The 120,656-nt window shown below is 32.8% G+C and overlaps 9 protein-coding genes and 1 pseudogene across 12 annotated transcripts; 5 read left to right on the top strand and 5 right to left on the bottom strand.

The window, feature by feature from the left end:
* Nucleotides 1–4,829: 4,829 nt before the first annotated feature.
* Nucleotides 4,830–10,398, top strand: LOC111019315 (lipase (DUF620)). The gene is made up of 3 exons (XM_022295660.2): nucleotides 4,830–5,219; nucleotides 7,489–7,845; nucleotides 9,657–10,398. Exons 1-3 carry the CDS (start codon nucleotides 4,941–4,943, stop codon nucleotides 10,185–10,187), a joined length of 1,167 nt encoding a protein of 388 aa, XP_022151352.2. The 5' UTR covers nucleotides 4,830–4,940; the 3' UTR covers nucleotides 10,188–10,398.
* Nucleotides 10,399–13,375: 2,977 nt separating this feature from the next.
* SDG38 (SET domain protein 38) lies at nucleotides 13,376–18,060 on the top strand. The gene is made up of 7 exons (XM_022295765.2): nucleotides 13,376–13,953; nucleotides 14,566–14,621; nucleotides 15,483–15,609; nucleotides 16,342–16,411; nucleotides 16,498–16,674; nucleotides 17,291–17,362; nucleotides 17,577–18,060. The coding sequence occupies exons 1-7, from the start codon at nucleotides 13,570–13,572 to the stop codon at nucleotides 17,693–17,695; spliced, it is 1,005 nt and encodes a 334-aa protein (XP_022151457.2). The 5' UTR covers nucleotides 13,376–13,569; the 3' UTR covers nucleotides 17,696–18,060.
* Nucleotides 18,061–19,320: 1,260 nt separating this feature from the next.
* LOC111019342 (carbon catabolite repressor protein 4 homolog 1) lies at nucleotides 19,321–27,258 on the bottom strand. Of its 4 annotated transcripts, none has more exons than XM_022295706.2 (12): nucleotides 26,644–27,258; nucleotides 23,469–24,225; nucleotides 22,101–22,187; nucleotides 21,908–21,991; nucleotides 21,748–21,837; nucleotides 21,563–21,649; nucleotides 20,920–20,973; nucleotides 20,737–20,828; nucleotides 20,364–20,478; nucleotides 20,105–20,252; nucleotides 19,851–20,008; nucleotides 19,321–19,728 (listed from the first exon to the last, which is right to left on the bottom strand). In XM_022295706.2, exons 1-11 carry the CDS (start codon nucleotides 26,799–26,801, stop codon nucleotides 19,863–19,865), a joined length of 1,818 nt encoding a protein of 605 aa, XP_022151398.1. In that variant the 5' UTR covers nucleotides 26,802–27,258; the 3' UTR covers nucleotides 19,321–19,728; nucleotides 19,851–19,862. The 4 variants fall into 4 exon arrangements, with proteins under 4 accessions (XP_022151398.1, XP_022151399.1, XP_022151400.1 ...); XM_022295707.2 differs by having other exon boundaries at nucleotides 19,321–19,723; XM_022295708.2 differs by having other exon boundaries at nucleotides 19,855–20,008.
* Nucleotides 27,259–34,812: 7,554 nt separating this feature from the next.
* On the top strand, nucleotides 34,813–36,170 carry LOC111019384 (large ribosomal subunit protein eL21x/eL21w). The gene is made up of 2 exons (XM_022295763.2): nucleotides 34,813–35,112; nucleotides 35,702–36,170. The coding sequence occupies exons 1-2, from the start codon at nucleotides 34,876–34,878 to the stop codon at nucleotides 35,957–35,959; spliced, it is 495 nt and encodes a 164-aa protein (XP_022151455.1). The 5' UTR covers nucleotides 34,813–34,875; the 3' UTR covers nucleotides 35,960–36,170.
* A 4,547-nt stretch (nucleotides 36,171–40,717) lies between these two features.
* LOC111019366 (dirigent protein 22) lies at nucleotides 40,718–41,570 on the top strand. Its single transcript, XM_022295739.2, has one exon. The coding sequence runs from the start codon at nucleotides 40,842–40,844 to the stop codon at nucleotides 41,433–41,435; it is 594 nt and encodes a 197-aa protein (XP_022151431.1). The 5' UTR covers nucleotides 40,718–40,841; the 3' UTR covers nucleotides 41,436–41,570.
* A 7,447-nt stretch (nucleotides 41,571–49,017) lies between these two features.
* On the top strand, nucleotides 49,018–58,836 carry LOC111019374 (uncharacterized). The gene is made up of 6 exons (XM_022295747.2): nucleotides 49,018–49,261; nucleotides 49,382–49,432; nucleotides 49,706–49,757; nucleotides 49,837–49,895; nucleotides 50,070–50,115; nucleotides 58,356–58,836. The coding sequence occupies exons 1-6, from the start codon at nucleotides 49,136–49,138 to the stop codon at nucleotides 58,496–58,498; spliced, it is 477 nt and encodes a 158-aa protein (XP_022151439.1). The 5' UTR covers nucleotides 49,018–49,135; the 3' UTR covers nucleotides 58,499–58,836.
* An 8,307-nt stretch (nucleotides 58,837–67,143) lies between these two features.
* ZFP8 (zinc finger protein 8) lies at nucleotides 67,144–68,180 on the bottom strand. The gene has a single exon (XM_088123681.1). The coding sequence runs from the start codon at nucleotides 67,988–67,990 to the stop codon at nucleotides 67,193–67,195; it is 798 nt and encodes a 265-aa protein (XP_087979807.1). The 5' UTR covers nucleotides 67,991–68,180; the 3' UTR covers nucleotides 67,144–67,192.
* A 24,612-nt stretch (nucleotides 68,181–92,792) lies between these two features.
* Nucleotides 92,793–92,910, bottom strand: LOC148211528 (U4 spliceosomal RNA; annotated as a pseudogene).
* Nucleotides 92,911–96,809: 3,899 nt separating this feature from the next.
* LOC111019335 (C18orf8) lies at nucleotides 96,810–107,624 on the bottom strand. Its single transcript, XM_022295693.2, has 12 exons — nucleotides 107,495–107,624; nucleotides 107,161–107,363; nucleotides 106,811–107,070; nucleotides 105,811–105,964; nucleotides 103,711–103,820; nucleotides 103,510–103,597; nucleotides 99,949–100,281; nucleotides 99,790–99,864; nucleotides 98,842–99,422; nucleotides 98,465–98,573; nucleotides 98,191–98,370; nucleotides 96,810–97,381 (listed from the first exon to the last, which is right to left on the bottom strand). Exons 2-12 carry the CDS (start codon nucleotides 107,326–107,328, stop codon nucleotides 97,205–97,207), a joined length of 2,235 nt encoding a protein of 744 aa, XP_022151385.1. The 5' UTR covers nucleotides 107,329–107,363; nucleotides 107,495–107,624; the 3' UTR covers nucleotides 96,810–97,204.
* A 5,133-nt stretch (nucleotides 107,625–112,757) lies between these two features.
* LOC111019313 (uncharacterized) lies at nucleotides 112,758–113,713 on the bottom strand. Its single transcript, XM_022295658.2, has one exon. The coding sequence runs from the start codon at nucleotides 113,584–113,586 to the stop codon at nucleotides 113,011–113,013; it is 576 nt and encodes a 191-aa protein (XP_022151350.1). The 5' UTR covers nucleotides 113,587–113,713; the 3' UTR covers nucleotides 112,758–113,010.
* Between the last annotated feature and the right edge of the window lie 6,943 nt (nucleotides 113,714–120,656).

Genomic DNA, 120,656 nt, shown 5'->3' with positions numbered 1-120,656 from the left:
ACCTCTTAGTCAGAGACACGTATCAATTACCACTAAACTAAATACAAATTCTTAGAATCGATAAAGTATAAAGGTTGTCTTGAATAAATAAGAACAGGAAACTATATTCTAAATTAAAAGTCACTTCTCTCGACTTCTTCTCTTTGGTGCGACTACTAAATATATTCATGTAGAGCTTAGGTTTAGTTTCATTTTACACTATCTCAATCTAGTCCAACACATTTTGAATTAGTTAAATATTAATAATCAAAATTTATAAATTACTACTTTAATTTGAACAATTTTTTTAGGTAGGGATCGAACTCACAACCTCTTGATTGTAGATATATGTCAATTTCCATTGAACTGTGCTCGCTTTAAACAAGTTTAATTACTTGGTCTTTATATTTCATAATATTTATATCACCATTTCGTTAGAGTATTATATTATAGGTAATTTGATGTTATATTTACCTTCGTTTATATCATCCAAAATGTTCCAAGTTAATTTTTATTTATTGGCATTAAATTTTCATGGTCCCACTATCTATTATTATATCATATATAAACAGAAAATTTACCCATTTTCTTTTAGGGCTGGCTGCATTTATAGCTTATTAAAGGCTGAATATTGGAGAAATAATTAGTGATGGGTAGAGAGGGTAATATTTCATATAAAGGCAAAACAGTCGGAAGTTCAATCCTCCATCTCCACAATATAAACGTACTATGACGTTGTTAGTTCGATGAATTATATCTATTTTATCTCTAAACTTAAGTTTTGATTCTAATAAATCTATGTCATATCTTAATTATTGATATCCTTGAAAATTCTAATAATACATGAGGATACAAGTCTCGTAATTATTTAATGTGTTTTACTTTTTTAATTAAACGAGTGAGAGTGATCTAATTATGTCAATTTTTTGGAATAGGAGAGCAATTGTAGATTTATCAAGAAAATGATGTGTATATACTATTAGTTAAATTTCTAATTTGGCGAGGGATCAAATTACCAAGTGAACTTGTATGATCGATGAAAGGTATTTAATCCATTACAAAGAAATTATGATTTTTCACATATAGATTTCATAACCATTATAGAAAACTTCTGCTCTTCTTCACATAAAGGAGAAACTGAGGATGACACTATCATATCTATATTGTTCATTCTCTTGAGTTCGACATATGAAAACGATTTATGATTTTAATTCTATGAAATTTAATTTTTCATCGAACATGAAAAAAAAAGAGACCGGAGAGTAATTTAGTTACCAAAATATTTAATGGGTGGGCAAACGAAATAATGTATTTTAAATCGAACTCTTAATTCCACTTGTCATTAACTTTATCTTGTCGACCTACTTACTTATGTCGCATATCATAAATTGTGTCAAAATCATTACACATTGGTCTATCATACATTTAAATAACAAAAATTGAAAGTTTTATGATTAAATAAAAAAAAAGTACGTAAGATACAACAATCAAATTTCACAAATCATTTCGAACGAATTATAATTATTTTCATTGGGTTGAATTCTAGAAGTGGGTGAAGGACCCGTACATATAAAAAGAAAAAAACTCCAACCCTCAAATCAATAATTACCTTAATATTATCTCAATAAAATTTGCATACTGACATAAGAATTCGTCTCTCTATTTATAAACGTTAATGAGTTCTAAAATACACGATTCATGCACGTGCTTTTAAGTATGAGATGTTATAATAACCTCTGTTATTTACTGCGTGGAAGGTATTTCAATTTAACCTTAAAAATAAAAAAGTAAAAATGAAAAAAAGGTAAAATTTAAACCACCATCAAAATAATATTTTTCATTTAAAAGAGAAAAAAAAAAGGATGTGGACTTGCTATCTACACCCACATTGCCTCCCTTCAAAGCTCCTCCTCCTCGGTACCCATTCGTGGTGGTATTATATTTTGACTACACAACCGTACACCACCAGCCCCCACGTTTCTTTCCCACGCGCCTACCTTCTTTTTCTTTTTCTAATTTCTCTTTATTTACATTCATTTAAAATATATTATTTTTATAATTTTAACTTCTATTCGAATCGCGTATTTTCAAAACGTCTATTTTAGTTCTAGTATTTTCAAAGTGAACATTTTGATTCGCATTTAGAAAATTTTATACGCAACCAAAGTTATTTGATACAAAGATATTACTGTATTTTAATAAATTTATTTATTGAATGTAATGTCGTGTTGAAGTTGTGATTGAACGAGGTTAAAAAAATATGTGTATCGAAATGGTTAATTTTAAAAATATAATGACTAAAAATAAAATAGACAGAAGCTATAAGTATAATCATCAAAATTGACGTTTGTAAATATATGGCTAAAATGAATCAAATAAGAAATATAGAGATTTCGAAATCCAAATAATATTTAAAATTTATACATATTTTATTATTTATTTTTAACGGTCTTCCTTGGGGGGAGTGTCCTCCATCACGCTCTTTAATGGTCCCTCGTCCAGTGATTGGGCTTCCTCTAGAAATTTTTACTGTTTATTTATTTCTTTTGTCTTCAAATTAGAAACATCAATTTAATTCCCTTTTTCGATTCTTTTAAATGAAGATGAAGTTTTGTTTGTGATAAAACAAAATAATAATAATAATAAAAATAAAAATATAATATAGTTTTCATAAATTTATTTTAAAAAATTGCTTTTTAATTCTGAAAACTGTTTGAACAGATTTGTTTCTATTTTTATGTTTTTATTGCATTTATTCAAGATTATTTAACAAAACATGAAAATACCCAGATATTATTGTCATTTTCTTACGACTATTTATATTAATTATACAGCTGAGCAAGTTTTCAACGCTGAAATTTAGTTTTTTCCTTTTAGTTTTAGTTAAAAAAAAAAAAAGATTATGAAAGTCCCAACTTGCAAATATAAATTTATATAATTTTCTAAGAATAAAGTGGAGGTTATTTTAGGGTAGTGGAAATCTTTTTTAGTTATTGAGTTATTATAATTTATTTATTTATTTATTTATATTGAGAAACAAAGCTGTGAAATAAGGTGGCCATCATGTCCCAAAAGGGCTTTGTGCAGAACAAAAGCTGTAAAGAAGTGGTTTGTTGTTAATACATAGATTCCATCTGTAAAGGCCCTCAAATAGTAAAGTAACTTCAATTCACGTTTAGAAAATATTTAATACATAATATTTTCTGGTTAAATATATAATTTTTTTTACTAAGGTTAAATATATAATAATGTTATCTTTAATTAAAGTCTTTTTTTTATTATTTTGCCCATAATCTTAACATAGTAAACGTTACAAGAATGATGGTGCTAAAATTTTAAAAAAATAGTGTATTTTACCGAGAGGGGTAATTGTTTTGTGCAGGATAAAAAAAAAAGAAATAAAATAGGTGGGCAGTTGTTAAAATAATAACACTTTTAATGTCCTGTTGTGTGATTTTTTTTTTTATTGGTGGGTGTATTTCACTCATTAAATTATCGAGTATACACGTATTTTAGTTAAAACTATTTTATAAAAAGTATTTGACGAAAATAAATATATTTCTTAAATAAATTTGTTAAAATAGAGGGTATTTGAAATTCATCCTTAATGTGGGATGACTTTGAAGTCATCTACCCTATGAGTGGAAGTGATCTAGATGGGAAGAAAGTTATAATAACTATTGTAGAGGACATACTACCCCTCGTGCCTTAATAAAGTAAAAATAATAATAATAATAATAGTGTGGACCCCACATACTAAAATAATATATCCTTGGTTTAATTATGTGGTTGAACATTTTTTATTCAAAATTTAATTATCAACATAAAATATTTAAAAGTTTAAATATTAAAATATGTAAGGATAGAAAGTGTTGGCATGTTTTTACAATAATATGATGTATTATATATTTGAAATATTTCCACTATTGTATAGTATCAGTGTTTTCCAGTTTTAACCATGGTAAAATTATATTACTTCAAGAAACAGAAAGAAATTATAATCGCATTATTATATATAAAATATTTATCGTGGGTTAAAATGAAATAAATTCAAAAGTTCAGGACTGAATTAAGATTTTAAAATCTCTTTTCCTGCACTCTCCTGCCTATAAAATAAATATGCATTTATAAAAACACCATTACTTTTTTTTAAGTGTTATAAAAGGGACTTTTGGTTAGTCTCGTATGATGGTATAAGTTTGTAATTTATATTATTTCTGTAAAATTTTAAACTAAATGTTATATATTAAAATTACGCATTATATTATTGTGATACTTTTGTAATTTAGAGGTCCGGTGAAAATGCTAATAACCAAATCTTGTCATCACTCTGTTGAAAAATTGACACCTTATTAATTTTTATAAAAGATCTCATTTAAGATTGTTCATATTTTTTAATACAACCAGGCCAGAGTAATGCAAAAATATAATAATTTTTTATAAAAAATAACTAATAATGGTGAGATTGTTAAGAATTCGACGTTGAAAAAAAAAATGGACTTTACAATGTTTATAATAGAAATGAGAGATAAAATACCAACTGATTTTAAGATGAAATCAATGAATATTAATATGTATCAGAATGCAACAAGTTCAAACGAGCATCCGATTTTAAAAATAGAATCAAGATGTGCCAAAAAAACCAAAGTTTTATTATGGATTACGCGTTGAAAAGAGTATTTTCCTTCTGATAATTGTGCGATTAAAAATTCAACGGCACGGAGCAAAAGAGAAAAATGAAGAGAGTAAAGAAGAGGGGAGTGGGGGAGACGCGCGAGAGGGTGAAGGTGGGGGAAAAAGTGGAAAGAAAGGAAGCATGGAGGGGACGGTTTTAAAGCAGTGGTACTAAGCAAAAGCATCATCAGACGGTTCTCTCCTCTGCTTCCTTTTTCTTTTTTCTTTCTTTTCTGAAGTAATCTCCCACTCCCACACCGTTCTTCTCCGTCTCTGTGGAGCACTAAATGCAGCAAATGCAGTTGCAGCAGCAGAGCAGTCGTTTGGCGCCACTGTCGGAGGAGCCGATCGGCGAGGACGACGGCCGGAGCCGGAATCGGAATCATCGGAGCCGAATCGAGAGCGGCGGCGGCGGACGATCATCGTGGCGGAACTGGATCAGGACTCATCTCTCCATCCTCTCTTGCGGCAGAAGATCGGACGGCCTCAATGTGCTCCTCAGCGTCCTCGGCTGCCCGCTTTTTCCGGTCTCCGTTCAGCCAAATCATCTCTCCTCCACCAACCAGGTCAGAATCTTCGCCTCCGTTCCGTTTTTCTTTTCCGTTCTGCTTCGCCCTTTGGATCCCTACTTTTGTTGTTGCCTCTTGCCTTTTTTTCCCCTTTCTTTTCAATTTTATTTCGTTCTGCCGTACCATTTATTACCTCCACGTATTCTTTTAATTTTTAAGTTTAAATACTATTTTGTAGGTTGATTTTGTTTTCTTGGGTACTTTAAAAATGTCATTTTTATTTTTTTACCTCATTTATTTTATCTTAATATTTTTAGCGTGACAATTTTGTTATTAAATTTTTTGAAACTACTTACCATTCAGATTTGTATTATAGAATTTTTATTGTATATAAACTTAGTGTTAAAATTTTGTAAATAAGTAGTTAATGGAAGTTTTGAAAGCACATAGCCAAAATGAACCAAAGTGGAGGGTATAAAAATCAAAATAGACATTTTTTTAAAGTGTGAGAAACTAAAATTAACCAAAAAAAAAAGTGAAAAATACGGTGGTAAAAATAATATTTAAGTCTAATTTTTTATTGAGTTAAATTATAAATTTGGTCATTTTTTTTAAATATGGTATTTTTTTTCTTTAAATTTGAAGGGCTAAATGTATGCATCATGTGATAGCTTTTAATTTTTTAAAATTTCCAATTTTATCAATAATATATTGAAAACGGTTAATTATGTTTTTTTTCGAAAAAATAAACAAAATGTTTACTTTATTAAATTATTATTTTATTAATATATTTTGACATTTTGACATGCTAGAAAGAAACAAATTTTGTTGATGGACGGATTAGTGTGTTAATAATGGTATACCATGTGTTCAAAATATAATCAATTTCCCTTGCTAATAAATCATAATAATTGTTTTAATGAGGGACATAATTGAAAGTTTTTAATGCATGTAGAATTTTAAAAGGTTATGAACTCAATAGAGAATTTCAAAAGATTTAAAGACTAAATTAGGAGTTATTTAAGAAAATTAAGCACCATTGTATATATTTTGTCTATTTTAAACGGTTTCTTTATATCTTTGAATTTCACGACTGGCTCAAAATATAAATTTTGACCAAATTAACTGTTGGGTTTGTAACGAAAAATGCAAATAAAGTCTCACATTAATTAAGGAAATGATTTATTCATATATATAAGAGATGACAATTATCTCAATTGGTATAAGACTTTTTTGGTGAAACCAAAAATAAAGTTGTGAAGTATCATTGTCCTTAACACTAGCGTAATTTGACCAGATGAACAGACAAATGTATTACATGGTCATTTCATTAATGATATATTAACAATAAAGACCGGAGAGAGATTTAATTTAAAGTTTTATGATGTAATTCAAACTTTTTAAAGGTTTAAAGACCGAATAGCTAAGATATGAATTAAATGGACCAAATTGCACTTTAGAGAAACTTTTGTCTTAAAGCTATCATTAAATTTGAAAATGAGTGGTCTAAAATTTACCATTAATTCAATTTTTTTCAACAAATATAAATCTAGAAAAGAAAAATCCATCCCTTTTTTTATTTTAGAGGTTTAGTTAACTAATATCTCAATACACGAAGTGAAAGAAATTGGGCATTCTTAGATAATTTTGGCTAAGATGCTTACCCTCCCCAATAATACACATTTCCCGAAGGATAAGACACATTTCCCGAAGGATAAGAATCTGAAGGAAATGAAAGAAACTGAGCGAGGTGGGCCTATTTTACTTTATTCGTTTTTTTATCCCCAAAAAAAAAAGTTAAAAATGTGTTTTAATGTACAATACTTTCATTATATATATTTTTTCAATTTAGCCCGTTTTAAGAAGTTTTAATTTAACTTTTTTATTTAAATATTTTTTTAATTGTACACTTTTTGTTGGTGGTTATTAAAATTGACTAATAACAAAATTTAAATCACATCATATTGAGTGAGTTGGAAAGATTTAGAAATAGAAATTAAGATTTGTTCTCCCTCTAATTAAGAAACAAAAACCCAAATTATTTACCAAGTCTTAAGAAATTTTTTTAAAAAAATTCAAAATTGGTGTCCTTTAGATGACACTTTTTAAATATTGTATAATTCAAAAAATATTTAATTTTTCTAAAACAATAAAAAAAAACTAAATAAGATAGTGAAAACAAATGTCGTTTAAGTATTCACATTATTTTAGTTTAGCAGTAATTGACACGTGACTTCGATGGAGAGAAATTGTATTCTAAAAATAAAACATACATTTAGTTAGAAAATTGTGTGAAAATGGTTTCATATTTTTAATTTATGGATAGGTTTCCTCGTCGGCTGAATACATAATAGAGCATTTCACGGCGGCGACGGGGTGCCGGAAGTTGAAGGGGAGAGTGAAGAACATATTCGCAACGGGGAAACTGACGATGGGGATGGCGGATGAGGTCAGCTCCGGCGGCGGCGGTGGCGGCGGCGGAGGAGCGACGACGAGCGGAGTGGCTCAAAAAGGTTGCTTCGTGATGTGGGAAATGATTCCGAATAAGTGGCTGATAGAGCTGGCGGTGGGAGGCCACAGCATCGTGGCCGGCAGCGATGGCAACGTCGCTTGGCGCCACACGCCTTGGCTTGGCTCCCACGCCGCTAAAGGTGCCGTCCGCCCTCTCCGCCGAGCTTTTCAGGCATGTCTCTCCCTTAAACTTACTCTCCTTTTATTTTGTTTCATTTTACTTTTATATTTTTAAAATGTTCAGTCGTATATTTTTAAAAGTGATCATTTTGTTTTCTTAATTTTATTTTAATATCATTTTTTTATCACAATTTCAATACGAAGTTACTTTTAATATATTTGTTAAAATATAACCTCGACTTTATTTTAAAGTATTTTCGTTTTGTGTAAAATTTGTATTAAAATTTTATAAATAAAGATCAAGATGGTTACTTTTTAAAAGTACATGAATCAAAATGAACCGAAAAGGAAAGTAAAGAAACCAAAATAATATTTTTATTGTTATTTTGATCTAGTTTTTCAAAAGGTTGGTTTTGATTTGTAGGCATTAACCAATCAATACTTACTTTTACTACCATTAAAAATTTGATAACTCTTTATTTTTAAATAAAAATCATAAAAAAATACAATTTTCTCAATTTTCATAAATCATTGAACGATGGTCAACAAAGATGAATGTTGATGAGTCAGTATTCAAGTGTTGTTCTATCTATTTTGGTCTTTGAAGTCATTTTAGGCGACGGTCATCCAAATTTTTTTTAGTCTCCGAAATCTTAGTTTGCAAAACACTAACACCAAATTTTATATCTAATGAACTCTTTAATACAAAATTATAACAATATTTGAAGAACTTTACTAGATGTAGATTCGTGTTGCAATAGTGATAGAGAAAATGAGAAAAGTAAATAAAATTTTTAAAAGTACAGTAACCAATACAGTGTCAAAAATAGGATTTCAAAATATATTTAATTATTTATTTATTAGAATGTCACATTCTAATTGAGTACCCTACACCCCACTAATATTTTAGAGAAGTTTCACCCATGAATGAGACCCTACCAATTTTGAAAGACAAAAAAAAAAGGTCTTAAATTATTAAAGTTTTTATTTCAGTGCTTCAACAGAAGATCTTGAAGGATATCTTCAAATCAAACATCCCAAGTCCTAGTGTCCCTTTCACTAGGACCATCCCTTAGGAATTAGGATGTAAATTTTAACAATAATTGGAAAATATTTTATTAGCCTTGTTTACAATTTGTATTTAAAAACAACTTTTTGTTAAATATGAAAGTAGAATAAAAATTGAGAAACAACTTTCACATAATCATTATTTACATGTGTTTTTACTAAATTTTTGTTCTTTAACATTGTAGTTTTAACATTAATAAACTTGATGTACTTTCTTAATTTTAAAATTCTTAAAAATTAAACCAATTTTGATCTCTATTTTCAATTAGTTGAAGTATCAGAATCATAAACTAGCTAAGCATCCTTGATTGCTTGAAATGGGCACTAATCTATTATAATATTTTTCAAATTAACTAATTTTTTGTTGTCCAATATTTTTTATTTAGGTTGATTTTAGTTTTTGTATTTTTAATTTTTATTCAATTATTTCATATACTTTCAAAATGAAAACTTTTTAACACAAATTTACTTATGAATTTTAAAAATTTAGTGAGTAGAGTATCGTGCTAAAATTTGATTAAAATAAATAAGATGAAAATAAAAATAAATTAATCAAAATTATCATTATTTAAAAGTATGTTGACATTGAAAGTAGTGTAATCAAAATTGATGTTTTGAAAATGTATGAATTAAAGTAGTATTTAAACATAATTAATAGGTTAGTTATTCATTTTTAAATACAAAATTACAAAGGAAGAAAAATAGAATTAGAATGTCGTTTCTTAAATTTCGAAAACAAAAGAAATTGAATCATTGTCGGAAGACGTTGACTTACTGTACAGAATTGTTTTATAGGGATTGGATCCCGTGGCAATTTCAGAGGTATTCTCTCCGGCGCAGTACATGGGAGAGAAGCAAATCATGGCCGTTGATTGTTTCGTGTTGAAATTGTCAGCCGATCAGACGCACCTCGCCGAGCGAAGCGACAACACGGCGGAGATGATCAAGCATGCGATCTACGGCTACTTTTGCCAAAGACGTGGCCTTTTGGTCTACTTGGAAGACTCCTCGTTGACCCGGATCCAATCCCCTGGTTCGCATCCCATCTATTGGGAGACAACCATGTCGACGAAGATCGAGGATTATCGGGCGGTGGACGACGTCATGATCGCCCATTCAGGTCAAACCAACGTCATCATCACACGGTTCGGCGACGATCTTAAAGCGGGTCCCATGATCACACGTTTGCAGGAGACGTGGAATATTGATGACGTGGCATTTAACGTTCCTGGATTGTCTATGGATAGTTTCATCCCACCTAAGCAAGTACAGAAGGATCAGACAATGACGAATGGAGGACCTTGGCCATCTTCGTATAGTAACTAGAGTTTAATGACTGATTAATACAATTGTGAAGAAAAAGAAAGAAAGAAAAACTCTATTATAAAAAATATATATCTCAATTGTATCTTTTGTTTTTCTTTCTACTCAAATATGAAGAGAATTTTTAAGTAGAGAGTGTAAGGAGAAATTTTTTATGTTAACAAATGTATCATTTTACTAAATTGGTTTAATACCACGTGGAAGTTAAGTTTTATTTTTTTTACTTTTTTTTTATAATATAATAATTTTTTTTTTATTATCTTCATTATAAATGTAATTCATAGAAGCGATAATTTCCAGAATGCAAGATTTTGTTTATGCATGGACTGCCAACAAAAAAATCACAATTTTCTTATATATTAAAATTGAATATTTTATTTGATTATTTATAATTAGTGTAATTATAAAAAAAATATAAGATTAAAAGCAATTATTATTAATAAAATTAGTTAAAAATTTTAAAAAAATATGTATGAATTATTTCAAAATTAGTTTTGATTTATAAATTACATGTTTTAAATAAAAAATACTTTTATTTTGCTTGTGTCATTAACAATGTTAACGAATTGTTAACATATGACGTACATAATAGATAAACTGTTGTCATACACAAATGGATAGTTGAAAAAGAAATATATATAAATCATTTTTTCCCTATTTCTTGAGACGAACATTAAAAGTGAAATATGAGTTAATATTAGAACGTATATAATTTTCTCTCTCTTTTTAAAAATAAAATTTGTATCTCTTTTCGATTATCATTATTTTATTTATATGCAAAGAAGCGTCACTTTAGAGGTTGAAATTACAACGTCCTAAATGAAGTAGGGTGATAGAGACATGACCTACTGAAAATGAAAATACATCCAAATGAAATGTGTTAAATAATAAAAGAATGTAGCATGTCTATTCATATTATTCCTTAAAATAAAAGAATGTTTTATCAACTTCATTTTTGTTTTCACGAGGTTTAACTCACGGTTTTAATAAGTTTAAATTTATAAAATGTTTAATTAGTTGAGAAGTTGAATTGGTGTAATATGTGTTTAAATTGTGTGAAATATTGAGCTATAGAAATTTGGATATGTGTAGCTCGATTTTTTCCTTTTTAAGTACAGCAAATAAATCGGAAAAAAACAAACAAAACAATTAGAAGTTGAGTTTCATTCTTGTAACTCTTGTTCCCCTGCATTCCATAGAACATTAGAGTCAATTTCTGCCCACAACAATCTAATACATTATTCTTGCGCCAAAGTGATGCCTTCATTTAAAGCAGCTTCAGTAAGCACCACATATCAAGATCGTTCTGTAATATTCCCGTGGTTGCCGCAAGGAATGACGTCGTTGCTCCTGCAGAAGTAATAACAATCAAAGCCGTAGGTGGGCATTCAAATAAAGGGGAGCACCTTGCTATCATGAAAACGCCAGCGGTTACCATAGTTGCTCCATGAATCAAAGCAGATACTGGAGTGGGACCCTCCATAGCATCGGGTGGCCTCCCTGCTCCGCCAGCGCGACAACTGTCAAAATCATTTGACGCTTCTTCTCACTGAGCAGCCCCTCGACTTACACTTCAGGTTTGGGGAGCTCCGGCAGGGGGACTTGAGTCTCAGCGGAACCTTCCCTTTTTCTTCTCTCTCCTTTCCCTCATCTCCCGGGTCCTCAACCGAATTTGCTCCATTTTGCTCAGTTGGGGGAGCGGAGGTACGCTCGAGCGGTGGCTGGGCAGTGATCTTTGTGGTAGCGGGGGTCGAACTCGGAAAGTATGCGATCCTATCTGTGCAGATTTCCCAACAGCACCAATAAGAAGCAACATCTTCTAGAATGTCTGGATAAAAGCCATTACCTAATTATTTGAGTCACGGATCACAGCACCAAGACCGACACTCCTATTTAGAACAGCAACATGGTTGTTAAGCTTATAGGTACGAGGCTATGAATGTATCCAACTTTCTCGATTTCGATCCATTTCTCTAATTTCAGTTGTGTTGCCGATAATAACATGCATTGCTTGATTTGTGGAGTGGTATTAAGATGAATTTTATTTCCTGTTATTCATTTGTGTATTGTAGTATGCCCATATGAAAGGTCCTCTCTTTGAAAGTTTCGTGAGAATTTTGGATGTTGCAATTCCTCGGAATCGAAAACAACCATAGGATTAACACAAACACATTAAGTTTATCCTTATTAAGGTCCTTAATTGCCCTGCAAAACAAAGTAGGAATATCAAAATAGATAGCATCATATAGTTTAGAAGCTGGATTCCAAAGAACCCATGAATTTTTCACCAATTTTCAAGACCACTAAATTTCACATTTCGACTCTTTACCACAACGTATAGCTCCAATTTTATTTCTAGATTTATGATTTATAAAATGTTTAATAGCAATTCCACAATATTTTTCTTTTTATGTAAAAGAGTTAAATTATAAAGTCAATTTCTCAACTTTAAATATTGTGTGTATTTTAACCATTAAACCTTTTTAAAAAATTTTGTTGTGCTTTCCTTTTAATTGGTTTAATGTGAAGTGAACAATTGTTCGATACAAATATTTTTTAAATTTGTCATATCATATCAAATCAACTAACCTGCTATATAAATATTTTTATTAACTATATAGAAACATTAGAAACATAATTAAAAGATTTTGAAGTTCTAAAATTAAATATAAGGACTTTGACGGAAAAAAAAACAAAATAGAAAAGAGGCTAAAAGGTCAATAACTTAATTTATGATTTAACTTTTTTCAAGAGGTTGAATATATCAAATTCTCTAATCATTTAATTAATTTTTAAGTTCTAAAAAATTTTCAATTAAACATTTCCATTTAAAAAAATTATTAAAAATTCTAATAAAAATTTGAGATAAATTATTGTTCTATTGATATATTTGGAGTGATATTCTATTCGACACATGAACCCTAACACATCCATAGAAAAATTTTTATTTGCTCGTTAACAACTCCATCTCTTTTAAATAGCATGTCTAAGTAGCACGTCCATTTGTTTAAATATATTAATAAAACAATGATTTATTAACAAATACGTTTTTTTTCAATGAATTTAAAGATAATATTTATAGGACTTAATAGAGAAATTTTGATACATTTAGGAGAAAATTAAGAATCTTGAAGAATTCAAGATCGAATTAAGAATTACTTAAAATATTAGATACATAACATGTATTTACCCTTCTTTAAGAAAAAAAAAGTAATTTTCTAATTTCAATTAATCACAACTTCACAAGGCGCTGAAAATTAGGCTATTTAATGCGGCCTGGCCCAGTGAGAAATTCAGCCCATGGGCCCAAGTAAGCCCAAATCCAACTATTTCGTCTCTGATCTCTCTCTCTCTAACAGTAACAGTACACACAGTAGAGAGAGAAATGGCGCCGTCTTCGTTGGTGCGTTACAGCCGTTGGATTTCCCGGTTCAAATTCCCGTACTCTCAGAACAACCTATTTCCTTCTCCGCCGCCTTTCTCCTCCACCACCACCGCCGGACTCCACAATGCCGATTCCGTCACTCCCGGCGGTCCGCCTCCGATACGAGTCTCACTCACCGATTCAGCCGGTCGCGGAGTTTTCGCCACTCGCAAGATCGGCGCCGGCGAACTCATTCACACTGCCAAACCACTCGTGGCTCACCCTACGCTATCGGCTGTCCACCGTGTCTGCAATTTCTGCTTGGGGAAGCTGAGAAATGCTAACGCTAAATCCGAAGCTCATCGTGGATCGTTCTGCGGCGAAGAGTGTGAACGGCATTCCAAGGTATCAATATAATCTTTCACTATTTGCTTCATGTGTTTTAGGTAATCTATATTTTTCTGTTACAATTTATTGATCAGACTGTTTTACGTTAATGTTTTTACTTTTTAGGTGAAATTACCAGCCATTCTGACACGAATTAATTTGTTCTGGTGTGTGAATTGTCTGCACCAACGCTTCCATTATATCGTATTTATGAACTTATGTGAGATTAAATTAAACATATTACTCTCTCATTTGTTTGCTCTGGCGAGTCTTATTTTGTTCAGAAGTTTTTTATTTTTGTACCATGTCCGCCATGTGTTTGTAGTTTTGCTTCTGAAAGAATTTATTCATTTGCACTTATAAAATTGTAATTTCGTTTAGTTACGTTGGAAATGAGCTTCTGATAATGTGGAAGAGGACGAAATTTGTTTTTAAAATTTGAGTTTAGGAATAAGCTCGATTTTAGCATCCTGAATTGTTTCTCAAGAACAAAAATTTTTAGAAACGTGATCGTCCAGAAGATTGAGGTATTTTCCCTTTCTAGGCTTTGGTTGGCAACTTTTCACATGTATATGATTTTTACTAAGTATCTGATTTTTGGAGTGAAGAAATGTAACTATTTTCTGGTAGGTTTTTTATGATGTTGAAATGGAAGCAGATTGGTCAGGCTACGACAACTATTGCAGGTACATTAACTTTTCGATCATTTATGTCACCAATAAATTCAATGTTCCCCACTGTACATACATGCATTCAAAAATTTCTGTTCTATTGTAGTGCAATTATGACAATAATCTGGAGTATCTGGAAAGTAAGCAAAAGATTTTATTCTCTTAAGGCTTGATGATGTGATTGATTATTGGTATGGACTATGGAGTGCCCTTTTGGATGTACTAACCAAGCCAGCTTTAGTACCTTTTTGATACATAGTTTTAAAGGCTGGACTTTCCAGTTGTAGTGGTTAATTGTCTGGTTTTATTTATTATGTTAATGTTTCTTTTAGGGGGGAAAATACGTTTTACAGTCATATCTGTAGGGTCTTTCACAAGTCAACAAATTTTCTGCACCTATTTTCTCTTTGGCCCCTGATACTGTCGGTGGTTTTATTTTATTTCTATGCTCTATTTTTTCCCCTTTCTTCTCTGTTGGGAAAATGAAGAGTGTATTAAGAACAAATCTCGGCTCCATGGATGGAGATGAGCAAAATGACAAGATGGAACTGATTTTTCCCAAAGTGAACTCAATTCTTCACATGTTAAAGTTACCATCATAGTACTTAGCATTCATGGATTAATTTTTCAGCTGGTGTCTCTGAACTAACCAAGAGGAAACTATTAGCAACAAAAAAATTAGTAATTAGCATATAAATACGGGGCTGTTTTGTTTATCATATTTTTTATCTCGACTCTTCTAGATCTTCAAGCAATAGACTGTCTTTTATATTGGTATTCTTCTTATTTTTGATCTACTAAGTTAATTAAAACATGCAAAGGTGCTCACTCATATTTAACATCATATAAGCTAATCACGTTCATATTGTTGTCTAGGGGGCGAGGTTTGAAATATCCTCTTTTGGTGAAGCGCTTGGCTTGTATGGTCATATCTGGAGCTATATCTTCTGACCTCCTTGACATACTTCAACCCTCTAGTTTGTATCCTCATATGATTTTGGAGGTAAAATACTTGAACATATTTTATAATGTAATTCTGGACGAGTTTGTATGATGGGCCACTTTGGTCTGTCTCCAACAGAGAGAGCACAAAAATTTTCTGTTCAGACACTTGGGTTTATTACAAGCATGAACTGGTAGTGGTAATATACAATATCACCTTGGAGCTAGCATTTTGCAGTCTTAGTAGGTGTACAACTCCCTGTTTTTTTTAATGACTAATTTAATTAATTGATTTGTGTTCAGCTAAAACTACGATTCTGATATTCTTATGTAAGCAAGGTTTTGGTGAAGACTAATTTAACTTTGCATTGAGTGTTAAGTTTGTATATGTTTTCTTGGAGTAGGAAGGCAGGCTGCCATAGTACCAACAAGTACTACAAAAATAGCCGCTAAACAAGTTGTATAGGAACTGTGGCATAGAAGCCCACCTACAACTTACAAGTGCCCTCTACCATAAGTAATCAAAAGAATGAAAATATTTCTACCATAGTGAAGATTATGCTAATCCCCATACCTCTCAATTCATTGTAAATATATCTTCGAACAAATCTTGTTTCACTCAAACCAAATGTGTCACAAAGGTAGCTACTGGCTAACACTTTACCAGCTAAAGAACCTTCCTTTTTTTACCCATGTTAATGGAAGTCTTATTTTAGTTGAAAAAAGATAAGAAAGTGTATGTATTCTCTGGAAAATCTAGTTACTATGTGAATATTGTTTTATTCATTATCAGTTTGAAGAAGGATACAGCTTGCTGAGAACAGCCTTAGCCAAGGCAAACATCACAGATGAACGGATGTTATGTATCCTACTACATGCTGCCAGAGATTTGTGACGATATTACTTGCCTCCTATTGTTTCTCGTTGTTGTTGACTTACATATTCCAAGTTTTAACGCAAGAATGGTACAATGGAGTTCTGGCTCGAATCCGTATTAATGCATTTCGTATTGAGTTGGCTGGAGGGTACGAAGATCTTCGTTCTGCTGCAGCGGCCTGTGTTGAAGCTGAAGCTGCTATTGGGAATGCTGTTTATATGCTACCATCCTTCTATAACCATGATTGTGGTCAGTACACCTTAATCTCTGCTTACATGTTTGCATCACTTTTATCCTTCCACTTTTTCCCCATTATCTCTTTTTTCCTGAGCATTTCTTTTAGTCGAGACGTAAAAGACATAGGAAGGGAACGGTTACCATAAGAGCCACAAAGTTTGCTATTTGCTTGCATCTGTTATCTAAAGGTTTTTTTTTCAATTCATTTGAAGATTTTGACTTCGTTCCAATGATTCGAAATTATGTTAATTCATTCGGCATTTTGCTTTCTTTGCCTTGCGGAAGAATTGGCTGGAAAGAAATAGGAGAACGGTGTTGAGAGTTGAGAGATCAAGGGAAGAAGTCGCAGATTTTGTGCCTTCCCTGTGGGCGGTTCTTTTGAAAGAGTTTTGTATTATCCTTTAGGTCTAGTTGTTGTAGATTGGAATTCTTTTTTGGTATAGTTTGTTTACTTTTTGGTTAGCTCCTCCTGGCGTGTTCTCTTGCATGCCCTTTTATAATCTTTCATTTTCTCTTTGCTTGTTTTTTTGGTAATTGAAAAAAGAAAAATCGATTGCGGTCCCGGACTAGCTTTCAGAAATGCTGAGTACTAATCTGAAGTATGATACCATGCCTATGCTTGTTGCAGATCCAAATACACACATTATATGGATAAACAATGCAAACGCGAGATTGAAGGCACTCCGTGATGTTGAGCCTGGTAAGTTTTAAATGTAATGTATTTTTCATTGTGTCATTTCATTTCTATACAAATTCAAGGATGAGTTGAGAACGCATAAGTTAGCAAGACGAGAATACTTGGCTTTATGTGTACATAAAAGCACGACAAATGTGAAATTTTGCGCATCATAACCTATCAAACAAATCCTTTAAAATAAAGAAACTACATACAACTAATGCTAGAGTAATTACAGATGAAGAGCTTCGGATCTGCTATATTGACACAAGTATGGACCATGGCGCTCGGCAAAGTGTGCTATCGCAGGGGTTCGGTTTCATTTGCAACTGTGTTCGGTGTTCGGCTGGTGATTAAATGAAGTCATTTGCTGTCTAAAACTTCTCGCTTATAATATGCTCAACTGAAACCAAATTGTTGGACCCCTGCCTCACTTCTAAGTAGCTATTGTTCGATACGGAATGATACTACCTGGCTGGATAAGAGAGGAGGAAGAATGTTCAACGAACCAGTATCCTTATTTTCCGGGTCAGAATCTAAATTCACTTACGGCTATGTCTGAAAAGTGCTTCTCACTAATGACTATCACATGTTGAAGTAATTTGTAACCGTTTTTAAAAGGGACCAATTGCTTGAGAAAGTACTTATAGTGTACTTTGATCTAAATACTCAGTTGAGAAAACACTTTTTGAGTGTAGATCAAACATTTTGATTCGTTATTATACTTTTCTCTATAAAGTTCTTAGAGACCAAACATCAAAAAACACTTTTGCTATGGTCTTTATAATCAAAAGTATTTTATTTTGAATGAACTTCAAAACGCATCTTTAACAACTCAACGGGAGAAAATGATCAAAATTTTCCATCATTAAATGTATTTTATTCAAAAAGAAGAAAAATAGCTATCCCGATTTTTTAGTGGTTTGCATTGTGTGTTATGAATAAATGGCCTTAAAGCATGTGAAATATTTCGAATTTGTATAATTCAACAAATAATTTATGCCGATCCTCCTTTTTATGTTAACTTATATATACCGCTCAATTTATAATAAAACATATATACAACTTTGTTACAAATTGAAAAATATAAGATACTGAAATGCCGACCATTTTATTTTAAATAATATATTTTTTGAATTTTATCGTTTAATTAAAATACCATATATTCAACAAAAATTATAAATTCACCAAAAGATAAGAATGCTAGAGAGTGGCGTGGATGTAAGATTCATAGTTTCTTGTCAAAGTATTTTATTGATATCAATATAACTATCAAAATGCATCTATAGATTGTTATTTTTGCTTAAACTTAGATAATAGTATCAAATTTAAGTGTAACACAAGCCTTCCCAAACAAAACACAACTAAAAACACATTTTCACCCTTTTTTTTTTTTCAAAACACGGTTCCATCATCAAATTCTAGAACCATAGAACACATAATTCAGCAAATCCTTGGCCATCCTTCGCTATCATTGATACAAAAAATTAATAATGTAACTGCCACAGCATCAGTGCCACCTCTTCCTAACTATTAGATGCATGTTCGAAATAGAGTTTTTAATTTTTCACTTCTGCACATCCAAGAATAGCCGCGTTGTACCAGTCCACCCAAATAATTTCTTAACAAATATGGATATGGAGACTCAAATACGCATTCGTCCACCAATATAAAAAGTTATATTTGACTTGAACATTGTTCAACTAGTCCTACGTGCATGTTTCTCTCTAAACCTATGTACTTTTTTTTGGATAAGAAACAATGATGTATTAAACACAATAGGAAGAAACAGCCTCGGGGCAAAGGGTGGAGATCACCCTCTTTAAAATCACTTATAATCAGGGTGAGAAAACCTACGGTCTTCTAATTCTCATCTCGTCCAAAGGGTCATAAGTTCAAATCCTCACACCTCCGTATTAGTGATATAATATTCTCAAAATGAAAAGAAACCCCCAGCCCCCAAAAAAAAGGAAGAAAAAGACTCAACTGAAGAAAATATCATTGGTAAAGGCCATTATAATCATCTCCCTATTCTCTCTCTCTTAGAAAGAGCACTAAAGAGAGACGAGTAAAGTATATATTTTTGCCCGTTTATGAGAAGGGTGGTATAGAGTTGTAAAAGGATAGAAGAGAGGATGGTGTGTGATGCGAAGGGATTAAGGCATGAGATTTAAAAACTTTACTATGAGATGATGAAGAAGGTAGGTACCACAAATACAAAAGCAGATCATAGTGAAGATTATGATCTCACGTGGAGATACCTGTGGGAATTGAACACCGCATGATCTACCACCATTTCTTACTATATTTAATGTACTTTTTTTCTCAACCAACACACCCTTTTTCTTCTGCATCTTCTTGCTTTCGATGCTTTCTTCCACACACCTGAACTACAAAAAACCACAATTTTACTTTTAGATTTTGCCTGCTGGTGCCGAAACGAACTTGTGAATGACAGACTATAATTAATGATGATCAGAAGAGTAGTTTGACAATGTAGAGAAAAGTTTACCTACACTATTGGTTAACGTCTAGACCGAGATTTGCACCGAAACTCAGCAAGGAGTGCTATATGATCAGAGGACCACACTGGGGAGGGAAGTGCTGTATCTTTCCTCAAGCTCTCCTCATCCAAGAGCTCTAACAAAGACTCCACTGTCAAAGTGTCCGCTGAAGAAACAGAAAATGTTTTTTTTTCAAAAAAACTCATCCCAGTTGTGAACAGAATGGAGAAAAAGAGAAGAGAAACCAGTGGCAGTGGTATACCCGTGTAGAATATGTAGTCCAGGGTTCCGATGAAATCCCGAGTACAATTTGTAAACAAGGGTTCATTTGTTGTAGGATCCAGCCTTTTCCGCTGCTTATCTAAACTGATACCAACTCCCTTTATTGCAAAGGAGGAATAAGCACTAACCTGTGGGGAAATATTTGATTCACAACAGGGAAGATAACCTCCAACCCAAACTCCTCCATTTATTACTTCTTGACCAAAACCATAAATTGACAATATCGACAGAAGACTTACCAATGGTAGCTGATGTGACAATTTGCTATGTGGCTGACATAGATTTAGAGGATCTACGGCTAAATCCGGATGCGTTGGTTCTACCTTCCCCCTTGCGAGAAGATGATGTGGAGCACTGCAACAAAGTTCAATAACTAAGATAATTGTACAGACCTTTGACATTACCATATGATGATATATGCCAATAAGTGCAAATAAAGGACTACGCAAAGAAATCTAGCTTGGGTTTTTCTCTAGATTTTATTAGCTTTTTCAGCTCCTTGGCTTGGACTTTTCTTTTATTATTGCTCTCGTGTCTTCTACTTTTGTTCTCAAAGAAAGTTGTTCTCCCCATAAAAACAAGCGCAAGTAAAGAACTACTCAGAAAACAAACCTTCCAGGAATAGAATTAAAATCCCCACAGACCAACATCGGAATATCTGCACTGACAGCTATTTTTTCCAGACCTTTCAGTAGAGTGTGCACCTGGTTTCGGGAATGTTAAACAAGACAAATTAATATGCAAAGGGAGGGAGAAAGAAGAAATTATGAAACAGTAAAACAAAAATCAAGTCACCTGCCAGAGCTTGACATCTTTCAAATCTTGATTTCCATTTATATGCGTATTAGCCTAATAAGAAGTTAATAAGAAATTTTAATGAACACTAGAATATGTAAGCAGGGGAGAAGAGGTAAGCAGACAACAAGAGGCTCCCCCCGAGGAAATCCAGATGTAAATTTCAGGAAGAAAGCAAAAGATCCAAATCTATGACTATGACTCTGCTTGTAAAGTAGCATATCAAACAGCAAGGTTGAAATTCTGAAATAGAAACCACAACCCACAAGTGTCTGGTGACAATCATAACCTATGATGTCTAAAAGAATACCTAAGTTTGCTTGACTTTTGGCATTGAATAACCATAGCCAACCCACTCAGTTCAGAGAAAAGTTGCTTTTCTGTGACGCATCAAAATTAAAAAGAAAAAAATGATACACATTGCTTCATGTAAAGTACGCATAAAAGAGAACCTTAGAAGAGATAAAATAAACTTGATATATATATATATATATATATATATATATATATATATATATATATATATATATCCAGCCTCATCAATAACATTAACCAGTAATTATATTAAAGGCACGACAAAATCAAACCGCAGAAAGATCACCAAAATAAACAAACATAACAGCAAATATTCAAGAATGCTTACCACACAAACAAGCTGCCTTTTTCCTGGATTATCAACGGTTGGAGTGCTGAATTTCGATTCAAGAACTACTATAAGTGCAACGTCATCCTAATGACCAGTGCAGAAAAAATTTCTTTATTAGTTCGCAACATGCTATGAATCAAAATGCATAGATAAGATGGGGGAAAGAAGTAGAAGACAATCACCTTAATTAACCGGTTTAAAGCATTTCTCTTTTGTGCAGTTAGAATAGTAGCAGGGTCAGTCAAAGATTGTGCAGCTTTGTTGAACTCAACCTGTACACGTAAAATTACATTTAGGATGCAGCAACACACACATTGCAAAGAAGTGAAAACACTTCCTAACCTCATATTTTTTGACGTGTGCAAATCTATCTCTACGGAAAAATGTTGCACAGCCATCAATTGTTTGTATGTTCCCATTGTAGACCTGAAATAGATAAATAGATACAGTGCAAAAGACAGATAGACTTTAAAATTAAAATAAATTTTTTATATATATGAAGGAATTCACTGTAGATGATAAATGTGAAATCAACCTCATTAGTTTTTCTCTTGTAAAGAGCTTGATAACCATGTTTGTCAAATTCAGGAGCAAAAAATTCCACAAAGTGATCACTTTGAACCTGTTTAGAGAAGACAAAAAAAACATACTTCATACATGAACATTCAAACAAAAAAAATAAAGAAATCTTTTTCCAAATTTTCAATGATACAATGTTGAAGCATTCCCCAAAAAAATAATTGGTCCCAGTGAGGCAGAAACCATTGAAGTTGCTCATCATCTACTCTAACACATTCCAAAAGAATAAACAAGAAAGAGGAGAAAGGTAGACGTGAAAATTTAGCTCCTTTATAGTTTTCCTTAGACATGTCTTTTACATCTCATTATTTGGGACACTACCTGTCTCTTTGGGTTGAAATGAGAAATGTGTTTGACCGTCGATCCTTTTCATATAATATAATATAAGGCATTCTATAGAAATTCATATTGAACAATTGAACACCAAACTCAGGCCTATATTACAAAGGTGATCAATAAACATTTGCTTTTAATACTCACACCTTTGTTACATATTCCATAGGTCACAGAAAATTATGCATTGTGGCCTATGGCTCTTTCAGTACAATATAGCAGATCTTTGGAGGAATTTTATTAATTAATGCTAAATGAAGGGTGCTTACAAATAATAAATTTATAATCAAAGTAAGTATATACCTTACATAGGTTAAAAAGATCAAAGTTAACTTTTTAGACATCCAAACAGTACATACATGGATTCAAAAAGATAAAAAAAAAAAATAATAATAATAATAAACTTAAAATCACTTAAACACAAACATGGATTTAAAAAGATTAAAAAGTTTCTTTTAAGAAAGCCATACACAACACCAAGAAGAGGCCCAATAGTACTGCAACTAGTACCCAAATATCATATCTAGTTTTTGTTAGATATTATGTGGGTGTCCAAGCTAGCTTCTTACGCACACTTTAAATAATCCTACAAGATAATCGCTTGACTCTACCGCAATTAGTTGCCAAAGAAACTAGCAGTATATTAAATTGCCACCATGGTTTGATCAATATACTACCATGATTTGAACACATTCCCTCTAAGTCCTTAATTTTTTCATTAGCCTCTAACCTATTCCATGGTGGTTATATCATATCTAGTTGTCATCGTCTATCAAACGTGTTTAATTAAAAATGCAAACTTTTTTCAAAGTATTAACTGGATTCTTTATTGACATAAAAATAGATATAAAACATGCAAGATCCTGAATATTTATAACGCTTAGAACAACTTCACAAGCAAAGAAGCAAAATTCTGGAATTCAAACATGCCAACGCTAGAGTAGTCAAAATTATATTTATTTATAAAGCATGAAGACAAAGTGGTGGCTACCTCCTGAAGACAAATTATATCTGCACGATAGCCAACTATCTCCCGGAGAAGATTTTGCCGGCGATAGGGCCACGAAAGGGCCCATGAAGGGCAATAACTGAATGTTTCACTGGTGGCATACACATCAGCCAAAATATTGTATGAAAGCACTGTAAAGGTTCCTGATGATGACACACGGCCATCTAAATCCATCTTTCCCATCACATCAACCCCATTAACAGGTATTAAGCGACGTGGACTAGCAGATGGAGCTGGAATGACCCGAGAAGTCAATACAGTAAGTGGAGATGCCACAGGCAACATGGTTTCCACATCGACTACAGCACATTCAAACTTGAGGACATGGCCAATATCTTCAGCAGTTGGTGTGTAACTCTTACAGCGTCCTACTTCTAACCAAGTCTCCACACCAGTCTTTTGTGTAACAGCTGTCGGGTATAATGGTGTTGAACCATTTGTCAAGCTAGTACTTAACGTAGAACTAGATGAGCTGGAGTTGATGGCACCAGATGTTGAATTATTATTATAGCGACCAAATAACTCTTCCTCTTCATTTCCATTCTCATTCATAGCACTGGCAGCACGGTCATGTAGAACACGATGATGCTGCCAAGAATCTGAAAAGCATTTGGTGGTGCAATGGTAACTTTTAAAAGCAGGAATTTTGGCTTTAACACAACCTAAACATTGTAAAGTGGCTTGCTCAGAAGGATGTACACTACAAACAGCAACTTTTTTATCACTTTGTAAGCGATACCTGAAAAGAATTTTTTGTAACAAGCTTAACATCAGTAGCGTCATTATAACAAAAAGATTGGTGCCAAAGCCAAAATACTTCCCAATTCCTACACAGAGGAAAAAAAATCTGGCAGAAAAATAAATTATTGGATTTACAAAATGCAGCAACACTAAAGGGCCAGATTCTGCTGCACTTCGATTTTATTAGCATAGTAAATGCTTCTTCATCAATTTTCAGAGATATCCTCAACCAAAAAGTAGATAAAACACTACTCAACAAATATGTGTTCCTTATATAACTTTTCCTGATAAGAAACAATTCCATTGATGGCATGAAGTATAGAAGTGCCAGAAGGGATTAAACTACTCAACAAACTTCAGTAACCTGATTAAATTATTCTAACCAGTCGCTTAAAAAGTTTGCCTTTTATATCCAAAGGTGCAGTTTATGTTCGGCACACCTGAGCATGCATCTTGGCACGAAGAGGCACACACCTGAGAGTGTGTGTGTGTGTGTGTGTGTGTGTGTATAATATATTTAATTTCTCATTATCTCTTCATTCATGATGCTATACTCGTACATATATAATTATTTTATTTTATTTTCTACTGTGTGCTACACAAAAAAATTATCTCACTTTTATGTGTTACACACTTAAGCCTTGAAGGACTATTGTGCAACACTGATCCCTACAAGAGAACGTATACCCACTAGTAATGAGATATGACAAAATCACATTAGTTCAAGGTTTTTATTCCAACCAAGGTTCAAGTCTCCTTAACCTACTTACACCTTCATATGGAAAAAGAAGAAAAAAGATATCATTTGGAGGAAAGGACAATTGGATTCATAAATTTATCCAAAATCACCTTATTTAGAAAAAATAATCATTTACAAGTCCACTTAACTGCCTAAAATGTGATCGTGTCCATGTCCTATACTTTTAGAAATTTGCGTGTCGCCGTGTCGTGTCTATGTCCCATGTCCATGTTTTATTTCAAATAACACTGAGCAGCAAATGTTTCAACTCTCATAGCAACAAGATTCTGACACTAAACCTCAATTTGTGACCCCTACATTTTCAGTTTTTTGTTCCAAATTTCATTTCATATGGTGGATAAGAAAACTCTTGAAACTACTCTAGGTATTAATTATTCTGATTGCAACCCAGCATGACACCACCAAAATTTACTGATTAAAACCTTATGCTAGTTGCCACAAAACATCATATTTTATTTCCTATAATAACATCATATTTTAAAAGGAACCAAAGTAACCCCTTAGCCAAGAGAGCTGAATTTCTAAGCATTTCTCTGCCTCCAGCACAGGCTCTTCACTTGCTCTCCAAACAACTAACACCCCCCCCCCCCCAACCCCTTCCTTCCTAAAAGAAGCACATATGACTTTCTTCCACCTATTACTGATGAAAGAAAGGATCCTAAATACGGATAAGAACAAGAATAGGTTATATGATCCTATTTAAATGGGCTGAATAAACATCGATCTCTTTCCCTTGAGAGGAGGGGGAAATTCTTCTACAATCAACGGTAAGGTCTCTTCAAATAAAATTGACCAGGAATAGGATTATACCTAGTGGAAGACCTACATATGTTTAGATAGTAGGGAAAAACCCCACACCCTACCAATCGAGCCCACCTGTCAAGTTCATAATTGACACTAACTGACACAGAGCACTTCTTCCTATTGATCCAAAGCCCAGAATATATCTCAAAAATACCGAAGATTTTATAAAGGTTAACAACAAAGAGTCCTCCCTCTCAAGGTATAAAAAGATGGCATTATCAACAAACTGAAGATTAGTGATATGAACCTTACTCTTCCCCTATTGTATATACTGCATAGATGATAATTTTACAAATAACGATAGGGGATGAGCAAGAAGCTTATTGCACACCTTACACTTTGAAAAGGCCAACTATTGCCAGTATGCTACATATCTCTAATATCCAATTATATGATATCTATTTTAAACTATTTGAAATACATTCCATGAAAAAGCAAATAAAGGGCAGCAACGACTCTGAACATATGTAAAAGTACAGACGCAGTAGAACAAAATTAATAACGTCTATATAATACCAAGCTGACAATTTCAAACAAATTGATCGTTTGATTTATAAATCAGAATCATGGCAATTTCTTGCCTTATAATAGGAAAATAAATGGGAGAATAGCATATAGGGGTTTAAAACATTAATCATACTATACAAAGACAAAAACGAAAACAGCCATTGCAATACACATCAATTTACAGGATAGGCTCCAAGACCAACACAGAATGAGTTCGAAGTTCCAACAGAACTACCAAAGCACATAAACACGTCCAACTGAAACGCCATGACTAATAGTCAATAATGACTGTACCACAGACTAAGAAACAATCCATATTCAGCAAGAAAAGAAACTTGAACTTACCATCTGTATCTCAGGAATTGACCGTCAAGTGGAGCCGACTCGGAGACATCATCGGTGTTGATGTTCTTATCCGGGCGGCGATGGAGGACGTAGGGTGTGAGCTCGCAGCCTACAATAGGAATATCGGAAGGCAGATGCACGCGTACCACGCTCAGCATGCTTTTTCACTCTCGTCGCAATCGTCACAGCCGGGCAAACCTATCAACGCGAATCGAACACAACAGGAAACGAAAACAACTCACGCAGCTTGAAGAATACCACAACAGGTGTAGAACAGGCGGATCCACCATTTACACAAGCTCAAAAACCGCAGACTTCAGCGACGAAATGGGAGGGGGAAAAAAGGGCCCAAGAAATCAAGAAATTAGAAGAACATGTGCGCAGATCTTGCGAGCGAGGTGTGGAACTGGAGAGAAACAATGAGGCGGCGTGAGACTGATCGGCGGAAACGGAATCGAAGAATCGAAGAATCGAAGAGGGAAGAAAGGAGGAGGAGGAGGAGGAAGATCGATTATTAGGGTTTTACAGAGGAGGAAGTGAAAGTGATCTTATTTTTGGGTCTATTTCTGAATATAATGCGTTTTTCAAAGAGAGAGAAAGATGAGGACCTGGAGAGGGCGTGAGGGAAGGGGGCCTTTATATACAACATTTCTTTTTCTTCTATCCTCTTATATTAATTATATTATAGGCCAGGTTTTAAATATCGATCTCTATCCAAATGAGCCAATACGAGAGCTTGACGGTTAAGGTACATTGTAAATATTGGAGGTTCAATCGGTCTTCGATAGATATTTTTAATCAACTTGAAATTTGTTAGTAATATTTTGTTGATGTTTTTTTATGTTTTTCAATGGTATGGAAGTGTTGATTTATCACTCGTGTTAAAGTCGTATCTATTGATATTTGATTATGGACAACTTGGGTACTATGCTAATTTGGTTTTTCTTTAAATTAGGCCGATCATGGACTCAAGTATAATCGGATGGAGCCAAAGGCATAATTGGATGGATAATTCCAAGTTGGTTTGATTTTGATTAAAAACAATCATCATTGAAAATTAATTCCTATATTGGTGGCTATGGTTTAATCTCATTCCCTCTAAATCCTTTTGATTTACCTTAGCCCACGTGGACCAATGAACAAATCCATGATATTTATGATGTTTATTATTACGGTCTAAATGCTCATGTTTGGCCATATTATTTGAATATAGTTTAGTTAAAATGTTAATTTTGGTTCATACATTTTTAATGTATGCTGTACTTTTAAAATGTTCATTTTGATATTTGTATTCCTAAAAAACGACTTTTTTGAATCCTATTTGTAAAATTTTGACACAAATTTTATGGAGGTTATGTTTCAAGAAATATATTGAATGTAGTGTTGTGTCAAAATTGTGATATAAAAAATAAAATGAAGGGACCAAAATAATCATTTAAAAAAATACAGGGATCAAAACAAATATTCTAAAAGTATAAGGATTAAAATAAAATAAAATTGATTAAAATGAAAATTTTAAAAATACGGGATCGAAATTAACCTAAGCTAAAAATACATGGTGGAAAAAATAGTATTTCAACGATGAAGTTTTAAACAACTACTCTTCCGAAATAGTCTTTCTTTTTTCAAATGGTCTTCCAAGTTAGTTTCCAACTTCCATAGGTTTAGTTTTAATTTTGTAACCCCAACATATTGTATAAAAAAGGAAACCCAATTTCAATTAAACGTTGAAGTTTTAAATAATTTAGTCAGATTACGTGTCTGATGTCTCTTATCTTTTTTAAAATAATCAATATATCTACATTTATTTATGGTAAAATATATTTTTAATTTTAAATCTTTTTTTAGCATAATATATGAGGTCATGATCGAACTTACAACATTTTTGACTTGAGATATATATCAATTACCGTTGAACTGTACTCGTTTTGACTTCTGGTTTAAGTCTTCAACTAAATATTTAGATTAACAAAGTTCACGAATATTTTAGTCTCTAAAATTTGGAGATTTGTACCAAAGCGAGAAGCTCTGGTAATTGGTGTTGGAGGTCAATTCCTCAAGGCCAACTAGTTAGGAGCAGGCCAAGTACCAACCTGTGAGATCGGAGCCCAATACTTAGACGTGCTCGAGAGCACCTCAGTGCCCCACCTTGATACAGGAGGGGGTTCAGAGACAACCATTTGGACCTTATGGGACTGATAGCTACCATTTTTATGGCTATAAATGCACCACCACCCCACCAATCCAGGTATGAAAATCTGTCTGAAATTGGTCTGTCTAAGTTCAGATTCCACACTTAATTAGACGTCGGAATGATCTACCTAGTTTTGCAGGTACCCTTAACGAAGCTTGCACCGATTTCATAGGTCGCACCATGAGACTTAGGTAGATTTTGACATTAACAATCGATAAATGTCATATTCAAGCCGACTAACTTTTATTAGTTTTATACTCATTTTGGTTGATGTACCTTATTTTTTTGTCATTATTCTCTTCCCTATCTTTTCTCCACATCCATGCTCTTCCTATTTTGCTTCTTCGAGAAGAAGCACGCGGCTGTGGGAGATGTCCCGGTAGAGTTCGAAGCTCTCCTGGACGACGGCGTGGAGCGAATACTGAACCAATCGGTTCGATTTTGCCGGTCCGATGGGCCTGGTTGCATTTGCTATGTCGGGAAATTTATGCCGGTGAGAAATTCGATCAATCAACATCGCCGATTTCATATCCCGGATCGGCTCATTAACCCGCCGATTTCGTCCATGGTCACTCTCGGACATGCGCTTATGGGACTTCTCGATGAGAAAGCAGTCCAAAATCTCGACGAGGTAGATATCGAAGGTGCGGACGAAGGCGCGGTGTAGTCCTCGGGGGTCTTGGTGATGTGCTTGGCTACATCGTAGGCGATGAGGAAAAGAAAATGGGGATGTGCAGAAAGGAGAGGGAAGAGAACAATGAAATTAAAAAAAAAAAGGAAAAAAGATACATAGACCGGTACTAATATAAAACTAATAAAAGTTGCAAACTCGTCTAAAAATTCACACACATCATTTTTCTGTCAGTCATTTAACCCTGAACTAAGGTCGGAGACTATTACAATCATTTCTTCAAACAACTAAAATACCACTTTTAAGAGTTATTAGGAGGGAATGAATTCAAATCTCAGGATGGTTAATACATATATATAATAATAAACGTTTGGATAATATTACCAGGAAAATGTAAATTTCACAATCTTATATCATGATACAAATTGAACAAATAACCTTATCTAAAAAAAATTGAACAAATAAACCTATCGAAAAGGCGTCAAAACACTAACAAAAAAAAAGTTAATTAACAGCAAAACTAAAACTAAAAAACAACACAACAAACACTACATGCCAAAATAAAATTTTCTAAATCACTTCATAAAAACTTCGATGTATATATATATATATAATCGGTCTAGACAAAATGAATATCATGACAGTTTTCGAATACAAAAGATAAAAAGATAAAAATTAAAAGGAAAAATGGAAGGAAAGAAATAGGGGGCAAAGATTTTGTATAATGATCCATACTTTGGTTTGCCTCATAAAATAAAACCCAAAATCTTGAATCTCCCACCGTATAAGACTCGTTTGAGAGAGCGATTGAGACACTTATCTTATGGAGAGAAAGATGTCGGTCAGCCATTGAACCAAGTGAGCTTTTTGTAAAATTGTAGGTACAATGAAATTTTTTAATACAAATTTATGATATTTCAAAAAATTTAGTTAATGAAGTGTCGTGATAAAAATGAGAAAAATGAAATGGAACGACTAAAATGATCTATTTAAAAGATACATGAATCTAAATGAATTAAAGCGGTTCATATATATATATAGATATATATATATAGTGCCTTTTTAAGACTAATATCGTATAAAAAACATTAGATAAGTATTCAAAGCATTTAAAAACACTATATTAAATTTGATTTTATCATTTCGATTTTATGGATTAATTATAACTCATAAACCAACCAAGAAAAGGAAAAACCACGATGGCTCGATTTTTCGACTTTTTTCCAATTTACACCCTCTAATTGGTTGTAGCAAATTGTCATCGTTTGTTTAATACGATTATTTTAAGTGAAGTTTTATATAATTATTGGCAAAGTGTATGTATATACATATAAAGGGATTTAGATATATATATATACATATATATTTTTTCCAAAAGTTTAGTATATTATAGATAAAAATGAATCTCGTAGTCTAAGATCACAATCACTTATGCATGTTGTTTATGCAAAGATGTGCACAACAGTGTGTTCCTGATTGTAGCTCGAACTCGACCTCTAGACCGACCTGAACACTAGGGCGGACCTGCACAAAAAGGTGAGCACTCCGACGATCAAGTCAGTATAGGTCGGATTCCAAGTTTAGTTCGAAGCCAGAAATCATCGTACCTGATCGGGGAGTGAGGTCCTCTACTTATGGGTGGTGGTCCCGCTAATCTAGCGACGGTTACATTCGGTAATCTCGGGGCCGTCGGTTACACCCGGTAATCTCGGGACCGACGGTTACGCCCGATAATCACGCCGCAGACAGTTGCTCATCTCGGCCCCTACCGAGCTCCCCGGTAGGTCAGACCTGGGCCAGGTTCACCTCGGCCCTCATACTTAGCATTTGTCGGCGTTGGTGGCGGCCATCTCGGCTATCCGAGCTGGGGATGACTCATGAGCCATCTTGGAGCACCAATAGAGGTCCTCCACGTGTCCAGGGTATTCCCTTCCCCAAACACATGTTACCCATCAACTTGGAGAATGAATCTCAAATCATTATGTGTGTGGGAGTGAGAAGGAAAATGAGGGCCTTTATCCATCATTTTGTGAAGAGATTGACAATTGATCTTCACTTCTCATGGTTGGTGTTATGATGATTTTAGCAATCACATTTTCCGCGAGAAAATGACCTAAGTAAGACGACTTCTACGTGATTTGTTCTCTCATAGAAGGCCTGCTATGCTCAACCTATTGCTTGTTGTGCTCCAACTTAGAAGTAGGGGTTTTAGAGCCGTTTTATCACTGAAGGCTACTCTACTAGTTTCAGTGTGAGCACTTGACTAAAAGTCTCGACAGTAAAGAAGATTTTATCATGATCTTGCAAATCTACAACTCTCTTTAATGAGCGAGACTGTATCGAGATCTAAAGATTTTTCAAAGAGACTAGGTAGAATTTCTAATTTCTGTTCAACTTAGGTGAAGCAAATAGACCTACCAAAAAGGCGTAAGGAGCACCAACAAAAAACTTAACAATGCAATTAAAGTAGACAAATAATAACAACACCACATAAACGAAAAACAACATGACAACTCATTTGTGGAAATAAGTCTCTATTTGGGAACTAGAACCGAGACTATTATGTAATGTAGTAGTATAAACATCACCCAGAATAATATATAATAAATTATGGAATTGCCTTCTCCAAAGGGTGTCTAAAATAATTGGAAATTTGAATTTTTAAACCACGATTTAGTACAATACCAATATCTATAAAGGTTGGGTAGACTTCCCCAAGCATAAATTGAAGTAATATATATACTTCCTTATTATGTATTGTAAAATTGAATCATCACCTTTTTACTTTAAATGTAATATTGAATAAAAAGTTAGACAAATATTAATTAAAAAATTATATAAATATTGAAGCAAATTTATTTTCTAAAAATTGAAATGTTTGATAGGTTATCCAATAAAAAAAAATTGGGACAAAGATAGAGTATTTATTGTCTTCCTGTAACTAAATCAAAAAAGTGACAGTGACAGACTTAAAGAACCATTGAGATTCTTCACAAATCGCTCTCTCACCCACAACATGCTCTATAAATCGATTTTAAAAGATCACTACCAAAGAAGATCAATTTTTTCTCTATAAGAGACCAATTTGCTAGCTTTAAACACCCAAGACAAGCTCCAAAGGAGGCGACCGTTATGTGCCTTTCTTCTCACTAGTGTGTTCTATGTAAGCAGCATCGTGAATCACAGGGACATACATGTTTTTGCTTCTTGCAGCTTCTCAACCGCACTCTGACACACCCTCCTATCCTCCTTTGGCGGTCATTGGTCCTACCAACAGATCCCCACACTTTATTATCTTCTACTTTCACGGGACACCCCTTTACCAATGAAGCTAAAATCCTGTGGATGCATTTTGTTAGGGCTTTGTCGTGAATGATTTGGTTAGAAATAAATCATAGGATCTCCCCACGAAAAGAGCGATCTATCAATAACATTTTTTGAATCTATAATGTCATTGGTTGTATCATGGTGCAAATGATCTCCCATCTTTCAACACTATAACTTTGTCTCTATTTTCCAATTTTTCAACACTACTAACTTTGTCTCTTTTTAACCCATTAGAAAGCATTTGTGTAGCTCCATTAGTTTGGGATGTTATCCCATTTTGTACATCTTACATTCCATTACATTAATGAAATCATATATTAAAATAATAATAATAATAATAATAATAATAATAATAATAATAAAAAGATAAAGGTAATGTAGACTAGTTTGTAACGAGGGGTAAGATGCATGAAGATAGATATCGGATGTCCGTTACAAATCGCGTGTCTGTCAATTATTGATTCATTAACTTCACATACAAATATCACAATATATATGTGGTTAATCAAGACCCCTACAATTTTATTTGAAGTCTTTTTTTATAACATGTGGGGGTGGAGAATTGAACTTACAATTTATTGATTGGAGATATATGTAATTTACCGTTGAGTTGTGTTCGCTTTGACAACTTTATTCGAAGTCAAATGTTAAATTTATCCGTTTGCATTCGTTGCACTAAACTAGTTCCGGTGAAAAATATCCCAAACAAACAAAAAAAAATTATAATTTACATTATTAGAAAACTAAGTGTATTTAATTTGTTTATATCCAATAAATTGAATACTCTTTTTTTTATATACAATAAATTGAATACTCTTACAATTGGTATGAATTTAATATTGCCATCACAAATAGAAAATATGGGTAATTTAGCTGTTTAAGTAACTAGTAATTTAATGTTGCAACCATCCCCAAAATTACATAATTTTTAGTGCACCTAAAATTACATTTAAATGTAAACTCAAAGAAAACAAAATTATAGGAAACAATGATTACATATTTGTAACCACAGAAATGGCAAATAAACATAAAAAGAATTTGAAATGGAATGAAAACAGAAAATGATGAATACTGAACATTTTTTTTAGTAATTTTGTATTTGATCTGCTTTCAATAAGTTTGAGGATAAGTTTCAATTTGATTCCTAACTTTCAAAAAGTGATAATTTGATTTCCGACCTTTAAAAAATAGTTATAAAAAATTTATGGAGTCAAATTTCTATAGGTACTAATGGAATGAACAATGATGATGTGGTAAATCTGAAATGATATAGTAATATTTATTAATTTTACATTATTTATAGTTCACGTGACATTTTTTACTTTTAATTTTTGCTTCTTATGTATATATGTAGCGTTTTTAAATATTTATGAAAAAGAAAAATGGCATGGTGAGGAGCGGGGACAAAATATGTATTTCCACAACAGATCCCGACGAGGATCGCCAATTTGATAATGTTTCTTTTTCTTCTTTTATCATCTTTAATAAAGAATTATAAATAAAAATTGTATATGAAAATTAATTTTTAAAATAAAACGTTCAATTTTTTGTATGTCATTATTACTTTTTAATACTTTTTTATGTATTTTATAAGTTGATAAAATAATATTTTATTTATATTTTAGAAAAAATAGAAATGGAGACCAGTTTTAAAGGTTTCCAAAATTTAGCAGAATATATGTTTCTAAATGATCTTTTATAGTGGGTCCAAATCTTAAAATCAGTTTAATAATATATTAAAAAAATGAGAAATTAAAAAATATAAATAGCAGCCAAAATACTAAAATTTCAAGAAACGGACTCTAAACGGCAAGATGAACACATGCGGCTCTACCATTAGTGTCAATTTCCGAATATAAAAAATAAAAGCAAAAACTAAAAGAAAAATAAAAAAATAAAGGTAAGACGGGCCAAAGATCTTGTAGTATGTTCCACGAGCCCACAAGACGGCCCAGTTCAATTCGGCCCATAAACGCAAAAAAAACCTAAATCTGCCGCTATATAAGCCCAAAAAAACCTAGGGTTTTGTCTCAGTTGCTAGAGCGAGCGAGAGAGAGACCTTCATTCCGCAGAGAGAAAGATGCCGGCCGGCCATGGACTTAGGTCTCGTACCAGAGATCTCTTCGCGAGGCCCTTCAGGAAGAAGGGTTACATTGCTCTCACCACATACCTCAGGACCTACAAGATCGGCGACTATGTCGACATCAAGGTTAACGGCGCCGTTCACAAAGGTATGCCTCACAAGTTCTACCATGGCCGTACCGGTCGTGTATGGAACGTCACCAAGCGCGCCATCGGTGTCGAGATCAACAAGCAGGTTTTGCTTCGCCTCCTCTCCTTACTGATTGATTTTGTTTGCGGTTGTTTTATCAGATCCGTTTTGGTTCGTAGCATCTTTTTTTTCTTTTTTGTTTTCAATCTGCTTCGATTTTTGGAATGTCTATGAATTTGACTGTTTAGGACGTGGATTGTGTTTGATTTTTATGACGACTCGTTTAGTTATAGGATGGAATGTGAAGTTATCGATTCTGTTCGGATTGTATGTCTCTGGCTGCTGTTTTTATTCTGAGCATGTTGAACTTATTCTGCTAATTTCTCTAGCAATTCATTTGGTGGCTGTTTGTTGAACTTTGTGTGTAGTTTTTGATGGCCAAACCACTATATTTTTGTTTGATGTAGCTGGAAATTCATACGATGCTCTACTTGTATGCGAATCATCGCCTATCTCACATCTTTGTAACCTTATGAGCCACCTGTGACTTGGTTGAGCATGTTCTTGGTTAGGTTTAGTTTAGTTTCTGACCTAATCCAAAACCAAGCTCGACTGTGTTTTTAAAACAAAATATACACCATTCAGTTCTGGTATCTGTTTATCAAACTTTTAAATGATCTGTGTGAATTTTCAGGTGGGTAACAGGATAATTAAGAAGAGGATCCATGTCCGTGTTGAGCACGTGCAGCCGTCTCGATGCACCGAGGATTTCCGAATGAGGAAGGTGAACAATGATGCACTCAAGGCTGATGCCAAGGCTAGAGGTGAAGTCATTAGTACCAAGAGGCAACCAGAAGGCCCCAAGCCAGGGTTCATGGTTGAAGGTGCAACAATGGAGACTGTCACCCCCATTCCATACGATGTCGTCAATGATCTCAAGGGTGGTTATTAGAATTTTCTCTTCTCTGAACTTGTCTTGTTTGGTTCTTTTTGGTTTGTCTTTGAACTTATTGGATAGTGTTACAATTTTCTCCTTAAGCTCCTAAATTTTGTTGCATACCAAACCTATCTATTGATGAATTGTTTCTTAGTTTCTGGTTTCGGCCATAACCTTGAGAAAAACTAGTGTAGTTTCAGCTTATTGAAAGTATTTTGTTAGTTTATGCTTTCTCTAATGTTTCTTTTTGCATTCACCCGTAGCTTCTGAATTTGAAAATGCATATGATAAAAAGTTGGAGCTGCATTTTATAATAATGGGCTTTAAAATTTTCCTATGTTGACTCAAATTTGTTCGAAAAAGATTCTATTTGATGTTATTTTTTAGCTATAGTGTTTTGAAAATTTGTTTCTATGATTTTGACTAAAATTTTAGAAAGGTGTGATACAAATCGAACAAAGTAAAACAGGTTCTAAAATTTTGATTGTAGAGAGTTTTAAACAAGATTGTTATTGGGAATTTGCTTTTTCATTTTTTGAATTTAGTTTTACAATTTTAGACTAAATTTTAGAACGAATGGATTTTTTTTCATTTCAAAATTATGGGGTTGCTTGAGTGTGCAATTGATGATAATGGTTTATGAAGATTTGAATATTGTATGTTTAAAATATTTATTCTGGCCTGTGTATTGTCAACTTTTTATGACTGTTTTTAAAACAGTCATTTTGCCCTCCATATTTAAGAAAGTTCATTTCATTTTTTCCAATCACAACACATTTTGAGTTACAATGGATATGCAATCTGTGTTAAAATTTATAAAAAATGTACTTAAATGTCACTTTAAAACTAAATTTATCTATAGTACCTGGATGAAATTTGAATCAAAGTTCTAAAAGTATAGATTAAAATAGTAGTATTATGCATGTGAGTATTGATTTGATTACTATCGCAGACGTTGTCAGTTTATAAGTATGTTTTAGGATGTTAATTTTTGGATAAATTTATTTTTAATCGCTTGTTTTTGTTAAAGTATATTGTCATTATTATTAATGTATGAAAATAAAGGCTAATGAGTATATGGCCCTATTTAATATTGTTTTCAAAAACTTATTCAAGTCCAAATTTTGGACGATTATTACAGTAAATCCTAATTCATGTGAAAGTTAACTTTTTTTTGAATTTTTAAAAAATCATTTCAATGAATGAAATCCTAAATTTTATTCTTTACCACTCCTTTTTCACCTGAAGCATTTTAAGGGTGAGGAACCAAAGTAGAATTTAAGAAGTTAAGATCAAAATAAACTCAATAGAGGAAGCAAGATAGAATTTTAACTTATTTATAAACAATCAATGAAAAAAATGCAAATGAAATAATTAACTTGGAAAAAAATCTAAAATAATTATGTTTGAAATTAGAAACAATCTAGAAAATTGTTGAATTCAACGAAATAGGCCAATTTAGAAAAATTTAAAATTTTAATAGACTATCCAAAATTTAAAATTTCAATGTCACATATTACCTTCCCTCATTCTCATTCTTATTGATTTAAAAAAAAGGTGAGTAAATAAGAAAAGATTAAAAAACACATTTGATCCATAAATTTTCGTAAAAGTAACGATTTAGTCCCTGAATTTTCAAAAGTAATGATTAGTCCATGTACTTTAAAAACTGGGTTAGATTTAATAGAAATTTGATGTGGCATGTTCATGTGTACAAATTTATTATCCAAGTGTACAGTTGGTTCAATATTGGGTCGGTTCAAAGTTAAATCGGTTTTCACGGCTTATTACGCTCCACGCCATCTTGAACCTACTCACAAACTCATCCGAGCCCAAATTGTTCTTCAGGTCCTTAAGATTGGGGAAAGCCTCCGGCGACTCGTAGGTCCCCAACCAGACCCTCATCTAATGCAAAAGCTCTCGTTGCTGGAGGTAAACCGACAACCCTTCGATTACCAGATCTAGAGCTCCAGCGTCGGAGACATTTACGCAGTGTGAGAAGATCGAATCCAAAGTATTCCCTTTGACCAACAAAATCAAATTCGAGAGAGTCGTCGTCACATCGGAAACATCTATTTGGCCAAACCAAAGACTGGTTGTGTTCATCATCTTCATATTTTTCGGCGAAAGCTGAAACAGGGGATCAAAGCCCAGAACATGGAATGTGAATCATTGCCCCTTTTATTTTTTGGGTCCTTTTAGAGAATGAGGGAGAAATTGAATTTTAGGATTATATTTATAGGCAGTGAGACATATAGAAGCCATGGCCGAAGAAATGGTGGAGACCTGGTCTAATTGAGGCGAAGAAATGAAAAAAAAAGGAACTTTTTGGATTTAATGAAAAAAGTCAGATTCAGTGTGTGAGTGGGGAGATTGATTCACACACGGAACGAAGAACAACCCAGAGTTCGTATTTGCCTTCCTCGGCATGTCGTACGACAGCGTGATTAGCACCATTTCTAATCTGATTACAAGCCGGCGGAGATTGCAAAGCAGGCGAAAGCAGCGAAAGCGAATGTCATAATCACTAAGTCTACGGAGAAGATTAAGAGTTTCACGGAGGAAAATTGACGTGTAGATTTTGTGCACCAATTCGTCGACGGTCTGTTGCTTGAGCTCCTCGGAGCTACGAAGGCAGACAAAAATGAGATGGCGTGGAGCGTGGGGTGATAAGCCGTGAAACATGGGACACCATTTTTCCTTTCTAATAATTAATATTATTTTTACATCTTAAACCGGTTCTACTTTGAACCGATCCAATATTGAACCAACCGTATTCTTGGACATTAAATTTGTACACATGGACATGCCACATCAAATTTCTGTTAAATCTAACCCAATTTTTAACGGCAAAGACTTAATTGTTACAAATTTGAAAGTACAGGAATTAAATCGTTACTTTTGAAAGTTCAAGGACTAAATCGTTACTTTCATGAAAATTCAGTATTTTTTAACCCTAAAGAAACAATGTTATACCCAAATAAAATAGACAAATTATTATCAAATGGGCTTTAAATAATTCAATCAACCCAATTCACTTAAATGGGTGGTTAATGTGTTTATATTTATCTTAATTCTATTTGATTTAATATATATATTTTTTCTTTTCCTGTTTTCCACTCTCCAATTATTAATTTGAATAATCTTTTTTTAGTATAATTTCTCACCACATAAAAATTAATATCGAATTACTAATCTTTGTTTTAGTACAAAAAAACGTGGAGTAGGAAAATTTAGACCTCCGACCAATAAAAAGTAGATGTAATTTATTGTTACGCTCTTTTCTATGTTAACCTTTTTATTAATATTATTAACAAAAATGTTAATAATATAAATAAAATCGACTTAAATATTATAGCTTATTATAGCTTAACTGGTTAGGTTAAAATTGAAAAATTCATGATTAAGAAAATAAACTCATTAAATTACATATTTTATTTCCATGATTTATATGATACTTATTTAGTCCCCAAATTTTAAAAAATTTCAATATCATCCTTATTTAGGCTTCAAAGTATCATCCTTATATCTTAAATTATGCTAATCTTTAGCTCATACGTCACAATATCCATCGATAGAATGAAAATGTGACACACATTTATTAAAATAAGGACGTTGCATAATTTGGTTGCTAATTGAACAGATTTGGGAGATTAACTCTCAATTACTATTCTAGTCAAATCCCAAATCTGATTCATCCATATTAAGTGTTACTAACGAAAAACTAATAGTAACATTATATATAGAAATCATACTATAGGAAACACTAAATAAGCACAAATACAATAATTCAAGAAAATGATGTCATTTTCCATTAAAAATATCAAAACATGGCTAATTTGAACCATTATATTTTGGCCTAGTGATAAATAAGAACTACTGTAAATAGTAAAGATAGGGATGACAATGGAGTGGGGCGTGGCCGGGGGCCATCCCCATTCCCGCCTCGTTGGGAATTTTGTCCCCATCTGGACTGGGGCGGGATTCCCGACAAATTTATTATTTATTTTTTTTGTATATATATATTATGGAAATTAAAATTAAAGAAGGGGCTAAATCAAAATTGTACTTGGGCTTTAAAAAAAATTTAAAAAGTATTTATTAAAATTAATATATATTAATATTATTATATATAAAAATATAAAATTAATAAAATATTAAACGGGACGCAGTCGGTGAGAGGGACGGGAATGAGGTGACTATCCCCGCCCCGTCCCCGTCGGGGACCCCGTTTAGGATCCCCGATCAGATTGGGGATTTCCCAACCCGATCGGATCTGATACCCGCGGAGGTCGGGTCACACAAATTTCCGGTTTTATCATCCAACGAAACCTTTATTTGTCATTGTCTCATTCTTCTTACTTTTTCACGTCTCTCTTCCCTTGAAAATAAAAATAAATAAATAAAAAACTAGATAAAATCCAATACAATTTTTGAAATGATATTGAAATAATAGAATTGATAGGAATTATTTTAGGCTATTGGAGAAATTTATAATCTTTTTATATTGCAAAAGATACAAATTAAAAATATGGGTTCAGCTATTTGAAATTTCTTTTAGTACAACATGAGGTAGGAGATGGAATTTAATTAACGTTAGCTTCTCCCGACAAATTTAAAATTTATGTATCTACGTTACATTTAATTTATGGTAAAAAAAGCGAGTGGAATGATTGCAAATATAAACATATTAGTGGTAAATCACGTCTATTTTTTTTTCCCCAAAATTTGGAGGTTAAAATTTCTATACCTAACATTTATTTTGGTCTGAGAAAAGAAGCGAGTTGAATGATTTTTCCTTCAAACTCCATAAATAAAACCAGAGCCCAATCTCAAAAAAAATCTCCATCTCCATCGCCATTCTCCATTTCCTTCCTTAACCTCTCCACCGCCGTCCATGGCTCCAGCCCCTTCCGCCGGCGCTGCGGCGGCCACCATCTTCCTCTGCTTCCTCCTCACCTCCGGCTCCGCCCTCGTCGCGGCGGAGCGCCACCATTTCTCCACTGTCCTGTCCCCGGCAAATCTCGGCCTCCGGCGCCGGGAGAAGCTCAGCCACCTCCACTTCTACTTCCACGACATCCTCGCCGGCCGGAACCCCACGGCGGTGCGGGTGGTGGAGCCGCCGCCGTCGAACGCCTCGCGGACTCTGTTCGGCGCGGTGGTGATGACGGACGATCCGCTGACGGAGCGGCCGGAAATCGGGTCGAAATTGCTCGGAAGAGCTCAGGGAATGTACGCCTCCGCCTCGCAAACCGAATTTGGGTTTCTGATGGTTATGAATTTCGCGTTCGTGGAAGGGAAGTACAATGGGAGTTATCTGAGCATTTTGGGGCGGAATACGGTGATGTCCGCCGTGAGGGAGATGCCGGTAGTCGGCGGCGGCGGGTTGTTCCGATTCGCACGTGGGTACGCTCAGGCAAGGACTCACACGGTGGATTTCGCCACCGGCGACGCCGTCGTGGAGTATAACGTCTATGTCTTCCATTATTGAAGAAGAATTTCTTGTCGTCTTTTTTCTTAGGGTTCCGTCTCTTCTCTGCTCTGGCTTTGAAGAAAATTTGAGAGTTTAAAATAATAAATAATATATTTATCAATGTTTTGGAAAATGAAAAAAATTTATGTATTATGTCAAGTTATAAATTTCAACTTCAATTAAACTTTTATATAAACTACTTTCGTTGAAACTAGCATACCTGAACTGTAATTGACACTGTATTAAAAAATTTATTTAATTTAAATTTTAAATTTGAACAGAGTATAGAATCTATACCTCCTCGATCAATAAATCATATAAAATTCGATCAACAAACAAAAAAAAATTATGTTAAGAAATGCGAAATGCGAAAGAAAAATATTATTGATTATTTAAAAAGAAAGATTCAAATTCTAGAGTTCATAGAGTTCAAATTGATTGTTTAAAAAGAAAGTTAAATCTGAAGAAATTAAATCTTTTAAAATTAAAATTGACAATTTGTAAGATAGTTAGACCCTCATGAGTTTGAACCCATTCTTTCTCAATAAACCTTAGTTCGATCAATAGACCATCATGATGTTTTTTTTTTTTTTTAATTTTGGTTTTTAAAATTTAAAAAACTTCTTATTCTAAATAGAGATTTAAATCAACAATCTATGCTCATGAGATAGTTCAAGTAGGGTTAAGACACTGTCTCCTATTAGAAAAAAGTCGTGAATTCGAATCTCTACTCCCACATGTTGTACTAAAAAATGAGCTTTGAACTTGGAGATGTGAGAAAAATGAAAAGATTAAGTGTTGGAAGTAGAATATTACATGATTATTTTTGTCTAAATTCAGGGCTTAGGAACATGTCGTCAAGTTATGTTTATTTTGTTCCCGAATTTTCAAAATGTTTTTTATAGTCCTTAAACTAAAAAGAAAAACAAGAAGTCATTTCTATTAATTTGCCACCTAATATCTGCTCATTCAATACTTGCTCTAGTCAACTACATGGCTCTAATACTGTAACGAAAACGAAGATGAGCAATAAAGCAGAAGCAATAGAGAAATTTTACAAAAGTAAGAACTTTTATTCATTGAATTGAAATTGTTCCAAAAAATTTATATGGAAACAAGAAAACCGACCACTAATCCACTACTTAGGTCACTAACCCACTACTTAGGCCACAACCTTCGAATTCTCCCTAAACCAACACCATAACTCCACTAAGCCACTAACCTATTAATTCTCTAAACTTTCAATACTCATCCACTACTTAATAAACTTCCCACTATGAAATTAATTACCGAGCATAACTCCTAAAATTGTGGAACCACTAACAAAGAAACTAATACATGTTTGCACTAATTCTTAATACTCCCCCTTATTGCAAACATACCAGCAGCAACATTTGCACTTCTGATTACTTCAATATTTCTCCATAGGAGTAGAAATCGCTTTTGTCTCCCTCATACGAAAACAATTCATTGTTGCATTAAGTTACTTCTCCCTTTTTAGTTTCTTGACATGATCGAGGAGTAGAACATGATTTTCTTCCTCAAAGCACAAAAAATCAATTTGACATGTAACAAGTTCCAAACGAATCATAGCATAACAAAAAATATCAATCATTCCTAAAGATTCTTCAGTAAATAAATACTTCAATTCAATATGGCCCATTATTTCCCAAACTCGAGTGACATAAGTATGCTAACACCAATCGACTTCATTAGGCCAAAATCATGAACAAACGCTTCAAATTCTTCATCAAGCAATACATTAGCAATCACAACACCTCGATAAGTAATCTTGGATTGCAACTTTCAAAACAATACTCTAAACCTCGAGTTTTGTCCAACGACATACATATTTGAGTAGGCCAATCCAAAGTAAGTTTTCCAAGCTTAAGTTTTCCAAGATGGTAGACAACACCAAAATTCTCATGTTGGAAAGCATCTTCCTCAAGGCTTTCCCTCCATGAAAATCCTTTCAACTGATCAAAAGAAATTTTTCGATCAACTTCACCTGCAACATCTACAAAGACTCCGTATGTGTAGTCTTTATAGTTACCCTTACAGAAAAATAATAATCCGACCAAACAACCAAATGTTAACCCAACAATAAGTCCAACTATAAGGCTAACCTTCGGATTATTTAAAAACTTAAGCTTGTACCATCTTTAGCACAAGAATGAGTAGAATTCCTGCCACAATTCAACTTGGTTCCAGAAACACTCCCAACATCAGCAACCTGAGAGACTGAAACAACATTCTTCCTCAAATTTGGACCATTACAACCATAAGAACATCGCCCAAGTCACAACTTTCAATATTGACATGTCCTTCTTCCTCATCAGGATGTAATGAATTACCAGCCACAGTGGCTCTTCTTCCACAAACATCATAAAGAAGAGATACATTTTCAGTAGTATGATGAAAACAACCAGAACCATCAGACCAATCCTCACTATAATCAAAAGAAGCATTAGTACAACAATTAATGGTTGATCAATAACTTCAATTGATAAACAATGTTCCCAATTGAGTTGTTCAGACTTGTTAATTTCCTGTACAACATATGCTTCTGCTTCTTTAAGTTAACAATTTTGTTTAATATGACATGGTTTCCCACATCGACTACATACCACATTCACCTGATAATCACGCTTGATATGTCCCAGCTTTCGCACCTAAAACATCCTTTCGAATTACCTTTGGACTGTCTTTCATTTCCAGAATGCTTGCTATCATGAAGAACATTCAAAAACATAACTTCCTTTAACTTTGTCTCTTGTAGAAATAATACCTTCTACCTCGGGAGAAGACCGCTTATTGTCACCAAACATTTGTTTCACCAAAGCTTCCTGATTTGATAGCAAATTTTCCAACTCAATGATAGACGGTTGATTTACCCAACCTTGTATCGAAGAAATAAACGACATAAACTCCTTTCGCAGTCCACAAATAAGATACCGATGCAAACGAGCATCGCTAATGGGTTCCTCCTTGTCCAATTCTGAAATTTCATAACACAAAGTTTTAACTTTCAGAAAATATTATGAAACCGATAAATTACCTTGAGTTTTTCCAACAAGTTCATTATCCAAATACTGCAACTTCGTTGTGTTTTCTGAGTGAACAACCTTTCAAGTGTATCCCACACTTCCTTTGGAGAATCTACATCACGAACATGCTCGATGTACTCCTTGTCAATAGAAGTTCGTAAAGCAAATAAAACTTTGCCACATTTGATCTTCCACTTCCTTCGTACCTCAACATTTTGTGGAGTATCATTTGGAATTACACTATCTTCACCAGATATAAGATTTCACAAATCTTGCCCTTATAGAATAGCTTCCATACATAGCCTCCAGTAGCTATAAATATCACCGGTAAGCTTATCTACGCAAACATTGCTTCCATCGTTCATCTTCACGAGCACTAGACTCAAATACCGATCACGAAACTCAAATACAAGATAAAGAACCTGGACGCTCTGATACCATGTAATGAAAACGAAGATGAGCAATAAAGTAGAAACAATAGAGAAACTTTACAAAGGAAGAACTTCCATTCATTGAATTGAGATTGTTACAAAGTATTTATATGGAAACAAGAAAATCGACCACTAATCCACTACTTAGGTCACTAACCCACTACTTAGGCCACAACCTTCAAATTCTCCTTAAACCAACACCATAACTCCACTAAGCCACTAATCTATTAATTCTCTAAACTTTCAATCCACTCATCCACTACTTAATAAACTTCCCATTATGAAATTAATTACCGAACATAACTCCTAAAATCGTGGAACCACTAACAAAGAAACTAATACATGTTTACACTCATTCTTAACAAATACATGCCCACATCAATACATTAATATAGACATTCAAAATCACGTCACCAATTTGTTAAAAAAATAATGACAAACTAGTGAAAACCAATTAAGTTAGAACACTTGTTAGAATGTGTTTTTTCTCCCCCACTTTAAGGAGTCTTGCTTTTTTCTCATCCTCATTATTTCATTCTTCAAGGTCCACCACTAACTTGAAAACTTCATTTTCTTTTGGAAACTTTTGGCTCACTTCAGCACCAAAATGGCTTTCCTATTGGAATTGTGGGGCAAAAAGAGAATGGACCATCATTTTAAAGTCTAACTTGTAAACTTTAGAAAATCTTATGCCTTTTTTTTTTCTTTTCCTTTACAACTACCCTATATAATAATTCAAATGTGTTTTTTTTTTTAATTTGTTATCATTTTCTATCATGAGAGGGTATTAAGGAATTTTGTTAATCCTTATGGATTATTACTACTATCAAAATTTAAGCATGACAAAATGAGTCAGATGCTGATTATTATGTTTATTAATATGCTCATATTTTAGGTAATTTAGGGCACATTCGGTAATATTGCAGTTTCTTGTTTTTGTTTCTTTATTTTTTATGAAGAAGAATGTAATGCATGCTTCCAACCTCCAAGAATTCAAGTATGATAAAACAATTTTTTTCATTTATGCTTTGGAACAAATTTGAAATGAGAACAAGAATGAAAAAACTTGTTTTTGTTGTTTCCAAAATTTCTATGCCGTTGTGGGAATGTTCCCAAAAAATGATAAACAAGAAACAAAGTTAGTTGTAAAATGCTTAAATTTCTTAAGAAAATTAGAAACGAGAAACAAGAAACGAGAACGTTACAAAACGGATCCTTAATCTCCCAGGACTAAAGAAAATTTTATAATCCATTAATGACGGACTCAATTGATAAAATTTTACGGAATTAAAGATATCTATCTAGGTTAAAATACTCACATATACTTTTAAATTGTAAAGACATCCAAAATAGTTTTGGGTGATTTTGGGTATATTTGTAGTTTATTGTTTCTCATTTTCAATTTTTGGGAAATGTAAATGTTACTTTTCTCGTTTCTCATTCAAATATTTCTAAAATTTTATATAAATTTGTGAAAAAAAAACCAAATTTCTTGTTTCTTGTTTCTGTTTCCAAATTTTTTCAAAACATAAATAAAAGGAGTATTTTATATTATTGACTTATAAAATGTATAATAAATATTTAAAAAGTAAAAAAATAAAAGATTTGAGTATTTAATTTGAAAATAAATTTTTTTATAAAATATTACTTTTTATAATTTTAAATGGTAAAGAAAAAAATAGTTACCAAGTATATTTCTATTAATTTTTTCAATAAAAAATAAAAAAACAACTGTACATAGCTCTTTTTTTAATTAAAAAATGAAAAATAAAAAAATAAAAAATAGAAAACGAGAAAAAATAAATAGAAACGAAAAAAAAAAACCATTGCCTTTGGAAAGAATCAACGGCTTAATTTAAAAAAATAAAAAGTAATGGTAATAATTTCGTGGAAAAGATATAAAAAAAATTCACCAATAAAGTAAGAATGGCGACAATCTCGTCCCATGCACCTTTTAATTAGGCAATTACCCTTTTCCCCACTCCAAATTACAATATATAACTCCAATATAAAAAATTCCAGTCTCCACTGGTAATTAGAAACACAGGATGAAGGGGTGATTGTCCTTCTCTGACCCTTGCTGCCCAATCAGAAAACAGACAACTAATACACGTTCTACTTATTGAACAAGGTTTTATGATTGGTTCATGATCCATGAATATCGAAGGCATCATTAGAGTGATCTCGTAGTTCCTAGAAGTTGGAGACGATGGAGTTGGTCTATGCTAATAAATTAAGTTCGCTTTCTTTATAATTTAAGCATGCTTATCTTGAAGTGATTCTAGATTGTAAATGACTTTAAAATTCTTTAGGAAGTATATGCACAATGACAGAGTATTGAAAACACCAATGTTACCTAATTTATAAGATAGTCTTTCAATTTTGAAAGCAATTAAGAATACTGTGTGATCGAAGCATAAGACTATTGTAGTAGTTGTACAAAACAATGACAACCTTTTGTTTATGTTTCTAAACAAACAGACACACGTGAATTAGTTGTTAAATGAAGAGATTCTAAAATAATACAAGATAGATGATAATATTGTTAAGGAAATATTAAAAGAATATTTGGTAGATACTACATATATATCAACAAAATACAATTTAATTTTTGGTAGCTTATTAAAGTTAAGTACAGTAAGGATAAAGAATATTTTAAAAGAGTAATAATATTACTTAGTAGGAATAGTCTTCAATCTCGAAAGAAATTGAATAAATAATAAATTACATTACATTGGTAAGTTAAGAGATGCATAGAAATGTAGGTTACAGAGAATGTGTGTCTATATATATATATTGATTTATATACATTCTAGATTAAAAAAAATAAAAAAATAAAATTTTATCGTTATGGTTCACCGTAAACTTTCAATTTTATCAAATTAGCCTTTAAACTTAGTAAGAGCTAGCAAATTTTCACCATCTCTACTCAATTTTTACTAATTCACCCACTAATCTTAACCAGAAAAAAAAATGAAGAACTAAAAAAAGTCACTATTTTAATGAAGATCAAATACATTGTACAAAATTAAGTTTGATTAATACACAAAATTGATCATTAATTAACTCTACTGATACTTACCAATTTCAACAAAGAACCAACTTAATTGTCAATTTTGTTTGAATCTTACCAATTTCATACCAAGTACATGTTCAAGAATATGTTGGATGCAACTCAAAATACTTTTTTAATACTTTTTTCAACGATTCTTCAAACAAAAACTTAGCCTAAAGTAAAAATTGCATCACTTTTTAAAGTCAAAAGTAAAAATGCATCACTAATTAAAGTTTAAAGTAAAAGTTGCAACACTTATCAAAGTTTAAATTGCAATTCGATGAAGTTGGAAGTTTATGATAAAAATTGGTACCTTCAAAATCTTTCCTAAATTAATTTATCAATCAATCATTATGTATTTTTTAAAATTAATTATTCCATTAGAAAAATAGTGTAAAGAATAATGTTCTTAATAAAATATATAATTTAAATATATTTATTTGTATCGTTGATGTCGATTTGTAGACAAGTGTCACATAAGTGTTACGGATGTGCCACATACATCTACATCTCCAAACTCTAAGTTACATGCATACAAAAATCTAGTACTGGTGTGGTGTTCTGCCGAATGCACTCCAATGTGTTTAGGTTAGAACTCAAGTTGGGAGCAAACTGATTATGGAAGAGAACAGAGGGGTATCAACATTCTCGATAGTGAAAATCTACTTGAATGTCAATCTCCTTGTGTAACGTAGGAGAACACGGTAATATCTTGGACAATTCTTTATGTTATGGATTGGATATAAGGTGTCAGCACCCTTCTAACTGGCTGTCCATCGTATAGATTGACTTCAAAACTCAAAATTGGGCTTTGTCCGATTTTTGCTAACTTGGTCTATGTGGCTTGGATGGAGCTAAGACAGCACCTTAGATGTGTTCGGTAACAAGTATCTAATTAAATTAGAATTTAAAAATAACCTAAAAAAAAGACGAAATTTTTATATATATATATATATATATAAATTTATTTTATATTTTATTTCTTACGGAAAATCTTAAAATTGGGCCACTTTTATTTTCTTTTTGCATTTTTTTTTATCTTATTTACCCACGTCTCTTTCACTCCTCGTTGGGTTTAGCCGAATTTCCTCTGTTCTTTTATAGTGAAAACCGAAAAGTCGAAGACGAAACCCGGCAATTTGTTGCAGAACAATAATCTTCGGAGGAAGGATTTTCGTTCCGCATATGGGTACTAGGGAAGTATACGAAGAGAAGCTGAGGAGGGGCAATCTCTACCATGAACCCACCATGAATCCAGGGCTTGGATCGCCTCGCTGCCCTCGCTGTTTCTCTCTTCTTAATTCCGACCCTGTATTTTTCTCTGCTTCTGCCATATAATCCGTTTCTTAAACACGCAGTCTCTGTTTCTTTTTACTTGATTATGTTTTTGGGGTTCATGAATGGGTTCCGTGTGTTTTTTTGTTGATTCAGGATAAAAGTGAATGGGCCATCAATCCTGTTCTCCACGATGCCACTGCAGTGGTGAGTTCCCCTTTTACTTTGTTGTTTTGTCTGAGGAAAGCTGAATTTGATGAATGCTTCTAGATTTTGATTATGCAGTGACAAATTTAAACTATAAGCCGTGTTCTTTAAATTAGACTGCTATAGAGTAATTGATGAACGTAAGAGTTCAGTTTAATTCTGTTTCTCCTATTAGCAATTGGATAATCCTAACTATCTCATTTAATGCGCCTGTTTTATAAATATTTTGGTTTCCATGTCTCTTAATTATTTTCGTGCTGCCTTGTCAAACAGGCTGGATCGGGTCTTGGTGGGATGCTTAGTGCAGTTCATGCATTTAATACGGGTAATCATATATTCATATTGGATTTTCAATAATATTTTATTTAATTAACACAACAGCCTATTATTTTCTTTGATTCCAGGGATCCCACGCCTCCAAAGTCATGTGAAGGGGCCAAAGTGGCTTCCTTTTGTTATTGGGGTATGCCTAATATAAGTCTGATCTTCCTTTTATTTTGTTCTACTATTAAGTTATAAAATCCATTTGGTTTTTGTTGCCAGTAATCACTTGAGTTGCTTGGATTAAACTTGATTTTTCTGACTTTTGTTCCATCTACTAATTATGTGACTTCCTCCTTTATCTCTTTGTTGACAGGTGCCTGTTTTATTATTGTGTTCTGGTGCTGGTGCTGCATTTGGAGGTATGCTAGCAAATTGTGTCTTGTACTCTCATTGAAAAAATTGATGTTTCATTGGCCTGCTATTTTTGCTTTTCTTATAAAACAAGTAATGGATTATTGCATCGAAGTACATATACATATTAAGGGAAGGTTGGAACTTGCCTAAAAACTTGGAAGGATTAAAAGGTCTTTGATTTCCTACAAAATAAAAAGAAAGAAGAGTGAAGCAAATAAATTATGGCATAGAGTAGTTGCCGGTATATGTGGAAAGCATGACTTGGATGGTCTACGAATACAGAGAAGAAAAGGTGTTAAAGAAGTCCTTGGTGGAAAATAATCAAGTTCAAAGATGAAAGACTTGATTTGGAAGATTTTCTAAAATCTGGGTAGGCAGTATAAATAATAATTTTTTTTGCAGTGATTGTGATTCTTGGGTGGGCAATCAGCTGTTATATCTAAGATCCAAAGATTCTTGAAACATCTTAAAGGAAAAACATGTTTGTCTATGAAGCCTCAAGCCCGTGATTTTTTTGTTTTTTGCTTTTTTTTTTGATAAGAAACATGACAATTGTATTAATCACAAAAGAAGAGGACAAGCTACGGGCAGGGGTAGAGAAAACCCCATCTCAAAGGATTAATGCAACAAAGCCTTCCAATTTTGAATGATCGGAGAGAGAGAGAGTAGTTACAAAAGAATTTGCCACATTTGTAGCATCACCTAGAATACATTACTCCAAAAAAGTAGCGTCGTCTTGGGAAGATTCCTCAAAAGTTCTATGATTCCTTTCTAACCAAAGATTCCACAAAATTACAGTTTAGCAAAGTTCCACAAAGTACTTTTCCCTTGAAGTGACCACCTACAAGAGATTGGGTCAGCCAATCGTCCACTCTCCTAGAGAGACAGAGTTTTGTCAAAAATACCAAACAAGCTCGACCAGTAGGCATGAGCGAAGGGGCAGTGAAGGAAAATGTAGTGAAGGAAAATGTGGTCTAAGGACTTCTGATCTCTCAAACATAAAGAACATGTAGAGGGGGATGGGGGTTAGTTCTTACAAATCTTCTAAAGCCTATCATGGGTGTTGATACCTCTATAGGCTAGTGACCAAAGGAAGATTTCTATCTTCTTCAGGTATTGGGGGAAGTTGATCACCTGCTTTGGCTTCAACAACTTTAAGAAGGTTGATTTTGTTGTAAAAGAGCCCAAAGCATCAATATTCCAAAGCATGTCATCTTTTAAGGACCCCAACTGAATAGTATTATCAATCTGATTAATTAATCCCATCCAGTTGCTGATCTCCCTGTCAAAAAGGCCTCTCCTAAATCCCAAATCCTGCTCTGCGTCCCAACAACTTTCTATAGTTCTTTCTTTCTTTCTAGAAATCAAAAACAAATTTGGAAAAGTTCTCCAAGAGATGGTCCCATATCCACTAGTCTTTCCAAAATTTGATGCGTTGCCCATTATTCGCTTTGAAAGAGAGAATTTAGGAAAAGGCCAGTCTTCTTCGCTATATCAAACCAAGGCTGACCTTTAGCCGCTCCTCTAAGGAGAGTTATCACTCAACCTGAGGGGACCAACCCCATAAATGCTATTAATAACCTTGTGCCACAAGGCCTTATCCTCTTGGGTAAATCTCGATAGCCACTTTAAGAAGAGGGCATCATTACGTTGTTTGAAAGAGCCTACTCCCAAACCACCGTGCGTGAGGGGGAGGGAGGTGCTCTCCCATCTGACTAGTTGACTGCAAGGGTGGAAATTGCCTCCATCTCAGAAGAAATCTCTAACAAGCTTCTCTATCTCCTTAATAATTCCCACTAGAGTTTTTAACAGAGAAAAGTAGTATAACTATAAGGGTAAGCTATTTAGGACCATTTGAGATAACGTGAGATGACCACATTTTGAAGATTCAAATTCTTCCACTTAGACAGCTTGATTTTGAACTTAGCCACCATTTGTTCCCAAAATTTGAACGTCTTTATGCTTCCACCGAGGGGGAAGCCCAGATAAGGCGGAGGAAGCGACTGTTTTATAGCCTAGAGAAGAAGCCATGCTATTCAGCTAAGCATCATTAATGTTGATCCCCACCAAGGATGTCTTTGCTAGGTTTAAAGAAAGACATGCAGCAAAAACAAAAAGAGAAATTATCCCCACCAGTCCAATAAGTCCTTTGCTTTGTCTTGGTTGAAGATAATCGTGTCATTTTCGTATTGTAGGTGAGTAAGCACCACATTCTTTGACCCGACTAGAAAGCCCTTGAGATCATCTTTTCATGATAAAAATGAACCAAATGGCTGAAAGAATCTCCTATGAGAGTGAAGAGGAAGGGAGAAGGAGGGCACCCCTGTCTAAGGCCTCTTTGTGCTAAACCTCTACTAGGTTGTTGACTGTTTTTGGCACCATCTCAATGAGCTTTAAACCTTCATTGGGGGGACTTTCCTCTCTAAAGCAGAGGTGGTAGTCTACAGGGAAGTCATCCTCTTTTGTAGAAACGTTTTCCGAAATGGGCTCTATAATTTCTCATACTTACATAGAAATTTCAGACATTTTTTCCTGCTCTTTTCCTTTCTCTTTACCGCTTTTCGTGCTAGGGTTTGACTTTTGCTGGGCGTTTATGGTGCAGACATGTCCCTTTTTTCCAAACATCTTATCTGGTTGTCCTTGTTGAAAGAGACAGACCTTTTATCCCCTTCTCTCTTTGCAAACCCCCTATGATTTCTGGTTGTGGCCCTGTCTTTGTCTGTGTATTAGGCAGTGCTGTAGGATACATGGAGCTCATGGCTTGACAAAGGCCCCTGTTTACCAGATGATTTGTCTGATCTGCCCCAAACTGTTTTTGATGACCCTTAGGTCCAGCTTTGACTAAAGGGCAAGAGCTTTCAGACTCAAGCCTCCAAATATTCATTGGGAAAGCCCCTCCCTGTTCCTCCATTTGTAGAATCTTTTTGCATCGTCCGAAAAGAAGCTTCCATGAATTCTAGTGACTTTTTCGATCAGGTGGTTGCTATCTTGAAAGGATGAAACCTGAGCCATAAAAATGTGATGGGATGTTGAATCAAAATTTGAGAAATTTACTGTATAAGATATCTTGGTCTTTAAATTCTGCAGTCATGTCTTGGTGAAGTCCTTGTTTAAAGGACTAGTTGCTGATCCCTTGATGCCTCATGGACCTTGTTTATTCTTTTTGGAGCGGGTTCATGCTCCTGACAGTACAAAAGATGTCCATATCTGGTTAAGCTGTTATGTGCTTTAAAGCAATGGAGATCCTTCCACATTTGGTGTTTCATTTCTCAAATAACAGAGAATTGTGGAAGGAAGCTGGAGAAAGTTGAAATTTGAAGTCCAGGTGCATCAAACAAAGTCCAATGAGGAAAATTTAAAATAATTAAAAAATGGAGGGTACACTTGCAAACCAAGTTTGATGGTGTTGTTATGTAACATCGATGATGTAACCAAAAGAAAAAAACCAAAGGAGCAAGTGAAGTTTAGAAACTAGATGTGAAGTTCTTGGAATGAACTGTTACATGAATCGAGAAGTCGTCAAATATGTACTCTCGATCTGTATGAGATGGAGGACAAATGAGGCGAGGGATGGATTCTTGAGGACGAGTCATAAAAAATTGGGGGAAGAGTGGTTAGAGATAAAAGAATGGTGGCAAGTTGAAGCATGTGAACTCATGGAACAATTGAGACTAACTGGAGAAATTATGTGATAGCTTAATAGGCCATCTGTGCATACTGGAGAAATTATGTGATGGCTTAATATTCTACCTGTTATTCATTTTGGGTGTAGAATCTCAGATATGTTGGTTGGAGCTCCCAGAGAAGTATAGATGACGATTTGGCCTTCTACGAAACCTTGTTGTTGGATTCCTCAAATTATTATGTTTACCCAAGTACAATTGTGGATTCGGGCTCACCAAAGACCAAGGGGATACCACTTGCTCAACGAGGGGATGGCCAAGAATATTTAGTAATTATGGTGAACGTAGTTCAAGAGGCTAATTTTGGTGATTTGAAAGTGCATGTGGGCAAGAGATTGTGGGGCTTCATGGTATAAGACTTTATTTGACTTGTCAGTGTGTCTTTTCTAATGTAACTGACTATAACTAGGATGTCTTTTTGTGAACTTCTAAAGGGAGTTTTTCTAATCAAATTTGATGTAACTTTTCACGTATCAATTGGTTCTTTATAAGAGAGGACAAAACTCATGCTGTGATTTTACTATTCTTTTTGGGGATAAGAAACAATTGTATTCTGAGGATTCATACGGAAAAACTCTGTAGCTTGTGTATACAAGACATGGAGTCGTTGCAAAAATATATGGACAAGGAGGTCCAACAAGATGCTATTAACAATTCAAATCTAGTACCTCTTCAATTGCTTTATACTTCTAGGTTCTCACAAATCTTAAAGAGATGTTACTCAAATGGTCTTAGCTCTACCATGACAGGGTAATCAGTCAACAATTGAGTCAGAAAATTAGTAGGGCCATAACTTAAGTACCACAGGATTCAAAGGTTTGAATTAGGGACCACAAAATGCTTTAGAAAAATGAAAATTAAAGAACATAAGGCGATTCTCTTCACTTTTGAGGTTTGAATTTGGAAGTAGGCAAGCATTAGGATTTATAGATTGCATCTGACTGAAAGTGGTTCTGTCGAGAAGAGTGAGAGAACTTGATTTTTTAATAAATATTTTTGCCTCTGATTGGAAGCAATAATTCTTAAAGGAAGGGTATTTTGAATGAAAGGTGTGTAAGAAGATATTTTGTAGAGAACCCCTAGATTTATCAAGGGCCCACATTCTCGGATCCTTTTTGTGGATGCTTTAAATTTTTTGTGATGTGCAGATAAAGAGGACTTGTTGTTATTATATTGCTAAGGTTTTTATTGAAACTCAAAACCAACTTTTAGAGGTAGCATCTTGCTCTTGGATGCTCTTTTTGGTGGCTGTTAGGAAAAATATAAGGCTTCACATGAAATGTGGGGAGCAATAGTACCTGTCTAGTAGTACTCCTTGAATCTTATCCTTGCTCTGAAACCAACTTTTAAAGAAGAAACTACCTTAACCTATAGTTGTTTTAGGCATAGCAATGTGTGACTTAGCCTAAGTATCTGTCCATTATTACCAAGTTTGAACGTGTATCAAGGGTATCCAATTCTTTGGACACCCACCAACAACAATAAGCTTTTTCTGAATAGCTCTGTAGAAGTCCTAAAAATGTGAAAAGTTCCGATGAAGCTTACTAAGATACATGAAGTTTTGCTTATTCAAACACCTCCTTCCTAACTTTTGCCTTCCCATTAAAAACACCATTGTTTCTTTCCTAACTTAATAGCATTAACCATACTTATTTTTTGTTTTTCTCTTGAAAGGATAGTCTCAAAGCAATTGAGCCAAAATTCCATCCAACGAATAGTGAGAGACATGGACAATTACTAAGAATAGTGAAAATTACTAAGTTTGAACGTGTATCAAGGGTATCCAATTCTTTGGGGACCTTCTAACAACAATGAGCTCTTGAAGAGCTCTGCATAAGTCTAAAGTGTGAAAAGTTCCAATGCAGCTGATGCATTGAGTTTTGCTTATTCAAACATCTCCTTCCTAACTTTTTGCCTTCCCATTAAAAAACACTATTTCCCTAACATAATAGCATTAAACATACTTCTTTTTTGTTTTTCTCTTGAAAGGGTTGTCTCAAAGCAATTGAGCCAATATTCCATCCAAAGAATAGTGAAAGACATGGATATATATTGCCTTGGGTATTAGAGTTTTTCTAGCTTTGTCAGGTTTACTGTTGGGAACATGGTGTCGATTTTCTTTTGTGATGGTGGTTGGCTGGGAGATGGTCCCCTTTGCTTTCCTAGTCTTTACCAATTGCCATTGTCTAAATTTGTGCCCATGAATCTATTCTTGTTCTCACTAGAGATTCATTATCTTCAACTTTGGTTTTGCGTTGTTCGATTGTGAGTCTTCAAATGTTTAATTTCTCTTGTCCTTGCTAGCTAACTTCTGCCCTCGGACGGGAGTTAGGGATATTCAGTTTTGGTTCCAAGGATTTCTCTTGAAGCTCTTATTTTTCTCTTCTTAGAGTGTCCATCATTCTCACGAGTTTTTTGTTCTCCTTGCTCTGGAAGGTTAAAAAAGGTTAGATCTTTTGCCTGGCAAATCACCCATGGGAGGATTAGCACCATGGATACATATAGAGATCATTGTCTTCCATCGTGTTGGGGCCTTAGTGGTGCGAAGTGTGTAAGAAGGTCGTGGAAAGTCTGTATCATGTCTTTGGGAAGTGCCAGTTTGCTTTAGCGATTTGGGATAGCTTCTTGAGGAATTTCGATATATAATTGGCTTGTATCGCGTGGGCTTATGGTGGAGGAGGTTTTGTTTATTTTTTCTTGATAGAAGGGCGTTTTTGTGATGGACAATTTTTTTAATAGCCCAGAGTCAGAGCCCTTATACTGGGACACTCGTGCTCGTTCTAAGATCAGGACTTGTGGGACATCAAATATTTTTTCTTATTAAGCTCACTCGAAAGTTCGAACATGTGACATGGTATTATTACTCAAAGAACACCTACCCTTGCTAACGAGGTTTCCCCTTGGGGCACATACAACTTTTTTTGCGGTTTTGTAAAATATTTTACTGGAGAGAAATAGGAGAGTCTTTAGCAATGAGAAAAGTTCCCCAAAGGAGGTTTGAGACTAGACTAAGTTCAATGCCTCCTTTGAGCTTCCATCATGATTATCCTTTATCTCTCATTCTTTTGAATTGAAGCTCATTTTTTGTAATTATCTATGTTTTCTTTCTTTCTCTCTTTTGCTTTGATTGCCTTTTGGCTCATTCTCATTTGTTTTCCATGAAAGTTTTTACTTATAAAAAATATTTTCAAATGCTTCCAAACAAAGATGGACAAAATCTTTCTTCCCTTTATTTTTTTGACATTCCCTGTGAGGGAATTAAGGCCAACGAGGGATATATTTTCTATGATCTTTCTGAAGTGTTTGGCCATGAAGATAAGCCGTCCAAATAAAGACTTGAACCATTTTTTGGACATTTTTCTTTCCAAATTGCCAAGGAAAGATTCTCTGCTTGGTCTTACTAATATTCGTCTGTTGACAAGTTTTTTCTAGTAACAATGTTCCAACTCTTAGAATGCTCATCCAAAAGATAAAAAACAGTCTCATTTAGTCTACACCATAGCATAGAGATTTTGAAATTTCATTGTAAATGGTGGCAACCAAGCATCTTATATTCTCACATGTAATTTTTCACAATATCAATAAAAAGTCATGTTCCCTTGTAAAGAAAAAAGTGAAGTGAATCCAACCAAGCATTCTCCCAAAATTTGATCATCTTTCCGTATACGTCGTTAAGCTTTGACCATGACTGATATACACAAGCCTTTTTAAAATTGCGATATTCCACCTAGGGCTCCTAGAGCTTCTCCCTTTCTCCAATAGTAAACCTCTCATCCTCTTCCCATATATGCTAGAAAGCACTTTCCTAGAGGTTCCCCCTATGTCAAAGTTGCCTTCTACATTGATTAAGATCTGTGCAAAGAAGAGGTAGTCCTCCCTTATCTTCTTCGTGAAGCCATTTGTAAGTAGAATTTTCCTAGAGAAATTAGGTTCTTTCTTTCTTTCTTTCTTTCCTTTTTGGTCTTGGAGGATCCTTCTACTTTCAATTGGACGCTTACAAACATGAGGAAGATATGCAGTATCAAACGATTATAGTCCTATTTAGAATTAGAAGGAAAAGGCATTGTTGATTGATGGAACTTCTGCAATTATGTGATAGATTGAGTTGACTAAGTGTTGGATGGTCTTTGAAAGTTGGAAATTAGGGGATGTTTGGAATACTGTGGCTTAATGGCTCTCTTTGGGCTACAAATTCAAAATTATTTGACAATGTTTATATTTATATTCTTATCTAAAAAAAATGTCTGTATTTATATAATATTTATATGGACTATTATTGGCTATCCTTGTATAATTTTAAAGCTTTATGTATAGCTACCTGCAATACTAAATATGTTATAGGCAGTGAAAGATCTGCGTCGTTTTTTTTGTAATATCTTGAAATTCCAGGTAGCAACGTATATGTTTTGGACTTGCCTCATTGGAATATGATGGCTGAATGTGGCAAATTCAATTTTAGATCTCCATTATTCAAAACCTATCTGCATATAAGCATCTGCTAAACTTAACTATTAATGTTGCTGAAGGTGCTTATAATTGGCTATTGACATGCAATTTTGCAGGGTTTGCTCTTCCAAAATTCGCTCAACTCACAGTAACATCCTACTATGCCACCTCGAGTGCTTCCCATTATGGAGTTTCACTTCTCACTCGAAAAATCGAAGAGAATCATACCTCTCGAACTAAGCAAGAAAGTACTCAATGATTTTTACAGGTCACATAATTTCAAGCAAGGAATCTTCTTCTTTCCTTTTCTTTTGTTTTTTTCCCTTTTGGAAATTTTGCAAGATTGTCTATGGCAATAGATTTATAGAGTCTGATTCGTGCTTTCCTGTGAACACAACTTACAATATATCATATATGTAAATTGCAGAGTATCCATTTAGCTATACATAATGTGCGAATAAAAAATTACCTGGTCCATAATTTCTTATGGTTGTGCAGACTTCCAACCACGAAGGACTTTTAAGAATTTTGTATAACATTATTGTTGATGATAATGGAAATTTTCAGTAGTAATGTGGTATGTTATAGTTTATTCAAGGCATTTCTTCCCTCATTGATGTTGATCCAAAACAAACAATTTCCTTGTTAGTTTTAAGGATTTACATTGAAACAAGCAAGACTAACTTATACTAACTGAATTACATTACAATAAATTGTTTCTTATTTTTTTCAGAAAAAAAGGTTGTTATTACTTCTGATTTAGGACTTTTGCTGAGGTGGGTTATTCAATTATATCAAGAATTAGAACATGGGACTGTTGAGATTCAAGATAGAGATTTAAGATTGTAATTTTAGAATTTAGCTGTTGATATACCGTTTGAACTGCCAGTCTAGATGGTGTTATAATTGTTGTTAAACTTGGAACATGATTGAAGCTAGCTGACCCTCTTTTAGAAGTGAATTACATTATGTTTCCAAGAGGGAATCCAGTGGCTCAAGTTTCAAACTAATCTGCTCTTTCATGTGTATTGTGAGGGAAGGGCCTGGCTTGGCTGGCTGTCTCCTTTTCAGCAGTCGAGGTACCTTAAAATTCACAAAGTGCACAGGATGTCACACAGTTGTCATTCGGAAATTAGCATATCTTGTCTTGTGTCCTTACAGACAGTTTTCCACTTCACTTTTGGTACATTTTTTTCACTGATTGAGCTGTGGGGGGCACCAATTGTCGCAGGAAAAAAAGGGAGAGGGGAGGGCTATGCTTTTGAGTACAGCCAGATGTGGCAGTGACTCATATTGGATTCAATTAGTTTCTTGACTTTGCTTTCTGTATTTGCAGGCTCATTTGAATCTTGTCTTTGGCAATAACTACGAGGTTTTTTATATTTGTAGGACAATACTATGTTCCTAATTCCATTATTTTGTTAAAGATCCTTTGGTTGTCTACAAGTATTTTTGCGTGTTGGAGCATTTTATTACTGAGTTTCAACAGGCAGGTTCGGTTTGATATTCTAACCATAATCACGAACCACTCGTGAAGAGTCTACTTGCATGAAATGATAATATCTACTAATACAATTCGTTCTACAGGGTCTGGAGTGAAATTTTGTAAAGTAGAAGGATCACTCAGAGGTGATGTTTGCAAAGAATTACCAAATTGAACAAACTTCCACACATACATCAAACATAAAGAAAAAGGAAAGTTGTGAGCAGTACTTTTGCCATTTTGTTTTCTCTGATTTTCTTTCAGGACTTGTGGGACCATGAGAGATAGAATCTGTACCGTTGCCTTTCAGAGAGAGAGTATTGACTGGCTGTAAAGCAAAGAGTGACATAATTTCTTGTGTGTACTTCTCTTCTTAGTCTTTCGTTCTATGACACGTATAATTAATCAATTGAATGTTATTAAAGCTCGTAATTGGTAGGTCTCGAGTTTGAATCCCTCACTCCCACTTGTACTGAAAAAAAAGAGAGCTCGTAATCAGTGGGTGCATTAAGTTTCTTACTAGCTTAAAACTTTACATTATGAATGTATTGTATGTTGGGGAATTTAATTTGAAAAATTTGAATTTGATGACTCAATAAAAAGATTAGATCGATGACCCAAATAATGAGATCCATTATTTATTTATTTGTGCGAGGAAATTGGCCCAAGCCCAATTGTTGGCTTAGATCCATTAACTAATGCGTGATTGTCTTCACATCACAAAATAAATTTGTCAATCAAGATCAACTTAAAGAAAAAAAAAAAAACTTTTTGCCACATAATTTTCCTACTTTGATTTTTTTTCTTTAAATATAAGGATTCATTTTTGATAACGTTCTCTTTTCTTGTTTTCCTTTTCACATTTGTACGAACATTACTAAACAGTATGAAATATCCAACCAAACTATAAAAATGATTTTACTTCCAAATATCTTCCCACACCAGTCTCTTTTTACAAAAATCCAAATCCAACGTAAATAATTTAAATTCACTCACTCCATCAGTTGAACAGTGAGTACTAAACATCACATCAAATTATTGGATTATCTTTCGTTTTTTATTTTTTTTTCTTTTCTTCATTTGAGTGCTCAGATGAAATGACAGAGTCAGAGGTTTACGAAAAAAAAAAATAATAACAGGAAAGTTAAAAAGAAAAAAAAAAGAAAAAAAAAAGAAAAGAAAAGTTGAAGTATGGCTGCTCAGTATCAAAGTGGAAAAGGGCTTCCATTGAAAGTTATACTGTGCACTTAGTAGCACCACAGACACTTGTCCTCAAAAAGTAGGCAATCATCAATGTGTTTCTCCAAATTAAATTATATATATAAATCTGTATATTGGCTATCTTTCTTAATCCCCGAGGAGCGTCTAGATCCGTTTATGCGCATTTCGACTAGTCTCACGGGACAGTCATTAGTTCATAAGTAGGAGGTCTATTTTTGTCCCTCGGTTCCGACTTTGGTTCATTTTGAATATTCAATTGTTTGTTCATTTTAGTTTTGTAGTTTTGAAACATTCGTTTTGATTGATGTACTTTTAAAATGCGACCATTTTGATATTTGATTGGAGATATATGTCAATTATCGCTGAGCTATTTTGATCTTTATAACACATTTTGATCTTTTAATTTTAATTCATATCGACACTTTGCTTACCAAATTTCTTGAAATATAGTCATAAATGTGTATCGAAAGAGTTTTTATTGTATATACTTTACAAATGAGGACCAAAATAATAACTCTGCAGAAATATAGGTATCAGACAAAAATAAAATAGGGATAAAAATGAATTAAAAATGTTGAAATTACTGTGACCAAAATAATATTTTCCAAATACCCCACTTAATTAAGTAACACAAATTTCACCTTTCTTATTAAGCTTTTATACTTATTTCATTTTAATTGTTAGACTTTTTAAAATGTTTTGTTTTAGTTTCTGATCTTGACATGTGGGTAAGTATTTGAAGTTGTAGGGTTGGATTTTGAAATAGATTTCACACGTTTGTCAAATAATTAATAGAAAATTAATGACAAAGATAACAACTTCTAATATAAAATTTAGAGGCAGAAATAGAATAATTTGAAAGTTGAAAAGATCAAAATAAAATGAATATAAAAAGCATAGGGACAAATTAGGATGTAAGCCTCCATAGTATTTTTGTTTTGTTAATTAGACAAATGATAGAAACCAAGAAACCAATAAAATTCAATTTCAATTAAGAAATAAGTATTTTACCATTCCCAATTAAGTTATACATCTTATCATTATTATCGTTATATTTTTTGATAATTCAAAATCGATCTCTTTTAACTTTTAACTCGAGATATATCAAGAATTTTTGGTATTAATTAATGTTCATCGGAAGCTTGAACACAAAGACTTCATGGTCAATAGGGTCGCCATTCGGGAGCTTGAGTACAATTATACATCTTATTATTAGTATCTATGTTGGTGATATTTTTATTTACATTGCGATATTTCATCGATTATTAAATCCACATGTGCATATATTACTCTTGTGCATAATGTAATATTAAATACCAATATATGGTGGGATTTCAGTCAATTTTTGAAAGAATTAATGAGTCCATGGATAAATTATTTGTATATAATGCATCATGGTGTTATGATTTAAACTTCTTTGGTCAATTAAGTAATTAATGTTGGACAAGATTGGTGCAGCCTTACCAGAAATGTATTCAATTATTTTGGATATAATTAGAAACCAAATTAATTATTCAATTTAGTTCAACTAACAAAATTGAGTTAATTTAGGTTGGTTAATAATCATTTTGTTTCATGTTATTGAAAATTAAGCTTATAAATATACTTTCACCTATATATATAGTTTTGTTGTCTACAATTTAAAAATACTTTCAAAATTTAAGCCAAAGGTTGAAAATTATAGTTTTAAAAATTGTGTTTTTATTTTCTTTTTAAATTTTGACTAAAAATTCAAATGTGTTTGAAGGTGAAAAACGTATAAAAGAAATTGTAAGGTAACAAACGACATTTTTAAAATAGAAAATAAATAATGAAATCATTAACAAACGAGATTTTAATTAATATTTCATTTTCCACTTTTCAGGTATATATATACCTAACTCACTTGAAAGGGTGTAAACACATTTTGATGTCCAACATTGCACATGGTTGGGATTGGTCCTCTTGAGACATCCTAAACACATCATAAACAATTAATTACTTAATTTAATTTCTTTGACTTTAATATGAAATAATTTTATTTAAAATTTTTGAATCGCTTTATTAAAACTGTGTTATTAATGAATAAGTCTAGCTTGGCAAAAGAAATTAATTAATAATATAACAAAAAGATTAACTTATCCAATCCATCAATTTAAACTTTTGAATTTAAAAATAATTTAACATGGTACAGAAGAATGATTTTGGCTCAAACTCTCTGTAATAATGTTATTTTCCTTCTCATCCACATTCCACACACACACATATAGTAATAGTTCATGAGTTAGATATCATATTGACATATTAGCTCACATAGACCTATTAGATTTACTCGACATAACTTATAATTAATTTCCATGAGCCAAAATACAAATATAATTACCCCATTGCTTAATTTTTTTTTGGACTGCATGCTCGGAACTTGTTGGGATCTGATACCATAACAATATTCATGGAGTTTCATCTCAAACCCAATTGAGAATGAGGGAAGTAGCCCACTTATAACATAAATCCATGTTAGGTCTCTTATCTTTTCAACATGGGATCGTCAAGATGCATGTAATTAACATAGAAATGAATGTATTAGAGCATTATTATAAATGATTTAGTTGAATAGCTAGGGTGAGGATTTATTTGTTTTTTGTTTTTTGTTTTTTGAATACAACGGTGGGGATTCGAACTCATGATCTTTCGATTAAGAATATATGTCTTAATTCGTTGAACATATCTCGTGAGAGTATTGTTTCTCGGGGCTTAATGATGGAGTACACATTTAGGGTTTTGGATTGATTTGTTGAATGGAAGATGAAATTAAACCATGGCCCCTCTTGCTTCCTCCACAAAATAAAACTCATACATGTTTGTACAAATTTCTCTCTCTCTATTTTATCAAATTCATCCAAAAAATGCCTCCTTTTCCCCTACATCTATAGTTCCCATTTTCATAAGAATCTCTCTCTCTCTCTCTCTCTCAAAAGCAGCAGTACAAAAGATGAGAAAACAAAGATGGCAGAACCTAACTACCATACACGTTCACATGTTGTTTCGAAAGACCTCGTAGAGCCCAAATTCAGGACACACCCTTTTCCCTTTTTCCCCCCTCTCTCTCACCCTTGGTTTTCCCATTTTTAAGCCCTTACCTTAACTTGTTTTTTCCTTTAATTCTTTTGACGACATGTTTCTACATTAGATAATGGACAACGAAATAGTTACCAGACATATTCTTTACTTAATGGAGCCCGCTATCGACTCTCGAATAAATTCCTCTCCCTCGAAAAATTAGTATAGGAACCATTTCGGGTTTGGATCGTAATAGATTCGCGTCACATGACAAATATGTACACTTAGAAGTGACCCATGCCAGCTTCTCAATTGTAGAATCCCCTCCATCATCATATCCAACTTAGTAATCACTTTTTTTTCTCTTTGTGAGAGAAATGGGAATGACCCTCCATTAATTCCCATTCCACTACCTCAATATTTCCAATCTAACATCACAGCCCATATATTCCAATATCTCTGCCCTAAGCTATAAGGGCTTGGGGCATGGCCCCCCATAGGCACTCAAAAAACCCCACATGATCTCTACATCCAACGTACCATATTCACTTCAAGCTCTTCTTATGCCCTTCTCCTTCTTCCATTCAACACATTCATGTGTAGATTCCCTTCCTTCACTTTCTTTTCCCTTTTTCCTTGCCCCCCTCTCCCCTTTTCAGTTTCGGTTTCGAAAACGAGTGGCGTTCGGTTGGCCAACAATTGTACCCTTTCTGCGGACGATGTTGATGGTTGAGCGAGTGGCCCTCGTGCTTGGGTGAAATTCAGGCGTGCAGGAGTGTGTAGCTGGTTAGAAATTTTCTTAAGGAGGAGCAAAATTTATCATTCTAGCTATTTGAAAAACTTCGAGAGAAACTAGAGGAAAAACTTTTAGATCTTATTAGGCGTGTTTGGTGTCAAATCCTGATTCAACTTTTCCTATCTTTAGTTCCCAAGGGGAGAGCTTAGGTGGCTCGGAGTCTCAAAGAATATCCTTGAGATCTTGGGTTCAAGCCATATGGGACGCAACTTCTACCAAACAATGATCTCTTGCGTATGTATGGGTATGAAGACAATGCGCATACCTCCAGGTATAAGGGCATAAAGACTAAAGGGCCGCTGACTCCTGGATAATAAAAAAAAACTTTTCCTATCTTTTAGATTCACTTAATCAAATGAATCAAGAGTGAAGTATTTATGTTTGGTGGGTTTATTTCTGTAAGCAACATTTATTTACTTTGCTCCTACAACAAGTTGGATCCAACTAGTTAGTTTACGGATAAAACTTAGTTGCTTATCAGTTAGCGATTTATCGAGTTTATTACGATGGATCAATGTGTGGATTGAAAGCAAATCATTATGGACAAGTCAACTATTGTTTGAAGTTTTCAGGAGGGGCTAATAAGTTGCTATTATATGTTTCAGGTCTCTGTGGGCTCAAAGATGTTGGCTAAAACCTCTCCCAACATTAAAGAAATAAAAGAGGGTTGGCCACAATTTATTGTTCCATCTGACCTAAGAGACAGGAAAATGGAGACCACAATCCTAATTTCTTCAACTGTTGAAATTATATTTGATGGGCTACTTCGATGTACATAGGTTTTTGTTGTTTTGAATGCTACATGCTCTGTTGTAATTCATCCAAAAAAGATTTATCTTTTTTTTTTTCATCACACTTTGAGAAAAACATTTAATAACGCTCCCATTTTTATGGTCAGCTCCAAGGTTTCTAGTAATTCTTTGTTTTTAGTTGAAATTTATATAGATTCGGATTATAATAATCTTCTTCATTTTCGTTTTATATTGTCCTTTTAGATGCTTATTGACCAGCACCTAAATTTACGATAATTATTATTAGGAAAGAAAAATGCAAAAAAAGAAAAACTATGTCTTTTGTTTTTCAAAAAAACAAAAAAATAATAATAATGTAGGGTCAATTTTTTAATGGTATAGCTAGCCATGAAGATAGGTGCGGCTAAATATTGTTCTTTTTCTTTTGCTCACTTTTGATTTAAGTAAGGTGAGGAAGCTCCTACTCTTTAAACTTATTTTTTGCCTTGTGAGAGAACTAAAAAAAGAGACCAGTATAATAACAAAAATCATCAGCCGACATGAGTATAGCTCAGTCGAGTTTCACACTTTTCACACTTTTTGCTTAACTATAAAAACTTGATTAAAAAAAAAAACAACCTACTTAAAGAAGATCAATACTGTGCAGCCAATTTTTTCTTCGTTCTAAAATATTTTCTCTCTCTCATTTTTTTCCATAGTACAACATTTTATCAGAGAGAGAGAAATGTGGAACAGGGAAAGAAAGAGGAAAGAAAAAAAAAAGGAAAAAAGGAAAAGAAGAAGAAGAAGGAAGAAAAGAAAACAGAGAAACATTGTACTTGAACAGGAAATATGTTATCCTAGTATATGTGGATGAAAAAAAACATATGGTGTTGTTTTCATACATGTCTCTCAAGTAAAAATTAAACCCTTTTATAGATCTGTCTCATTTTTCTCCCATGAGATACCTTAGAGGAATCGAAATCATCCAAAATCTCTCCCTTAAATTCCTCAATTCTTCAACAGATTTGTCTCTATCTCTCTATGATTAATTATTTTTCACAACATAACCAAGAAAAAGGAAAAAAAAACTTGCACTCTCACCAAAAGAGAACAAAAAAACCACACAAAATCTCATAGTGAAACTAATAAAAAAGACCCATCAAAGAAAATTGTGTATATATGTTAATTTAACATCTATGTCAAACTAATCCTAATGACTCTTTTTGATTGTTGAAATTACGCGTTACAATAATTTAAATTGTAATCATAATTGAAATGGTATAACTTGAATTTGTTAAAATCTCAGTATACTATCAGGTTCGAGGTTCGAATCTACCTTTATTTGAACTAAAAAAAGATTCAACTGAAACAAAAAATGGAAATAACTCGAAAAAATCCAAAATTTTGAATTAATATTTAGTGTTAAATTTGTTTGGTTGGATGCGAGATTTCAAAGAGAGGGGTCAGAAGATGTGGATAAGAGAACAAATTTTAGAGAGAGAAAGAAACAAAAATTGATCAGTGTCGTTAATTAATCCGTCACCGGCGGGAATTTGTCTCATATTTCTTTTTTTTCTTTCTTTTTTGGCAAACCCAAATAATTAATAAGATGGAAAAGCTTCATGATCATCTCTATGGAAAATTCATGTCAATTGAAAATTTGTTAATTTAATTAAATTATTACAGATGAAGATCCAAACTCACTTGGTCCGCTGTCTTCGGCTCATATACAAACCGGGTTTGAAGAGACCCGCCGGACCCGCCACCGCCCATGGCGGCACCTTTTATCTCGTCCCCAGCGAACAGCGGCAGCGGGTGCAGCGACGACCGCTCCCGGCTGCCAAACGACGGTACATTATTTTGACTGGCCGAGATTCTCCACATCGCCAACGGGCTCCCGTTTATCGGTGCTGCCGCTGCAGGAGAAAATGACCCGCCAGGGCTGCCGTAAAACCTCGTGGCAGCGGCCGCAGCGGCTGAATTTCTATTCCAAGAAGGGTAAGTACTAATCTGCAGGCTGGAAGGGGTGGCGCCTAGGCGCTGGTAGTTCATGAGGCCATACACGTGAGCAGCATCAGAGAAGGCTCCAATTCCATGAACCATGGCGGCGGCATTAGACTGAAGGTGAGCCCTTTTTGCATGTTGACGCTCTCTTTTGTGGGCGTTTTGGTGCCCTCCCAAGGCTTGTGAAGTAGGGAAATTTCTACAACAATAATGACATTCAAATCTCCGGCTACTTTCCCCGCCGTTGTTGCCGTTACCGTTACCGTTATCGTTATCTTTCCCATCCTCACATGCAATAACCGTGTCGCCAGACTCTGAGTCCTCCGCCGAGGAGGCCGCCGAGTTCCGACCGCCAAATTCTATCCCGAAAAGCCTAATGCCCTTTTCCCTCGGGGCAGGGCGAATGAAGGGAAGTTGAGAGAAGGACTCAACGTTCATGAAATCATGAGTTTCTCTCTCGCTATACTTGTCCATGAAAGTGGGTCGATTGTGGTCGTTTCGGGACTTCTACAGCTGCTCGGAGAGCCGTCGGTCGCGACGGAGAAGGAGGAAGATGAGGAAGAAGAAGGAGGGAGAATATTGGAAGTGTTGAGTGTTGAGTTTGTAATGTGGAATGGGATGGTGGGGTCTATAAAGGGTGTGGGGGTGAGAATTGGGGCTGACCCATCTGAGAGTGAACCCTGACAAGGCCACAAGTTATGATCAGAGAGGCTTTGGCTTCTCAAAGTACCATCTTGGCTTCCTTATTTTTTTGTTTGATGTGGAAAGTTTTTTTCTTCTCTCTCTTCTCACTCTTTTTTTTTCTCTCTCCTCCCATTCAAAACTTTACTTGAACTGTCATTTTTTAGGGTTAACTTTTTATACTTTTATGGTCTTCTGACTCATGGGGTAGGTTTTTTTTTGTAACCTTACCATGATTAAGAAGTCGAATTTATGTTCGATACATGAATTTCATTTATTGTCTCGTGTTTCATTTATTTAATTTTTTGGAATTTTGAATTACGGGTTAGGATTTTAAGTTTAAACGTGTTTGATATGTGAATTTGTTTGGATAAATTATGGATTTATTAATATTCACATGAGAACAAACATCTATGAAAATTGAAACCTTCAAAATTAGGAAGGTAGAAATCAAACACAAGTTCGAGTTTTTATAGTGTTTTTCCTTTATATAATTGAAATAAAACTACACAAACTCAAGATTGATAAGCCCTAAATTTAAAAATGACTATTAGTCAAATATTCCATTCTATTTTATATATGTTTTTAGTTTGGAATTTTCCCCTTTAATTTATTTAGTTACATTATCAAAAATATTCAAACCTTAAGTTTAGTTATAAAAAATATTCTAACCTTAAAGTTTAATTAGACTTTTTTTAGAATATAACATTACAATGTGGAAGTAGAAATTAAAATTGTAAGCTAGGGTAGATGTACTTTGTACTTTAATGGCCAATTGAATGTATGGTTCAACCATTTTATTATGTGTATAAATTAAATAAACTCCAAATTCAAAAAAAAAAAAAAATTAGTATGAGTATAAATAATTAATATTTTCTAGGGAAGTAAAAGTGAATAACTAAATTATCTACTTTTTACCAAAAGAGAGGTGGGTATTAATGCTGCAAATCTAACAAAATTATTGCTATAAAAGGGAGAGAAATTATTATCTTTACTTTATTAAGTTAAGTCATAAAGTCTTTGTGTTGTAGCTTATGCACCAAAAAGAGTGAGTTTAGTGTATCTTTTATAGTTGTTCTTTTTTTGGAAAAAATATATCACATCTTTCAAAACAAACGTAGAAAATATTTGGGCATTTTTTTTTAATTTTGTTTAGTTAACTTTATTTTTGTGAAGGAAAAAAATGGAAGAGAATTATTATACATATATAAATAAATACCATGAAATCCTAATTAAACTAATAATTTAAAATAAATTATTACTGGATCTGTCACGTTAGTGCTCGTCATGTGTGGCGTTTGGTGTGGAATTTTCGACTGTGTCTTTTATCTGGAGGAAGCGTAATGCTAAGGTTCATGCAGGTGGGTGGAGCGGTACCCTTCTATTCTCTCTTTCATGCTTTGAGGTCTATTACCGTCGTACTACCTGGCAGTTTGAGCTCTGATCCTATGTTTATCTCGGCTTGGGGTTTGTTTTCTTGATTTACTTTCTGTCTTCTATTCTTGTGTTTGTCTTTCGGTTTTGTGCCTTGATCTTGGGCCGTGAGATTCTCTATTTTTTGTTTTAATATATCATGTTACTATTACCTGAATATAGTTCAAACACAGTCAAGTATTCGTGGTCATGTCAAAAAAAAAAAAGTATTAGTGGTCATGTCATCAATTTTTAGATCTCCATGGATAATATAATTTATGTCAACCATTATATCTGACTCATTGGTCTAAATGAGTTAGAATTAATTAAGAAGGAATGAGTTCAAAACCCATGACCACCTACCTTAGGAATTAGTAATTTGTATGTGTTTCTTGACACCAAAAGTTGTAGGATCAGACGGTTGGCCTATGAAATTAAATGAGGTGCGTATAAGCTGACCCGGACATATATAAAAAAAAAATATAATTTATGTCAAAGCTATATAATGTAATAATTTCATACTTGTAGTTGGCTATCATATTTAAAGATCGTTCCAAAACAAGTCGTCCAAAAAAGGATGAAAAGAAAACATTTTTAATTGAGTAATTTAATAAACTTTGGTAGGCAAGAAATTAATGGGAGCATAATATATATGCAAAGATATAGTGACATCATGTAATGTCACCCATTAATCAACACCAATTATTGATTGTCTTTATATGATTTGAAAGGCAACTTAATATATAAAAGGATAATGCTTGTATGATTAAGCAATGTGTTTGATTGGGGAAGATTGCCTAATTAATTTCATTATGAATTGTAGAAAGATATAATTACATAACTTAGATCATAATTTGGCTTGTGAAAATATCACTAACATCCTTAAAAAGAGTGTAAATTTAATTTTCACTTCGTCCAGATTTAGAAGAAATTTGTAAAAATAAAGGGAGAGAACGCATTAAACTTGTCATATTTTTCTAAAGTTTTTTTTTAAATAAAAAAATTTAATAGAAATTTATTGCTTTCAATGAGCTTTTAAAAACTAATTAAAAACATTCTTCCAAAAGTTTAAGAAATTATTAGAGAGACAAATCATTTGATAATTATTTTTCTTTTCAAGTTTTCTTTCTGAAAGAAATAAAACTTATTCATTAATATAGTTTTATTTATTTTAATAATCTAAGATAATTTCAAAGATCCGTAACAAATTTGAAAATTGAAAATATTTGTTTTTCTTTTTTTAAATCTATAAAATTATTATAAAAGTAATTTAAAAAAAAATTGGAAAAGCAAAACAATAACTTTATCATTAAATTAACAATAACCATATTTAAAAAAATTATTTAAAAGATAAAAATTATCAAAGTATTTTATAAAATGTAATTAGTGGCTAGTTGAAGTTTGATAAGACATTTTTGTTACTATTTCAAAGGTCAATAGTTTCTCACCTTCAATTATTGAGCTCAAATTATAAAATAAAATGTTAAATAATATAAAATAAAATATTGAATTTATTTAACGACTAAACGTAAAACCAACTCCACAATTTTATTTTACAATTTTCTATTTCTAAAAATTACACTTATTTACTATTTATTTCTTTATTCACTTTTCAGTACTATTTAAAAATACCAATAAAAAAAATCTTATTCGACAGGATTAACAATATTCTATATAACCTAGTTTTTATAGCTTTTAAAATTCTCCAAGCTGGTATCTAAAAAATACTTCCGACCATAAAACTAAAATCAAAACCGTGTCAAACACATATCAAAATTATTACATAACAAATAAAGACGACATTTACAACTCACAAGATTACAAGAAGTAGACAACGATACTTCAGCGATGTTCATGTCGACCAAAAAAAGAAAATTATAATATGAAATGAAACACTTTGAACACGTATATGATTATGTATACGTATACATCTCTCTCTTTCTTCTCTCTCCTTTGCATGTACTGTCCATCCATCACTAGACACGTTTAATAAAAAATGTCGTTTATAAAGATATATATATATATTTTCTTTGGTAAATTCTCTCTCTCTAGAAGTGTCTTAATTTGTGTGTAAAAATAGGGGTATGTGGTCTTCTCTCTCAAGGACCAGCATACTGGTAGTTGGTGTTGGCTCTTTATAGCTTTGTTGGGTGTTTTATATCAGCTTGCAGAGATCTGAAAAAGTGGTCCTCTTCTACAACCAAAAATAAAAAATAAAAAACTTTAAAATATGCATGTTAAGAACCCTACACGAGTGCAAAAAACAACTTCGCACGAGAGAGATTGTAATTTAATGTGGTTGTTCCCTAATAACCGTTTGATGTAGATTATTCAAAATCCATCGACCTCTATTAGTTGTTAGATGTAGAATAGTTGTTAACTTTTTTCTCATACAACTAATAACGTAAAATCGTTGTCTGCATCATACCCTGCCTCTAATAACTCTTCAATTCTCTCCCATAAATTTAACGGTATTAAAATCACCATTGACATTGTTCCAACTTTCTCAAATAATTTCTTTTCTCTCGTGAATTTCCCTCGTAATAATCATTTCGATACAAATTATTTTTCAATTTTTTTCCTCATACGTCTAACAAGGTAAAATCACGAGCGGCGTTTGAGCTCTCTCAAATAATTTCCTCTCTCATGAGTCTCTCTCTATGTCATAAATTCTCTCTTTCTTTCTCACTGTGAGGGTAACAAAGTACAACTGATGGCATGTCTCTTTCATCCTTTACTTTGGTTGAGACAGTATAATTACCCTTCAAGCTCCCTTTGCTTTCCTTCTCCTACCTTTACATCTATCTCATCTCTCATCCCTTCAATTTTACTGCCAACTTTCTCTTCTCTTCTCAAAATTTTACAGTTTACCGTTACTGCAATTTTCCTCTTTTAATTTGTGAACATAATTTAGGTTTTTTTTTTTAACTTTCTTTACTTTCCATATATAGTCTCAGGTGAGTTCCCATTTGATAACGATTATAGGTTTTGGTTTTCTGAGTACAGAAATAAGACATCTATTACCATTACAAAGGTTGATGATTCGATCTATGAACTCAATAAGACCTCCCGCTCTGATACTATATTAAAGATGAATAAACCACCATTCAACCCTAAAATTTAAGCTGATGAGTTGGGCAAATTTAATTTATATATTGGATATCTAATATCTACCTGTGCAATTGTGAACTCAAAGAAAGAAAATTCCTATGATAATAACGAAAATTTCTCTCATTAGCAATTTGAAAATATTGCATGTGTATAATTCTTTTTATAGCAAAGTATTTCAATCTCATGTAAGTTAGATTGGTATACAATTATATTAATTTAATTTTTTTTTTCTTGGAAAGAATGGTCTCTCCATTTTATTTATCTTTTTGTTTATAATTAATACGAACAACTATGTTTGAGCTAGTCTCATACATTTAAGAATTTATTATTTTTGAAAATAAAAGTGAGAAATAATAAGTATCCACAATAATTAATCATGATGTTATGATGAGTACTCCCAAAGTACAATATCTAAAATCAATAATCCATAACCTTAACTACAAAAAGAAAAAAAAAATCCTCCAAAAAGAAAAAAAAAAGAAAAAAAAGAAGAAAAGCTTGTAAATACTTGGAGGAAACAAAAGACTTTTGAATTGAAAGGCACATATAATAAGCATCATTTTCAATGACAACAAGAAATAGAATTCATATTTTAAAAGTTAGCATTTGCCTCTTTATGAGAGAGGGAAGAAGAGAAGAACAAATTGAGGTTTTTTTTTTTTCCTTTAATTTTTAAAAGAAGAGAGTTGTGAACTAAAGCATAATAGAAAACCATCCTAGGTTGACCCATTTATCTAAGAGGCCAAAGAAATTCAAAAAGAATTTAGAGAGAATAAGTCGTGGTGGACACCTACCTAAAATTTAATATCCTACGTATTTCCTTGACAACTACATGTAGATTAGTCGAAATGCGCATAAAGTTGGCCCAACATAGGACCTCTCACTCTGACACCATGTTAAGGATGAACAAACTACCAAGTGGTAGTTTATTCATCCTTAACATGGTATCAGAGCCCAGAAGCTCAAACGAGCATCCGGTCCAGAAATGAGATCGACTAATCGATTAGCCAAAAGAGCCACGATCTTGAAGAGCATGTTAAAGATTTGTAATAGACATAATCTACTCCTCTCACTCTCAAATAATTTTGAGATGGAACTCCATGAATATTGATAGCGGAACACTCCTAAATATAAAGAAAAAAAAAAGGCATAATAGAATATTGAAAGCAACAGACACATGAAATGGAAATCCTTTTTGCTTCCATAAGGGAAGAGATGAGAGGGGGGGCTCACACACACTTAAATTTTCCCTTTCACTTCTTTCAATAATCAATATATATATAATAGATTACATACATAGCCAAAAATATTCTTTAGATTTCTACCACCCAATGGATTCTTAACCTAATAAAGTTATTGTTTAGATTCTTCCCAATTTGTAGAGAGAGAAAAGTAGGTCATTTGACATAATTCTTAAGGGGAGGATTTTAGGGTTCTAAGGGAGAGTGTCAACCTGAATTAGTATTTGTCAGAAATGGCAACTTTTTAAAGATATTTTTTTGGGAGTGTCCCTCTGTCAAAACCAGTCTGGCCAAACTTGTTTTGCAATTATTCTTCCCCAACTGCCTCTTCATAATTCTACCTTTCTTTGCAACCCCAAGACATGTCCTTTTCCCTCTCTCTCATCAATTCAACAAGATGTTGTTATCTCGTAAACCATTTACTCTTCAAGATATGGGGGATAGAGTTAATTGAATGTTATTCTTAGTGGGACTTAATTTTGACATTGTAAAGGGGTGTTTGGACATCTATGGTCGTGGTAGAGGAGTGCACGGAAAATTCTTTTAATACAGTGTTGATGTGACAGGTAGTGAATGGAAGGAGTGTCCATACTTGCGTAGTACTGGAAATTTTCTCCAAGGAAAGAGGTCGAGAAAGATAGGATTTTTTGTCCTATTGGTGGAAGTTGCCATTTGTATGTACCTTATCGTCGAGAGATTTTCTCATCTATTCTTGAGTCTTCTATAAAAAGAGGGTTTTTTTTCTCCATATAACCTTGAATTTTGTTGTTAAGTGTTTGTCTTAGTACCGTAACTTTTGAGAAAAGATTAATTTTAGTCTTTGTCATTAATTTTACATCAATGATTCAGCCAAAGTCCTATGAGATTAGATGTCTTTAATTTGTTCATCTACTTCGAGAGATAAAGATAATATTTGATGCAAAATTCAGACATTAAAATAAAATATTTAAAAGCATAGAGACAAATAAAAGAAGGAAAAAAAGTATATAAGTTTTAGAAACTATAACACTATTTTAAACTCTAAAATTAATCCTCCTTAAATTTGGAGCTATCTAATAAGATCTAACCAATTTTCCTTTTACAAGATGAAGCTCATCTCGAGTTCGGGACTATGTACAGTCTTCTTCAACTATATGTTTTATTATAATATGAAAATTACAATGGAATCTTTCAATGCTCTATAAAGCTCTCTCAAAATACCACGCAACAATGACTATCTAACCCTCTAAGAAACCAAAACAATAAGGTTGCTTAAACTCTCTATCGTATATCTCGTTCGTGCCCCAAAGAAGAACTGCTGCTAGCTATTCTCTCACCCACTTTTCCTTCACCTCTAATAAAGGAAAAAAACTTCATTTGAATAAAAAACACCTAGGGCTTTTCTGGCTGCATGAACTAGCTGCACCATGGTGCGATGCTCTAAAATCAGAAGGCATTTCAAGTCAGTAACACACCACGATGCTCTAGGACATCACCGTGGCGTTGTGGGTAGAGCTTAGGCACCCAAGTAAAGAATGTATTATTGGCTTTCTTGGCTCGATCATGTGCTGCAACACTCAAATACTCCCTTTCTCCATTTCCTTCAACCCAAGCTTCGAAAACGACCTTCCAACCAGTCTTCTTGATGGTTTTAACTCCACAAAACCCAACAATTATAACATCCTACTTTCAACAAAAAGAAATTATATAATATAGTAATTTTTTATTTTATTTTTTTTAGATCATTAATGTTAAACCACCACTCAACCCAAAAATTTAAGTTGATAAATTGGGTAAATTTAAGTCATATATTGAATATCTAACAATTAATTATATTACAAAAAGTACGAGAAAATTTAAACTTGATTACATCAACTGCATAATGTAGATATTTTAGAATTACGAGACCTTCCCATCATTATACCTACACATTCTTCACACATTAATTCACTCAAGAAGATTTTTGTTTCCCTTGTGACATTCATCAAAAAAGATGGAATTGAAGTTTCTTTTTGCCTTTTGTGAGTGTGTTTTTCCTTTTGCCAATCCAAACCATCAACATAGATACCATTATTATTAAAAAATAGAGAGAATATATAAAGAGAAGAAATGGAGAGAGAGATTTGCACTGATCTCAAAGTGGACCATGGGCACAAAGGCAACATGGCCTCTCTAAAATCCACATCTCCATCGCTGACCCAAACAAAACAAAGACAAGAGAGGCCATTGAAAACCCCTTCTTTGCCATTAAAGTCACAGTCGTAGGACTTTGGGACCATTCCTTCGGCCTCTTTTCGATGCAACTGCACCACTTATGTAATTATTTTTCCCTTTTCTTAAACCTCATCTCTCATGTCCACCTCTTTAATTTCCATACATATATAATATATAAGATTTCACGGTTCACACTCTAATTCATGTGCCACCTTTTAATTATGTGACTTTCCTGTGACACCCTCTCGATCTACCGCCGGTTACGTTTGTAAGGAGTGCAAACAAAGTCCTGTACTGACTAGGAAAGGAAGTGATCCATGTGGATCCCACGTTGAAAAGAAAAGGGACCTTACATAGGTTTATAATAGACATGAGCTACTTCTTTTATTGCCAATTGATTTTGAGATGGAATCCATGAATATTGATATGGTATCAGAGTCCAAAAGCTCAAACGAGCATCCGGTCCAAACAATGGGATTCGGTATCCGAACCCAAAAGCTCAAACGAGCATCCGACCAAGTTTGATCAGCCAAAAGAGTAACAATCTTGAGGGGACATGTAGATCCCACACTCAAAAGAAAAGAGACCTTACCTCCATTGGTTAGGAAAGAGAGTGGTCCATAGTATATAGCTAGACAAGGACAATTATCTTTATTGGTAAGACTTTTGGGTGAAACCAATAACAAAACTGTGAGAATTATGCTCAAAACGGACAATAACATACAATTGTGGAGATACTTGGTAGTGGTACGAGAGTATACTGTTGTCCTTAACACTGCCCACTTTCTCTCTTCTGCTCACAATGATTCAAGTCTATATGGCTCGTTTGGTAGTGTTTCTGTTTATTCTTGTTTGATAAAGAAAATTAAAATTGTGTGTGATCCTCAACCCATGGATTAAAAAATGATAAAACAAAATCTTTATTTATGTTGGATTTGGAAATGTATACTAGAAACATAAATAGTTGGCAAATACGCTAATAAAATTGAAAATGAGAAATAAGAAACGTGAACATTACCACAAGCGGGCCCTTATTGTTCACGTCAAACCCATTCTGATTTTATTTGATACCGTGGGTTTGTGTAATATATGGAGTTGTAAAAGTTGAGTTCGCATTTGGTATGTGTGGGGTTCGATTTTTCTAGAATACATGCATATTTTCTAATCTCGTGATTATATATAAACTTGGGTACAATCAAGTTAAAAGAGAGTAATTATTACAGAGCTATTTTTTCGCTTGATAACCCCTTTTGATTTTTTTTTAATTATAACACGGAGATAGAAATTGGAGATTCAAATTCAACCAGTTGAGCTAAGCACAAATTTTTATAACTTATTCATTTGTAAAATTCAATAATGTAATATATAGGAATCTTTCGTAGATTAGGATTTATTAAAATTGTGAGTTAAATGTCCCTACAGAGTAAAGTTGTTTATTAATGATTTTTTTATTTTTATTTTGTAATTTGAGCTGAATTTTCAAAGATCTATGTTTGATACTGATTTAGGTTCCATCTGATAAATTTTGCTTCACTATTTTTCTTTTCTTTCTTTTTTGTTTTCACTTTTCTAGAAATCTTTTTGAATCTTGACCAAATTTCACCAACTAAAAACAGTATTTTGAAAACTGTTTTTGAAATTTTGGTGCAAAGAAGAAAAATATTGTTGTCATCAAAACATTCCTTTCATTTTTAGTTCCGTTATTCAAATTTATTTTATTTTTATTTTAAAATAAGCTTGCTCACTAATAATATTTTTGTAAATTTTTAAAATTTCAGTCAAATTTAAAAGCAAAATAGTAGTTTTGAAAACAATTTCTTCTTATATTTGAAATTTAGTCCAGATTTTTAAGTGTTTTAAAAAAGTAAAAACAAAACAAAATTAAGAAATTACAAGTTAAAATATTATTTCTTTTTAAAAATAGAAAATTAAAAACAATATCATTTTCAAACCGTCTTTCATCCCCTTTTTATTTTCATCTTTGTTTGGATCATACCTATTTATGTAGGATGATATTGTAAGGAGTAAAATTATCTTATCAAATTTTTGTGGATTAAAGTTATGAAAGAGTCGCTCGGTTCAACTAGTTGCGCGGACCATCCGACTAGATTAGATGTGAGCTAGTCCAAACTAGGTCGAATCGGTCCATTCGAACTAATCCAAGACGACTCCCTCTATAAATAAGATGAGAGACCCTAGACGCTAGGTATTCTCTCATAACTCTACTATTTGCATCTCTTCTTTGTATATAGGTGTTCGTGGGAGCTATCAACACCGAAAATTAAAACAAAATTCCTACATCAACAAATGTGAAAAAAAAACACAAATATAAATGGCTTTAAAAAATTATTAACAATATAAAATTTGTAGTATAAATTATGTTTTACTTTTGTCGACGAATCGAATTTGTTGTGTCATATTTTTATTTAAAAAATTTATTATATATTATCTTGATAAAAATACATTAATTTTTTTTTGAGAGAAAGATAAAGATACATTAATTAATGTCCCATTAGCTACATGTTACCTAATTTGTACGACCTTATAATGCAAATTTTTTCATTTATTGTTTTTAAATTATATCACGAGTTGAGAAAAGACCTAATAATCCATCCACCGTATGAATAGCAGTAAAACAAATAAGGGAAAAAAAACATAGTAAAATTATTATTATTATTATTATTTTGAAACGCACAGTAAAATTATATTGATTATTCAATATACTCGAGATACATTAACAATATTCACAAATTTAGACACATTATTACTGATGATCATAGATCTTGAGTGAAATCATAATTCTTCCTGAGGTGATCAGTTTCATTGGATAACTATTTTGTTTATGATTTAATAGTTAATTTACAATTATAGAAAAAAAAAAATAGTTAATTTACAATTAACTTTTGAAAATTTTTTAACTAAATTTTAAAATGTAAAAGAAAATCACTTTTAAAGAAATGGTTTATTTTTATTTTTATTTACCACAATGGTTAAGATTTTTATATAGAAAAATGTAGTAAATTACAAAGGGTAATAATTTTATTTTTGTTTTTGTATTTTCAACCTTGGCCTGTTTTGATTTTTGTATTTTCAAACCATTTACTTTGGGTCTCTATATTGTCAGTTGTTATTTATTTATTTTTTCATCCATAAATTTTCAAAAGATTCTTTTCATGTACGAAGGGATTGTTTTGATTCCGATTTACAAATTCTATATATAGAAGGAGAACTTTTGAATACAAAAGTATGACAATATTCATATTTTAAAATTTTATTCACTGTTAATATTGTGCTAAAATTGTGGTAAAAGTAAATGAGGAAAAAAAAAGACAACAAGTTAATCAAAAGGGTGACCTTTTAAATGTATATGAACCAAATTAGACTGTTTGAAAGTAAAATGACCAAAATGACCAAAATAGATATAAGTGGAAGTACAACAAAAAATGGGCACAAAGCTAAAATCAAGGACCCAAATATAATTTAAATCATAAATAAAACACAAAATTGACTATAAACAAGCTTAAACTTTAACATATCCAAGGAAACTAAAACCATGGTTTCCGCAGCAAAATCTATAATATTTAGACCTTCTGGATAAACCTTTCATTTTTAGTTTTTCTGTTTTCGAAAGATAGACTTATAAGCTCATAATTTCCTTGGTATATTTTCACCTTTCTTAAAAACATATATGTATTGTTTAGTCAAATTTCAAAAAAAAAAAAAAAATCTTTAAAATAATTTTTTTAATTTTCAAAATTTGGTTTAGATTTCAAAACGTCGTTAAGAGGTAGTTAGACAAAACAAAGAAATACATAGTCAAAAAAGTAGTGTGAATTATAAGCTTAATTTTCCAAACCAGCTATCAAACGAGGTGGTCTTAGCTATTCATAATTAGTAAAGTAAAATTGATGTAGGATGGATCATACATAATGATGAGACACATAACATGAGAAGTTGCTAGAGGACTCTCACAAGTCCCTCTCCCACAAGTCACAAGTCTCTCTCTCACACTATGGAAGGGGCATAGCAAAGCAAGCATTGGGGTTGATATTGTCTTTTGTGGCACAAGAAAGAAGGGTCACTATCTTGTTGTTCCTTATCTCTCTCTATGGCAAGGGCTATGGGCAAATGCCTCTTCTAAAAACTCTTCTAAAAACTCATGTCTCAGCTGGCTACAATATGGTCCTTTGTTCCCACAACACCCTTTTTTTCCTTCTTCTAAATTTTAAAAAAAAAATTCCGTTTTTTCAAAGGAGCTAGTATAAATCGAGAGGGAATAAGTTCAAACCTCACGATAACCATCTATCTTATGAATCAATTCTGATGTGTTTTCCAGCACTAAATATTGTAATGTTAGGTGACTGTCCTGTTAGATTAGTGGAGCTGGCACCCAACCTGATCGAGACACTCGCGGATATCAAAAAGAAAAAGAAAAGAAATTTCTCATTTTTAATATCCATTATTACACATCCTTTTCTCTTGTCTTGACAACATGTGTGTTCGATTTGTGTGGACCATATGGATAGATTTAGATTCATCATATATTATTATTATTAATTGTTACAACACCATCTCTCTCTCCCCTCTCCTCGTGTTGTCCCTTTTGGTAACCCCTTCTTTTCGATGCGACATTCTCTTATTCTTTGTCTCTCTCTCTTGTTTGACATTCTTTTAAAACCAATGTTTTTTAGCAACCAAACACTAATGTTTGATTTATGTTTTATGTATATGTATGTATTCATGACATCCTCTCACATATATCATACATGTTCATAGGCTATATATACATACATATCTCCCAATTCCCAACCACTTTTGGATGGATTTTTCCTCATTAAATGTGTAAGCAAGTTCAACTTTTTATTATATATATATATTAGTTAGTTTAGTATTTAAACATATTTTGAAATTTTGAATGGGTCTCTCCAAATGGTGAAGTATTAACTTTGTGACCCACTATTGCACAATATCTCATATGTTTATGGGTGATGGTTGTTGTAATTATTATTTTTTTTCAAGTCTATTGGTTTCTTTTGTCCCAGGATGCTCGCACGGTGGTTAAGTGCTTAGAGTCCGCTTACTTTGAGTTTTCAAATTTAAGTTTTGCATTGGTACAATGTTGCTCAAAAGTTACGAGGATTCACAATATAAGCAACATGACATCGATTACAGAAAATTTAAAAAAAAGTGTCTATGAGGAGAAGAATGTACATATAAAGGCCTTTTTTTTTTTTTGAGAAAATTAGGATCCCTAGCCCTAACAACAAAAATCTATACTGTATTTTAAAGTATTGGATGGGCTAGTAATGAGTACGAGATCTTGTTTTCTTCAAATTTATGATCTACAAATTTGGATTGCTACGGCGGGATGTAAGTATTATGTTCTAAATCTTTATGAAAATTTTTATAAAAGAGCTGTTGTTTTAGTTCTAAAGTTTGGCCAAAAGATGAAAATAAAATAAAGAAATGAGTAGAAAATAAGTAAATTTAAATACAAAATTGTTAGCATCTAAGTATTCATCACTTCGAGCACTTTTGACTTAGTACGACTATCGTCGAGCTAGGCACTCATTATTACTTTAATGGTTAAAGAGGTTGACATCCAACCAACTCAACTTGATTTCATGATTAGAATTGTATACCTAGAGAAAGTTTCAAACAATCACTTCAAATCTCGATATTTCTTGTCGAGATATAACCATAAGCTCAACTTTATAAATAACATTCTACCTCTAGAAGTAGTCAAACTCATGTCACACCCTTCGAGTAGTGACTTGTCATCTGTTCAATCTAATTAACTCTCTCGTAACGTTATCTTGACACAATTAGGATGACCTTCTAGTAGTTGTCAAACCTATATATTTTCTTTAGTTCCGATAGAATATTAAAACCAAACTAATTTTTCGACAACTAAACATTGGAGAGTCAAACAGTCATCTTGTGAGGTTAGTTGAGATGTGATATTTAAGGGTCTAAACACTTTATTATTACGGTTTGTCATTTTAACTATAAAAAGAAATTAATCATATGAAACATTTAAAACAAAAAAACATGTCACGTGTGTGAGAGATTGCAAAACAAATTTTAGTACCAAAGATCATTAAATACTCCAAAAAAAAGGTTTGGAGGGGCAATGGGCAATGGGGACAGGGCTTGGAAGGGTTTCATGGTCCTCTTACCACATTTGTAGGCTTCACTGTCTTCTGACCAAGCTACTATATAGTATATACCTTAATTAACTCTCTTTTCCTTCTTTATTTTTCAAATATTTTTTATTTTTTACTTTGTCCTTTATTATTATTATTTTTTAGTACAACATGTGAGCAAGAAATCGCATCAATCACAATTTCTTGATTTGAGATATATGTTAATTATTGTTTAGTTATGCGCTCGCTTTGGCATTATCATTATTATTTTGGTGTGTCAATCTTAAAGTTTAAATTTCGTCGACATGACAATATTTTTATGTGCCAATGGGTTTGACATATGAACACGAGGTTAAATCAATATTTCTATAATATTAAAATAAATAAATAAAAATATGAAAATATCACTAGTATAGACATAATATTAAACTTATTTAGAAATGTTGAAATGATTATTTTGTTAACTTAACCATTTTTATGAATTTTTTATTTTTATCATCTTTTCAAAAATATTAACTGACATCAACATTTTATCGATATTTTATTTGACATTTACATGAAATTGATATCTCAACATTTTTATCAACGTCAATATTAAAACATTTTTTTTTAAATGTAAATGGTTGAGTGATGGAAAAGAAAAAAGCTAATGGGTTTGGCCCTTTTAATGATTTGGAGGTAAGTGTTAAATTTTGGTTAAATGGTCAAATTTATGATAATTGGGGTTTGGTTGGATGATGGTCCTATTTTTACCCTTTTTTTTTGGTTTTTAAAAATTATGTTTGTTGATTTTTAATTTTTTAATTCGTAACTTGATTATAATTATTTTTAAATCCTAAATAAATTTTAATTACGAAGACTAGAACCAACCTATAAAAAAGTACCTGAACTAAAATAATTAAAATTAAAAATATATGAACCAAAATAAAATTTTTTAAAAAATGCACAATACTAAATATATTACCTCGACCAACAAAATTAATATGGAAGGAACAAAACTCTTACTAATTTAATAAATCCAGTCAATATCATATGAGTAAACTTGACATCTTCTACAATGGTTATTCAATATCGCCCCAATATATATTCGACCACACATTTTCACCTAATTTAATAGATCTCATGTAATTTTACTTGGTGATATGACTTAAATATCAATTATGTAGCTTTTCATTTTTCTCTAATAAGATAGACAAGATTCAAAGTGCAAAACTATCGTAACAAATACAAATTATTGGGATATCTTCTGCTTATTAATTCTATGCACGAATTAATTAAGAATGTCTTATTGTTTTGTTTTTTGTTTTTTTTTTTATTTTTGAAAAAAAAAGAAGAAAAAAAAAAGAATTGAATTAATATAAAGGTAGGTTGCAATTGATAGGTTGTTGTAATGAGACATCATTGTTATTGTCTGAAAGTAGAGTATTTTGGACCACCCATCAGCATCTTTTCAGATGATGCATTAACAATGTGTCTGTGGGGGCATCCTCTCTTAATTATGTGACAACATTTTGGTCCCTTCTTCCCTTTTTTATTTTATTTTTATTCTACTTTCAATTTTATTCTATTTTTTTTTTCTAATTTTGCTACAAAGACTCATTGTGCTTTTTTTAAAAAAATATATATATATATAAAAGGAATTGTTAACCTAATGTTCCTAAATCTTTATTTTAATACATTTTTTTAGGTTTAATACTATTTTGGTTTCCGTATTTTTTACTTCGGTTTTTTAGTTGTTTTTCTACTTTTAAAAAGTTCATTTTGGTTTTATCCTAACCGTTTCCTCTGCTCCATCGGAAGCCTGGCCCCTTCTTCGATCTTATCTACTGCTTTGCTCCTCGACTCCCTACAGCTCCAGCTGCTCGCTGTAATAGCTTGCTTCTCGGGTGGCTCGCACCCCGGGTGGTGCGGCTGAGCCAGAGTGGGCTCAGCAGTCGGCCTATGTTTCCGGGCGCACGTGTAAAGGCATGATTAGTTCCACAAATCTCACTGCACTAACCATAGTAAACTCCTTCTCGTTGTACCAAAATGGAATGTTCAGGGGAGGGGAGGGGAAAGGGCACGCACCTCGCGGGACTCGAACCAGGGAGAGGGGTATCCCTATTTGGCCATGAGCCCGCTACGCAGTGGTATTTTAGTCATTGTACGTTCAAAATGTATGTTTTGGTACGAGTATTTTAAAAAGTGACCAATTTGGTCTCTATTTGTAGAATTTCAACACAAGTTTTAGACGCAATGGAAAGTTTTTGATATAAATTTATGACTACATTTTAAAAAATTTAGTAATTGAAATGTCATGCTAAAATTGTGATGGAAAGAAATGAGATAGAAATGAAAATAAAGAGATCAAAATGGTCAAGGTTTAGAAGGACAATGACGACTAAAATGAACATTTCGAGAGTGCACTAACTAATATGGACAAAATTTAAAAATATAAGACCCGAAATAAACCAAAACTTAAAGTATAGAGACGAAAATAATATTTAAATCTTTTTCTTCCTTTAAATTATATCCTTAGTTTTTCTTACATCGATACATGGCATTTATGCTGCCACGTCACTTGGTTTCAATATATTCATATATATTATTTTGGTCCGAAAGAATGATTTGGGCATGTATATTCACCTGAATAATGCACTTTCACTTAGGGGCAAATATTTGTCTAGTTTAGAATTGATTTCTCAAGAATTAATGTTAAATTTCTCTCTCTATATATATTTATTTATTTATTTTCTATTGTTATAAAGAGCTTTTGAAGTTTCTAGGTTTCAATGATGGCAATCATTAATTTATTCAAACTATAAGCATGCATGTATGTAGCTCTCACACATGTCATGTATGTATGTATAGGGGATATGATATGATAACTAATTGAATGACTTTTTTCATATTATTTTAATATTTATTAGGAGTACCAACTGGGGTTAGTTTAGTCATTTAGTATGTATAATTTGTTGGTTGGTTGGTAAAATTGATGGTTAGTTAAGAACTTATGATTGTATTGAGTTGAACTCATGTTCTAATTAATTTTGTTATTTAGCAAGTAATTTATACCATTTTCTAAATTAATAATATGATATTAGTAATCCATCTTAAATTGTTTCTTTTTATTTTTTTTAATACATCTTAAAATGTTTCCTATTGAATTGATTTTGTTCCTTACATTCACGGCAAGAAAAAGAAGAATTACCGATGAAGATTAACTAGGATAAAAAATCACGTTGCTTTATATTTGGTTTTAGTCGCTTATTGAAAGTTTGACAAACGTTAGAAACTTTCATTTTAAAATTATATGGTTGAAGGTTTAAATTATGGTAATATATCTCTTTCATTTTTAGTGGTTCATCACACTGTTTACCTTCACCCTTGACCATCCCCTCTACTCTGTCTTGATCCCTCTTCCTCTTTCAATCAATTTATCGTTGTTTGTCACTGATCGCCAGTTGCAGTCGCTACCGTCCTGTAGCTCTTCGTTGGTGCATTCGCCATATTTTGTGATGATTTTTTTGTTTTTGAAATAAGACGCAATATGTTCAACCTCTCTAATTATTCTATGATTATTTTCTTCTAGATGACACTACAAGTTTTTTTTGTTTAGTGTCGATTCCAACTTTTAATTTGTAGGGATGTGTGTGGTAAACAAATGATAATTTTTCATTTTATTAAAAATCAATTAGAAACTCTTTGTTTTAATATCAATTAAAATAACATAAGTTGGACAAAAATTAAACTAAATCTCCTCAAATTGCACTAACTTAGCAAATATTTTTACATCCATTTAGGACCTGATTGAACGGAATTTAATATACATTATTCGGTTTTAGTCAAGTTTTAGCCAAATAAACTTGAATCTAACCAACATAATAAAATTCAAAATATTAGACAATTATTAAAATTCAACATTATTCATTTTTTAAATTTTTTTATAATATTACAATTTTTTCGACCCTTCCAAAAAACAAGGAAACTAAGGCAACTTTTTCTACCTTTTCTCCTCTTCAAAATATACATGGTTCTTCCTACCAGTTTTGATGCCTTCACACGAGAATGCATAAGTACTCCTCTCAAATAAGAAAAATGTGCTTTGGTACAATGATTTTTACTCTATCATTTGGTTTATTTGGTTCGAGAGAAACAACCGTCTCTTTTCAAACAAATATAGACTTGTAGTTCTTCTATGATATGGAATAAAACAACTGCTTCTTCTTGGTCATCTAAATCAAGGTTTCTTTTGTAATTATGACATCTCCACCATCTCTTTAAATTGAAGTGCTTTCATGTAGCTTCTATTTGTTGTATGTTTCCCAAATGCCTGGAATGAATAATGATCCTCTTTCAAATAATAATAATAAAATAGTATACTTCAAATCCTGATTATTTATTCTATGGTCAATTTTGAGTGCTTTTGTGGTTACACTTTTGGACGGTTTGTGGGGCTTTTTTTTAATTAATAATGTTTTATTTTAAACCTGTTCCAAATATATACCAATCCCAAACTATTTCTAAAATAATGCTTGGAAAATTACGTCTTTTCACAATTTTTGAGTTGCATGATAGGTGCCATGTGTTTTTTTTTCAAAAATTTGGCATGTTGTCTCTTCAATAGATGATATACATGTAAATTAAACAAAATTATCACTTTGGTACACTAGTAAAATAAAGTCTATCTTTTTATTCTAAAATATTTTTTAAATAATATATGTTAATAGTAATTATTTTATTTTTATAATTAGTAGTTATTTAATTATAGAAAAAACATAAGAGTTGCGTGTGAAGTGACATAGGTCATCTCTTTGACACCTTTAGTTTTCCAAATATTATTATTGGAAATAGTTTGAGGTTGATATATATTTGTGAGCTGAATTTGGGAATACAATATCGATTTAATCAATTATCCAAGTTTTCAATTTGATAAAATAACAACTCATTAAAATTAACTCACTAAATTAAATAACATTAAGTTGTAGGAACTATAGAATTATTTATTATTGCTATTCAAATTAAAAACATGTCTTACTGGATTTGTATTTCCCAACGAAATAGGAGCCATTGGTAAAATAAAAAATATATATATTATATAACTAATTGTTAACTAGAAAAATCATTTACCTCTTTAAAGATAGAATCCACTCTTACATTTATAATACGATATTAATAAGAAGTCGCAAAACAATGTTTATTAACCAACTTTTTTTTTTGTTTCTAAATATTAAAAAGTAAAAGAAATTTGGGTAAAATTATAAAGGCAGCTTAAAAAGAAGTTACAAGGTAAAAAAAGTCAACATAAGTTTTTTTTTTAAATAGAAACAAAAAAAAATATATAAAAGAGAAAAAAATCATTGATGGAATAAAAACATTTTTCTCCATCAAAAGACATCGCAATCAATCCTTTGGAATGTGCATGCTGAAATTAAAAACTCAATTTTGGATGTTGAAATGTTTCCAACTTTAATTTTATCAGCCACATGTCTTGAGATATGTTTTGTAAAATATGGTTGGAATGATAAGCCACAGTCATTTTCGAATCTTGTTCAAGAATCAAGATGAACAGCGACTAATCAATATTTATGAAACGAGTTTAGTTTGAAGGATTATTCATCGATTCGAGTACAGTTAAATGGTCAAACGTTTTAAGAATGGTAGAATCTATTCTTCGTTGCAATATTTGTTGGGATTGGTGGAGTTAGACCGAGTCAAGATCGAGTTGGAACAAATCAAGACGAAGCAGGAATGAAAGCAGATGAAGAAGCGGAGCTGCAAGGTGTAGTGCCATGACGCTATCACGATGGGGCGCACGGACGACTTTCCGTTTGTAATGTCATGGTGCTGTAAAGATGTTTTATAAATACAATAGCTTCAGTTTTAGGGTTCTTGAGCCGTTCTCAGCTGTTTTGAGAGTAGTTTTGTGGCAAATTGCAGACAGATGCTGGAGGTATTTAGCAGCCTACAAAGAGGGCAGTGTTGAGAAAAAATGCACCCGACACTTAAAGGATTAGATAAAACTTCTAAGTAACAAGAACGATAAATAAATATTAGAGATAAGAAAATTAAATGTCGGATTTATACTAGTTCACCCACTATGGGCTACGTCGTACTACCGTTGCAGGTTCAACTAAAATGTTAGAAAGAATCTCCCAAGACTTTCACACAGAAAACGCTCACGAATCACTCTACAAAAAGAAAAAAAAAACTCAAACTAAATAGGTCAAGTAAAAAGAAAAAGATTTTCTCCTTGGTTTGTCTCTATAATCCCAACACGCAGATCGAGATCATTATTTGAGATAATTGTATCTTGATTCTTTATGAGTTTTTCCATTCGTATATCGAAGTATATTATATATAAATACTTAGAAGCTAGGAGTTTTTGTTGAGATTTCTAGAAGGTGAATATCGAGGCGAGATATTGTAAGTGTTTGTATTCAATCAATTGAGTACCAACTAAAGAATTTAGACTACTAATATCGTTTGGAAGTACGTTTGATTTTCAGAGGCTGTAAAGTATTTTTCTAGAGTGAAAACAGTACTTCCAAATTAAAATTATCATGTTTGGAAGTAACATAAAATGCTCGGGAAAAAAGTCAAAGTACTTTATACATTGTGAGAAAATACCCGTAGAGTAATTTTAGCTCAAGTACTCGACCGAGGAGTACTCAAAAGATAGAGTGTTTTTGGCCTGAGTGCTTACCTAAAAGAAGCACTCATGCAGTTTCCAAATTATAGAGCCAACTATTAAATAATTAAAGTGAATTATTATTAAACTTTTTTTTCACAAAAAAAAAATAATAAATTTATAACTAAAGCTAATGATCGAATACTTACACACCTTTAGAAAAGTAGACCGTTTTTGTATCTGTTCAAAAATTTAACACAAATTATATGCACACAGTCGAAACTCTTTAATCTAATTGTATTATACCACTTAAAATCATCACGCACAAATACAATGGTACCATAATTTTTCTTTAAATCTTCTTCGATCTAGATTTCCAAATAAAAATGAGTCATCCATAACACACCACATATCATACAAAGAACTAATGTACATCCACGATATTGACCCGTTACTCACTTCTATATAAAAATTCCAACGTTGACCTTTGATCCACATGTTTTGAATAAACCATATAACTTAAACCAATATATATTTAGTTAATAAGAGAAATTGGTTTAGAATAATGGTGTAAAAATGATGGTAAATATCGTATCTGAATTTGGTAGTTGTTAAGTTTACAACCCTTCACATGAATAATGTTCCCTCCATTTACTTCTTTTGCTGCAATTTTTGGTCCACATCTTTAAATAAAGATGCTGACTTCACAACCCTTTTTCCAAATATCATTTCACTTTCTCCCTAATTCCAACTTACGCACACCCCAACTAATCTGGTAGGACAACCTCCTTGACCCTACAACATTTGGTGCTGAAAAACATATAGAAATTACTAATTCAATTCCTAAAGTAGGTGGCTACACCTTTCAATTATAAGTAAAATCTTCCCGTTCATTTCATAAGCTTCGTTTTTCACCTTTCTACTCTAGTAATAATTACTAATTACTTAAAGATCATTTTTCTTGATTCCTATAATAAGATTTTGGTGATGCTGTGTGGTAGATAATCTATATTTAAGAAGGTACGAGAGGTGGAAAATTCATCACGACGTACACTAGTAACTATGTAACGTGTAAAAGTTGAAGTAGTCGAAATATTTCTCATTTCAATAAATTCATATATGCAATGACTGTAGATCGTCTCTTCTCATAAGCTGTCAGATCTGCAACGATTGTATGGGATGATATAAAAATTATTGCTTCCTCATAGTCTTCAAAATCAACCTTCTTTTGTAATTACGACATTTTCACCATTTCTTTGAACTGAAGCGCTTTCACTTAGTCTTCTCTATTGTCACATACTTTTTAAAATGAATGGTGTGTTTTCTTTCCAAAAAAAAAAAAAATAATCTAAACTTTTTTTTCTTGTTGAGTTCAAACAATTGTGAGAAGTAAAGATTGAAAAACATCAACTTTTGTAACGGTGATGAGTGTCTTATCCAATGAACTTTACTTGGGTTAGTATCAAATGTTAAGGATCCCACTTTTTTTTTATAATGGGGAGTCGAAGCTTTGCTCCATATATCCAAGAGCACCCGCACCTGCCCCAAAGCCCGAACCCCGAGACATCAATGGTTTTTGGTATATTAAGCTCACAAGAAGGTTAAAGATTGCACATTAAAAAGACAAGGGACTTAAACAAATTTTTATAATATACATGAGCTACTCCTCTCATAGCCAATTGGTTTGAAACAAAACCATATGAATATTAATATAGTATCAGAGCTCAGCAAGTATAAACAAACATCTAATCCAAAAAATGGGATCCAACCAAGATTAGTAAGCTCGAGCCGTTGGATCCAATATCAAAACCCTAAATTAATATGTAATGAATTAATGATAATGTACTTTTTCCCCACTCCTTATTAAGAAGGCTGTAATAATCCCCCTTCTTACATGCACCAATGGTAATTAATTTCCATCGACAAGAGAATCTTTTTCTTTGAAATGAGGTGAAAAAAAAAACCCATCTTTCACATCTCTTCCTTTATTGAACCATACAATCAAATCCCTCTCTCTCTCTCTCTTATTTGATGTAGTAGTCAATTTTAACCTTCTGAGAAGAAGATAGTTCTCAAAGTTCGGTATTTACTTCCTTTCAATTCTTTGACAGAGCCCAACATGAGCTCTTTTGACATAATTTCTTACAAGTTGCCTGTTTTCTGTGGTACTTTTTACTGAAAACCCTAAAGAGAGAGAGAATTCTAAAAGTGGTCCTGAACTAAAACTCAATAGTACTTAACTGTGTTCTTTTTTTCCCACTCTATGGATCTTTTTAGCACTGCTCAATTCCTCCAAACACAGCCTTGAGGGGGAAAAAAATTTGTACTTGACCCTTTTAATTTCTTTTTCTTTTGCTTGCAGAGTTGTACTGCATTGGCCCATGAGGTGATGCAAAAGAAAGATTAAAAAAAGAACCTTTGGAAAACCCACAAAAAATATCATAAGATAATGAAAAAATGTGTGTGAATTGAATGAATAATGTATCTATCTACCAAAGTACAATTGCCTTAACTAGTTATGCGGTGGAAACTTATCCAACTTTTTTTTCTTTTGAAAAAAAGGTACCACTTCATTCATAAACGAGTATGTGAGAAAGGTACGTACAAAACGGAAATGCCTAGATGAAGGCAGTCAAGTTGAGGGAAATAGTGGCTATATTATAATTACAATAAAGGTTAGATTTGGAGGACCATGTGGAAGCAGGAATGGAGATGTCCTCCCATAGAGAGGCATGAGATTTAGAGGCCTCTCAAGGTGCGATGATTTTTTCCCAACTCAAAATTACAAAACTTTTTTGTTGCCAAACAGTGCACTTCTTTTTTCTTTTGGTTTTTGTATTGGGAAATAAATATGATGATCTTATCTTAGATAGCCCTAGCTTGTTTTTGCCTTAAAAAAGGTAGGTATAATTGTTGGCTAAGTGGCTACTTACCTTTCATTTTCCCCCTCTCTCTCATTACTCCATTGCTATAAAAACCCTATCACTAGACAAAATATTTATGGGGTCTTATGTTTTTTCCCCTTTCTAAGTCTACTTTGGCTTTTTGGATCATGTGTTTTCATTTAGGTTAATGGTATATATGTTTTGGTCCCTTTTCAATTTAGTCCTTTGTGGTTGGTGTGCGTGAAAATTGATTAATGATAAACTTACATAAATAGCACAATACTTAGAGAATTGGCAAAAATTTAGAGAATAAAAAAAGACATCAATAGAAGAAGATTCAAAACATCTGCCAATTTTTTCGATTTGGAGGAATTATTAGAAATTTGTTTAACCTAGGTGACATTTTTCATCCTCCTAAATTTATCATCAACCAAATTTTAATATTTAACAATGGGGAAGGACTAAATTGGAAAATGTTAAAAACAATCGAAACTTTTTAAACATTATAGAAATAACATATATTTAGCCTTTCATTTATTTCATTCTCATTATTATACAAATACATGAAAGTTAGCTGACATGACAGCACACATAACTTAAAGTGTCAATTCCCTTGTTACTATTTAAATAATAAAAGCAATATGAGGACTAAAACGATATGTTACTATCAAAGTATAGAGAATTGAAGAAATATAATCATAATTAATTTGACCTTTAAAAAAATTTCCCATTTCCAGAATTCAAGGGATCTATTATATATAGCCTAAAACTCTTAAATCAACCATCAATCCAAAAGCTGTGGTAATCAATATTAAATGGGAAAAAAAAAAGGATTTTGTACTGAGATTTAAAACTTCCACCAAGCTATAACTCCTTGTTATGTACAAGTATGGGGACAATACGGATACCCCCAGATATAAAGGCATATAGGCCAAAGGGTCGCCGACTCACGAGTAATAAAAAAAGGACAAGATCCTCGCTCTAATACCATGTTAAATCACCAATAAACTCAAAAATTTTAAGTCAATATGGATCATACGTTAAATTTCAACCAGCAATAAACGTGTCTCAATTAGAACCTCACTAACTACGTGATTGACCCAAGCACAAAAATGGAACATACGTTCAATTTAATCTTTTATATATATATCTAAACAACATTTTCCGATGGAATAACACATCTCTCTCTCCCCCAAATCAATTTTAGGTAAAAAACTAGAAGAAGTGGGTAACATTTATGAGAAGAACTTGTAGGGGCAATTGGCAGGCATTCACAGCTGGAGATGTAACCAGTTATGGGTATAAGATTTATGGAGAAATTTAAAGCAATCCAAAAGCTTCCATAGATACCACAATAATTGGATCTGATTTTCCCTTTACATATATTTTTTTTTTAACCAATCATTTATTGATAAAGGGCATTGTTTCTTCAAGGTTTTTTTTTTTCTTCTTTCTTTGTGGAAAATGACATCTGTCTCCTGCCTAGCCTTCTCTTAATAGTGATTGGTCAACTAACTGTTATCTTCTTCAATTGTGTAACCTAGGAGATTTTCCAATTTCTCACTTTTCAATTTCCAATTATATACAATAATAATTGCAACCCACATGGTAACATCACCAAAAAAATGCATGTAGAATAATCTTATCTGTCATTTCCCCCTAAACAACACTGTGGAACCTTAGACTATTAATGGGAGATTTATAGCAATTTTGAATAGTTTGGGGGAAAAAAGGAAAAAAAGAGGTGGTGGGGTTATGCCCTTTAATAGTTTTCCCACTTATGGTAATAATTCCTTGTTGTTTTCAAAAAGGGTATTTTTCTATTAAAATGAAGAAGAAGTTGTGAAATTCAACCATGAAGGTTGTATAGCAATAATTTCCTCTCTTTATTAGAAGTTAAAGTTTGTTGCATAGAAAATTCAAATCTTAACAAGGGTAGTGTAATAGGAGAGATATTGCACTAATTCATTAAATGTTTAAAAGCAATGCACATTCAAATTAAGAATTTGAAAATTATATGTATAATTGTCCTGGAGATGACGCAATGGCAAGAACCTTGAGTCTTGAGATCGGTGTAGAGAATAATTCATTTGATGAGCTTTCTTTGTGTTGAGAAAATTTTGTAGAAAAAAAGGTAGTATATAGCTCTTTCCTCATTAGGGATATCCATTCAAAGAAAAGCAAGGACTTGAGCTTGAACTAAGCGAATCAATTGTCATTTTCAGAACTTCGGATACTTTATAGAGTGTTTGTAGGGATTCCCGACTTGAGATATCTTTTGAATAATAGGCTGATAGTCTATTCCCTCATCATAATTAAGAAACCTTTTAGCATGGTCCCCTACTTAAAATTAACTCAGGGGATTATCTAAAATTATTCAAAGGATTGGAGAACTTTTTAAAATTGTCTCGATTTGATCCTACTCAAAACTAAGAGGGATTATCTAAAAGTCTTCAAAGTGAAAGGACAAGTCATATGATGTTCCTCGAGAAAGGCGTATTGCATCCGAACTCGGTTAATGATGCACGTAAAGACAAAGCCAATAGCTAGCCCAACCACAATATAGCTTGACGACTCACACCAAAGAACAAGACAGAGAAAGACTGAAGATGCCCAAAGGGCTAATTTTAGGTTGTGATCAAACTCTTGATAAAGTTAAAACATTATTGTTTGATGTTCTTGAAAGAAGATATTGGTTTTAAGGAGAGGATATGTTTTTTTTTCTAGTGTGGTCCGAGGTAATGAAAAATAATACAAGACATTTCATGATTACTTGGAAGTGAATGTTGTGGGGTTTTGTTTTTGGTTTGATCTTGACTCGAAAAAGAGGGGAAAAAAAAGTCTCATTAAATAGAAGATCTTTTGGCAGAAGATTCTTAATGAATGATTTTAGCTCCATACATTGACTAATTCTTCTTTTAAGATTCTCACTTTTGTTAAATCCTTCACATTAGATTATATTTCTTTTTAGATTTTCTAGTGGCATTTCTATTTATTTTGTAAATTTGAAAATGTTACAGTTTGAGTTTTGAGCTTAATTAACTTCTATTGTGTTCCTAAATTTCAAAATATTCTATCAAGATTTAGTTTTCATGAGTTTCGTTCCTAAGTTTTAAAATATTACACTTTATACGTACTCTTCTAAATTTTCAATAATGCTCACTTTTGGTGCCTGATATAAAAAAATAAAAATAAAAAACTATTAATAACCTTAATTGATAAGGCTGATGGGTCCATTTAATATTAATTTAAATTATTTATATGTTTACATGGTCAAAATGAAAACTAAACTAAAAAACTCATAGACTAGAAGGAGTATCTTTCCTATTAGGAGGTTGTTTTTGCCCATCACTTAATTTTATTTTATTGTCCTAGTTTATCATATGAACATTATACCAATATCATTGAGTATTAATAATGAGGGTGTGCAGTGAAATTGATTATAGGTCAATTATTCGTGACGATCATAAGTAGAAAGTTCGTATTCTTCGATCATTGATAAATAATTTGTTGAATTGACGTCCTTTCATTGAGTCCTCCTAAATTGCATTGATTTATCCTACCTTTGCTTTTTGAACGATGATAGATTTTAAACGCTAAGATAATTGTGATAGGATGGTCCATTAAAATTAATAGGCATAGGTAACTTTATTCATAAATAAGTTTCATCTTTGTTACGATTATTGAAGTCATTTGAGTACTTATATAGGTCCATATATGCACCCTCTCACAAATTACTCATCTTTTAAAGTTGCCTTGCTAGATCAGGTGGATTGTGAATATATGTCAAACTCTCAATAAAATATTTTATTTTCACAAATTAATCCACAACTCAATTATTATATACCTCTTTCTTTACTTGACAATCTTTAGGTTAAATATATAGCAGAAAATATAATTGGTAAGGTTTGTAAGGTTTAGTTAAAAAAATAAATAAATAAATAAAAGGCAACGTATATTTTAAGGAAAAGAAAATGAAAATAAAAATATTGGAATAGAATCAATTATACCCCACACTTGAAAAATGCCTCTTAAAAATGGGTAATCTTGTTTAATTGACAAAGGCTTGAAATCTCTTTGTCATACTAACAAATTCAAACTTTTCTGGTGACCTTAGCAAATTCAAAGCTTTCTGGTGATTTTAATATCAAAAAACTCTTGATGTCTCTCGAATCTGAGTCTTAGGGTAACACAGGTGCCCCAGGTATAGGTGACTCCCGGTTGTCAAAATAATAATAATAATAATATCTTCCCTAGTTGAAAAGTATTACTCTTTTCTTATTTAGTAAGCCCTAAACCCTTTTCATAATTATTTTACAATTTTTATCCTCTCTTGTCTACTCATAGCCTTTTTTATTAATTATTTTACAATATTACTCTTTTTTATTTATTTGCCCTAAAAGAGTTTACAATTTTTATACTCTCTTGTCTACTCATAACCTTTTTTATTAATCATTTTACAATATTACTCTTTTTTATTTATTTGCCCTAAAAAAGTTTTTTTTCATTGCTCGAGCTTTTTTTTAGTTGATGTGATTTTATTATAAAATATTACAACTTTCGATTTAATTTTATTTCATTATTATTAGTTAATATCAATAAATTATTAAAACACAATTCATTATTATTAATTTTGTTTTAATTATTAATTATTTATTACTATTAAATAAATGGTTAAAATACAAAATATTACTATCAATAAAATAGTAGGTAAAATAAATTAAAATTTATTCTCGTTTCAATTAAAATGTTATCAACACACTATATTTGTAATTAGCTAGAAATAAGAAAGTATTATTCTAGTAATATTAGCACACTAAGTTCACGAAATTACTAGAGTGCCCCTTTGCAACATGAAGAAATGAGCAAGAATTCGAGAGTATAGTGCCGTGGCGCTATCAATTGGGTGCCATGGCACCTACAGATCCAGCTCAAAGTCATTCTCTGAGAAGGCAGTGTCATGACGCTCAATTATAGCACCACGACAGCTACAAACATAGAGCGTCCATCGGGTTTCTTAGGCAGTGCCAGCACCATCAAATTTCTCTCTAGGATGAAGAACTATCCATTTTTGTTTGAACAAGTTTGTGTACAACTTTTTTTTTGTTTTTTTTATTAGTTTGCTTGTTTCAAGCTCCAAAATGCAAATATACTTGGACCTTTTCTCTAATACTTAACTAAGTTATAGTTACAACTCAACTCAACTCAAATAATATTCCCCCCCAAAAAAAAGTGTCATTTTGGCCATAAAAATGGTCAAAGATAATCTAAAAGCACTTACCATCATCTGTAATTATCTCGGGATGTTGACAACATCAGACATTTCCATCTCAAGAAATGGTAAGAGCCTCCAAAGCACATGGTCTGATCTGCTGTGCGATCGATAAAACGACCCATTCTCTGCAATCTCAAGCAGAAGCACAAGAGTTCATTTCAGTGAGAATTTGATGGTATCTACTGTAATCTGAGGTATTTTTGAAGCCAGGAGTGAAATCCAACAAGAATCTTAAAACTGCTGCCAAATGTTGCGAGTCATTGGTCGTGAAAGCTGCTTGAAGAAACAATGAAGGGCGGACGGTGTCAACCTGCATAATGTTTTCGGACAAGTTAATATTTTGATTGAAAATTATTTCAGTGAAGAAGACTGGTATGTATCAGAACAACCACAACAGGATTGTTCAGAGTTAGTATATAGCTAAAATCCCACTTCCCAAAGGTAGGGAAAATTTTGAGACAACATCCAGGTGAAACATAGCAAAAAGAAATGTCCGCCACTCCAATATTTGGGAAAGGTGAGAATCACATAGGCCTTATTTTCTTTCTTCTTTGTTAAATAACAAGTTTGGTCCATGAATTTTTCAGAACGGTGTCTATTTAGGCCCGTACTTTAAAACTTTTCAAATAGGTTCCTAAAGTTTTAAGATTGTGTCTATTTGGTCCTGGTACTTAAAAGGTTTCAAATAGGTCACTGGTATTTCAATTTGTGTATCTTGCTAACTTTATTTATTTAAATTTGTGCCACCAAATACCTAAACATGCCCAAAATCAACCTGCCACGTATTCTTAAATAACATAGTCACTATATCAGGTAAATGTTAAATTAATTAAGTTAACAATAGAGACCCTATTAGACACAAAAAGGGAAAAAAAAATTGAAAGTTAAAAGACCCATTAGAAACTTAACTACATAAACTATATAGACATATCCTTGGAAGTCCAAGGACCTAATAGAATTTTTAAAATACATGCACTAAACAGACACAATCTTAAATTATCAAAGTTGTAATTTAACCCTTTTTTTGTCTAAATCATCATAGGACAAATTACAACGTTAAGGAACAAAAACAGTGCAGAGTCTAGAAATTTCCAACATCAAGGACCAAAAAGAAATTACCTTAAACTTTCGAGCGTAACGCAATGCTTCCAGGTAATATCCATCTTGCACAAGCAGAGACACATAATCATGATGTAGAGAAAGCTGCTTAAGCATATCTAGACCCAGTTTCCTTGTCTGGAAATTATGGCGACCAGACTCCAATAGTTGCAAAGCAACTTCTTTAGAAGGTTCTAGAATCTGTTAAAAGGAAAAGGGAAAAAGAAAAAGCCTCTCACTAATTGATTGTGTAACTTGGAGGGCAAGAGGAAGATTGTAAGAAAAGATTCAATACCTTTTGCTGGACAAATAGTCCAATTTCTGTGTACCGTTCGTTGCGGGCTAATATTTGGACAGTCAAAACATAAATGTTTGGATTTACTTTGATCTTCTCCATATTAACCCTACAAAAAGAGAAAAAAGAAGAAGAAAAATGATAACTCGTTAAACCAAATGGATATATGAAGAAAGGCTAAATAAATGTTTTAGTCCTTAATGCTAGAATGTTTACCTAATTTAGCCTCTATTATTTGAAAGGTTTCAATCTAATCCTTAATGTTTTGCCATTTCTAAATTGTACCTTTTTTAAGTGGTGAATATTAAACTTGTCTCATCTTGGCTATATCTACTGGTGAGTTTGAATCACTTTTAAATTGAAAGAATATAGCATACCTGCGAAGGAACTCGATAATTATAGCCAGCAAATAAGATGGGACTCCAACTATCTCTTCCTCAATGGGGGCAAAAACAAAGCTGTACACCTCATCAGGTGAGATAACTGGTGACGAAACCAGAGAGCCATCATCAGACACATCGTCATTGAACCGGTTACATCCTGGCCCAAGAAGCTGATACTGTGAAGATGATGCCTGAACGTCAGTAGAACTTGTAGTGCCTCTCCATTTTTCCTGGCCAACTGTAGATTGATGGTCACCTGAAACAGTATTTAGTTGTTCAACATCAGCATTCTCCTCAGAATCTGAAGATGGAAATATTGAAGTCCTATGAAGAGCTTCGCTTTCTACTCCAGCAGTTGAATCTCGGTTAATAGCACCAGATACAGGGCCAGCACCACTAACTTGAACCATAACGGAATGCGAAAACCTATCGGTTTTTGATTCCTTGATGTTGGGGCCTGTTTTGCTAGAGTGGGTATATGACGAGACTAGAACATCTATAGCCCTAGCTACCATGGGCACTGGGCTGTGCTCCAGAATCATAGTCCTTGTCAAGGTCAAGCACAACTGTTTAGCCTGAACATTAGCAGAAATTATTTAATAGTTCAAGCAAAGACAAAACAATTATTGAAATACAATAAACATTAAGAGCCGTTAGCCAACAATGTACACATGCTTCTGAAATGTTTCTCAACGTTTGGGTTAGGATTACTATATTGTTGGCTTTCATCGAGAAAAATGAAAGAGTGTGAACAAGTGAACCAAAGGGCCAACTAAATTACAACCCGAAAAAGAGCCTAGATGAAATTAGCCTAACAAAACAAGGGTTCCAATCCAACATTTTTTTCCACACAGTAATAGATATAGCTAGAAACAATACAGAACACAAGGAATTCTTGTATTTGCAGTACAAATCCTCATACCCAATCAGTGAGATGCTCACCTTGCTAACTTCCAATTTCCGCCGCTGCAAGAATTCTAGAAGCGATGGCACTTCCGAGCTACTGGAAGCAATCGCCTGCCATAAGAAAAGGGGAAGAGTGTCAGTGGCTAAAATTGTACATATAATTATATAAATAAGCAATTAAAAATAAAAACCGACCTCTAAGTCTATATGTATCTTCCACACTAATTTGTTGACGTTGTCACAAATTAGGTCTGGGACCAAAAATTTCCAACCATCCCCATAGACTATTGCCTCATAATCAGTTACTGAATCGGCATCTAGACTGTCGCTATCTTGCTTACTACGTCGGATATCAACATTGGACCCCGGAAAACCTCTCAATAACAAAGGAAGTGGAGCAGATATGGGTGCCCGTGAGTCCGCAAATATGTCATAAAGAATAACTACTTTTGCATCTACTTGATGAACGAGTAGCACATTATCAACCACACTCACAGAAATCCAGCTCGAGTATATTGGTAAAGAACCCTGCAGAACACAATGTCAAAAAAATAAGTACTATAAATCCTCAACTCTAAATTTGATGTCAAATTATTATACTTAAGAATCTTGAGCAGATATGAAGAAGACTAATCAACGTACATAGCTCCCTCACAAAGGCTTGATTTATATTTAAATAGAAACCTTACTTAAAAACATAATCTGACTTTTGACAATACGACAGATTGCTGCCTGGTAAAGCTTATTTCCAGATAACGAGTGCGTGTATTATTACCCGTTCTTCTAGAAGAGTTTATCCCCTTTTTCCTGCTATGAATGAAATAAAAGAACAATGCAACTTCAAGTATGAATGAGAACTTGGTTTTTAAAATCCTTTGTACTTTCCTACTCTGTTTTAACAGTTTCATTTAAATTTATCATAAAGACAGAATAGGAAGAATAACAAGTCTTTATCAACCAAAATAATAAAATATCAAATACAATTTAAGCAAGCATAGTAATAAAAATCCAGATAGCAAGAAATGTATGTGGCTTTTGTAGCTATCATCACAAGACAAAGGGCATTTTTAAATCTTTTGAACGATAGGATTCCAAATGGAACATACTATAGGATAACGTGCCAAAGAAGGTTGGAGTATAAGAATGGAAGCAAAGAGACCTGCCTCATACCCCCACAAACTGAGACCGCCTTCTAAATCTTGAACAGTCACGATTAGTGCCACATAATACTCATCCCCATTACACTTATCCTTGTTAAGTAATAATCTTGTTAAACTTCCAATTCACTGAAGAAAATTTCTAGTAAAATTATAAATGTTCTTCACTCTCATTTGCAAATGAACTCAAAGTTTTTTTTTTTTTTAAAGAAATTGCACTTTCATTGAGAGAAATGAAAATAGATACAAAACAATGAGGGCATACCAAAAAACAACCCTGCAAAAGGGAACCCCTAAAGAAACGGGCTCCAATCCAAAAGAATGAGACCTACACCTAATTGATACAAAAGGCCTTAGTGGCCGAACCCCATAAAGAAGTATTAAACCTAATGAGATCCCAAACATAGTCCACAGTTTTTTCCACCCCCTAAACAGCCTATTGTTCCTCTCCAACCAAATACCCCATAAAGTAGCCAGAAAACACGCTTCCAAAGAAAACGACCCTTGTCACGAAAATGGGGGAATAACAACACTTCCTCCATCATCGCTCTACAATCTCTGGACCGTACCCAAACAATCCCAAAACATCTAAAGAATCGAAGCCATAAAACTTGGACGAACTAACAAGTCCACAACATATGCTCAAGATCTTCCAAAGCACTCCTACAAAGAACACATCACTGCGGGCCCAGACAAAAGGAAGACATCCTTTGAATACGATCCATGGTATTGACTTTTCCATGTAAGACTTGCCACCCAAAGAACTTAATCTTCTTTGGAATTTTAATCTTCCAAATAGGGGTAAACCAAGGGGTCACCGGGGACGAGGAAGAAGAAGAGGAAGAAGAAGACGGGGAGCTCAGGGCATGAAAAAAGGAGCTACAAGAAAAACCTTTCGAAGGGTTGGGTGTCCACACCCACCCTCACATCTTCCCTCCCAAAAGAGAAGGAAACTCTAGACAGCAAATGAACTCAAAGTTAAAGGTTGTGTGCATGGACATGTCGATGTAGGATTGAAAGAAAAGTTATCATTAATTAAGAGTACCCTGTATTTTAGAATATTTTCATGTTCTTTGGCATAATTTTGGTAAGATTTCGTTGTTTAAGTTAGCACTTCACAAATAAGCGCATTTTTAACATATTAGATTACCATTTTTTTTTCTTTTGATAACCGCCAACCGGGAGTTGGAGCTTTGCTCCCCTATACCCAGGGCACCCGCGTCCGCCCCAAGGCCCGAACCCGGGAGACATCAAGGATTTTTTGTATCGAGCTCACCGGAAAGTTCGAAGTTGAGACCTCTAAACCAGTATGACCAAGAGACCCCAAGCCTTTGCCAACCAATCTCCCCTTGGAAGGTTCCTCCTTCCTACATTCTCTCTCCCAAATATGTCCCTTACTTTCTTCTCTTTCTCCCTCTTCTCTATTCTTCACCTCCCCTTTGTTCCAATGGATATGGAACTTGTCCACATCAATTACTGAGTAGGGCTGTAAAGGATAGTTGGAACCAAGACATCATCCGCTGGAACCTAATCCTGATAAGGGAGTTCACAGATTTGGGAATAGAGCATAGTGGCTATAGTGCTCCCAAATGCTTAGAGTATATCATAGACTACTCTACTACAGTGGCATGTAATAGAACCATTTAGTTGAGGGCTATTTGCTGATCTGAATGAAGATTTGCAGACTACCAGAATGTTTTGAAGTGGTCAAAATAGCATCTTCCTCACTAAACATCAAATTGGAGGAGTCTTTTGTGATTCTGAATTTCAGGTTTCCCCTCTTTTGTAAAAATGTTTCTCATTAAAAATTAAAAAGAAAAAAAAAAGTAGAAAATATCTTTCCTCGTGAAACATCAAATTATTCATGAGACAACTAAATATATTGATGCACAATATCATTCAGTAGTATGACATCATAGGTCAGAGTGATTTTGTCATGAGTAAAATTGGTACATGATAATCCAACCAAATCATTTCCTGTAGCTAAGTTCTAGTACTGTCCTAGACTTGGATGTAGTTGTGACGCCCTTTGAGACCAACTCCTTGGAAGAGATGAAGACTTCTGTGGTCCAAGATTGGTGTTCATTACACTCCTTATGCTTTATTATTTAGTTTCATCATCTTTATCACACTTTTTCCATAACAAGAACTTTGGTTGGAAAGAGTCATAAGATGCGTGAAGGAACTCAAACGAGGTTTTAAGGACAGGGGAAATGGGTTGTTCCTTTTATTTCTTCATTTTGGTGTTATACAAATGAGCTTTTGTGCCTTTATTTGGTCTTGTATAACTAGTAGTCTTTTAACTTTGGTTGTACAATAAAATTGTTAAATCACCAATAAATTTAATCTTTTATATATACCTGACACTCTCCCTCACTTGCGAACTTGAAAATTTTCACAACGCCCAACAAGTGGTTATCAATATTAAATGGAGATCAACAAGTGGTAATCAATATTAAATTGAGAGGAAGTGACATTACAAGGGTTAAAATACAAAATATGGATAAGTTTAACAAATAAAATTTAACAAATTGTAACTTTCAAGTTTCAACCAACAAAAAACCCCAAGGGAGACATGGATAAGTTTTCAAACATATACCTGCTGCACAACAGCATCACGGTAGAACCTATAGGTATGAAGTAGCATTGCGATTCTATCGACTTGTAAGCAATATATTCTGCCATACCTGACAAAGTTTAAGAAAATATACATATTTGAGTTTCGATTTTAATTAGCAATAGAAATGAGTTTCTCAGAAAAAGAAGAAATAAAAAGAGGCAAACTGACAGAAACCCCTACGCGGTGACAATAAAGACGTCCTCCATAGCTAGGACAGGCTTGTTGTAAGCATCAGATTTTGCCATCACCATTTCAAACTTTGGCAAGCGAACCATCCCTGCTGATGAAAGCTACACATGAAAGAATAATCCAAATGAGACAATAAGCACATCTTCAGCAACACAAGCCAATCAGCTCCCATCATTAGCCTTGTTGGACCAAAGTTCAAAATAAGAACATCAGACAATCCACAAACATATTGTGATAGAAGTCAAAATTCATAAACCTCTTATCCAGACATGTTAGATATGTCAAGAAGGAAAACAATCCTCTACTCTTGTTCATCTACAAAGAACAAGCAGCATAGAAATTACTAGTGCTTTAGTGGAAAAATAAAGCCTGTGGTATCCAATGAGAATCATTTGCACGCAATAATTACACAATTCTTCAGCACCATACAAAATAAACATAGGTTGCTTGGACATCTTGTTAGCTATTTGGGTCACATTATTCATAATTAACATTAAAAGTGTTGGTGTTTTTTTTTTTAACAAGAAATGAACTTTTCATTGATAAATGAAAAGGAACAAAAATTGTTCAAGGATACAAACTCCCAAGGGAGTGAAAGAAAATAAAAACAGAAAGCAGGAAAATTTAGAGCAAAATTGAAAAGGAGTTATAAAGGCCTCCCAATTCATACAAATCATATTAGTGGAATAGGAGGAGAAGGTATTGGAAAGAGCACACCATTGAGAGGCTTTGAATTTGGCAAGATTAAAGCATTCTAGCGACGATAGGTGAGAATCTTGGAAAATCATTTGGTTCCTCTCGTACCATAATTCTGAAATGATCGCCTTTGAGCCATTAATCCAAAGAAGATTAGCTTTAGACTTCGAATTAACTCCATTGAGAATCTGGAAAATGTTACAAGCAGCCACTAGGTACCACGCCCTAGTGAAAAAGTGTAGATACTAGCAAGGATCGAAGTGAAAAAGTGTTGGTGTTGTAGAGCATGAAAAATAAAACACGTGGCATTTTGAATCACCAAAATTGGAGATAAAATGTATTAAGGAAAATTAGATTCTGTCCAACATGATCCAAGAATGGGTTGTTCGTCCACTATATGAGAGAAGATCTCCTCAGTACTCAGAAACTTCAACACTGTAAAGGTTGTTTTTGAGTCATGGGAAAAGAGAGATTGAAACATGGAATAAATCAAGTTTGTTCTTGAACTTCGCCAATAATAGTACAATAGTTTGATCCTATACTATGGAAAGGATGAAGTGAGTTTCTGAAAGTGTTCAAGTTGATGTAGGCCATGTTTGGTGAAAATGGCAAGAGAATACTCATGCTAATTTCTCCAACATTTACCTCTCTAATTTTTGCATTTTATCTATTGTTAATATTTATTGCTCAAAAATTGCTTTATTTATTAATTGCATTTTCTGGTTGTAGTATTTTATGTCAAGATTGAAATCGAGGAGTAAAAATCCACTCATCTCCCCATGTTGGGGGGTCCAACATATAGAATTTAAGATAGCTGAATCTCAATTTTTCTCTGATTCCAAGTTCCCGTCTCAAAATTGCAGATTCAAGTTAGAATAGACATCTTGAAATTGCAAGAGTCTGCTTGTTTCCGGAACCTGCTACTGAATTAATCTCATGCCTCATCAAATTCTAATTGGTGAGACTTCTTAACAAGCTCTACTTCCAACAAAGCCATTCCCTCTTAAACCAAAAATATTTGGTTGTATTTATTTTGTTTGCAATATTAATCAATTGAATGGGACCCAAAATATTTTAAGTGAATTTTCTTTAGTTATTTACTTATTGGTTGAAATCAGAATCCATCTTTATTACATATATTGATACCATTCATCGAATGAATTTTTCCATTTTCTGGTGAAATTGGGGGGGTCAACACATCAGGTAAACATCTTTTTTTCAGAAGACTTCAGAAAAATATCTTTATACTAAAACTACTGGAAAAGAGGTAACAATACAATGTATGGAATGCCGTTCACCATAATATTATAGAAGCACAGAAAATTTAAGAAGAAAATAAATAAATTAAGAAAATTCAAATAAATTCAACTTGTGCATGGAAGTAAAACTTTGTACCTGAAACCCATGAAAAGTTTTGCACTGCATTCCAGAAGCCATAAGCACTAACCGACTTTCATGTGTGTAGGCATACCAGCTAACATTCAATTTCTTTGTCTCCACCAAATGGAGAGACTTTGAGTCAGAATTATAAGCAAACAAGTCCAGCCCACTGCAACATAACTTTGCCTTAGCCAATTATAAATATTTACATGCACAAAATCACTGGCAGCACCCTCTAAATCCTCTATAATGAAAAGGAAGAAAGCAGAAAAATAACAAATGAATTAGAATTATAGTGCACTTTTGCAGTGAAAGCACGTGTCAGGTCATTGAGTCCCGATGAAAATGAATTAACAGCACTGCCCAAGTTAAAATAGACCATTATACCTTAAAACTCTTTATGAGGATAATTATCTTAGATCACCAATTGGAGTAAGGTATCCTAGAGAAGCTAGGGCCTAGGAGATGAGGAAGGCTTAAGAGATTGAGAACTATGTTTTATTTGTAATATTTTTCAAGTGAAAAAACAATGGTCATCCAACCATCAACCTACAAAATTAGATCACACGAATTCCTTCCTGGCAATTTTGTATGCTATTTTTAGTTTAATGAAAAAGAGTTATGACATCAATCAAGATATGTTAATAAGAAACATTCACATTGAACAGAAAGGGGACAAAATACAAAGGAGACAGGCAATAGAGCTCTAACCAAAACCTCAAAAATTAAAGAGATTACATAAATGGCTCTCTATTAGCCTTGATTTAAAAATGGATAAAAGGCAAGACTCTTTGTGCTAAAAAACAAAAGAGAAGCATCAAAACACATTTGCTCCCACATCTCTCTTATCTCCTCGCCTATATCATCCAAAAATTTTCAATTTTGAACTCTCCAGAACTCCCAGAAAATCAGAAAGATAAAGTTTGTCAAACTGATCTTAGGTTTCCCCTGCAAATTATGTCATGTATTTCAATTTTCAATCATAAAATTTAAAAGCCTTAGAATCTGGTCTTACCTGGTCTTCACAAATACAATATTACACAAGGGGCAATCCGTCCAAAAAAAGCCCAGAATGCTCTCTGACTCTGCTCTACATTTCTGACTAAAAGTTTCACCTGTTTCTCTAATCAAGAACTGTATCTCATGACTTGATCTTTGTATTGCAATAATCTTTAAGTCTAAGGAATATCGAATAGATAAAATGGGCCCTTCTGTAATCGCCTCAGGGGTATAAGTGACAGCAGGATTAAACGGAACTGTTTTCCATGAGAATATCTACACGAAGGACAAAATAAACAGTATCAAAACAGGCTTAAAAGCTCCAGATGCACTTTCCATGTCATAAAACTGCAGAAGATCTATTACCTGACTTGCTGTTAGGCAGATCAATAACTTATTTCCATCATCATAAAATAAGCCCCTTGGTTCAGGAATTCTACACCGTAAGGGTGGATATTGTATATAAACATGCGAGAGAGCACTTGATTTGCTTAGACCAGCACTGGGTTGTAATCTTGATGGCCCTCCAGACATTTTATCAAGTCACCTTTTAACCTTGGAAAATCTTTCTGAAAGTAGAATCAAGCAATTTATACAATCTAAATTAAGCTTATTCACTCAAACCTCACTGCAAAAGAAAAGAAAGTGGGTAACATTAGGGAAACAGAAAACATGTGTAAATGTTCAAGTAGATCATTACCAGACCGTTAATACCATATTCTCTTCAAGGTCACGAGGAAATTTCTCCAACTGCTCTACTACAAGCTTCCCAACTCATGATCTTGATATTTTCTTCAATGAAGCAAAGATATTTATGATTTCCCTCGAAGCTATCCAAGAACCATAAGATTACTTGAGGGCAAATATTCAAACAGAATAAAGGTAAGGCCATGTTTGATGACAGTTTTACTTTTTGTTTTCTGTTTTAAAATATTAAGCTTATAAAAATTACATAAACATATTTTTTCTTATCGAGTTATCACTTGTATAAAACACTTCAGAAATCATAACCAAATTTTAAAAACAAAAAACAGGGTTTTAAAACTACATCTTTTGTTTTTAAATTTTTGCTACAGTTTTAAAGAAAAATTGAAAGTAGATTAGAAGACAAATAAAATTGGTAGATCATAAGCATAGTTTTTAAAAACTGAAAACCAAAACCAAAAAAATTATCAATCAGGCCTTAAAGTCATTTGTTTCCTCATATACACTAAAAAGGAATTTGTAATCATTGATAAATACCGTATTTTGCATGCAACACTTTAGTGCAATAAATTCTTTCAGACACATATCACGTTCAACTTCTGGAACCTTTGCTGCAACACAGCTCCCATATTGTCTTGCCTATACAAACAAAAAAAAATTAAAATAAAAATGGGAACTAAGATCTCTTCAAAAGAGGGAGAGAGAGAAAAAGGACTAAGAAAGCACTAACTTGTCAAGTACGCACGTAACCTAAATAGGATATGGTTGTAATAAAACAACCATAATATGGATATAAATGCATGAAAAGAACACAAGTTAAGAAGAAGTAGGCCTTGTTTCATATTCTCTTTCCTAAATTATCTTAATCACAATTTTTTTTTTTTTATAACCGAGAGTCAGAGTCAAAGCCATATAAATTTATTTTTGTAAGAATTCCTAAAAATTATATAAATACAAAGCAACCAAATAGTAACAACCATCTGTTGCAGACATTGGTACTCGACACTTTCTATAGGCAAACTAAAAACTACCATGGGTTGGCCAAAATGATCAGATGAGTCAAACTATAAACCTAAGTACTTTAGAGTAGTATTCAAAAAATGATATCCTCATATTTAAGAGATTTCCCTAGAAGTCGGTGTACATAAGCTAACCTAAACACTCGGAAAAAGGTGAAAAAACAAAACAAAACAGAACTTTCTAGAAGCATCAAGCATGAAGGTTGGGAACCATCAGATTGCAGTACAGCATATTAGCTAACTAATAAACAAGCCCGATTGTCAATAGAAAAAAATAAATTCCTAAAACCAACTTAAAAGCCAAGAATCAAGAAGTCCCCTAGCTGAACAAGGGGATTAAACAAAACGTCCCTAGTGAAAGCTGATAAAAGAAGTGGCATAACTATAAAAATCTGTGCCTAAGGAACTTCAGCTCCAATAATGGGGAAATGCATAACCTGGAACTCTTCACTTTTTTCGGATAAGAATCTTGCAAATCCATTTCTGCTCTTTCCAAATCCACACTGCTGCCTCACAGTAATTCAAGTATCATCTTAAGACTCAAGTCCTGAAAGGACGACTCAAACTTCCACACATGACTAATAGGAAAATTGCTGTTTGCAAGTGTATAGTAGATTCTTAGGAATTTGAAAGAGTGGGTGTCCTTACTAATCCAGAGGTCCTCCCAGAATCTATTCTTTTTCACCATTATGTAGTCCTCCAATTCTCAATAAAATCTCAATTTTAATGGCCACCACTTTCCTCTAAAGCGAATTTTTCTCATGGGTAAATCTCCAGAGCCATTTGATTAAAAGAGATTAGAATTTTTCAAACAAATATTTCCCACTACAAATCCCCTGCAAGAATAGGTTGTCTCACTTTTTTCCAAGTATACCAAGTGCTCGCCTCCCTCCTTGTTACCATCTCAATGGAAATCTCTCATAAACTTCTCATAACAAGGGCCAATGGTTTGCCTTTTTCCTTTTCCCTCTGGGTCGGGGGTAGATAAAAAATCCGCCATCCCAATGGAATCTCTCATAACAAGGGCCAATGGTTTGCCTTTTTCCTTTTCCCTCTTTTTATGGGTGGGGGGTAGCTAAAAAATCCGCCACAAGCCCAAGGACAATAGAGATCATATATTTATAATACATACATTTACACCTGAAACCTATGTATAGGTATATATAAGCTGTTAAATTAGTGTAAATTAAAAAAATCTAACCAAAAAATTTTTGACATTTTAAGATAAAAGAATCCAACACCCGAGACCCCATCCCTTTGTTGTTAAAAAAGGCGTTACACTTCCTTTTATAGGAAACAACTGCATCATCAAAAATAGGCATATAGAAATTCATTTAAAAGAAGAACAAGTTCAAGTAGCTACATCTCAATCCAATTGACATACCTGAGATGCGCAAGTCACTAGTACACGCTTGAGAAAGGAAGCTGTTGCTTTTTCCTTCCGGTCCATAGCACTGTGAAATTAACGATATAGAATAGTATAACAGGCATAATTTCTTTCAGAAAGAACAACCCATGATACATTTTTGTCATATTATCCTACTTCTCAAAATTTCCCACTTGTAGGGGGATATATTATTGAAGAAAATGATGGGGGAAAATCGACCATAAAAGAAAAAAGGGAAAACACGGGACGCTTACCAAATCAGGCAGCGCCCATAAGAAAGAAATTCCAATCAAGCTCGCGATTCTGTGAGGAGAGATAGATAGGCTGATAAACAGAGGCTGTGGGTGTGAAATTAAACTTCAGAGACACAGAGTGATCAAATTTTCTTCTGGATTTCCTTTATGCGACACAGCGCAGTGTTCTTCAGAGACAGATGATGGGTTCTTTCGTAACCTGCGCGAATGCGATTTTACAGCCGAAAAGTTGACTTCGTATAACTTTTGTTAAATTCACTTTTTTCATCTTTATGTTTTTCTTAACAAAGACAATCGATAAGATTTAATTAAAGCATATAAACTGAAATAAAATTTGTAAAAGTATTTCTTTTTCACAATTTGAGTGTAGAAACTAGGGATGAAAGTTAAAATGAAAATAATTTATTCTCTGAAAAAATTTAAAATTTTCACCCAAGTCAATTCATAACATCTAAAATTAAACATTAATCCATTCATTTTCGATCAAAAAATGTGAGTTCATCGCCCAAATCAAACATTAATCATCCTCTGTTTGGTTGGGACAAAATTTTATATATTCAATTAGATTTAATAGTCAACTTTTTTTTAGTTTGGGCTAGAATCAATTCAATTTTTCCAACTTACCTTTCTAAAAACGAGTGGGTTTTGCATAATTTGGATATACTTTTTCTTGCATGGGTAGGATTTAGTTAAAGTTAATATCATTTTGAGAACAAATTATTAATTTGTAATATCCAATTATATATATATAATTTTTTTTTATTAGATTCTTTTACTATCTCCATGATAGAACCGATAAGAGATATCAAGATGAACCCGTCACATATTCTAGATTCAATAGATAGAGTATAGCACTAGACTTTAGGAACATTATACCGCTTAATGGGTTATCAACTCAAATTTCCTTCCCCTTTTACTTGTATTTTGTAATATAATATTCTAAAAAATATATTTATCTTACGTAGGAGAGACCAAACCAATTTTTGCAGAAGTTACACTATCAATAAAAATGATACATACTTTTTTATGAGTAAAAATATGGAAGGTGAGGATTTGAACATTCAACCTGAATAAAAAAAGTACATATCTTTAGCGCTAAGTATGCACATTGGACTATTTAATGACTATCATTTCAATTTATTGATAAGATAGCCAGCATCATCAAGTTATCCAACTCGCTAAACCTCAACATAACTCAACCCAGCCTGTTAAAGAATATATCCTGGACCAAAAGCAAACTAACTAAAAAAATAAAGAAGACAATTGTCTAACTTCCCAAGATAAATAGCATCTAGCTTGCTTTAAACTCATCCTACCACTAAAAATATCGAAAGTTCGATCTACAAGTCAAGTTAATAACTATGTTAAAACACATTTCATTTGGTAATCGAAGTATGTGAACCGACGAATAGTTGAACTACATTTGATTTCGAATGATATGAACCCTATTGACTGCATTCATTTATCCATATTTTACGTACAAATTGACTCGAACATTACATTACATTTCTACACACACAAGGACTAAATAGTTAGAGGACTAGCATGTTACAAGAGTCGAGAATAGTATATTTTAACCCGAAAATTATCAGGAATGATCACTTCAACCATGAAAGCTAGTAGCAATGACATTAAGAACAACATCTAAAAGAACCAGTAGATGCAAATAGAGAACTAATACAGTATTGCAGTCTGCAGAACAGTTGGAAGTTTTCCTTTCAATGTTCATCATTTCACTCACACCCATACAGATTTGTATCAGGAAAAAGTAAAATGTAGGGGAGGTCTGTAACAAATAAAGAAGGTACAAAACCAAATTTGATACTTGAATACTAGTTTGACAACGAGCCACATCAATTCTTCAACTGCTCCTTGTAAATCAAAACATAACCTTTTTTTTATATATATCGAGAAAAAAGAACAGCCTAAAGGCTGGGGATGAGAAAGCCCGGCCGCCTTAAAAAAAAAACATGTAGGACAGGTTTCCAATCACGAATGAACATCCTAAGACTGAATATTCAGCTAAGGAAGAAGTAGAAAAATAGCAACACTATATGTCAACACCACAAATTCCACTACCAAATACCATATTTTGATCGAGCCCCAACTATATCTACTGTACTCACATAGTCACACTGTTAGATAATAAAAGTCCACAAATTCCACCCAAAACTTGACTATTTGTGGCGTATAACTTATAGTGTACTTAGAACTATATCAACTGTACTTAACAACTGTTAGATAATCATAATCCGTTCCTCATCACTACAGAACACTGAAGCTTTGAAATTCTAACACTTCTTATGAGAAAGTTAGATAGTGCAAAATTTATGTTCTGTGGTTGCTCTAGAGGAGGATTTACATGCTAAATTAAGACACTTAACTAGTTTATGAAATGGAATAATGTTTGGTAAGATGAGGATCAAAAACAGAAAAGTAAATACCATAACATATCCAACAAGCATTGAAAGCTTGACTAGGAGAAAATGGTAGCTTAGCTGAAAACCTTTTAATCACTAGCCAGCAGAACTCACGGATCAATCTCACAATCATAAATAAGGCAATAGATTTAATCATTGGATGTAACAAAAGCTCATATTGATATGAAAAAAGATGGTGTTATTTCCATTTCGACTGAAGAATGCAAGTGGAGATTAGAAATTTAGAACCAGAATCACTCTCTCAAATTTGTGGAATTAAGAGCTATACTAAGTCCGATAAACTCACTAGAACTTAACATATAGAACCCTAATAAATTAAGACTAATCAGCCCAAATCAAGTTTTATCATGACGAAAAATTCATAATCAAAGCGGGGAAAGGGGCATGAATTGGTCCAAGCCTAACCTAAATCAGTTTGTCTTGGGATCTGGCATCGGAAATAAGCCGGCGCCGGCGCCCCTCGGCGGCGAGAATCCCAAAAACTTCTGGAGATTGGTCCTAATGCTAATCGAACAGAGGAAGTACAAGAAAGCCATAGCGCAATCGGTGGGATCGTCTCCCTGCAACCCTCGGTGACTCATCTTCATCACAAGCCCAAAAGGCTTAAACGGCAATTTGGCCACGACCTTGCCCTCGAAGAGCGAATTGAGCAATCCAAAGACGACGAACAGAACAAGGGCGACGACGGCGCCGGACTTGAACTTGAAGAGCGAGAGGTCGCGATTCGATTCCTTGAGACTGGTCTCGACGCGATCGATCTTCTTGGTTTTGGACTTTTTCACGGAGATTTTGGAGCTGTCGGTCTTCATGGTCTCGAGCTTCTTAGCGGCTTTGTCGATGGAGGAGCGGAGGGTCTTGTAGGAGTTGGTGCGGTAGATGAGAAGCCAGGAGATGGCCTCGCAAACGACGGCGGTGCAGACGGAGATTCCGACCACCGTGAGGCTGTCGGAGTATCGGAAGGAGGAGAAGAGAGGGATCGTGGCCATTGCCGGAGTTGAAGAGAAAAAGGGAGAAATCTGTGGGAAAGTGCGAGAAAATTTTATGGAGAATTGGATCTAAAGGGGTAATTGGGCTGAATCTGAATAGTGAAAGGTATGCTCTCAATTGAAAATGCGAACTTTGGACTTAAAAAAAAAAAATTATAATACATAATGAAAATTATCAAACTTTAAAATACGACCTTTGAGAAATGTATCAAACTCCGTCTTCTTTGGGAAATTTGTCATTCCAAATTTGGAAACGAAAATTACATAATGGAAACTTTTGGTATTCTCTGCTATCAACAACCAGTCTCTCGAAATTTGACGTGTTTTTCGTTTTGTAAACACCATTTTCAAAACCTAAATTTTTTAGGTATTTGATGACATCACTTAGATATCAAATTACTTCGCCCTCCACTTGGGAGAGGTGCGAGAGCGAGAGAAATAAAGGAGAGAGGGGAGAGAACGAGAGCTAGAGATAGAGGAGAGAGAGCGAGAAGAGAGGGAGAGCAAGAGAGTAGAGAGGTAGAGAAAATCATTTAATATATGTGATGTCAGCCATTATTAGAAAACATAGGTTTTGAAAATAGTGAATAAAAAACAATACCATCTTAAGAAAATATCTGCAATTTCCCTCAAATCTCCATCGTAAGGTGCTTTTAGTTTTTATTTTTTAGTACTCGTATACAAGGTTCAAAATCTCAATGTGGATAGAAATGTCGAGATCTTGATTTTAATGTCAATGTCAACAGATATTTCGAGAAAAATCATGGAAATTGTGGATATTGAATCAAATATTTTGAATTGATAAATGAAATTTTAATGGTAGCTTAATTACCCTATAACTAATCACTTATAAATAATATACTTATGGAAATGTCAACGAAAATATCGAAGGTATACATATATATAAATTATTTGAATTAGTACATTAAAGTTTAATGTTGCTCAATTATGTTTTATTGATAATTTTTCATCCAATTTAACTTTTAGTTATATAATTGAGAAGTTAAATATACATAAAGGATGGAATAATTTTTTAAAATTAGATTTAGTTTAAATTTAAATGTTTAATACTAATTAGTTAAATTCATTTTTTTATTTGTTTTAAAATTTTGTTACTTAAATTTAATTTTAAAGTTTGTTTTTTATTCTCTAAGAATGTGTGAGATTTCTTATAATTAAATTTAATTTAAATTTTATTTCTCATCGATTTCTCATTACTTTTTTATTATTTTAACAAAAAACCACCTTCAAATCCAGTCAAAATTAAAAACAATCGCTTCTGGGGCGGATCACGTTGGGATCGCGGGCCACGTGCACCTGAAATTTTAGGTTAATATATTTATAGTATGTTACATTGTGAGTGAAATATAGTTTGGCCAAGTGATTTTCCTACTTTCTATTTTGGTGCCCTGGCCTCGTGGCTTGTGTTCGAAGATCACCTCCGGCATCCTTTTTTATTTCTTTTTCTAGCGTCCCAGCCTCGCGTCCTGGGTTCGATTCGCAGTTGGCGCATACTTTTTCTTTTATTCTTTTTTTTTTTAATTTTCTTTTATCAAATATATTAGCCTCAACGTGTGAGTTCGAATCATATCTAGCGCATCTTTTTTATTTCTATTTTTCTGATATATTTTTAATGATTTGATTAAATCTCAAGCTTATTTTGATTTTTAAATATTGTTCTTTAGTTAAAGTACAATATGGATTCGAACTTTAGTAACAGATATATATCAATAAAAGTCTAAATTTATGTTGGATTAATATTGTTTTTTAGAAAATTGTATTTTTCATTTAAAATAAATAATTTAACTTTTATGTCTAATTTAGTTTTTTAATAAATTCAAATTCATAATCTTAAATTTATATAAATATCATTTTTTATCCCTCTATTCAATAAAAAAATAATACAAAAACTCACTAATTTAAGGTCACGTTTGATAATTATTTTGTTTTTTGTTTTTAGTTTTTTAAAAACATTGATAACCAATTCAATCAGTTAAAAATCATTTTGAAATTCTATGTAAATTTCAAAAACAAAAAAGAAAGTAGTTTTAAAAACAGTTTTTTGTTTTTCAAAATTTGATTTTTTCTTCTAATAGTCAACTTTTTTTTTTGTTCATTCTCATATTTATCTCTAAAAAATTTATTTCTCACTCTAAAACTTTTTTATTTCTAAATTTCTCTCTACGAACTTTATTTTTTCTCTCTAAAATTTTCATATTTTGAATATTTATTATTATTTGTCTCTCTCCAAATTTATCTGTTTTTTTGTTTTTTTTCTAATTGACCAATTTCATTTCTCTCTCTAAAAATTTAATATTTTTTCTAATTTTTTTCTCTCTAAAATTTCATCTTTTATAACTTTTCTTGTAATCTATTTTTTTCTCTGAAAATTATATTTTATTTTTCGTGCAATTTTCTTTCACTGTAATTTTTTTTATCTTTGAATTTATTTATTTTCTCTAAAAATTATATTTTGAATCTTGTTTTTATCCCTAATTTTGTTTCCACTGTAATTTTTCTCTTTCTTTATAATTTTTTTTTGTTTAACATATCTTTTTCTGTCGACTTTACTTTTATTTTTTCTAAAATTTTTCTCTTTTTGTCTTTCCACATTAAATTTTTTTTGTGTTATGTGTTTGTTTAGGTTGTTTTTTACTTTGCGTAATTACTATATATCCACACTAGCAGACATAATTAACCCATGGTCAAATGTGTTTAACCCATCGATGAGATCCAGTATGAATATGGTTAAAGAAATGCAAGTTTAGTTTCCTGGTTTCTTTAGTCTCTACTTTCCATATTAAATTGAAGTCAATCTTTAGACCAATTCTATAGGAAGACCATTTATCTTAGAAGTCATTTTACCCTTAATAAAATTTTGTTGGAAGAATCGTTGGAAAAAATATTGTAGTGTGCATTCAATTCATTATTAATTATAGTCTTCATAGTAGCCCTTCTCTTTCTTGTTTCCTTTTGAAACATCTCTATTTGTGATCGTTCTTCCTCTTCTCATGTGTTCCAAATTGATAACCTACTTTAATGTCCAACACAAGTTTACCCTAAGCCACCTTTAACACACTAACTGTAGTATTACGATTACAAATCACCTTTATTTTTTTGTTTCATTTAAAAGGTGTCATACCAATAATGGAAATATTGTTCCTCGATTATATATATAGCTAGTGTTGGATTTTGGTCACATTTCCAACGTATATAATTGAAAGTTATTAAAATATAATAAATTGAGTAGAAATTTGTTAAATAATATGAACAAGACCGGAGATAAAAACGTAAACTTTAAGAACTAAAATGTGATATATGTTCAACCTTATTTGTATATATGTTTAGGAACATGTACAAAAGATTTTATTCAAATTTAGAATCAAATATGTCATGAAACTTTAGTAGAATAAATATAATGTGGGGAAGGAAGACGAGAATGGGGAACATGTGTTGCCATGATATGAAATGAAACCAGCTTTATCGTTCGGGGCGACGGCCCCATCAAATTCAACATCATTACTCTTTGATTGGTAAACGATCGGCTCCATTATTATTTTTTTTTCATTTTGAAATCAAATCATGTTTCTTTTTTGATACAATATATGAGGGTGGAGATCGAGTTCACAATTTTATAATTTAAGGTATATGCTAATTACTGTTGAATTACATTCAAATTATGTTCTGGTCAAAATATTTTTTTCACTTGGATTTGGTTGGATTAACAAATTCCAATTTTATCCTATTTAATAATTTGACTTTTCAATTGTTATTTTATTAATATTTAAATCGTCACATAGGCAAGTGTTTTTTTTATAACAAGGATGACGTTTGCAAGTTTTAATTTTTTTTTTATATTACTATCTGATATTAAAAATATCTTGCAAAATTGGAAGGGGCATAACAATACTTTATTTTCATTTCTCGTGAGCATCAAAATAAGAAAGTTTAATTTCAATGATTTAAAATCAATTTGGTTCCAAACCTTTCTAAATTATGTCCATCATTTGAAATTATTTCGAACCAATTTCAAACCCAAACTGAGTATTAAGTTTTTGGGTTCATTAGCGATTTATCCATATTTAAATGGTATCAGAGGTCCTATTTTGTTATTTCCTTTCAATTTATATTCATTATTATTGGTTGGGTCACCTACAAATTTCAATTAAAAATTCACCCTGACTCACCAACTTAAATTTTTGGGTCATGGTGTATCAATGTTTAGGACCATTTTTTAAATTTCGATTTTGTTTCAATTTAATTTCTATAATTTAAAATTTTTTAACTTGATGTTTATAATTTAGTTAAATTTCATAAATCAACTTGGAACTTCTCTTTATTGGCTAAAAGCCTCAATTTAATTTCTTTTATGTTTTACTCACTCTAAACTTTAATACACCCCAACAAACACGATGAGGTAAGAAAAAAAAAATTGTCTGTCGCATAAAAAAATATTTAAGCATGACTAACCTACTTTTTAAAAACATATAAAAAAATAATAAATCAAACATATTTGTAAAACAAAAGCTAAATTATAGTAGCTAATTGGGTTTAGCTCAACAATATAGACATTATCTCCAACCATGAGATTGTGAATTCGAATCTCCCATCTCCAAAAACAATTAATAATACTATCTCGTCTTTTAAATTTTTCTTTCCATTTTGAGATTTATATTAATGACAAGAAAATACAAACAATCTTATTTTATTTATAATGTAATCAACATTAAATTGATTTTGATAATAAAATTGAAAGAAAACTTAAAATGTAGTCACTAGAAAAAGATGAGCCATTAACAATAATTTTTTCAAAACAATATGGCAATTGTGATTCTACGTATATACCTGCAAACTTACATCAAGGATAATTTATGAAGTTTAATTAGATCATAGGACTAAATTGAAAATTTCAAAGCCATTGAAACCAAAATTGAAGTGTTAGTATGAATTTATCCTAACAGTAAATGACATCTTATAGTTTCTTCGAAGTCGGAAATTCAAACTTCATATCCTAATTTGTTAGTACTAAAAAAAATAAAGTAAAAGTCTCTCGAGGAGTTGAGCTGTCTATCTTTTCTTGGAGCCGCACTAGTCCGGTGATCTCATCTCGACCATTACTTTATACAGAAAAATACGAGTGGGGGAGGAGACCCTTCTCACTTAAGCTCAAGCATGTACTTGTCTTAGGGCTAACGTGAGATTTGCTCAAGGATCTACCTATCGGTTTAGGTAAATATCTAATGCGTTGTTTTCTTTCTTTCTCTTGCTCGATCGATTCAATGCCTCTAATTTGAGAGATAATTGGAAAGCCTTCTCGGAAAGAGGAAATCAGGTGTAAGGTCTGAGATCAACGGTAACGTGTCACCCTGCTGATGTATATGGTTTCTACTTCTTAGATTAGTCTTCCCATTATCTCTGGTTCGAGGGATTAATTGATTGGATACCCGAGAAACTATAAAAGAAAAAAATTAAAAATCATAGGACCAAATTAATTTGGACGAAATTTAATAATTTAAATTTTAACAATCTTTTTTTCTTTTTTTGTGAAAATGAGAACAAAAAATTGTATTTATTGGTGAAAAGAAAGAAATAGCGTGGGGCGAGTAGTGGGGAGTGAGATTCTAGGTGGCCACAAAATTCCAACGACAATTCACCAAAACCGCGGGATCATTATTTACGACACGAAGGAGTGGTCTCAAACCTACGCGTGTCTCCGCCACTCTTGCACGCCCAAAAAGACAAAAAAATAATAATAAATTTTTAATTCATATCTAAATTTTGACGGTTATATATTTAAGGTTTGTTCGGTAATGATTTCAGAATTCTTGATTTTAACCCAAGATTTTAATCATAATTGATTTTGTATAAGTGATGGTAAATTATATACTTTGTCGTATGGTTTTTATAGAATTAAAAATGATTTTAAATATTAATATTTATTGTCTAAAGATTAGAGAATTTGAGAAAATTCTTAGAGAGCAACAAAAATCTTTGAGAGATTCAAATAAGCTTTTAATTTGGATTCTGGTCTTCAACATTTATTCTTAGGTTGACAATTTTAAGTTTGTAACTAATATATTTTTGTTGTTATTTGATTAGTTTAATACTTTACGTAATGTTATAACGGTATAATTTAAGAAAATATACCTAAAATCAACGTGTCACATATCATGAATAAGTTTTTTTTAAGTGTTAGGAACTGAATATGCATAATCAAATCACTTACTACAAAGTTTTTAAATTTTAGGGACTAAATAGACCATCAAAGATTTAGAGTTCAAATTTATACCATAATCAAAATTTAAATATGTACGACTAGTTTATAATTTATAAAAATTATAACCTACTTCCTCAAAAAAAAAAAAAAGAATTATAACTTACGTATTATAAAAGAATTTTACAAGTACAAGCTACTTTTATAGAATGAGTAAACAACTTCTCGAATATAAATTTTGAAAAGATTTCTTAACCTAGCTCTAACTTGTTTAGACATCATCACTTCTCTATTGGATCATAAGTTCAATATACCTTTTTTTTGCAATGTAATATTTAAAAAGATAGGGAAAAAAAAACTATACAAGATAATTTCAATTTTTCTCCATATATTTTGATATGCAACATCACTGGTAGAGACATGGACTTTCATGACAGTTGTGAACAGTAAAAAAGTTTGAAGGAAAAAAAAACTGTCATAAATGATTGGGGTGCGTTTTTTGCGGGAAAAAACAGAACTTTTCAGATTTTTCAAATTTTAAGATAGTTAAAAACTGTCACGAATACTAAATTTTCGATGACAGTGAAAAAATGTCACGAAAAGGTAGAGGCTGTTTTTTGTAGAAAAAATTAGCTACTTACGAAAATTTTCTTGTTTCATGACATTTTATAATTGTCAAGAAAAAAAATTTTTCAAGTATTCCATGACAATTACCTAAGCCATCTTAATAATCTACGACATACAAAAATGTGACAAATGATTTTAAACACATTTCATTTATGCAGAAAAAATTGCTACTTTGTTAATGATATTAATTATTTTGAGATTGTTCAGTTGTGTCAAGTATAGATTTATG

Source organism: Momordica charantia, assembly GCF_013281855.1.
Source record: "Momordica charantia cultivar OHB3-1 chromosome 5 unlocalized genomic scaffold, Mcharantia_2.0 BLBB01000005.1, whole genome shotgun sequence".
Lineage (NCBI taxonomy): Eukaryota > Viridiplantae > Streptophyta > Magnoliopsida > Cucurbitales > Cucurbitaceae > Momordica > Momordica charantia.
The sequence above is the reverse complement of the archived record's forward strand: the minus strand, read 5'-3'. Positions and strand labels throughout refer to the sequence as shown.

Bases quoted from the DNA above. Each gene is read 5' to 3' on its own strand.
- LOC111019374 (XM_022295747.2), top strand. From the start codon at position 49,136: ATGGGTACTAGGGAAGTATACGAAGAGAAGCTGAGGAGGGGCAATCTC. The intron at 49,896-50,069 runs GTATGCCTAATA...CTTTGTTGACAG, and splicing joins GGCTTCCTTTTGTTATTGGG to GTGCCTGTTTTATTATTGTG. The intron at 50,116-58,355 runs GTATGCTAGCAA...GCAATTTTGCAG, and splicing joins TGCTGGTGCTGCATTTGGAG to GGTTTGCTCTTCCAAAATTC.
- LOC111019366 (XM_022295739.2), top strand. From the start codon at position 40,842: ATGGCTCCAGCCCCTTCCGCCGGCGCTGCGGCGGCCACCATCTTCCTC.
- ZFP8 (XM_088123681.1), bottom strand. From the start codon at position 67,990: ATGGACAAGTATAGCGAGAGAGAAACTCATGATTTCATGAACGTTGAG.
- LOC111019313 (XM_022295658.2), bottom strand. From the start codon at position 113,586: ATGGCCACGATCCCTCTCTTCTCCTCCTTCCGATACTCCGACAGCCTC.
- LOC111019315 (XM_022295660.2), top strand. From the start codon at position 4,941: ATGCAGCAAATGCAGTTGCAGCAGCAGAGCAGTCGTTTGGCGCCACTG. The intron at 5,220-7,488 runs GTCAGAATCTTC...ATTTATGGATAG, and splicing joins ATCTCTCCTCCACCAACCAG to GTTTCCTCGTCGGCTGAATA. The intron at 7,846-9,656 runs GCATGTCTCTCC...ATTGTTTTATAG, and splicing joins CTCTCCGCCGAGCTTTTCAG to GGATTGGATCCCGTGGCAAT.
- LOC111019384 (XM_022295763.2), top strand. From the start codon at position 34,876: ATGCCGGCCGGCCATGGACTTAGGTCTCGTACCAGAGATCTCTTCGCG. The intron at 35,113-35,701 runs GTTTTGCTTCGC...GTGAATTTTCAG, and splicing joins GTGTCGAGATCAACAAGCAG to GTGGGTAACAGGATAATTAA.
- LOC111019335 (XM_022295693.2), bottom strand. From the start codon at position 107,328: ATGTCTGGAGGGCCATCAAGATTACAACCCAGTGCTGGTCTAAGCAAA. The intron at 103,821-105,810 runs GTACAAAGTTTT...TTTCATGTGTAG, and splicing joins AAACTTTTCATGGGTTTCAG to CTTTCATCAGCAGGGATGGT. The intron at 98,574-98,841 runs GTATGCTATATT...CTCTTTTTGTAG, and splicing joins ATTATCGAGTTCCTTCGCAG to GGTTAATATGGAGAAGATCA.
- LOC111019342 (XM_022295706.2), bottom strand. From the start codon at position 26,801: ATGCTGAGCGTGGTACGCGTGCATCTGCCTTCCGATATTCCTATTGTA. The intron at 21,838-21,907 runs GTTAGGAAGTGT...TTACGTGTACAG, and splicing joins CACACGTCAAAAAATATGAG to GTTGAGTTCAACAAAGCTGC. The intron at 21,650-21,747 runs GTGATTGTCTTC...ACTGGTCATTAG, and splicing joins CTTTAAACCGGTTAATTAAG to GATGACGTTGCACTTATAGT.
- SDG38 (XM_022295765.2), top strand. From the start codon at position 13,570: ATGGCGCCGTCTTCGTTGGTGCGTTACAGCCGTTGGATTTCCCGGTTC. The intron at 13,954-14,565 runs GTATCAATATAA...ATTTTCTGGTAG, and splicing joins AGTGTGAACGGCATTCCAAG to GTTTTTTATGATGTTGAAAT. The intron at 14,622-15,482 runs GTACATTAACTT...ATTGTTGTCTAG, and splicing joins GGCTACGACAACTATTGCAG to GGGGCGAGGTTTGAAATATC.